This window comes from Xenopus laevis, chromosome 3S, assembly GCF_017654675.1.
Source record: "Xenopus laevis strain J_2021 chromosome 3S, Xenopus_laevis_v10.1, whole genome shotgun sequence".
NCBI classification, from domain to species: Eukaryota; Metazoa; Chordata; class Amphibia; order Anura; family Pipidae; genus Xenopus; species Xenopus laevis.
In genome coordinates, this window is record NC_054376.1 from 79,033,824 (window position 1) to 79,167,593 (window position 133,770).

General features: G+C 36.2%; 2 protein-coding genes across 3 annotated transcripts; one reads left to right on the forward strand and one right to left on the reverse strand.

The window, feature by feature from the left end:
- Positions 1–38,304: 38,304 nt before the first annotated feature.
- ing3.S (inhibitor of growth family member 3 S homeolog) lies at positions 38,305–50,027 on the reverse strand. Of its 2 annotated transcripts, none has more exons than XM_018255856.2 (12): positions 49,868–50,027; positions 49,671–49,742; positions 46,005–46,105; positions 45,292–45,357; positions 44,712–44,808; positions 43,656–43,727; positions 42,758–42,877; positions 41,426–41,583; positions 41,134–41,321; positions 40,358–40,553; positions 40,117–40,155; positions 38,305–39,028 (listed from the first exon to the last, which is right to left on the reverse strand). In XM_018255856.2, the coding sequence occupies exons 1-12, from the start codon at positions 49,893–49,895 to the stop codon at positions 38,912–38,914; spliced, it is 1,254 nt and encodes a 417-aa protein (XP_018111345.1). In that variant the 5' UTR covers positions 49,896–50,027; the 3' UTR covers positions 38,305–38,911. The 2 variants fall into 2 exon arrangements, with proteins under 2 accessions (XP_018111345.1, XP_041444465.1); XM_041588531.1 differs by having other exon boundaries at positions 49,678–49,742; positions 49,868–49,926.
- A 5,372-nt stretch (positions 50,028–55,399) lies between these two features.
- Positions 55,400–119,059, forward strand: tspan12.S (tetraspanin 12 S homeolog). Its single transcript, XM_018255857.2, has 9 exons — positions 55,400–55,591; positions 60,296–60,561; positions 65,509–65,645; positions 71,553–71,635; positions 72,364–72,499; positions 94,375–94,449; positions 101,600–101,707; positions 107,629–107,772; positions 115,585–119,059. The coding sequence occupies exons 3-9, from the start codon at positions 65,580–65,582 to the stop codon at positions 115,861–115,863; spliced, it is 891 nt and encodes a 296-aa protein (XP_018111346.1). The 5' UTR covers positions 55,400–55,591; positions 60,296–60,561; positions 65,509–65,579; the 3' UTR covers positions 115,864–119,059.
- The last annotated feature ends 14,711 nt before the right edge of the window (positions 119,060–133,770 follow it).

Genomic DNA, 133,770 nt, shown 5'->3' on the forward strand with positions numbered 1-133,770 from the left:
TTCTCTATTAATGAAAATAAGACATTATATTCACAAAGAAAATGAAAATGGCGAGATACCTTTTATGGACTAAAAGACTTATTTGCTAATGCTGGGCAATTTTAAACCAGAGAAGTACCCCATAGGCTTGCTTTTACTACCCTGTTTGTATTAAAGTGACAAACTGCGTAAATAGTCTATGCAAAATAAATTTAAAAAAATTCAGTATAGTTAGCCAAAAATGCAGTCTATAAAGGCTGCAGAGAATACATCTTACATAATAACCTGGATACTGTTTTCGCCTTTGCAGCTCTCTAACCTGTTGCCAGTCAGTAACCAGTGACTTGACAGGTGGCCATATGGGGCATAACTGTTAACCCTCCCTTCAAGTTGCTTACTAAGTAAGTGTTTAGAAAGCTGCAGGAGACATTATTACACTTAATAAGTACATTAGAGGACATTATAGACAAATAGCAGGGGACCTTTTTACCCATAAAGTGGATCACCGTACCAGAGGCCACCCCTTTAGACTAGAAGAAAAGAACTTTCATTTGAAGCAACGTAGGGGGTTCTTCACAGTCAGGACAGTGAGGTTGTGGAATGCACTGCCGGATTATGTTGTGATGGCTGATTCAGTTAATGCCTTTAAGAGGTGCTTGGATGATTTCTTGGCCAAGTATAATATCCAAGGCTATAGTCTATAGCTAGTATAGATATGGGTATATATAGTTTATGTGAATGTATGGAGTGGTCATTGAGTATATGTATGGATGCTGGGTTTCATTTGGAGGGTTTGAACTTGATGGCAGTTTGTCTTTTTTCAACCCAATTTAACTGTCACAGGAAGGGAGTAAAAAAACAATATAGCAACAAAATACGGCTTTAGCAGAATCTGAGGATCAGAAGCCAGCTTGGGCAAAGGGAAGTGACATAGAAAGGGTTTTAAAGAGAAGGTAACCGATCAGAAAGAGGCATGTGTGATGGACAGGATAAAGTTCCTCTTGTTTATACTAAAACACACACTGCAAACACTGGTGAGATCATTGCACACTGTGTGACATCACGAGGCAACGTCACTCCCGACGTAATGCGCATGTGGGCACTGAAGGAGACGTATGGACCGTCCGGCCAGTGTGCCCAAAGGTAAGAGGATGCGCTTGACTGGCAGGGTTCCTTATAGCCGTGCAATAGAATTACTTTTACACATTTTTCTAATATCATTGTACAGTACATAGAGAAAGAGAAAATTAACAGAAAATGTAAGTCAATATATAATTTTTCAGCTTAACTGGGAAAACCAGCATTTTTCATGATACTGTACTTTTCAACTTGTGAATGCTGACCAAATTTAAAGAATGATAGTACTTTTCACCATTCACCTTGGTTTATAGTCCCTTTCACACCCACTTTCACATCCTTAATATCTTCTGAAAGGACTATACTTCCAAATGGATTAAGGATATCTTTATATAAGAAGATCTTTCTGGTAGGCCTAGACTGTCTCTTTGTATACTCTCTCCAAGCTAAAAAATAAAATTTAAAATGTATAACATTAAAATGATTCATGCACAACTTATAGCATCAACTGCAAAAGTTACTAAATTATTAAAATTATTTATATTCTAGAATCAAGTTAATAGTATTACAAAATCCCATAGATGTTACTACACAGAGAAAAATATGTTTTTGTTGTTTCAGCATTTGGCTGTGACAAGGTATTGCATAGATTGGTTATAGGATTGGCAATTTGCTCAAATATGTTCACTTTGATAGATGGGGTGCAGTAGACCAGAATGAGAGAGGTTAATGTATATTCGTTTAAATGTTATATGGCTGGTTATGTCAACCCCACTTTAAACCTGCTGTGAATTACTTCCCCATTAATGCGGTTATGCAATAGAATGTGCTTACTTTATGATTTCGTTAGGGAGAGTCACCTAAAGCATTAGGCACTATTAAAGGAGAACTAAAGCTTAATAAAGAAGAAAGGTAGAATGGCTTCATGTTTTGGGGTTCTGTCCCAGTCCAAGGCAACAACAGCAGGGAAGTTATGTGCTTCCAAATATGCCCCTGTAGCCCCCCATCTTAATTTCTCCTGATTTACAGCATTTGATCTGTGCAAATGTTACCTGAACATTTAAAATATACTTTATATATATATTGAACATATAAGTCACTATATAAGGCTAATTTCTCATTACAGCTCAGAAATCAGTGCAATTTGTATCAGAAGTTAATAAACAGCCCTATAGCATTAGCTTCTATGACTTTCAACAAATATTTCATGCAGTTATCACTGAGCACCAATAGATAGTAAATAGATAGAAATAAATAGAAATAGTAAATAAATAGATAGTAAAGTTAATTGGCTTATTTCAGATGTGGCCTGCCTTGTGCCAACAAAGTGTAACAAACTGCATTTGTTTGTGTATAAGGAGCAATAGGGGAGGAGTATAGAGGATTTAGCACAGGAATTCAGTTGGTTGAACATTTGCACCCCTGAAGCCGAGCTTTTCAAATTGTTTAAAGGAGAAGGAAAGGTCTATATATAAATTCACCAGTAAACCCTCAAAGTAATGCTGCTCTGAGTCCTCTGTCAAAAGAAACACAGCATTTCTTTCCTTCTATTGTGTACACATGAGCTTCTGTATCAGACTTCCTGATTTCAGCATAAAACTCCAGGGCTAGGGTTTGCGCATGCTCAGTTTGCTCCTCTCCCCCTGGCTTTTCCCCCTCCCTTCTCTCCTCCCTGCTGTAATCTGAGCCCAGAGCCATGAGTGAGCATGGAAAAACTCAGACAGGAAGTGATGTCACACCAAGCTAATATGGCAGCTGCTATCCTAAACAAACAAAGAGCGCGTCTAAAACTGTTTACTCAGGTATGGTAAAGCATTCTGCAGAATAAATATCGTTTTACAGCTTTCATTATTGTGGCTAATCTATTGACAATAAACTGCTTTGGTAGCTTTCATTTTCTTTATTGAAACAGAGCCATTACTAGCTGGTTATGTTCTGTAGCTGTATATTTAACACACTTCAGCTCAGATACACATTAGAAATTTTTCCACATACCTGTATATAAAAAAGTGACAGGTGCAATATAATCTATATTTTCATATATTACCTCTTTAGGTATAAAAAAATCAATGATAAAGGACGCCTATAAGAATATATAATGTATTTTTCATATATAATAACAAATCATTCATTTAAAAAATTGACAATAGCTTTAAAACACTGTGTTTTCTATGTTACTCTTTTGAGAGAGTAAAGTTATTTTACATAACACCAGCATCACTTTCTTATTCTGTAAATTTTGGGATTGTATATAGAAACTGTGCTGGATTACTAAAAATGAGATCAGTCCCTTTCCCAGCGGCAGGATGCAGCTATCTATTTCAGCTGGCTACCATGTACATTTTTGTAAGCAGTGGGATGTGTAAACTGTTTTTGGCCTGCTCAAACTGATCATGAATTGTTATTACATTTTCAGGAGCGGAGGAAGAATCTGTAATTTACTGGCTAAATTACTGGCCATTGCAGGATGCTAGAACTGCAGTTTCATAATATGTACACATACAGACTCACAACCTGGGTTTTCTGGATAAGGGGTCTTACTGTGCTTTGGATCTTCATACTTTAAGTTTACCAAAAATGTAATAATAATAAAAATCCAACAGGAATGTTTTGCTTTCAATAAGGATCAATTCTACCTTAGTTGGGGTCAAGCACAAGGTAATGTTTTATTATTATTATCAACATCATATTATTATCATTTTTTAAATGTAGAATTATTTGTTTAAAATGGAGTCTATAGGAGATAGCCTTCTCATAATGTGGAGCTTTCTGGATAACAGGGGAGGTTATTTAAGAAAAAAATTGAATATATAAAACTCAAATGAATGTTACCGAACCGAAAACTTGAATCGTGTTAGACTAAACTTGAATAGATTTTTGTCTCCAAAAAACTTGAATGTCAGGAAGGCTGTTAACATCTTCAAATGGGTCATTGGACCTCTCCCATTGACTTATACAGGAATTTGGCAGGTTAGGTGGTGAATAGTCTAATTCAAATTATTCCCAGGCTATAGGTTAGATTAATCTCGAAATTAAAATTCGAGTTGAGTTTGGATAATTCAAAATTCGAAATTGAGAGTTTTGACCAAAAAAAAATTAAAATATTCGAATTTGAATTTACTATTCGACCCTTAATAAATCTAACCCATAATGTAATGAATTTGAATCAATTGGAAGCTTCATGTCTCTAGCCCAGATCTACCGTCAAATCAAAAGGAATTGTTAGGATTATTACACTGGAGAATTTTACATTATAATGATGATTATAATTTATTGAACCAAGCTTTATTTCTTAAATACAGTCAGATTCAAAGAATTTCATGATTATTGAATATTGAATGGCCCAACAGAGAAAACAAGTATTTATGTGAGATCATTCAACACTGCTAGCTGATTTTTGAAAAATGTGCTCCAAAGTGTACATGCAAATAGAATCTTAGAAAAAGTATACATACATCATAATTTATGTGTATATATACTCCACAGACATTCAGGATACTCGGTTGCAAAAGTAAAGGACGAATCTCAAATTTTACAAAAAATACTCACATGACAATGCATAACTGTACATTTATATATCCAGTAAACAGAGAAAAAAAATATACTGATCATTTATATATTTAGTAAACATAAAAAAATGTATATTTATTTGAAATTGTATCCATAATAACAGTGTTGAGATTTCTATAATATTTACTAAATCAAAATAACATGATGTAACATGCAAATAATGATAAGACGTGATGCACTGGTGTCTCTTTACAATTATAGGTATGATGCCATGTGTGCACCAAGTGGCTGTTACTGTAGATGCCATAGCAGCAAAATGGCACTGTAAAAATATTTAGTAACGAGGCATACACCAGGGCTTCCAAACTGGACTGCAATTGTTAAACACTAAAGTGTATGCTTTCCTGACAATATATTAACAAGGGGAGCTTTGATAGGCTTTTTGGGTGCAAGTTTAATACAAAATAAGTGTCTATAGGAGATAGCCTTCTCATAATGTGGAGCTTTCTGGATAACAGGGGAGGTTATTTAAGAAAAAAATTGAATATATAAAATTCAAATGAATGTTGCCGAACCGAAAACTCGAATCGTGTTAGACTAAACTTGAATAGATTTTTGTCTCCAAAAAACTTGAATGTCAGGAAACTGCAATTGTTAAACACTAAAGTGTATGCTTTCCTGACAATATATTAACAAGGGGAGCATTGCTAGGCTTTTTGGGTGCAAGTTTAATACAAAATAAGTGTGCACGCACTCCTGCAGCCAAGGCATTAGAGGTTAAAACTTGTAACTTTTATTCCATCTTGTTAAAAGATATGCGTACTAACGCGTTTCGTATCAAACGATACGTAATCATAGGCACTTGTTAGCAAACAACCGTTACAAATATTCAAACTTAATTGAACGTCCGAGCTGACCTTACATAAGGTACTCCTTACGGACTCAAAAGGTAAAAACAATTAACTCTTAATGATCAGGAAATAGAAAAAGTTACCACTACAAAATGTCATAAATTTGGAATACATCAAGTTTGCGTCAACTGACTAATACATGTCTGTTATAATGAAATCATTCTCTTTACATAAATACAAATTTGATACAAATTTTTTAACCTCTACAAAGTTTTAACCTCTAATGCCTTGGCTGCAGGAGTGCGTGCACACTTATTTTGAATGATTTGCATTGCCTAAGCTACGGGTTCGGGGCACGGCACCCGGGCCATTTGGCCAATTTGGTGACTGTAAGCTCTGCTGACCTTTAACAATATTGAATTGTTCACCCTTCAAGTGACGGACCTGGGGTTTGGACACCCAGGTCACCCTTTCCACTCAGGTGAGAGTTACCCAGTGCCTGGCCTTCCGTCACTGAATGTTTTATAAGCAAGATTAGAATTGATGCATTTTGATAATATTTAATTGGTCTTGAGAGGGATTAGAGCCAGCAATTTCTTCTTTTTTTGTATGCGCAAGTTTAATACTACCAGTAGTTCATTACAGAGTGACTGCAATTTGCCAGTAAGGAATGTCAAAGTCATATGACTTTAAGGCTAGGGATGTAGCGAACTGTTCTGCTGCGAACTATTTCGCGCGAACTTCGACCGTTCGCGTCCGCCGAATGTTCGCGAACGTTTGGGAACGTTCGCATTTTGAGTTCGCATTCGATTCGAATACAAGTCGTTCGACCATTCGAATTCCTTCGACCGCTAAAAATCGAACGATTTCCATTCGTTCGAACGATTGTAAGCATTCGATCGAATGAAAAGCATTCGATCGAATGGCTTCGATCGTTCGATTCGAATGAAAATCCTTCGATCGAATGATTAAAATCCTTCGATCGTTCGAATCGAACGATTTTAGCGGGTGTTCGAAGTTCGCGAACTGTCCGCGAACGTTCGCATTTTTTGCCGGTGTACGCGAACGGCGTTCGCGAACACCAAATCGGCAGTTCGCTACATCCCTATTTAAGGCTCAATGAATTTGCTGTCCCTAGTAAAGGGTAACTGATATATGCTGAGCAACTGGGTTTTTGTACAACTGTGATTATACTCAGAGTTTTACTGGATGCCTTTCTCACTACATAAAAAAACAAAGCAGTTACAGTACCCTGTTTTAAAGTTCACTTACAAATGTGAAGATAGGGTAGTTATAAATCCTATTGATTTGGAATCTGGTTCAGGCTTTATGTTTGTGGCATGCTAGTGCCTTGTTGTATTTGATACCCCTTGTGGCCACAGTGTGCCATATAGCCAAACACATGACATGTGCTGGCACACAGGGAAACTGAGATACTGAGATAGTCTCCAAAGTAAAGCTACTATGATAAGATGAGTAACTGAATTCACCTTGAAATTCAGGTCTGCAGTACCTAAGAATAGTGCTTCCTCTCTGGACCACTCCCTTACAGCTATTATTTGTGCTTTATACCAGGTTTTAGCTATGCTTCATGTTTGGCTATTCTGCTAGTCTATGCATATATATTATATTAGATGCAGTAACACTCAACTTGTTGTTACAATATATAAAAGATAATAGAATATCTTATAATTCTTAACTTTGTAAAAATATAGGGGGTCTGTTTATTAACAGATGGATTGTATTACCACTGCACATTGCAGAGAAATTGTTTTCTTAGAGGGAGGATGCTCAGGTTTACATAAAAACATTATCATGAGGAGATTTATATAGGCTTAATGCTGGACCCCCTTGTAATTGGCATATACTCCTCACTACCCTTTCTCACATTCCATATTAAGGGAATTCTCGCCCTACCTATTTCCCCAACCAACTAATTATTAACTCTAAGGGGCAGATTTATCAAGGGTTGAATTTCAAGCGTTAAAAAACCCTCGCATTCGACCCTCAAAGTAAAATCCTTCGAATTCGAATTCAAAGGATTTTAGCGCAAAATGTCGATCGATCGATTTTAGCGCAAAATCTTTCAATCGAACGGTAAAATCCTTTGAATCAAACGATTCTAAGGATTTTAATCGATCGATCGAAGGATTTTTATTCTGGGGACCTGCTGGGGAAGGTCCCCATAGGCTAACATTGCACCTCGGTAGGTTTAAAGTGGCGAAGTATGAAGTCAAAGTATTTTTTAAAGAGACAGTACTTCGATTATCGAATGCTCGAAAAGTCAAATGATTATTACTTCGAATCGTTCCAATCATTCGATTCGATCGAATTTGACCAATTAAATGGTCAAAGTACCCAAAAAAATACTTTGAAATTCGAATATTTGAATTATTCACTCGAGCTTAGTAAATCTGCCCCCTAGTGTACATTTCTGTTGTTAGCATTAGTCTGAACCAGATATTGCCCAATATTATTATCCTGCTGTTGATATCAGTGTTTTATATCTGTTAAGGTGTATTTTTCATCCTGAAAGTATACATGGACAATTTTTTTGAAAAACTGCAGAAATGTGAGGTTAGGTGATACCTTTTATTGGCTAACCGAGTAAGTAAAAAATTATGTTACAGTGTTTGAAACTGTACTGGAAGACATTTATACATACCAAGACAGAGAAGGGTTAGGTTTACAAGGGATTCAAAAGTGGGAAAAACGTGAAAAGACAAGATATAACAAATGGCTCTATCTTATCTACTTCACAAATCCATATCTGACTGCAATAAATAGACTACAAAAGGAAAATGTGACATACTTTTATTAATAAGCCTTCCATAATAAACAATTAAGCTTCATTCTGCCATGGATGCACATACTCGTGCAATTAGCACCTTGTTGTGAGGTGAAGTCAGCCTAAAGTGATTTTCTTTAGAGGTGTAAATTGTGCTTATTTATGCTTTTCTAGGTGTCATATCTCTTACATATTCTAGGGTGTTGAAATTCCTCATCAATTTGAATTTCCACTACTATTCCCACTACTGACACTCTTGTTGTGTCCTGAAGTCACCCATTGATATTGTGACGTGAAGATCTTCGATGCCGAAGGTATTGCTGCAGACATGTGCTGCCACTGGGGCAACTGTGATGTCATGCTTGATGTTGAACTTGTGGGAGTTCATCTGTTGGCGCAGTGTTTGTCCTGTTTCTCCCTCATAGGGTTATATTTATCACAGAGTGAAGTTAGAGATTACCACAGTTCGCTAGAGTGAAATTCCGCCATTTATTTCTATGGTATTTTGAAAGGCATATTTTGTCTGGAAGTGGAGAGCATTTGTGTGTATTTGAACCCACTACATGGACTTCCATACTGTTAGTATGTACCTGTTCCAGGCATTGCATAGATGGGAGTTTCTTTTTTTTGTTAGGTTTAAGTGATACTGACATAAAAAAAAACACTCTTTAAAATATTATTGGGCATTAAAAGTCATGTCAATCATTCACTGCTGTTGCAAGTACTTGTTACTTGCAGTTACTAAATGTGACTGTTTTGCCAATCTGATTGTCCCTTCTCAACCTGTCACTTAGGTGGTTATTTACTAAACTCAGATTTCTTTCTGGTTGGATTTTTAAAGGGGAAAAACACAATTTTTTTTGTTGGAAAAAAAAACCTCAACATTTTCATTATTTATTAAGCCCAATGCTGTTAAAAGTCAGAATAAAAAAGTACTCCATCTCAAACCTCCCGAGGTCATGTAGAAGCCAATCACAGATGTCCTGTTTATAATTGGAAGATATCATGATCTGCGCTGGGTTTTGAGTAAATGTAATGATGAAATATAAAAATGTGCAGGGGAATTTTTAAGAAAATAGTGATAGGGATTTAAGTAAATAACCCCCCTAGAGTTTATAATGCTAATGGACTACTGCTGCACAAATATGGCATCCTCTTCATAGAGAAACATATTGGAATCACATAGGTAATGTAAAAGCATGGGGCAAATACTTTAATAGCAAAAGTATAACTAGCATGTAAAGACAATGTTTTGATAAATGTAAAAAAAAGTTTAATTTATTGTGTCAGAATCTGTTTGTTATTTCTTTATCTTCTATAGTATGGATCATTGCTGTAAGTATTGTTGATGAACTCTAATTATTGTTCTAATCTAATAGATAGCTTAGTCATACCCTATATTCATAGCAGAAAGTTAGGATATTTTCAGGTTTTGAGGATTAACCCTGTATTTAATTGCTGATATTTGTACTACTGCACTAATCTGTTTTTGAATTGTTATTATGCTTTGTGTATTGCACTATACAATTGTAATTTGCATAGCAATTTATCTTAATGTGTATGGAGCACACAATGCTCAAAAATACATTTCTGGATTTTATTTTTTAGAACATTCAGTTATACCCTCCTTTTATGTATTTAGTATTTACCATTTTGCACATAGATGCTGTTATTAGTTCAACTTAAAGGCAAAGGTTCTCTCGTTTAATGAATGCATTTCTTTATTCTAGAGATAATTCAGGTGAACGCTGAAATGTTTGTAGAAAATGAAAAGTTGTATGTAAGCTTCACTGTAAGGTGTGGGGGAGCTGCAAATTAATCATTTGGATGCTGATGGGTGCATTACGCCTGAGTGCATCTCAATAAAGCGGCAGTGTGCACACAAGAGCTTATTCAAGTAAATTTATGTTGCTCTTAACATTTGAAGAAAACACATTGTTCATTATAACAAGTATTATATCAGCCTAAGGACCTTGGGGTATTCCCGTCAAATGTATGTATTAAATGGCTCACTATAATGCATCATCTCATGATAATGGCCCATACACCAATGTATTTTCTTTAATTTATCTTGTACTTGTTGTGTTGAACAGAGGAAAGATATGAAAGTTCCCTATCAAAAAAGTTTTAATTTCATCATGAACCAATTAACCTGTCTATTTATCTTTTGCAGTGTGGTAGTTCGGGAGTAAACTGGAGGATCCAGATAAATAATACAAACTCCTTGCAGATGGTGCCCTGCATAGAATCAAACTCAGGACCCCAGCACTGCATTGTAACAGTGCTAACCATTGCACTGCCATGCTGCCCTAAAAATATTATAACTTCCTTGTTGAAGAAATAGGACTATCTGTAAGCATAACTTTTGCTTGTTGTATTGGTTATGGTTAAACTGTTAATAAAGTATTTTTTTCCCGATTTTCTGGTTCTTAAGAACAACTGTTAAAGGAGGAAAACATATTTTATGAAATTACTGGTCTACTGATAACCGCCGCTGTATAATGAATCTCTCTCTATCTGTGAATGTGTGATGCTAGTTTAAGTTGGAAGAGGATGGAAAGGGGTTCGTTTACACAGAGATCATCTCAATTCACCTTTAAGTTAACTTTTTAGAATGTTATAGAATGGACAATAGCAACTTTTTAATTGGTCTTCATTATTTATTCTTTATAGTTTTTTTATTATTTGTGTTTTTCAGCTGACTCTTTCCAGCTTTCAAATGGGGGTCACTGACCCCATCTAAAAACCAAATGCTTTGTAAGGCTACACATTTAGGGGCAAATTCATCAAGGGTCAAATATCGAGGGTTAATTAACCCTCGATATTCGACTGGGGAATGAAAATCCTTCGACTTCGAATATCGAAGGATTTTGCGCAAATACTTCGATCGAACGATCGAGGGAATAATCGTTCGATGGAATGATTAAATCCTTCGAATCGGATGATTCGAAGGATTTTAATCCAACGATCGAAGGATTATCCTTCGACCAAAAAAACTTAGCCAAGCCTATGGGGACCTTCCCCATAGGCTAACATTGAGCTCGGTAGCTTTTAGGTGGCGAACTAGGGGGTCGCAGTTTTTTCTTAAAGAGACAGTACTTCGACTCTCAAATGGTCAAATAGTCGAACGATTTTTAGTTCGAATCATTCGATTCGAAGTCGAAGTAGCCAAAAAAACACTTCGAAATTTAAAGCATTTTTCTTCTATTCCTTCACTCGAACCTAATGAATGTGCCCCTTATTGTTATTGCTACTTTTTATTACTCATTTTTCTATTCAGTTCCTCTCCTATTCCGGTCTCTTATTCAAATCAACACATGGTTGCTAGTGTTATCTGGACCCTAGCAACCAGATTGCTGAAACTGCAAACTGGAGAGCTCCTTAATAAAACACCCTATTTAACCCAAAAACCACAGATAATAAAACATGAAAACCAATTACAAATTGTCTCAGAATATCACTCTCTACACTACAGCATACTAAAAGTTAACTCAAAGGTGAACAACCCACTTAAAGAGTAGAACAGCAAAGCCACTTGTTTTGGCACACCTACACAAGAAATAATAGAGATATCAGAGGTCAATAACTACCTGCAAGCGGGGTGCAAAGTGTGAAAGGCAGATGCAGTCTACCATGTTTTTTGAACTTGGTGCCCTGTGCTGCAAGTAGAAGAATTGCTGCAGGTCTCTGTGCTCCAAAAAAGACAAAAGGGTAGATCAAAGAGTGAAGTTAGAGATCTCCACAGTCCACAGAGTGAAATACTGCCTCACTCCATTCATGTCTAAGGGATTTTCAAAGGTGAACTTTCACTATTACCCTTTAATAAATATGCCTTTAAAAATTACATAGAAATTAATGGAGAGAGGTATTTCACTATGCGGACTATGGAGATCTCTAACTTCACTCTTTGATAAATCTACCCCAAAGAGACTTGCATTAGAGGTGGGCTGCAGGAGGTATGTAGGCACTTGTGTGTCTTTTAGCACTCTTGCTAAAGCATCATACAGAATTAAGATAGCAGATATGTGAATGGTTTTGTTTCTAATTTACCTGTAAATAAGATATGCTTTCTTAAAAATAAATTATTTATATTCAGTAAACTATGCATTTCACAGCTCAAATTATTTTAACAATTGAAATAAGGAAATAGACTGGAATTCATTTTTGTTCCCTGTTCTCTGTAACATGAGATCCATGTAACTACCTCATTCCCATTCAGGGGCTACCAACTTCTGTTGCTGCAAGTAAGTAGCACGGGGTAAGCCTTCCAACACTTTCCCCGTTAGTTGTCCTCCTTACACAAACAGCTCACTGTGGGTTTCCCTACAGAATATAGTGTTAAGTGCAAAAATATCTATTGAAATCAGAGACCATGTCTGAATTATGCGACTTCATGAATGCTCCTTGAAATACAGTGTGAACCATTATGAAACTCATTTCCTTAATTATTTTCACTTCACACACAAACTACTGGAATCCATATAATTTTGAAATGTTTTAATAATTTTTCTTTTCTTCCATCATTCATGCTGCTACTTTGCCTAACTAAACCCAAAGCAAATGATACAACTATTCATAATTATAGTATTCATTCTTTACAAATCAACCTTCAAACATGTGGCTACTTTAGTTAATATATATCCATTGAAGACTGTGCAGCAAATTCTGGAGAGAATAGTTTGAGGGTTCCTACACAACTTTTGGTGGTGGGTCAGGGTAAATATGAAAAGCAACACAATTATAAAAGTCCGTTAATTACTAAAAAAGGGGAGAATTACCAGCCCCTGCAAGGCTCACATCTAAAACAATCTGTTTAGCATTAAGGCTTCCATGTGTCAGTAAAACTCAAACTATTAAAGGGGACCCGTCACCCAAAAAAATAATTCAAAATTTTATTCTATCACATTAGTCAAGCAAAATTAACTTTAATTACACTGTATACATTGTTTGAATCTTGTTTCCTTCAATTTGGGAATTCTTACTTATAGCAAGCAGGCAGGAGCCATATTGTTATTAAGCCATATAGTTATTAAGGAAAGCCTTGTATCATCTCAGAATCTTGTTTGTGCACCAGAATGGGGGACCCAATGTCCATTCCCATGCCCTGGTTACACAATTAAAAGGTGAAGAGAACTGGGGAATGTGGGGAGAGTAGTGACATCTAGGAAGTGCTGAATGGAAAGTGAAAGTAATTGTCTGACCCGCCTCTATGCCTAATGAGCTTACAAACAGCTATGAATGCTTTAATAAAAAATAGAAAATGGATTTCATGTTTAATTTGAAAAGGACTTTTATTATACATATTTTTGTGTCTGGGTGACAGGTCCACTTTAAGGAAACTCCAGTAATTTTTCCTCCACAGGAAGAAAAGCTGAGGTTGTTAACTTCCTATTCCAAAAGCAGCTCCACCACACAGCTAGAAAGGGGTTTGTACAGTATATTTAGAACATGGAATAGTGATAGAGATGACAAAAGCTGTTAATCATCCACAATCTAACCTGTCAACTTGGAATGAGGACATAGACAAACCATAATGTATCTATTGTATCTACTGGTAGCCATAGTGTTAAGAATACCATATATGTGGGTGTAATGAAAACCATTTTTCAAATCTGAAGGCAAGACCCACTGCTGGAATCACTCATTCAACTTCTAAATGTCTGTCGCCTAAAATCAGACTCCACCTACTTATAAACAATGTACTAATGTTACATGAAATCAAAAACACCTACTTATGCCTAGCAGTGCACATAACCAACTTTATGTATTTAAAGTGCAATAGAATTAGAGCATTTGTCATACTGCTTTATGATCATTCATTGGTGTTTTGATTTCGGACAAATCTCACCTTTGATCAGAGGGTTTATGTGAAATTGTGAATTAGTTTCAACAATCTGCAATCAAACTCAAAAAGAGAATATGGCAATATCACTATATCATGTTTTTTTCTTTGGTTTAATAAATGTATTGCTTACCTCCTGCAATCTCCTATATAAACTGATTGTGGCACAGTCCTCTTTTTTTGAGGTTTCGTTTAAATCAGCTGCATTCATGTCACTTGCATATTTCCAGGATGCCCTCCTCCAAAGAAGGATCAGACTCTGATAGAAAACACATGCTGCCACAGCCAGACCTATAACTGCAGGGCCGGGACAGTAACAGCGTCTAGCAAAGAAGACAACAGTGGCACTAGGTCTGGTATCTCATACTCAGGAGTAAAGAGGGTTCCAAAAATATTCCATACTCAAGGATGACCTGTAGTCCATGATGATGTGATAGTAAAGTAACAGTGCAAGAAGGTCATATTAGTGCCATAATCCAATCTTCTCATGCTAATGAAGACAGATGAAAATGAAACCAGAAGCAACATTTTCTGAATCTCATACTCCTGGTGGCATCTAGGGTGCTTTACTTGCTTTTTAATGCACACAGTAAAAAATGTTCTTCTTCTGTCATCTTTTCAGGATTTTATAAGTCCATAATGGCTGTCAGTTGCTTTTGTTTCAGTGCAAACAATCACAAAATTTACTTTTCCGTCTGCATTTGGCTGAAAAGTTCAGTTCACTTCCAAAGTCCTCTCACTGTTAGCTGAAATGTTTTCTACATCCCTTGGTGTGCTGGTGATGTATGCACTCTGCACAATGTTGCAGTCTGTATAACACAAACCCAGCACACTCACGTACACACACACTTGCAAAAGCCCTCTGAATTCACTTGCACCACAAGCACTGGAAATGAAAAAGCTTGTTTTCTTACTGGGTGTGGTTTCGTTTCATCCTTTTAACTCTGAGCAAAGAATTTAACAACTTAGAAACTCTTACACATGTAACTGTTTTAGAATATTCAGTAAAACAGATGTTGGAAGTGAAAAAAGTTTGCACTTGCTCTCTTACAGATTCGCCAGCAAGTCCTTAGTTCTTATGTTCTAGGTGGATTGAACATGTCTAAAACTTTTATGAGCTATATTGCAAAATCTCACCCAAATCAAGAGAAAATATGTCGACAAAGTTTTGCTATTAAACAGTTTTATAGTCTTTAAGCCAATAGACCCTTTATTCCATATTGCTTACACTTCCTTTATGTGTGTCACATCATAAAAAGGACATAAAACCAACTACACACACACTTCAAAAAACAAGACCAGAGTTTCGTGTATCAGAAAATAAATTTTGAAATACGTTGAAGTGAGCAAATCCAATCTCCATTTGTTCTCAGGAATGATATTATTTTGCTTTCATTATGTTGGGTCTGCTGAGAGCTTAAGAGAAATGTTAGCAGTGTTAAACTCCATTGAGTCAACTAAAATCCAAACTGAAATTAAGTTGGATGTGTAAAGATTCACCTTGATGGACTTGATATGCAGGTGCATCCAAGTATTTAATTAACTTTTTGCAGTTATATATAATTTTAGTGGATACATAAGAACAAAAACAAAACAGAACAACTTTTTATTTATGCATATATAATTAGTCACATATGTAACAGTCTCATGTTGACAATACCGATCAGAACATTATAATAAATGTCTTACATCAGCACTTTTTAAGTTCATAATCACAGTTTCTGATATACTGTTTGTAACAATATTCAAATTACCAATCTCAGGTTTGTAGGTCCTATGAAAAAGAAGAATATTTATAACTATAACAGTAATACTAGAGGTAGTAATATTTACTCATATTAGGTGGTCAACTATGTTTCAATTACATAAAAGTAGCATGTGGTAATAATATTAATTGTGGTGTTAAGATTACCAGTTGCCATTAATCTCAGTGCATATTTTTACCTTTTTTCTCCCAGAATGTATGTAATACAGGGCATTCAAGTGACAATGTTCCCACATGACCCTCACATCTCCAACATAGATTATTAGGTATGAGTCTCATTTTATAAAGTTTATCTGGGGTCCTCTAGCATTTATTTATTTTCTATGCTAACAATATCACTTTGAGACAGATTTCCTCTAGATAAGAACTGTCTGCTATTTGCTTTAAAGGAGAAGGAAAGGCTAAAATTAAGTAAGCTTTATCAGAAAGGTCTATATATATATATATATATATATATATATATATATATATATATATATATATATATCAAAAAAGTCCAGACAACTTGCTTGTGCATCAAAAAAAGGTTTTTATCAAGCAAGTAATGAGTACAACGTTTCGAAGCTCCCGCTTCTTTATCAAGCAATGAAGATTTAAATGACATCACATCCTTTTAAAGCTATCAGTTCAAGCCACTCCCATGCGTGGGATGTGGTTAACCATGCAGTACACATATACCAATGACCATACAATGAAACAATATAGTATAACTGTTAATTGGACCATAATAGCAATAACGTGTAACAAAAAGAAACATATTGGTCAAGGATAACAATGTGTAAAATGTAACAAGAAGTTATAAAGGTTATAAGGACTATACGTGATGACATATTCAATTAGACCCAACCTCCCAAGGTAAATATATTACAGAGGTTAATAACAATCACATGAAAGCATATAGATCATACTCTCTGTTAAGCCCCTTTGGGGACAATGTTTGCAGTGTGTGTATCCAAAATTTTTCTCTTTTTTGGAGTTGTAGGAGTCTATTGCCCCCCCGGCGAGGGGGGGCAATAGACTCCAAAACAAGAAATCTGAGGGTAGCCACAGAATGTCGTGCTGAGTGGAAATGGGCTGGTACTGGTAGTTTTAATACCTCCTTTCTGATCGTGGATTTATGTTGACTGATACGGTCTCGTATGGGTTGAACTGTCGCCCCCACCTATGCCAACATCTTCATGAATTTCTTTGAAACCATGTATGTATACGGCCACACACTGTACAAAGAAAATTGCCTAAAATGGTGGCGGTACATCGATGATCTGTTGGTCGTTTGGAGGGGTGACGTTGGATCCCTACTGGAGTTTAAAACCTATCTAGACTCTTGCATTCCAACTATTGGGTTTACTTTAACACATAGTGAAGAATCAGTCACGTTTCTAGACACTACTGTATATCGGAGAGATAGATCCCTGTACACCGATTTGTATGTTAAACCCACCGACCGTAATAACCTATTGAGGTTTGATAGTGCACATCCAAGGGCTAATATTTCCTCTCTCCCTAGATCGCAGATGCTACGCGTTAGACGCATAGTTATGGAGGAGGAACGGCTCTCTTCCCGCTTGACAGAGATGTCCACAAAATTCAAACAAAGAGGGTATCCACGGCAGATGCTTGCACAGGAGGTGATGCGTGTGCAAGGACTTGATCGTGAGTCCACCATACAGGACAAATTACCAGATAGGACAAAAAGTCCTCGTATACCATTTGTACATGCTTACCATCCCTGTACTAGAAAAATTCACCATGTAATTTACAAACATTGGCCCTTACTACGCACAGCATACCCGGATATCCCAGAATTCCAGGAACCTCCATTGTTGTCCTATAAACGGCCACGAAACCTCAGAGATAGGCTAGTGAAAGCCGATTTGGGTACCCAACGGGTTAATACACAAAGGGTCTTAGCACCACTGACAAATGGTATGTTTCCATGTGGCAGGTGTAATCAGTGTTCAAGTGTCATACGCACTAATGCATTTACCCACCCACATACAGGAAAGAAGTTTGAATTGCGGGGTCATTTTACCTGTGATACTGAATACGTGGTCTACATGCTTAAGTGCCCCTGCGGGCTTGCATATGTTGGGGAGACAGTTCAACCCATACGAGACCGTATCAGTCAACATAAATCCACGATCAGAAAGGAGGTATTAAAACTACCAGTACCAGCCCATTTCCACTCAGCACGACATTCTGTGGCTACCCTCAGATTTCTTGTTTTGGAGTCTATTGCCCCCCCTCGCCGGGGGGGCAATAGACTCCTACAACTCCAAAAAAGAGAAAAATTTTGGATACACACACTGCAAACATTGTCCCCAAAGGGGCTTAACAGAGAGTATGATCTATATGCTTTCATGTGATTGTTATTAACCTCTGTAATATATTTACCTTGGGAGGTTGGGTCTAATTGAATATGTCATCACGTATAGTCCTTATAACCTTTATAACTTCTTGTTACATTTTACACATTGTTATCCTTGACCAATATGTTTCTTTTTGTTACACGTTATTGCTATTATGGTCCAATTAACATAGTTATACTATATTGTTTCATTGTATGGTCATTGGTATATGTGTACTGCATGGTTAACCACATCCCACGCATGGGAGTGGCTTGAACTGATAGCTTTAAAAGGATGTGATGTCATTTAAATCTTCATTGCTTGATAAAGAAGCGGGAGCTTCGAAACGTTGTACTCATTACTTGCTTGATAAAAACCTTTTTTTGATGCACAAGCAAGTTGTCTGGACTTTTTTGATATATATATAATTTGTCCTTCGGACTAGGTCACAGACCAGGGTTAATCTCCACTCCATTTTGTTGATATATATATATATATATATATATATATATATATATATATATTGTGTACACATGGGCTTCTGTATCAGACTTCCTGTTTTCAGCATAACCTCCATGGCAGGGCTTGAGCATGCTCAGTTTGCTCCTCTCCCCCTCCCTCCTCCCATCCCTGCTGTAATCTGAGTTCAGAGCTGTAAGTGAGCAGGGGGAGACACATGCAGGAAGTGATGTCACACCAAGCTTACTGTATATGGCAGCTTCTATCCTAAACAAACAGAGACAATGTCTACAGCTGTTTACTCAGGTATGGTAAAGCATTCTGCAGAATAAATATAGCGTTCTAGCTTGCACTATTGTGGCTAATCTGTTGGCAATAAACTGTCTTGGAGCTTTCCTTCTCCTTTAATGCATAGATCATTGTAATTTATTGTTTAATTAACATTACCATATACTGTATCTGCTCATTTTTAAACTCTGCCTACAAACCACTTTATTAGATGAAAATCTATGTCATTCCTTGCGGTTTTGCAGATCACAAAACTGAATGAAGTGTGCAAGAAAAGGTATAAATCCAGTTAATTAAACAAATAAGCCATTCACAGAGGAAAGAGATGTTTTGGTTTTATGCTGAATTTATGAGTTTCAAAGTCATGATGCCCAGTAACAGAATGAAATGCAATTGTTGGCCAGTTCACTTAAGTTGTTATGCCAAAAGGGTTTGTATTCAAACAACCAAAATACACCTTCACCTTGCAAGTTTCTCAATAGACTCATGGTCAGTGAGTAGTTACTGTAATGTATAACAAACTGATTTGAACAAGATTATTTTAAGAGCCAAATAAGAGCCAAATACCATAGCTCAAGTAATCATTAATGCAAAAATAAAATCTGCTTCCACTATTTTGTTGTAGCACAACTGGTGACTATAGCCTATTTTTTTTGTCCAGAAAAAAACTTCTTTACTTTGAGTTGTAGCCTATAACCAGGCCCACCCTCAGACATCAAAGACCCTCATTCTATTTAGTTGGTCAGTCTTTTCTCTCCTGGGGAAGGTGCTATATGTGCATAGGCAACAAGGAGGTTTGGTTACCCTCTGGTTGCTGTATTCTTTTTAATAATATAGCACTTTTGCCCTTTAGTATGTATTGTTTATAATATTTGCACAATATACTCAAATATTTGGATTTTGTTAGTGTTTTACAGTAGGAAATTGGTATGTATTTTCATATTATAAAGCACAATGCAGCTGTGTTTTGGAACAATATGTCACTACATTTTATTTATTATATATTTAGTATGCATTGTTTAATGCACTCATATATTGTTATTTAAAAAAAAAATACACAGTTTTGGAACGATCAGGGTACATTTCACAAAAAAAGAATAAAGAATCTAAGACTCAATGGTAGCTTGGTTCTTTGAAATGCAACAAACATTTTATTTTATTAAGATTTACAAAATTCCTATTATGATCATAAAAAAACAAAAAAACAATGGATGTATAAAAAGGTTTATAGCTAAAGCAGTACCTAGTTACATTTTATATCGTCAGAACATCACATTGTTCAACATGAGTACAAGAAATAGGGCATATTTTATAATTTTAATCATGAAAAGTCTACAGATTTTTAGACTGCATCTCCTTTATGTCTGGTCTCCTTGTGAGATAGTTTAGATTACAATAATACAACCCTTTCACTGCTCTGTATGTTGTGACACAGGTAATCTAATCAGCACAAGCCCTATTTATTGCACTCGTATTTAACACAGCGCTTGCAGAGACAAAGCTGATTTAATCCTAAAAAGTAATAGGTTATCATAACATATCCCAATAAATATTTTGAGTCCTTATTTAATTCTCTGCTCAGAAATATAATCCATAAATAAACTTACTGAACTTACTGCACATCCATTAACTGGCACTAAAAGTTGTTTTCCACTTTAAGCACAGTATATATTATAATTATGCACAGTATATATTATAATTATGGGTGCAATATCAACGATTATTCTTCATACACTTCAAATAAGATCAGCACTCACAGGTCTTAAAAAAATTAGAATTTTTTTATTAATACAACATTTCGGCTGACTCAGCCTTTTTCAAAGGAGTCAGCTGAAACATTATCGTTTTATTAATAAAATGTTTCTACATTTTTTAAGACCTGTGAGTGCTGATCTTCCTTATAAACAGTGAGTTTGGCCTCGTACTTTTATATGGTCATGAAACTACTCGGTAACTTATAATATCCTTATATTTTGCAAGAGGGGGTACTTTATTCACTGTATATATGGTTTTAACAGTCCAACGCTTCCAAAATATCTACAACTACATCAATTACATTTTTGGGGTTTCAATTTTTAGCCAAGAGCTGGACAATCTGCTCTGGGATCAAACACTAACATATATTTGCTAGACTTGATGAGGTCGCAGTAGTTGCTCTTAAGACAGATGAACTTTAAGTTTCACACTATAAATAGGTTTCATACAATTTTGTTAATGCAAACACCCAGAGTTTTGTACTTTTTTTTTTTATTCCAGCAGTGTAGAGCCCCACACATTTCGTGGTTTTTAAATAGGTTATCCTAATATAAAACACAGAGAATCCCTTTGTTTTGAAAGAATGAATTCATGCACTCACGTTCCCAAATGCAAACTAGTGTTACTCTAGTTAGGGCTCATTATAGCCAGAGGAGCTGCCCACCAGGTCCTAACTATAAACCTTTTTCACATATAGAGAGTGAAAAAGGTTTATAGTTAGGACAATAATGACAATAAGGATGAAACCTGGCTGTAGTTGGAATCTAATCAGCAACTATTAATAGCTGGCAATAAATACATATAAACGTTGGTATTTGGTCTTACAGCTGTACTGAGTTCTTTGCAATGTCTGTGGTGTACCTCTACAGCGATTGACACTGCTTTATATGACAATAAATGTGAGACCTTGCAAGTAGACTTTTTAAAACAAAAGTACATTATTTATCATAGCTTCTTAGGTTTATGAAAGAGAAGGGGTAAAATAAGAAAAACTATTCCTAAAGTGCACATACCTTAATGTCCTGCCTGCATGTATTCTGCCATTTCTAACAAAACCTCTTCTAGTTTATAAATTTCCTTCCAGAGAAACTCCATTTCCTGAGCTGCATACATTAATCTGAACACAGAACAAAAAAAAGGATGTTTTTTTTTACTGCCAGAGTAATTACTATTCATGGATTGCCCAATCAAATAACCATATACACAAAAGAAGGGTATATGCTTATTAATTATGTGCCAGATGACTATATGAAAATATAAAATATTTATGGCATTCTTTGAAATGTACAAGGTACAACCATAAACAAGCAAGCTAATGGAATGTAAAATATACTTTATTGATGAAAATGAACAAATAAGTTAAAACTATGATGTTAAACTATGTTACAACTGTATTGAACAGCAAATACTGTAAATGCTAACAATGTTAATGGCAATTGTAGATGAAATTCTAATGTGCCCGACTCCTACTAGGATCAGCAAAGTATAAAATTCATACAACCACTGTTGTATACACTGAAAAAGGGACATGCAAATATAAGTTGTTTGTAATAAAGATACTTTAAGAAGTTCTTGCCTGGAGAATTGTGTTGCTGTTTATAGATTTGTGAGGTGTAATTTCATTATTTCTGGAGAGCACAGAGATATTGAATTGAATGGGTATGAGTGCAGGTAAAAAACAAATGCAGCCATTCATTAGTGGATGATATTCTCACTGGTAGAAATCCCCAGTGTGCCTCAAAATTGTAGGGTAACAACACTACCATCTCCCTCTCATGGATAAATATTGCTTCAAATTTCAAAATGAGATACAAAATGCATGCATAAATTACCATCAATTATAATTATAACACAGCTATAAAGAATTTGCACCCTTGTGTGCTTACACCCTTCCTCTGGACAGATCAGATGGTCAGAATATCCAAACCGCAGTACCGCTTATATTATATTTATATATGTATGGATAAATTATATATTATTATGACAATCAACAATATATATAACATGTTATAATCCAAACACCCCAATTGTCACACCTCAACATTTATCCTGAAATGATTTGTTGGAAAACAATGCATGCATTTTACTAATAAGCATTATAATAATCCTAGGCAATTGTGCTGTCCAAATGGTTGTTTAGACTTGAATTCAGAAAAACAATTCTGTAGAAGGGATTATTTTGGTTGGCAATATATTTTTAGTACAGTTTAAATATATACATAGAATATGTAGAGGGAGTACTGCAGAGTGGGGTGAGAATTCAACATAGCTGGGTTATAACTGTAACTGGTGGCCATATATGCACTTTGTTTAGTTATATTTCAAATTAAGCACAATATTATATTTATTAATAAATGCCAGTAGCTAAAACGGGTTTGACCATATTATTTTGTACCACACCATCTTGAAATATACCTTGTTTCATGGGTGAGTTTTACCTGTGATTAATAAGAATACTTTATGCATTACTGATGCCTGACCATAGCTGGGCTTGCACACATTACAATTGGCATGAGCAGTGTTACATTTATTTGCTGTTCAGCTACATCCTATAATATTCCTACAAGTTTCTCCTTTAACCATTTAATAAAATAAGTTACTTACAGATAAAAAAATAATTTTTTGTATGCTCTTGTACATTAACTCCAGTAAATTGTTCATTTACATTCATATTATGGAAGAAGGACAATTTGTCAAAAAGCAGGTGGCACTGGAAGTCAAATTCAACCATTTCCTATAAGGAAAACAAAGTACACAAATGCTAGTATAATACCATAGAAGGTTCATATAAACATAGAAGTTTTATGGTAAAATAAGCAAAATAATACTGGGAATAACCTTTCAAAACTCCTCCTAAGAATGCCTGGTTATTAACAAGGCACTAACGTGTTTCATGGTTTATTTTGGCAGCCAGCATGCCTCTACTTCCATAAAACTCCATTGTGGACAGAAGAGTTATTTTTATTTTAATGAGACTGTCAGTTCAGGCAGCACTAGTGTGGATTGTAGTTTGAGAGGTGAACTGGATAATCAGAAATGTAGAGGTCACTCAAAATGGTCAGAACTTTTCATCACAGTAGGATGACCTTCCAGAGGATCATTAGTGTAGCAGACTTAATACAAATGAGGACACAACTCTCTTTATAATGACAGCAGCCATTCAAAAAAATAAAAAGGTACTGTAGTATTGCAGAAGATTCAAAAGCTTGCTTTAGTAGTGGGACTAAATTGTGATTATTTTAAGGATATAGGGGACTCAAAGCAAGCTAGGTAGCTATTTTAGCCTCACTAAGTATGTCAGGACACTAGAAGATTAAGCAACTTTCCCAGGATCACAAGGAGTTGCCATAGGGAAGCCAACCATGTTCTTTAATATGAGATTGCACGTCATTTAACCTCTAGGCCAACTCCTCCTTTTAGCCGCTGATCTGTGCAAAAACAGATTCATTGTGGTGAGTAGTAAAATATCAAATGAAAACAAACGGAAAGGCATGTAATTAACTGCATGTCCTGTATAAGTACTTCAGATGGCCCCTTTGATTGCAGTTTATGCCTACAGTCATGGCCTGCAATAGTTGTTATATGATATCCCAGACTGACTGAGCATAAGTTATCTGGGGCTTGCACCCTAGATCTAAAACCCTGCATCCAGAATTTGATATTGTAAATGAAAAAGAGCTGTATGCAAGTTTCCATTTGAAGAAATACAGTGGTTTGGGGATTTTAATGAGGATTTTTACATTTATAGCCACAATATCTGTTCATATTTGCAGTTTCTGCCAACATGTACTGGGTAGAAGAAGCATTACTTTCCAAAAGCCCATCCTTTCCTGGTGTTTATCTTGTAGAGGACTAAAAAATTTAACAGATGAACTTTGTTGACTATAAGCAGAAGGCTCAAAATCTGCATTTAAAATAATCATCTACAGAAAATTAAAGAAAACATACACATTAGTGCCAAAACTAAGTACCGTATATACTCGAGTATAAGCCGACCCGAGTATAAGCCGAGGTACCTAATTTTACCTACGAAAACTGGGAAAACTTATTGACTCTAGTATAAGCCTAGACACAACTACAGCCCTGTCTCCCAGCAGCGCACATTCTGCCAAAGCGACCCCCCAGCGATCAACCGGACTTCTTTGCAAAGTTGATGGTGACAGAGAATTGCCAAACGGATTACTGTGTGCATTGTCCCACTGTCCCACTACCATGTGCAGAGGGTGCTGTTTGATATTTCCATCACTGTTAATCTTTCGTATAACCAACAGAGGGCGCTGTGTGATATTGCAGTCACTGTTATTCTTTCATATAACCAACAGAGGGCACTGTGTGATATTGCAGTCACTGTTATTCTTCCATATAACCAACAGATGGCGCTGTGTGATATTGCAGTCACTGTTATTCTTTCATATAACCAACAGAGGGCGCACTGTTATTCTTTCATATAACCAACAGAGGGTGCTGTGTGATATTGCAGTCACTGTTATTCTTTAATATAACTAACAGAGGGCGCACTGTTATTCTTTCATATAACCAACAGAGGGTGCTGTGTGATATTGCAGTCACTGTTATTCTTTCATATAACCAACAGAGGGTGCTGCGTGATATTGCAGTCACTGTTATTCTTTCATATAACCAACAGAGGGCGCTGTGTGATATTGCAGTCACTGTTATTCTTTCATATAACCAACAGAGGGCGCACTGTTATTCTTTCATATAACCAACAGAGGGCATTGTGGGATATTGCAGTCTCTCCCCAAGTGAACTGTTGGCATAGGAAGTGACTGCAATCTCAGCTACTCGGGTCGGGTACCGCTGACCCGAGTATAAACCGAGGTAGACTTTTTCAGCACATTTTGGATGCTGAAAAACTCGGCTTATACTCGGGTATATACGGTAGGTTAACTTTTAAAGGTATACATTTTGGGGTATATAAAATTTTTTGGTTAGCCTTTAAATCTTTGAGAACATATCCATACAGTACATAAATCTTCAATTTATTGTACTTTCAAAAGGCTATCCATTCTCCACAAATTTGAATCATATACAGAAGGTTGCTTGAAATTGTATTTCAATTTTTCCATTGAGTCAAATACAGACAGTGAGTTTCCAGGCAGTAGCTGCTTATGAAGTGACAGGTCTCCACAGGTTAAGAATTGCCTTTGCTAGGAGGGGTGATGTAAAAAGAGACCTAGCCCATGGATATTTTTTTTGGGGTAAAGCCACTGCAGGGAATCACAAGAGGATAAGAAACAAATAACAAAATCAAGGAAAGAAGAGACCAGGCATAGGGATTTCCATTAAGAAAATCAAGATAAAGTGTATGGGACTTGGTCCTACTATCAAATATCAAGATAACAGAAGTAGTGTAGTAACATGGTCAAATGGTTGGAGTAGTTGCCTTAAATGGGGTTGATCACCTTTAAACTAACTTTTAGTGGACTAGCAGTTGAAAGTCTCACCTAGTGCAGTAATAACCTATTTTACTACATAACCCTATAAAGTGGGTAAAGAGGCCATGGCTCACAAGTAAGGAAAAAATGTAGGCTACTCTGCCCAGGGCATCAGAGGCATGCGTGGGCACAACTTTTTGACTTCTGCGCTGAGTATGCAGGATCCCAGAAAAAAAATCATATACAGTAGGCATTGGTCGTTGCTTAATAGTGATGTCAAGCCTTATGATCTACCAGATGCACAAATATACACATACCTATGAGTACGAGACTATTTACAGGCAAATCAATGGTTGGGGAAACACCGGCCCACCCAGTTTGAGTCCAAATGTTGGACGCCTATATACAAAACCAAAGGCACCACTATAATATACAACCTATTGATAAAGAAACATGTGGATGAGCCCCCTGCCCTCATTGAAAAATGGCAAACAGATTTACAAATACCTATATCAGTAGACCTTTGGAATCAGCTTTTTCAGCAAACCTCTAAGTTTTCGAAAGCACTTAACCACCATGAACTAACATTCAAGATTATGTATAGATGGTATATGACCCCGGATAGGATACAGCAAGCCTTTCCACATTCATCCAACTTATGCTGGAGATGCCAACGTGCTGTGGGGACGATGTTCCATATTTGGTGGGATTGCCCACTAGCACAAACCTACTGGCACAAAATCCGGGACTACATCCACCAGTTTACAGGCATACTCACCCCATTTCAACCTGCAATGTTCTTATTAGGCTTGGAAATCCCCAAGGTAGACAGGAAAACCAAAAAATGGATTATCCAAATACTCCTAGCAAGTAGGAGCCTTTTAGCACGCTATTGGAAACAAACTGTTCTACCCTCCACTAAAGAAATATCCAAGGAGGTTGAGCGCATCCAACTATATGAACGAGTATTCTGCTTTTGCCAACAAAAGGCATTCCAATGCTGAACTAAGGAGAATTGCAACTATCCCCTACAAATCTTTCTTTATGTTGAGGTATTATAGTTATGAAGCTTTGTTGCAACACATTTATGGTGTATACTGCATCTCTGAGTGCATCCACTTATATTTCTTACCGTAATTTTATGTGGTAGCCAGATCTCCTTCCCCTCCCCTTCTTCTCTTCTTTCCTCTCCTATTTCCCCCCTTTTATTCTTTAAAAATTGGTTGTATAACTGATCGAAAATGTTAATAAAAAAAAAAAAAATAGTGATGTCAAGCCTACATTATGAGACTGCCCATAAAGAGTGTAAATGGTGCATTAGCTACAAAAAGGATGGTAAAAGCAAAGTTTGTATTACATAGTTGCTTATTGCAGGTTGCTGTTTGGGCTGCCAGAAAACAGTGTCAGTTGTGCAACTGCTATGTACACTTCCATTTCCAAATAATAAATACAATTATACACAGAGAATCCAATTCTTTAAGTAAGGCTTCCACAGTAAAATACCAACTGCTTACAGGGCACATCTGTGGGAGATGGAAGCCATATCAAGCGAAGGTTGACTAACATTTTTTCCCCTTTGCATACTGAAAGAAAATAGAATTCTAAATGACTTTCCAATATATAAAATTAATGACATTCAGTCTGTACTGTCCTTCTCAGTTTCTAGAACTATAGAAACATTTATTGGAAATGGACTATTCTACAACCAAGATTGCTGCTCCGACAATGACTTGCACACTTCTGTTATTTTAATTTTTCACATGCACACTTAATCATAGTATATGACATGTTAGTATAGAACAAGCTAGTATATTGACTAAAGTCTTAGCTGGAGGGGAGCAGACTACTGATTAAATGCAATGTTATGAGCAGTCAGTTAAAAGAAATAGCACAACACGAGTGGGATGGGTGCCATATTTTTAATTTAACTTTGAAATAATAATAAATAGGGGTTCCCGTCAGATAAAGTACAAAACTATTCATATTGAGAAATGGTCATGGTGGTTATTAGTGTAAAAACAAAATGGCCTATACAGACAAGAAATCTGGTACTTGCCTTAATCAATAAACTGTAAGAGAAATCTAGGTTTGCACACGGTTTGCATCCAGTTCACATACCTTGAACAGACAACATTTATTCTTTAGGCATTCCTAAGGAATAAACAAAGGCAAAAATCATATATATGGTCAGCTGAGCTATGAGGCAGTATACCCGCTGCTCAATATGAGTTTAGTGCACAAACTTTTTTGCCTGTTGCTAGGCTGTATTCTTTTTTTACTGTTTTATTAAAGAAAAATCTATGGTGTTATTTCTTGAGCTAAACAGTGCAAAAGGAAACAAACTAGCTTCAGTTTAATCCTGATTTTTGCAACCAACTTTGGAATAAGAAGAATTTCTGATGAAGTGATTTCATGTGTGAGGTTGTCACTAGACACTGGTAAGGGACTTGTGGCTGTGAGGAACAGCTTAAAATGTTATCTTTGTTTTCTGTTCTAAGCTATTACTGCCTAATAAATAAAAGTAATAATAAATAAAAGTAATAGTAAATAAAAGTAATAATAAATAAAAGTAATAATAAATAAAATTGTTTGCACTATTGGGCATTCTCAGATTGAAAGATGGCTACTATATGCTGAAACTTTATAGGCGGTTGTGAGTACCCACCGTTGCCATCTACTATAGACAATATCTTTTAGTTCTTGGTAAAAGGGCTAGCATCTACTTAAGTATAGTTTATTTTTCTCTCATTTGGATTATAAGGCTAAATAACCAGGTTTTGTTCCTCTCTACTCCCACTTTATTTTTGGTACCTATGGTGTATGACTATCATTACAATCCTGCACCATTTATACCTTTATTGCTCTCTGTTAGCTTGAAGTGCTGGAGTTTAACTATTGAACCAATCTATTTGGAGAATACAGGGAGTTGTAGTCTAGTAACATCTGAGAACCAAAGGTTATATTTTTGGTCAAATGGTGTATATGAACTACTGCTAAATATTCAGCATGTAATACATAATCAATGCCAAAGTGTCAGTAATTGCATTCTGTGTATCATACCTTATTTGATAACACGTCACAAAATCTTCTTAAAGACCATGACCATAACTATTGGCGCTAGGTTATTAACTTGGGACATGTTCTACTAACAGCTTTGAATAATCTAACATAGGTATAATAATGGTTACCATTTGGTTGTTATGACTTACAGCACTGGTGCAATGCTGTTCTGTGTTAGGGCTCTAATTACATGTTTGTGTGTAAATTTAAATATTCATATTTCCAAAGCTTACTTAATTAAATAGATCTGACAAAAAAGCTGAACTACACACAAGTAAATTATTTTAAAGCACTTATCTTAACAAAATTCTTACTTGTTTATCCAGATATTAAAATCCTATTTTATCACATTAGTCAAGCAAAATGAACTTTAATTACACTGTATAAATTATTTGAATCTTATTTCCTTCAGTCTGGGAATTCATAATTATAGCAAGCAGGCAGGAGCCATTTAGTGGACACTGTTATTAAGACAAGCCTTCCATAATCTCAGGATCTTGTTTGTGCACCAGAATGGGGGACCTGATGTCCATCCGCATGCCCTGGTTACACAATTAAATGGTAAAGAGAATGGGGGAATGTGGGGAGAGCAGTGACATCTAGGGAGTGCTGAATGGAAAGGCATAGAGGGAGTCTAGGGAGTGCTGGATGGAAAGTGAAAGTAATTGTCTGCCCTGCCTCTATGCATAAACCATAGAGGAAGGGCAGACAATATTTGATTGACAGCTGAGATTTCTAAATGAGCTTACAACATCTAGAATAGAATCCAATAGAAATTGGATTACATGTTTAATTTAATTTGAAAAGGACTTTTATTATACAGCTTTTGTGTCCAGGTGACGGGTCCACTTTAAAGCATTTGCCTCATTTAATATATCACAAACTAAATAATGTATAGGAGAAGAAATGCGCCAGCACATATATAGGAGTCATAGGTTAAAACTTTGTCAGGGAACACTAATTAAGTTAATTACATTATTAGCTTAGGTAAGCAATATGTCTACCTGGAGCAACTGCAAACCAAAGCATACATTTAGGTGCTAAACCAGCATCATTTGGAATATGCAGACATTTATATAACAACAAAATAAACACTGAACTTGCAAGCTGCTATACCCACATTTGGAACGTCAATTAAAAAAAAAAGAGGGAAGGGAAGCCTGAGAATTGTGTGTACAAATAGAGTAAGGGATGATGAACTGCACTCAAAATTTCAATCAGATTTTGTGGGTCAGACTTTATCTGATCCACAGAATCTTGTCATGCATTAGAAGAACAACAGCAGGAGAATATGTTGCATCCTGCATAATCTGATCCCCCTGCTGTAATGTAAATTGAATCAGATAAAGTCAAACAGTGTGTTTTGTTGCTGCGTCTACATCAATGTATTTTATCTTGTTGGATGTAAATGCAGCATTCCCTTCTGATAGACGTGCCTTGTCAAATGGCGTAGTTTACACATCATATTTTTATATCAGTCCCATTCATTTTTGAACCATGCAAATACACCCAACAAGAACTGCAATTTAACTCCAAGAACTGCAATTTGACTCCAATAATTCTCTTATTCAATTATAGTTGATTCCACTTTTGTAATACAATCTGAAAACAACTGAACTGAAAAAAGTGTTTGGAAGGTGAACAACCCCTAAGGTCTCTTACACATGGGCATTTTTTATATGTTCGAGGCACAGGTTTGTGTATACCTAAACACATTAGCTTATTGATTTCATTATATTCTACCTGGCTTTACTCATGAGCATTAAAGGAACAGTAACACCAAAAAATTAAAGTGTTTTAAAGGAATTACAATATATTATACTGTTGCCCTGCACTGGTAAAACTGCTGTGCAGGCTTTAGAAACACAACTAAAGTTTATTTAAACCAGCAGCTGTGTAGCCATGGGGGAAGCTATTCAAGCAAAGGATACAAAATAGATAACAGATATGTTCTGAAGAAACCTATTGTATACTACAGAGCTTATCTGTTATCTGCTGTGTATCCTGTGCCTTTTCTACTTTTTCTGTTTGAATGGCTGCCCCCCATGGCTACACAGCAGCTTGTTTATATAAACTATATAAGTGTTTCTGAAGTAAACACACCATTTTTAGCAGTGCAGCACAACACTACATTATATTTCCATTACTTTAAAACACTTTCTTTTTTTGGTGTTACTGTTCTTTTAAGAGTTATAGTTTATTCCATTCACTTTTCATTGCGGTTATTTGGACGAAACTTTTTTTGCCCTTGATGTGTGTTCACAAATTCACTTATGTAGATTTTACAAAAAAAAGGCATACAAGTGCAATATATATGCGTTTTTATGCATTAAAGGTGCTTTTCTAAATGCATAAAAAAGCCTGTGTATGAAGCCTTAAAGAAGTGGCAATACTTCCAGACAATGTAGACATGAAAGTTTAAAGCTATTTGCCATGAGGTGTAGGTTTATACATTACACATTACAGCACACATACATGCTAAATTACATCAGCAAATAAATGATCAAAGCTCTTTACAGTTAAAGCTGCATAATTGTCCTGTCAGGTGATCTCTAAGGCAGCACAGAGACCATCACAAAATGGTGGCTCAAGGTAAAAGGGCAATATTTACTGATATTTATGGCAATTTGTAAAGATCCTTTAGGGCTCTTCCACACAGGTGTTTTTCCTGCATTTCCTGTGTTCCCCTGCAGTCAGTCTTAATGCTTTTCTCCTGAGGGGATCACAAGAGGAAATGCAATCTATTCTTTTATATTAGGCTGTACTCACACAGACATGCAGAAGCAACATGCTGCGTTCCACCGGCGTTCAGCACTTACATACGTCCTTGCACAGTACAGTCCAATTTAAAAAAATAAATTGAGTTTCCCTTCAGTGAAAAGCATTAAAACTGACCGAAGGGAAGTACAGGAAAAAACAACTGTGTGGAAATGCCCTTAAAAGGCCACTTAATATACTATACATTAAGAATCTGAAGGTATAGTTTTAATGTAGGATGCACATTTTTTATACCGGAATGATATAACATCAGCTTTATCTGCACTAAATATCATTTGCCACTTGATGCCCAGTTTACCAATATGGCTAGATGTTATTTTTTATATCCACTGCCTTGAAAAGTGTTCAAGACCCTTGACAAATTCTCACTACTGAATAACACAATTAAAGGAAAACTATACCCCCCAAACAATGTAGGTCTCTCTAAAAAGATATTGCATAAAACAGCTCATATGTAAAATCCTGCTTCATGTAAATAAACCATTTTCATAATAATATACTTTTCTAATAGTATGTGCCATTGGGCAATCATAAATAGAAAATTGCCATTTTAAAAAATAAGGGCCGCCCCCTGGGATTGTAGGATTCACTGTACTCACAAACAAACCAACAAACCATACATGTTAGGTCACATGAGCCAATTAACAGACAGAGTTGTGTCTTTTGCTTCCACACTTCTTCCTGTTACAGTTAGAGTTGTAGTATTTCTGGTCAGGTGATCTCTGAGACAGCACACAGACCATCACAAAATGGTGGCTCAAGGCAAGAGATGTAAAAGGGCAATATTTACTTAAATATATATTCCAGTTTGGTAAGATTCTTTAATATGCCACTTAATATGATATGAACTATCTGTTGCTTAAGTGTTCATTTTGGGGGTATAGTTTTCCTTTAAGGAAGTTTGTTCTCAAAGAACTGAAACTGAAAACTTTTTTTTTTTTTTTAGTTTATATCTGAAAACAATGTAAATATAGCCGGATTGTTGCTCTTTTTTAATATACAATTCCTTGCAAAATATTACAAACCCTTGACCTGTTCTCAGATTGTAATGAATAACTCAGGTCAGAAGGTATCCAATATACTTCTAAGGAAGAACTAACCTTCTGCCATCCATGATGATATTGCCTTGTGAGAAAATGAAATCCAAAGCTGCTAAAACAAAAACACTACCAGACTTTGGAATGTATGGGTCATGACTTAGGTTAAACTAGAGGAATTAAAGATGAGGATGCATTGCTTAAGCATCAATATCAGCAAACCTAAACAGACTGGACTAGGACACTTTCAATCAAGAGAACACACCATTTACTATTCAGGCCACGAACAAGATAGCCATTGAATAACAATGATCAAATGGTTAGAGTGTGAATGGTGGTCCTCTGAGCATTTTTCTAATTTACATACATTTTCTGTTTTAAGTAGTTTCTGAGATATTTGCAGTTTTAGACAAATTAGCTAATTAGCTCTCTTTGAAGGCCTATTTATGATACTGTGTAAAATATTACCAGTGTTGTTGCCCATAGCAACCAATCTATTTTTGCATTTTAAATGTTAACAATGTTAGCAATGGTGCAAGAAAAGAGAGAGAGAAAAGGGGAAATAGTAGCATGGAGATGGTATTGCACCAAAGGGGTGATATGATAACTATGTATAAATATATAAGGGGATCACAATAATCTCTCTGTTTTATTTACCAGTAGGACTTTCCAGCTGACGCAAGGTCACCCATTCCGATTAGAAGAAAAGAGGTTCCGCCTAAATATTCGGAATGTTTTTTTTACAGTGAGAGCTGTGAAGATGTGGAATTCTCTCCCTGAATTAGTTGTACAGGCTGATACATTAGATAGCTTTAAGAAGGGGTTGGATGGCTTTTTGGCAAGTGAGGGAATACAAGGTTATGGAAGATAGCTCATAGTACAAGTTGATCCAGGGACTAGTCTGATTGCCATATTGGAGTCAATTCTGAGGCAAATTGGAGAGACTTCAAATGGGTTTTTTTGACTTCCTCTGGATCAACTGGCAGTTAGGCAGGTTAAAATAGAGTTAAAAGATTGAACTTGATGGACGTGTGTCTTTTTTTCAACCTAACTATGTTATTATGTAAAGTAAACGGGCCATTTCCATTGTCAAAGGATGATTTTTTTTTGCATAATAAAGAAGCTGGAGATATCACAGTATGGTGATTGAGTCCCAAGTACTCCAAGCAGGCAGACCAAAGGTGACAATATCCGTGGAAAACTTAATGCATCTGCAATATAATATACGTCTTTCCAAAATTGCTGAACAAGTGGACAGCTCCAGAAGACATGCATGAGCCAATTTCAAATTTGATACACATTTCAGAGGCTTGAGGGTATAATGCATTTTGGATATTCTCTATGGTGTAAGATAGACCTGATTCAGGAATTTTGTTTGTATATACTGTATATATCTGTCCCTAACACATATTGCTATGTCTGGTTTCGTTTAATAGCATCTTCCCACAGATCATCTGTAAGGTCTGGTATATCCCTTTTTCATTTCTCTCTAGGACTATGGAAATGTGTTTGAGGTGGCTAACCACAGAATGGTATACTAGCCCAAAGTATGGGAAGCTATGCCCAAGTGTAAATTTTTGAGGACAGTGACCTGGTTATTGGGATGAAGTTCACTTCCTCAAACCTTTAACAGTCCTTTAATGACTATCCTCAGATATTTGAAGGACTGTACCACCTGGAGTCTGCCAATATGTGTTGAGTGATCAGGGGGAACGAGCTCTATGGGGAAGATTACAGATTTGGCTTGGTTCACACATAGACCTGAGTAAATACCAAATCCCCCCCATCAGTAGAGCAGCATATCATCTGCATACAGGGCAGCCATCGGGGGGGACAGGGGGGAGAGTTGTAGGGGGCCCGAGGGGGGGGGGGGCCAGCCACATCGCACTTTCTTGATTAGCCGAGCCCTCTGCTTTCTTAGAGCTGCTGACATCGGGAAGGCAGGGCGGAAGCACAAGGGGAGGTATCTTCTGTCCATTACTTCCCCTTATTGGTCACTGAGTTTAAGTCCCGGTTGAGTTGCTCATGAATTGGATAGCTGAGGTTTGAACTTCTCCTCCAGCTCATCCAATCACCATGCAGCTTTACCAGGACTTGAAATTCTGTGACCAATAAAGGAAGAAAATGCTGTCACTGGAAGAAGATGCAGCCAACTGTGCTCCCCTCCTCCCTTCTGTAGTTGGCAGCTCACTGACAGCAGGTGGGCCACACTAATGAAGTGTAACATGGCAGGGCCCCCCTAAAGATAACCCTTTGTGGTCCCTGTTGTGTGGTGGGGCCCTGGGCACCAAAATGTTTTTTAAACTTCTGGGGGGCAATTTTTTTTACATGGACGTATTAGAGGGGCCCTGGCCACCAATTTTCTTATAACGTGGGGGGGGGCATGCCACAATTCTTTCCCCATGTGGGGTCCTAGCAACCAATATTTTTTAATGGGGGGCCCTGACCACAAATTTTTTTTTCAATGGAGGGGCCCTGACCACCAATATTTTTTATTAACATGTGAGGACCATAGCCACCAATGTTTTTTTTTGTGGGGTGGGGAGAGCGGACCTGCAGGTGGGGCTTGTGGTGGGCGCATCCCAGGAGATTTTTTCGTATGGGGCCCTGCGATTTCTGATGGCGGCCCTGTCTGCATATAGTGATATCTTTTCCGTTATTTTGCCTACCTGTAGGCCTTTTGTGTCTTGGGAATTCCTGATCAAAATGGATAATGGCTCTATGGCCAGGGCAAAGTGCAGGGGACATCCCTGTCTCATCCTCCACCCCAGCTGAATGACTTCAGAGAGCTTGCCGTTAACTAGCACCCTAGCTTGGGGATCAGATTAGAGGGCCTTTACCCAGATCACAAAGTGTTTTGCCAGTCCAAAGCAGTGGAGGACATAAATAATCAGATCTTTGCTTTTGCTTTCTTTCTTTATGCTTTTTGATTGCTTTGGACAATATTGCCTGTAATTTTTTACACAATGTTTTACACAGCATAATTAATAGGTCCCTAACTTTCTAAGCACTTCCAGTATTTAGTTAATTCTAGGGTTGCGGACTCCCAGATAAAAAGCCTGGTATTAGCAATCTAGAGGTTAAAGGGGTTGTTCACCTTTGAGTTACCTTTAGTATGACGTAGAGAGCGATATTCTGATACAATTTGCAATTGGTTTTCATTTTTATTATTTGTGGGGTTTTTTTTTAGCTATTTAGCAGCTTTCCAGTTTGCAATTTCCATTATCTGAAGTGATTTAGATTCTGTAGGCTTTAGTTCCTCACATTTTTATACAATCGTTTTGTTTAACCCACTGAATTAAAGCTGAACGTCTGCAGTTCAACTGCATCTGAGTTGTTTCATTTAAAAAAATCATTGTGGTAATGTACAGAACCAAAATTAGAAAAAAAGTTGTCTGTCCAAATATTTATGGACCTAACTGTATGAAAGGCAAAGTTCATGTCTCCTTTTGTTTAAATGTGCGTAATTCTACAATATAAGAAAGCACTGTAATAACTGTCACTTACATAAGACGCAAGCTGCATAAGGTGACAAAGGAGATTATGCTCAATATTTTCCAAACTAAGACAAAATATTTTGCACACATATATACAATGTGCATCACTAAGAACCCCAAGGTCTGGGACACATTCTAAGACTTGCCCGTTTAACAGTGATACTTTTATGGCAGTAGATTGTCTATCATTATACCAGGCTATTACACTATTTTACTTATATGTTAATTTTGTTTACACAGATAAATGACATTACAGCACAAAGGTTCACAGAGCTCAAGAACGTGGTTAGTCCGTGGTGCCCTTTCTTTGTTGTTAAATTTCCGAGTGGAGTGTGGGGTTGTGGCTCCTGATGACAGCTGGAGTTTGAGACAAAATGCCAAATAAAGCTATTTTTCTTTATTTTTTTATCGAGTCCTGTGAGTATGGTACTCTTTGGTCTAGTATAAAATAACACAAAACTACACCATTACATGTCCCTAACAGATATTGCTATGTCTGGTTTCTTTTAATAACATCTTCCCACAGATCATCTGTAAGGTCAGGTATATCCCTTTTACATATATGCTATATAAATATATATATATCCATTCCAAACACTAACATTATGTAGAAACACATTCTGAAGCAATGACAGCTTTGAGCATTTGTACCACTTTGCCCACTGTACCAGAATGATTTTTGAAACAATCACATTAGAAAAGTGTAAATTATTTAAAATAAAGATATGGGCTTTCTTCACTAGGATTTGTTCAATAACTGGGATAATTGTTTTAAGGACCTAAATATTTTTGCTAAATAAAGCCATGTATACATATTATGTGCTGCATTACAATATACAGCTATAGGACCTGTTACCCAGAATGCTGAGAACGTTAGGTTTTCCAGATAAGGGATCTTTTTGTAATTTGGATCTTGATACCTTTAGTCTACTAGACATTGGAAACAGAACCAGTCTATTGGGTTTACTTAATAAGGATTAATTATATCTCCGTTTGGATCAAGTACAGGGTACTGTTTTAATATTACAGAGAAAAAGGATAAAATGTAAAAAATTTGGATTATTTGGTTAAAATGGAGTTTATGGGAGACTACCCTTCCGTAATTCAGAGCTTTCTGCAGATTCCAGATAATGGATCCCGTACCTGAATCCTGTAAAGTAAAGCTCCAAAATGTATACCCCTAATATTAATGCCAGCATGGTTTTTGGCTCTGCAACTGTATGCTACTAAAGAAAGCTCATTATGCAGGTTTTTTCCACAGGGTTTAAAGACAGTAAGGGGGGCTAGGGATCAAAATACCATTATCTGTAGTTGTATAGACATCTGCCATATAGAATTAGGACAATATGTGAATAAGATTCACTAAATTTTACTATATCTGTCTTTTATACATCTTCCTACATCTTTCCCTTTATCCATTATTATTGGTTGGCAATGTGTATGCAAGAAAGCACCACCCTGTTTTATTCTTTTAAGCCAATCCAACAATTTCCTTCTTCGTAGTTAGACAGCAAGTTTATATTAACAGTTTAATAGATTGTGTTCCATATGTTCGTAAACAAGGATTACAGATTAAATGTTATTTATTTTTGCATGGTTAAACCATAGCTGAAAATTTGCAAGTGCAAGGGATATGATTACCACAGCTATACAACAACTTTGTGCTACACAATAACTATTACTTCTGAGTTTGCTTCTCCTCCATAGGAAAACTGCAAAACTCCCACTGCACTATTAAAGAGCTATTACAATTATATATGAATTAACAGTTAAAAACGAATACGAACTGCTAAAAATTCACCACAGCATTTGTTCTCCCTTAAATAACTACATGATGTATTCTTACAACATAACAATTTTTCTATTCAGAAGAATATGGTAGTGCTAGTCCTTTATTGTCTAGTAGTTTTACTATATAAAGAACTACTTGCACAGAAAAGTAACATTTGGTACAAAACCCTTCACATTAATACAAGACTACACACACTTTTGTGTAGCAAAATACAAGTACTAACATTACTGGTTTAAACCTTACATAAAGTAGATTGAATTTACATTTATCCAAACACTTGGACACCAGGCCAGCAGACTAGGTATACTTTTTTTCAGCCAGCTGAAATGTTTCTGAAGGATGCAGATTGGTAGCTTACAAATTACAAGTCAGCATTTTGCAGTAGAGATTTAACATTTTTATATTTAGATATGTAACAGCCTGGAATTCCGTGTAAGCGACACCTTTTTAATATATAATATTCACAAAATAAAAAATGTATTGAAATCCTATAAGGACAAAATGTATTAATAATGCCCAGTGTAGTTACTAACTTGTGATGGTGGTCATCACCATTGATATTGTGGTGCTTAATGGATGTTACATGAAAACAAGCAACATGGAACATGAATGGCAGTTTACTTGTCAGGCAAGACAGAATGGGTGTACTCTGTATATTTAAAGTTCATTTTGAAACAATACTAGGAATGTTATTTATGTCTACTGCCTCTTCTCTTCATTGCAGCTGTACACTGGGGGCAATACCATTTGCCTTTTGGAGCTTCTGATAACCCAACACATCCATAATGAAACCATTCGATTGGGCACTGTAAAAGAAATACATATACAGAATATTAAATAAATAAGAAGTACACAGCTCGTAAACGAAAGAATTGCCAGCTTTTTACAGCTTTTACAACTGATGTGTGTACTGTTTCAATATTACACAATTTATTAACAACTCAACTCCAATTTACAGCCAAATGTAGAACCAGCACCATATAGTATACATTACTGCATACAAAATGAGGGCTTTTTCCTTTATCCTATATCTCCTTTAGCAAAAAAATCTATCTTACTCAAAATGTCTCTCTTACGCAAACTGAATTCTAACATTCTAGTTGAGGTTTTGAACAAGTTGGTAAGTGTTTATTAAAAGCTGACCAGAAATTGGCTCTCTACATACCCAATAAAAGAATGACCGCTAGCAGAATCCTCTTCAGCGTTTGTGTCCAGAACAGTGTGTCAGAACACACTCGGCAGATTTTGACAAAGAAACGCAAGACTTTGCATTTCAAACCAAAATCCACTGCGTGTGTTCAGTGGAGCCAACACAAAGCTTCCAGATGCAAAGAGAGAAGGAGATTCTGCTGGTGGTTGTGGGATAAAAACGGCCTACGGATTTTAGCAGGCTGATTTCAGACCGGTCTCGGCCTAGCCTTAATGGAATTCCACAGCAAAAAAAGTGGTACTGAAGCTAAGCTTTTAATCTACTTTTAAGGCTAGTGATATGCTAAGATTTCGGGGAGATTTAGTCGCCCAGTGACAAATCGCCTCTTCTTCGGGCGACCCAACCACCCCCGAAAAGGATTCCCGTTGACTAGAATCTAAATTGCCGGCGGGATGGCACTTGGATTGCTTTGTTTTTGGAAGTAACCCGAAGTTGCCTCACAAGGATTCCACGAATCTTAGCGTGTCACTAGCCTTAATAAGTTTCCCTTATAAACTTCTGAACAAAACATCTGCAGTAGATCTCGTGGTTAATTTTATGATAAGAGCTGATGTAATGTCTAGCACAGTTCTGAAAATGGTTTTATTTTTGTAGGCCATCATACAGTTCTGACAAAGATATTCCTGAAAGGAAATGAAATAATGACATGAAATGATTATATGTTGTAAATATTTGAGTACTTACATCTTGGTTGTCACAGCCTACCATTTCGCCATATGATACCTAGCAAGAAATAATTGCATTCAGTGTACAATAAATAACGATTTTTGTATGGCTTAAATATATCCAGTATCAATGGAAACAATATTAAGCATTAAAAGTATGTCACACTAATGAAACAAGTACATATATTCTATAAATTAAGTGTTTGCTAAAATAATAAAAACTTCCATTTGCATTGTAACTACATTTTTGAGAATTTTACCTGATTGCAGATACAATAACGAGGCTCATTAGGATCATAAGTCCAGTCAACCTGGCTGTTAGTATCAGACTCTGGAATAGCAGCAGTTTGCTGATGAGACAATTCAAGTGCTAGAGCAGATGATGAAGAGCATGATGAGAGAGAAGAGGAAGACGACAAAGAGGAAGACTGCTGGCCCGCAGATTTGTTGTTGCTCCTTGAAATACAAAGGCATTATTACAATAACAGATGCAAAAATTGTTGTACATTGCAATTAATAAACTACAAGTTTCAAATATAACACATCAAAATATTTAGAAAAAGAACATTTAAATTCTCTTACTTTACTATACTCTAAGTATTTTATCAGAATGATTTCATTACTAGCAGAAGAAATTGCCATGCTGGAGGGATTATATTGTTTTATTATTCTGAAAGTATCATACACCTTTCAGCTCTAGCTTAAAATATCCTAATAAATATCCCATAAACCTATGACCTAAAAGGTCATTTATCTTTGGGACTCCAAGTAATCACGAAGCTTCCACACTTATTTAATACTCGAAAATGAATCCAACCTATTCTGCATCAAATACTCTTTACAGCTCTATAAATTCTTCTACAAACAATGGTTAAACGTGAATTAACAGATATCAATGGAGAGCAAGGTATCGCAAAAATAAAAATATAGAGCAACTGACTAAGAATTGCAAGGTGAATTGTAATCTGCTATCTGAATGCATTTAAATGTATCTGCTCAGCACTGTTCCTTCAAAATTAAAGCCAAAGTAACTTACTTGCTTTTTCTTCCACTTCTTGAATCTGTGGTTGCAGTTGATGTTAATGTCTGGGTTAATGTTGATGCCAATGCTGAAGATGAATAGCTAGCTGAATCTCTAGACAAGGAGATCCCAAGCTGAAAGTCATTGTTTTTAAATGCTTCATAGCTGGCTTTTAGGCTGGAGGTTCTTCTGCCTTCTTTCATCTAAGATACATTAAATGGACACAAACAAATGTATTCTGATCGTTTGTATACTAATACACAATTGCATAATTTACACATGACTCTCGTCAATATACAATATTTACCTGTGCAGTTGCTTGAACTGCCTGAGCTGCTGCCATGGTAATTGCACCTGCCCCAGCTCCAGTGGAAAGGGAACTTATATTATACGAGGTCAATGGCTGTGAAGAATTCACATTGTAGACATTGTTGGTAGAAGACGAAGACAGATTATTTCTACAACCTATACGATGAAAAAATATATTATAACCACAAAAAAATACTTTGTTTTTGTTGCTTGTGCTTAAAAAATGTACACATTAAAGGAGAAGTAAACCCAAAACCTCCATCCCACTCCACCCCTCCAAGATCCCTTCCGGCAGCATCTATTTACATATGTCCCTGTCTGCTGACCTGCAAAAAATCTACAGAATTTTACAGGTGAATTCAAAGGGACCATATTCTTCTGTCTTTTGATCCTCTGTTAGACCCGCAGCACTGATCTTGGAGGAGCACACGCAATTCAATCTATGTCCTGAATCAGCCTCTACTGCGCATGCTCCAGCAAGACCTATATCACCATCTGACGAAAGAGGATTGGAAGAAAGGCAGTGCCTTGCATAAGTATATTCCCCTCCACCCAATAATTATATAAGACAACCTGGGATTTGTTAAAGTAGAAGGTTGAATAGATGGTGCAAAATACAGGAAAAAAAAAAAAGCAAAAGAACTAGTTTAAGTCTGATAAAAAAATTTGGAAAATTGAAACTCTCTCAGCAGGACATCAATCACAAGGAAATGTTATACTGGACTGGCTCAAGGACGAAAAGGTGGATGTCCTGTAGTGGACCAATTTGAATACAGAATTGCACAAGCGTCAACCAATTTATCTAACCAACAGAGAACTAGGAGAAACTAAGGTGATTGTAGGGGAAAAGACTAAGGGGAGTGTTTATTAACATTGGAGATAAATATCTCCGTTGATGTTTCCCATAGCAACCAATCAGCAATTAGAAGTAATAAATCACCGACAAGTTAGAAAACAAAAGCTAAGATCTGACTGGTTGCTATGGGCAACATCACCGGAGATATTTTTCTCCAATATTAGTAAACATAACCCAAGGGAGGTTTTTACTTGTCCAAGGTACAGTAAACCTCTCTGATGCTTATCAAGGGAATGTAAGGTGCTCAATTAACCATACTCTCTAGAGACTTCTAGTGGAAATATCATGGTTGTCATGTAATGTGATGTGATGTAGCTATGTTAACATTATCTGGGACAGAAAGAAGTGAAATTGTCTCACAGAAGTGCACAATTTTAGATTTTCCCTAATCTATTATGAAGAAATTTACACACTTGCTTGTAATGCAGTGTTAACCAATTCATAAACCAATAATACCTTGTGAATGAAATATACCTGCGGTGTTCTCTTTTGAAGCATCTGAAGTTAGAGTTGACAACAATGCTTCAGATTTGAACTTTTTCTCTGGTACATGATCTGTTGTAGAATGATGAGATGATGGATTGTGTTTCCGCTCTGCAGAATAAAATCCACAGGCTGAATCCAAATTTATTACATTTCAAATAAAATATTACCCATGATCCTAGAAAACATAAGCCTGCCTGGGTTCCTGTGACTGAAGCAAAACACCAAAAACCTCTGACCAAGATCCAAGGTTCCAATCAAAATGTATGGATATGGGCCAGCAACCTCCAAGGGTGAAAACTTTTGCAGGAATCTAACATTTATAGTTTTTGATACCCCTGGTAAGAAGACTGAGGGGGCAATATATAAGCTTGTACATAATGAGTTCAATGAATAGGGCTTGTGTTGAACATACTTTTTGGCTATTGTTTTAATCAATAAAAAACATTTTTGTTGTGCTGCTAAACATTTGGTCCTTGTGAGGCTGATAATCAAATTATAAGATCCACCCTCCCTTCACCCTTTGCTCTGATGGATATGTTCATTATGCATAAAGGATTATCTGTACACTGGGACCAAAGATTGAATGGTTTGTTTCCTTGTGCACGTTTGCTCCCATTTGTTCTGCAGGGCATAAAACTCCTTAACTGCAACTCTTACCACATACCACAAGTATATGCTTACAGAGATTATTTATAATGCTGCATATGCTTGTAGAACTTTATAAATAAAGTTATACCAACACAAACAAAGATACATAGAACTGCACTTAGATTTTGGTAATGGTGTGGATTGCTAAAACATGGCAAAATGAGTGTTTCTGAGCGATACACACCTTAAACACCTTATGTAACATCCCGTTCAGCTAACAAAAAAAAAAAAAACTTACTCTCTCCTGAGGAATGAGAATGAACATGGTGATTATTCACAGGCTGTGATGGAGTGTCTAATTCCAATGATCCTGTAACAAACAATAGAATGGTTACAAAATAATCATGCAACCAAAAGTTTACAACACATTTTAGATAACTAAGTCGAATCCTTATTGTTCATTTTCAGATAAGCTGCATGCATAATCATTAAGGGCAAAAATAGTTATGAATGAACAGCATTAGACATTTGAATAAGAGTAAAGGAAACATTATAGTGCTTAGATACTGCCAAAGCCAAGATATAGATATAGATATATATATATATATATATATATATATATATATATATATAAAACAATATTGTGTTTGTGCTGTAGCAGTCGTTCCTATTGATCCAGACAGCAAGATATTTTCAGTTGCTTTGTCACCCACAGCAGATGCCTTGTCTGCTATTACCCTTAGACTGCTAAAATCATTTCATCATAACCAAACACAAACTGGATTGTTTTGCAATTAACATGGATGTATGCTATCTTATATTACAGTAATTAAACGTTACTTATATTCTACAGAAATTATGTAGTTTTGTTGGTACAATTAAAAGTTACTGCTAGGAAATTTATCTAATATGAAAGAGCGGAAAACTTAAAAAAAAGAAATATATATATTTCTGTGTTTAAAAATGCATTTATCACCTTTTTCACCAAATATATAATTTCTTATTTATTTAAAAATGTTATGTATTTCCAGATTTTGCTTTGATCTGTTTATCCACATATATAAAGGCAACACCTGCCATGATTTGACCAAAAGACACTGGCATATATATGGTTAATATACAAGCTATTTGTTTACACATTAAAATTAGCACAATACATTATTGTATTGTCTGAATGAATGAAGTTTCATGCCCCAGCATAAGACTGTTTTGGTACCTTAGCAAATAATGAAATACACCTTTTCAATAGACTATGAATGCTTGTGACTGCTATTCTGTCTATGCTTTTTTAAAGGTTACAAAAGCCTATGAGCAACGAAACAAAAAAAAAAGAAAAAGTACACAAAATACATACTTCTTTCCAATATTTCTGTAATCCCTGCATTGTCGGCCTCTAATTCCATTTTGAATTTAGCAAGTTCTTGGTCTAATTTCCTTAAATGACGATCCACCTGTTAAAGAGTCCAAGTTACATATTTAGTTAAAAAAGGTTTGTGTGCACTAGTAGAGGTGGAAGGATTGCTTGCAACTGAACCTCCCACATGGGGATAGATCCAACACTTTGAGACAGGCCTAACCACACACATCCTCACATAAGGCTAAAATGACTAAACTAGCTGAAGCGAATCCTCTGGGGTGGAAACTGAATACCCTATGGGAGGACAAAAAAGCTGCAAGTTTGAAAGTGTAGTCAGCTCTTTTCCAAAAGGGATGAAGAGGCAAGCTTGTTTCCCCGCTTCTAGCAATGAATCCCGATGTCTGTACTGACAGTAAGGTTGGGTCTACCAGAATTGAATATAAAGACTTCAGCTTTTTCCAGAATGTTACTTACTCCAGAATGAGCAAGAAACCAATAAAAAGACTACAGCTTTCTACAGAACATGAAAGAAAAACGAAAAAATATGACCACATATATGACCAATTGTTGCATTTACCAAGTCATAAATTTGATTTGCAAGTTGAACTTTCTCATCAGCATCTTCCAAAGCTTTGAAATAATCCTGCAATTAAATAAATAATTAATACGTTCAGTCAAAAATTGAGCTTATGTAATAAAAGGAAAGTGGAGTCTAGGGAAATGGATATGGAGAAAATGGAATCTAGGGAGATGGCCTTTCTGTAATTCACAGCTTTCTGAATAATGGGTTTCCGGATAACGGATCTCAAGCTTCATCATACTAAAATAAGAAATTTCGAAATATAATCAATTTTAAAACGCTGACCCGTTTCTTAAATAAGTCACTCTCCTCCTCTCAGCATCTGTTTCTCTTATTTCTCTTTTCATGCAGGAGCCTGATTTTGAATGACAGTTAATTCTAATACCACTTCTTTTTCTGGGGGGGGGGGGTGATTTTGCCTAGATGTCTTACAGCTCATTCTTTTAAAATCACCAGAAATCTTGTTTCCTTACATGTTATTATTCTGCTTGTCAAAATAACACCATATGTAAATGAATTGCTTACATTACAAATAACAATTACTGGCAAGAGGTAAAGGTTTAGACACATTATGCAACATTCCTCAAGTGCAAAATATGGAAAGAATTAATTTTACTAAATATCCCCTTTTGTAGCCAATAAATTCATAGTCTGATACCTCTGTATAAACAGTTAGCCAAAGATATAAAGACTATTCTTGTAGCACTTACTTTTTTGATAGAAGACATTTGTTCCTCCCTCCATTCAGGTTTATTTTTCTTAGCATTCATGAAAAACTCTCCAACCCTTTGTTCTAATTGGTCCATGGCATCTGCATTACAAAGAATCAATTAGGAATCTCAAGAAATAAACCTCAGTATTCAAGCTTATCTTTGCTTGTAGATATGAGGTTAATTATAAATGAAACCTTGAATGTTGCATGCTGATTTCTGACTTGTGATGCAATTTACACCTGTACAAGCACATCGTCATATAACCAATATTCCCACTACACTATGGACACATATGTTATGACCCCAGCACACAGTAAATTGGAGCACACAATACATTTAGCTTTCTCACACGTAATTCAGCACCTGCTCAGACACACACACACACACACACACACACACACACACAAATGGCGCAAAACAAGGGAGGATGGCGAACTTTCATTTGGTGTGGCTACCAATAGATGTCTTTCCATGAGAAAGTTTCAATTTATATATACACTGTACATATACTGTATAGTAGTTGGTCTCTCTTTTGAGGGGGGAGCAAGCCTCCTTAATCCTTCAGTATTATTTTTCTATGAGCATAAAAGCTATTGCATCCCCAAACTACAACAAACTATATTGAACACAGTATACAGCCTCTAAAATAAAGATGCACATGTAAAAACATATTTTATTCTTTTTATGGATTGGAAATATGCAGCTGCTTATTATCCCTGACCAATGTTTACAGTTGAACAGCGGTTAAAGGAACAGTTCAGTGTGAAAATAAAAACTGGGTAAATAGGCTGTGCAAAATAAAAATATTTCTAATATAGTTAATTAGCCAAAAATGTATCAATAAAGGCTGGAGTTAGTCAGCGACTATATAGGGGGCACATGGTACATAACTGTTCAGTGAGTTTGCAATTGATCCTTAGCATGCAGCTCAAATTCAAACAGTTTTGACCCATGTGCCCCCCCCTCAAGTCACTGATTGGTTATTGCCTGGTAACCAATCAGTGGAAACCAAGAGAGCTGCAAAGCAGGAAGAAGCGTTCTGGCTAATATATTAGACATCCAGTCACTACAGCATTTAAAGATTACACTTTTGTCCAACGAACTATATTAGAAACATTTTTTATTTTGCACAGCCTATTTACTTAGTTTTTAATTTTATGCTGAACAATTCCTTTTTTTGATATTGCTTGTTAACACGAAGTTGATATGCAGAGGTTAAAAAAAATCTGTGTATATGGAGTTTATTTAAAAAAACAGATTGTATGGCATCCCAGGACCAAAATCACAGGCTGGCAAATTTGTTATGTCAAACTTCCCGATTCCTGGCAATACAGATACCTAGGCCAGACTCATTAAGAAGTACTGAAAATAAAGATGCTTCTTGCAAGCACATATAAACCAAACACCCTAATCAACCTTTTTGTCATTCATGCAGTAATTTTAGATAATTTTACTGCTCTAATAAGGTAATAACAAAAAAAGTGGCATCCAAAAATGGGGTACATGGGGTAACATACATGAATAATTAACAGCAAAAGCAAATATCCCAGTCACTGAATGTAATTTAGTTTAGTCTGAAGAAATAGAAGATTGACATATTAAAATGCTGCTATGCAAAAGTTTTTCACTTCGTCATATATGGTTGTATAGAGAAAATATTTAAAGGGGTTGTTCACCTTTGAGTTAACTTATAGTATGAAGTAGAAAGTGATATTCAATTGGTTTTCATTTATCATCATTTGTGTTTTTTGAGTGATTTAGCTTTTTATTCAGCAGCTCTCCAGTCTGCAGTTTCAGCAATCAAAATTACCCTAGCAACTATGCACAGATTTGAATAAGGGACTGCAATTGGTTTTCATGTATCATTATTTGTGTTTTTCTGAGTTAACTTTTTATTCAGCAACTCTCCAGTTTGCAGTTTTGGGAATCTGGTTGCTAAGGTTAAACCATGCATGGATTTGAAGAAGAGCCTGGAATATGAATAGCAGAGAGCAACAATTTTTTTTAAATAGAAATTTTCAAGGAAGAGGGACACGTCACTCCATGTCATTATCCCTTTTATTTTCAATTGAGTTATTGTAACTCAGGACTTGACAGCTGCTTGCAGCAAATACAAACACAAAGCATGTCTTGTGTATGTTTTCTAGTCATGAGCTTCATTAAAGGGATACTGTCATGGAAAAACATGTTTTTCCCAAAACACATCGTTAATAGTGCTGCTCCAGCAGAATTCTGCACTGAAATCCATTTCTCAAAAGAGCAAAATTATTTTTTTATATTCAATTTTGAATTCTGAAGTGGGGCTAGACATTTTGTCAGTTTCCCAGCTGCCCCAGTCATGTGACTTGTGCCTGCACTTTAGGATGGAATTACTTTCTGGCAGCCTGTTGTTTCTCCTACTTAATGTAACTGAATGTGTCTCAGTGGGACTTGGCTTTTACTATTAAGTGCTGTTCTTAGATCTTCCAGGGAGCCGTTATCTTGTTACCTTCCCATTGTTCTGTTGCTAGCCTGATGGGGGGGGGAGAGGGGGTGATATCACTCCAATTTGCAGTACAGCAGTAAAGAGCGAGCACAAGTCACATGACTGGAGGCAGCTGGGAAATTGACAATATGTCTAGCCCCATGTCAGATTTCAAAATTGAATATAACAAAATCTGTTTGCTCTTTTGAAAAATGGATTTCAGTGCAGAATTCGGCTGGAGCAGCACTATTAACCATGACAGTATCCAGCAACTCAGTATGAATATAAAAACTGGGTAAATAGATAGCCGGTGCAAAATAAAAAAAATTCTAATATAGTTAGCTAGCCAAAAATGTAATGTATAAAAGCTGGAGTGAGTGAATGTCTAATAACAGAAAAGAACACTACTTCCTGCTTTTCAGCTCTACAACTCTGAGTTAGTCAGCAACTTGAAGGGGGGGTGTCACATGGGATCTATCTGTTCAGTGAGTTTGCAATTAATCCTCAACATTCAGCTCAGATTCAAAAGCAACAGATATGACCCATGTGCCCCCCCCCTCAGGTCTCTGATTGGTTACTGCCCGGTAACCAATCAATGGAAACCAAGAGAGCTGAAAAGCAGAAAGCAGTGTTCTGTCTATTATGTTACACATCCAGTCACTCCAGCCTTTATACATTACATTTTTGCCAAACTAACTATATTAGAAACATTTTTTATTTTGCACAGCCTATTTACCCAGTTTTAATTTTCATCATCCCTAGGAAAACAATATAAAACATCAATTTAATTGAATTTGTGATGAAACTTGTGATAAACACAAAACACGTCTGACTAAATACTGGGATTTTGCGAGAATCAATTATTAACAGACATAAGTAGATAAGTATACTGCATTTTATTTGACAAATGCAAATACTAGCCGGCCCCGCTGTACAGTATTAGAATACTATCAATGCACATGGTCAGGTAATTGCGATTTGTTTTGACGCGAAAATGGCATGCGTGCTGCGTCACATATCTGTACTTCCTCCTAGCGATCAACCTCAGTACTGCATTGGCAGTATCTGGTTCTTAGCTGCCGGCGCTACCTCTGTCATCAACACAATCAGATGTTTCCGGGCCTGGAGAAACGAGACACAGGCCCAAACAGACATACATTCGTTAATAGTCGGATAAGAGCCGAAAGCCGCTCACGTACTCTGCACCTGCAAGTCCATCTCGCGCATTTCCGTGAACCTGTCGCGCAGATCCATGGGAAGCTGCTCGATCACTGCAGAGAGACAGGAGGGAGGGGGAAAGGGCGGTTAATAGGCGGTGTCATTCCCGTGGCTGACTAAAGCGGTAACGAGCTATATAGCGCCCTTGGCGCTTTCATGACACGAAAGGCAAACTCACTCTCCAGATAATCCTCCAAGTACAGCATTTTTTTTTTTTCGATTTCACGGACACAGAGGCCTCAACAACGGATGACTATTTGCCCAGACAATATGGCGCCGAGTCAGGAGCTGCAAAACAGAAAAAGGAAACGGCAGCTGGGTTGGCGCATGCGCAAACTGGCGACGCTTCCGATGTTTACGCCTATTAATGCGGCAGGGAACTATGGGAGTTGTGGTCTTTCTTTCAGTTCAAATGCGGACACAATGGCCCCTAGTATTATGAGTAATTATGTTGCTTCGACGGAATTTTGGAAAAAAGAGATACTTGACTCTGTGTGACTAGGACGTGCAAGGGGCCTTTATCATTATCAGGATAGAGGGTTGTTTAAAATATACTTAAATAAAAACTATATGAAACGTGTAGGAGGCACTTCCCAAGCTTTGTAACAGTAAATAATGAAAAATAAAGAAAAGAAAATGCAACAGGAGAGAGGCAGCACTCGAGAGATATAGTCGTACACACTAGGGTCAATTTCTTCTGGAAAACCAGAAAACGAGACTGTATATTTTTGTGTAAGAGGAAACAAGTTCTGGAACCTACTCGCCAAGATGCTAAAAATCCCATCAAGAGTTAGACTGACTTTGCTTTGACAAGGACAAAGTATAACTTATATAACCAAATGAGCCAGATGACAACTCTTTATTTTGTCTGCCTGCAACTGTGCCCATAAGAATATCACCATTGATCTCACCCAGGGGTAGGCAACCTGCGGCTCTGGAGCCTCATGCGGCTCTTCATCCTTCTTGCTGCGGCTCGGTCTTGCGGCTTTGCCTGTCACGTCTTCTATACAGCACTCGCACCCGCTGGCAGCTTCTTGAGTGCGCGACTGGGGCGAGCTTACCGCGGTCACACACTCAGGAAGCCGCCAGCAGGTGCGAGGGCTGTATAGAGTCCCAGGAGTGACAAGGCAAGACCGAGCCGCAGCAAGATGATTCATCATGGTCCTTACCGCGGTCACACACTCAAGACAAGAGAGGGAAGATCAGCATGGAGCTTCAGAAACAGAAGTCACATTGAACAGATGAGAACACTAGCATTTAATAGGGCTATTCAGTGTTTCATTTATTTCAAAGTAGGCCTACACATACACACTATTAAACACAAATTTAAAAAAAGGTTAAAACTTTTAGAAGTTTATAAGCTGTGTTATGTTTTGCGGCTCCAGACTATTTTTCTTTAGTGGAAGAGGGGGCAAAATGGCTCTTTTGATAGTAATGGTTGCCGATTCTCACCGAATATACTATAGTAAATAAAAGGATTTATCTAATTTGTTGCTTGTCGACATTATTAGAAAACAAAGATACGGTAACTAGCACTGCCTCCTACAAAAAGGGACAACCCCAAGACCCTGGAGAGAAGTGAAAGCAAGCATTTTCTGTTCCTACACAATGCAGGTAGAGAGAAGTAGAGAAAACACTCTGGGGCCCATTTACTAAAGGTCAAAGTGAATTTACGAATTCAAAAACCTCGAATTTCAAAGTAATTTTTGGGTACTTCGACCATTGAATATGCCAAAATTCAATTTGAATTGAAAAAACGTTGAATATTCGACCATTGAAAATCGAAGTACTGTCTCTTTAAAAAAACTTCGACTTCGACACTTTGCCACCTTAAACCTGCCGAATTGCTATGTTAGCCTATGGGGACCTCCTAGAACCTACAGCCAGTATTCTAGAAGTAGAAGTTTTTTTGTTTTTTTTGAAAATCGTTCGATTTGAACAATTTCTACATTTGATCGAGCGATTTGAATTTGATCGAAAACTGCTAAATTGAATCAAAAAAAAAACTTTGACTATCGAATTTTTACAATTCGATGGTCGAATTTCGAAGTTTTACAACTTCAAAATTCGACCCTTAGTAAATGTGCCCCTCTGTGTAACCAGGGCCTAAAGATAAAGGACATCAGAAGGGCAGGAATTTTTATAAAAAAAAAATCTATTCATCAGATGGAGCCATTGCAGCAAAACTTTAAAAATAGGAAGTAATAGTAATTTATAGGATATTACTTCATACAAAGCAATGACAGGCTTCAATCAATAAAACAGAGAAAGGAAAAGTACCCCGCTAACAATCTTACTTGGCAGCTACTTACGGTATATAAATTGTTTCAATACCTGTTAGTTTAAGGACTTAATATATATCAGTGCAAACTCTGTGATTGTCGTTAGACCAATCTCATGAATTGTTAAATACTAAAGTGCCGTGCTACAAATTCATTATATAATTAATAAGAATTAGACGATTGAAATTAATTGTAGATAAAGTGCAGTGCAATGGAATTCATTCTATTAAATTAAAATTAAAAACCAATAGATAAATCCACCCACAATAAAATCGATTATAAAATGTGGCAATATTGTTTGATAAGTGATTATAATATCTATGTCCAAAATGGACAACAATTAATTAATAAAGTGCTTTTCAGGGCTAAATCAATAATTCATTATAACTCAGATTTGGTACAACTCCACCTCTCTCCTTTTCCATTTTCCGATTTCATTTCATGAACCTGAGTATTGTTTTTTAATATTTATCCTAGTTAATGCGGTTATTTTAATTAATTTATAATCAATTACCTGAGTTATAATGAATTATTGATTTAGCACTGAAAAGCACTTTATTAATTAATTGTTGTCCATTTTGGAATTCTAGAAACCTAGCGTAAAGGACCAGTAACATCAACAATTAGAAATTACTGTCAGTAATACTGAAATGTATTAAGTTAATTGACTCACTTTGCTAGGGCTCAGTACTTATTGAGAAGCTATTAGTTAAATACTTATTTTAATAGTCTTGCACACCTATCGTCATGCACCCCTTGTTTGTATATAAACATATAGCAGCAACACTTTTATGCTATTGAGTCAAACTATGCTGTAAGGTTCCTGAGGTCTTCCCAGTTTGACACCTCAGTTTTCTGGTCCATGAATGTCACAGTTCCCTATAACCATTTAAAAGTTACCTTACATAGAAGACCCTAGACTTCCACAACTCCCTTAGCTATAGAAGTTTATAGCATAGGTAAAGTTTTTGTAAAACGGTGTTTGGCACACAGTCTCAATTTACCATTACACTTGCAACTGCTTTTTTTGAAGCTGTAAAGTCAGCAATACAGGTGTTGATGTACTCCATGATATAAACTATAAGGATTTTAAAAGTCACAGGCAGCAGCAGACCCAAATGTTCTACTGCAATTACAGCAGTTTTTCATTGTTTCTAGAAAGTATCATATAAAAAGAAATTTAAAGGTTATTTCAGTAATTCAGAATAAGTTGCTTGTTACATTCTTATAAGTAGAATATATTTCTCACTTTAATTTTAAGTTAATGGATAAAATGCTTTTGCTAGATTTATGCCCATTTACTGTGAATAAGTGAGAGACGACGCTGAGACAAGAGGTGACAGTGGATGTGGATGGTGTGAAAAGAAGGTGGCTTTGAGAAGAGCGGAGAAGATGACCAGGAAAGTACAGTGAGACAAGTGAAGAAATGTAGTGAGGAGCAGAGGAGTGAAGGGGAATGTTAGCAGAACGATTTTATTTGCTATCCTTTGCTTTACAGGAAGCCACCTTAAAGGGATACTGTCATGGGAAAAAACATTTTTTTCCAGAATGAATCAGTTAATGGTGCTGCTCCAGCAGAATTCTGCACTGAAATCTATTTCTCAAAAGAGCAAACAGATTTTTTTATATTCAATTTTGAAATCTGACATGGGGCTAGACATATTGTCAATTTCCCAGCTGCCCCAAGTCATGTGACTTGTGCTCTGATAAACTTCAATCACTCTTTGCTGCTGTACTGCAAGTTGGAGTGATATCACCCCCTCCCTTTTCCCCCACAGCAGCCAAACAAAAGAACAATGGGAATGTAACCAGATAACAGCTCCCTAACACAAGATAACAGCTGCCTGGTAGATCTAAGAACAGCACTCAATAGTAAAAACCCATGTCCCACTGAGACACATTCAGTTACATTGAGAAGGAAAAACAGCAGCCTGCCAGAAAGCATTTCTCTCCTAAAGAGCAGGCACAAGTCACATGACCAGGGGCAGCTGGGAAATTGACAATATGTCTAGCCCCATGTCAGATTTCAAAATTGAATATAAAAAAATCTGTTTGCTCTTTTGAGAAATGGATTTCAGTGCAGAATTCTGCTGGAGCAGCACTATTAACTGATTCATTTAGAAAAAAAACATTTTTCCCATGACAGTATCCCTAGTTGGGGTTGAACAGGTTCCATCTTAGGAGAAAGCAGGAGGATCCTGGTAGTGGAGTTTAAGATTGGAGGGGAAATAGATGGGAGGCAGGAAGACTAGTTAGAAGGAGATTGCAATAGTCTAAACAGGATAGGATAAGCACATGGATTTGTTTCTGAAAGAAAAGCGTATCTTGGCTATATTGTTGAGGAAGAATTAACAGGTTTTAGCAGTAGTATTAATAGGGTTAGCGAACGAAAGAGACTGTCAGTAATGATCCCCAAGCAGCATGCTGAATTAACAGGGTTTATGGTCGTGCTTTCAATAGTACTGGTGAAAGCAGGCCCGGATTTGTGGCGAGGCCACAAAGGCCCAGGCCTAGGGCGGCAAGTTGGCAGGGACAGCATACCGCCTAGCAGCTTGCTAATGAGCACTGGGGGCATGAAGGGATGGGCTAGGTTTGGGTGACAAAGGGGACATCCCCGAAACGTTGCACTTTTCTGCCAATAAAGTGCGTTTATCTGCCTTTGAGTGCAAGTGAAATTCTTGGTTCTACGTTTGACTTGGAGGGTGCCGATCCCTCCTTCACTGTGCACCAGGCGCTCAGGATCAAAGGCCAGGGTGTGCGAGCGGTTCTCCTCTTCTAGTGGCATTGGTTCATCCAGGAGGAAAAAGCTACTGGGTCTGAACATCAAAGGTTAGTGGAGGGGTGTCAAAATATATCTGGATGTCATTGTTTTACAGGCCAAGTGAAGATATAAGGTCTCCTAAAGAGAGAGTGTTCAAGGAGAACAACAGAGGGCCAAGTACAGAACCCTGAGGCACCCCCACACTAAGATGAATTTGGAGAGAGGATTTGTTAGCAAAATTTTAAGGTGCAGTCAGAAAGGTAGGAAGAGAACCTCCATCTCGGATACCAATTGAATAATGTTAATCCTTATTGCAGGAAAACAATTATATTGGGTTAATGTTTAAATGACTTTTAAGCAGATGTCCAAACTATGGAAGGAGCTCCAAATTACAGAAAGACCAATTATCCTGAAATCTCCAGGTCCTGAGAATCCGATATAACAGGTCCTGTACCAATATAAGCCATTGATGAATGTTTTATATTTTCCTTACATAAATAGCAGAACATATCCCCTACAGTGTCTACATCAAAGATATATATATGTTTTAGGAATTAAATGTATTTCAGCAAAGATATGTATAGAAATGCATGGGCACTATTAACAATATAAAATCTTATTTGTGTCTAAAACAATATTCAATATAGACATTAATAATGAGAATTCTCCTTGAGATTTAAAGTATACAGTGTTCATCAGCCAATTGACGAAAAGTTCTAATTCTTTATAGCTTTGACCTGATTGCCTTTTTATTTTGACTTACCCTCCATCCAGAATTTTAAAATGCAATCTGATTGCTGGGGTCACTGACCAATCTGCTATACACACTATCTATTCACACTACTGCCTTGTTTCTTGGGTAAGTGGCACCATAGATAACAGATTAACAACTAGATTCTAAACTTAAAGAATGCTTTAAGACGGTCAGAGCAACAATGAATAAAAAGACAGGATGAAAATCCCTTTGACGATAATGCCAAACATGATTTTCTCCAGTAGCCTGTGATTATCTGTGGTAATTTGTTTATATTAAACAGTGAAGGTACACCATTCTGTAGTATTATGACATTTGTAATTCAAATATTAGCTGCCAATTCCAATAGGAAAAGCATAATGTTTAAAAAAGCATTTGTATGAAACAGTGCTCAAACATTTAAATCATTTTGCATAATTAGTCTCACATTGCTTCTCATAAAAGTTGGGCTGGGCTTGTAGAATGTGAGAGAGCATGTTCTGCCCATAATCAAATTTGCATTTTGTATGTAAGATGCACTTAATTTTCATTGCTATAATAGTATAAAATAAAAAAGTGCTTTGCTATGTTATGCTTTTTGTTGCCTTTTTCTGAGAAAAAAACTAACTTCACCACACCAGCATACGGATTGCTCTTAAAGCCCTTAAACAATGATTTGTTTATATAAGGTGGAAATCTAAGATGCAAAAATCTTTCCATGAATTGCGTGCAAATTATATGGCCCAAAGACACAAGTGAGCCCTTGTATTAACCTCTCTAGAGGAGGATTCCCTTAGTGTGCAAAGCCTACACATGCAACTGACGTGCACCTAGGGAATCGTACACTAATGCCGTTATTGACATTGCATACATCAGCACAGCAAAAGCGACTGAATTTGTACACAGATTGAAAGAAAAACTGGAACAGCAACATGTGTAATTACTAAAGCACATAAGTTGCGACACAAGCTTTAGTAGCTAAATGGACTCTAAAAAAAAGAAACCAGAAGCACCTTTTACTTGATCTCTCTGTTTCTGTTTATATTGTTCAGTAAATCAACTGCATACACTAAATAGATATATGTAGTGATGGGCGAATTTATTCGCCAGGCGCGAATTCGCGGCGAATTTGCGCGATTCGCGGCAGGCGAATAAATTCGCGAAACGCCCGCGAAAATTCGCCGAAAAAATTCGCCGGCGTCAAAATTTTTTTTCCGAAAAACGGACGCCGGCGTCAAAAACGGGCGCCGGCGTCGGAAAAACGGGCGCCGGCGTCAAAAACGAGACGCCGGCGCCGTTTCGCGAATTTTTCGCCGTTTCGCGAATTTCGCGCGAAATCCGCAAATTCGCCCATCACTAGATATATGTTTTATGCTGGATATATATATATATCAATGCACTATTTGGATGTTACGGTATATAAAGATGTGCCTAATAAGAAACTTCAGACAAAAATTTACCAAAAATTAACAGACAGGAACACATTGCTTCACTACAGGAGCAGTCATCCAAAGCATTTGGTGAATTCTCTTCCAAGATCACAGATGTTGCGAGTGGTTAAAATCACGAGTGATCCTGGGGAACGAAAGGAAGCTTTGCAGGCCATGTCAGCACGCTTTTTGGAAAGGGGATACCCCTACGAAATTATTGCACAAGCCAGTGAGTGGGCATTGAGTTTGGACAGAGTGACCTTATTGCGAGCCAAAAGTTCGACTCAAGATAGGAATCAGGATGACCTGTTCTATATGAACACCTATGGGCCATGTTCTTCCCTAATCAAAAAATCTCTTTTACAGCACTGGCCTTTGGTCAGTACCGACCCTGACATGTCGAAACTCGTGAACAGGAAGCTCCGTTTTGGCTTTAAACGCAACAGAAACTTGAGGGAACTACTGACACCTGCAGACCCGACTAAGAAGTATGTACAGTCAACAGGAGGCATGACGTTAAAACCTGGAGTTTTTAAATGTAATAACTGTGTGATGTGCAACACATTAATACTTGGGGATCAATTTTTTAATCCACATAGTGGGAAAACGTACCACATAAAACATAGATTAACCTGTCGATCACAAAATGTGATATACATCATACGGGCGGCATTAGATACCAACTATGACAGCAAAAAAGTGAAACAGGATATATCTAAACAACCCATTGCCCAACATTGGTTTAAAGCGAAGCACCCCATATCCACATTTAAATGCATGCCCATTGATATGGTAAAAAACCCACGGAGGGGCGGTGATATTGACCGGATCTTACTACAAAAGGAAGCATTCTGGACATTTGAACTAGGGTGTGTTGCTCCAAAAGGGCTAAATTCTACCCTCCAATTAAACGGCTTTTTGGATAAGAGATAATCTTTATATGTATTTGTAAAAAAGGAAAAAGAAAATAGGAAACAATATAGCAATCACTTTGCTCGTTCTAACCTTTGCTAGGATCTGAAACATTGTTTAGATACGAATTATATGTTGCAAGTTAATAGTTAATATGAATATTGGTTACAGATGTAACATAGCAACAGTTTTTGATTTTTTGTACCAACTAGACATGGGTTAGAAGTACACATGGTTTGCAATAACCTGCAAGTGCCGTTACAATATGTTTTTAGAGATTTTAAGCTTTTTTAGCCTAATCACTACTTTAGCACGCAGCACTTTAATGCACTAGTGCCTTAGGCACAATGTATGTTATTAAACTGGAAGTTGTTTTAATCATTGTTTTAAGATGATTCACTGCTGCTATTTATAAGGCCATAAAGAGTTAATTTTGCACAAGCCAATGCAGGCACAGTCACGTGATGTGGGTGGAGGGTATTTAAATGATTTTTTATGTATGTAATATCACCTTGATAAAGGTCCCAAGAGGGACCGAAACGTCGGTTGTACATACTAATGTGACAATACAAGTTTTTTTCACTGCAAAGACCCCTGGTGCTGGTTTTTTGTTCATTTTTGTATCAATATTCTACTCCGGGCACAGGGGCAGCTACGAGGTAGCTTTAACTGAAGGTGGGAGCTGTCCTGATCTACATGTATATATATATATATATATATATATATATATATATATATAGGTCCACACATTTGTGATTGGCAGGAAATGCAGGTCAAGAAGATAAACAAATGTAATGTTTGATTGAGCAGCTGTTAACGGGAGGGAAAGGAATCCTGTCATGCATTGTATTGTGCTAATCACCTAAGGATAATGTTCTGACAGACAGAAAACAGTGATGGTCAAAACTCCTCTGTGTGCCTGTTATCACATAATAATCTATTGAAATGGGCTTCTTAAATATGTAATGATGACAAAAAAACATATACCCTAAGTCTAAGTGGTTGTTAAGTTAAGTTGTTGCTGCAGAAAAAATTAGAATGATATAAGCAATACAATGAGTTATGGTAGTGTTAAAAGATACACAAACAGGCACATATTAATTGTGCACTTTACACTGTGCATGTAGTGAATCTGTACCTGATATGGCCACTTTGTGCTGGCCAATATCAGACATATCTGTTCATTTAGCCTGTTATGTAAGAAATAACATTTAAAGGAAAACTTTACCCTCAAACAATGTAGGGCAGGGCTCTATACAAATATATCACATAAAACAGCTCATATGTAAAACCCTGAATCATCTAAATAAACCATTTTCATAATAATATACTTTTCTAGCAGTATGATCCATTGGGCAACCCTACATTTTAAGTACTAAGGGATCTAATGAGTCATGGTGCACACAAACAAATTAAGGGCACACATACATGTTAGGTCACATGAGCCAATTAACAGACAATGTTCTGTCTTTTACTCCCTCGTCCTGTTACAGTTAGAGCTATATTATTTCTGGTTAGATGATCTCTGAGGCAGCACACAGACCATCACAAAATGGTGGAACAAGGCAAGAGATGTAAAAGGGCAATATTTACTCAAATATATATTCCAGTTTGGTAAGAATCTTTAATAGGCCACTAAATATAATGTACACTTCCAGTTGGTCAATTATTTATTTTGGCGGTATAGTTTTCCTTTAACCCAATATGTTTAAAAGCAATTAAAACACATTCTTATATTTATCTATGGTTTTTTAGGCAGTTATTGTAGTGGTTGATACTTTTAGCTGCTACCATTTGCAGTCCTTTATCTTAGTGTATTACAAAAATGTTTGGTTGGTATCAATTGTTTCAAATGGATACATCAAGATTGATAGACATTGCACCTATGTTTTAATATTTAACTACAACTCTCAATATCTGAATGTGCCTAATGCTCTGAGTATCTAAACATCAGAGAAAAATCAGCTTGAGGTTGGTTGTTATTATTCTATTTTTCCCCAGAGTGCAAGTGCTACAGCACTAAGGGGCTCTAAACCCATGCATTCAGGCGACTGTTCCTTGCACCAGATCCAATGAATTACAGTTACCCCCTATAGTTCTTGGCATTATTTGCCAAAGCACTAAATGAATGATATATATTAAAACATGCGACTGCAATTTCAGTAAATAAAATTGTGTTGGAAATCATTCAAATACATTCTTGTCTTACTGTGAGTATTACAGCAGAACGCCTAGAAAATAAGAACTACTAATCATCACCCCTTGTAAATCATAGGACTGCATTCCACTGTTGTAAAATAAATGCATTTCAATTGCCTTGTAATTTAGAAAATCTTCTGCTCTAGCAGTATGTGCTGGAAAGGGAAGTTTATATCCACTGCTCTGCAGGAACCAGGAAGGCAGGAAGTAGCAGCGTACTGAAATGTTTTAGACTCTTAACAGGCTGTTTTTTGTTTTTAACATTTTGCTCCTTTATCCTTCCTGATAGATATGTTGCTCTTTGCACCCAGAGGAAAAGAATCCACAGCCCCTCACGAAAAGCTTTAAAGATATCTGCTGGCAACCCTTATTAATGTCACCTCAGTGCCGTTTCCACAATCCTAGCCCACTCCTTTAACCCTCTCCCCTCCCTGGGCATAGAGACACTGTAAGGGGAGTGCCCACTACTGCATGGCCTCCCTAAGGCGGACCTAGTCCTTCTTTACAAAAACAGTAAGACAGAGCTGCAAACAGCCCATACAGCAGTTAGAGCCGGTAAGCATGAATTTATACAATCTTTTAAAAAGAGCAGTTTTTTTCGTTGAACTTTAGGAAATGTTTATACAAAACATTGCACATACAGTTTAACTGATTTGCCAGCAGCCTGTACACCACAGAGCTGGTAAGCCTGCACTTAAACCAACAGTGTACCTGTTTGAATCTAGGTATTGGCACATAAAGCCAAAGAGTAAATTGATCTGGGAGTTTTTGCTGCAGAGCAACTTGATTAACCACAGTGCATAGGTACAAATATACTGTATATATATATATATATATATATATATATATATATATATATATATATATATATATATATATATATATATTGAGGTTTCAGCATGGATTTTTCTAATTTTATGCACACACAAATGCAACGTGGTATTTTGACTGTGCTGTTAGCTTATATGCTTAGATGTCATCAAACCTGCTAGAAGACATATAAGGGTCATTAGATAAAATTATTATTTTCTTCATCACTTGCAAACATTAACAGTGAATGACTTTGTGTGTGACCCCACTTAGAAGGCTACCCCCTGTGTAATAAAAGGCACTAAGTTTGCCCAAGTGCCCATAGCAGCCAATGAAATGTTTGCTTTTAAACAGGTGATCAGTAAATGCCACCTGCATATTGATTGCTATAGGTGATCAGACTTGTAGCATGGTTTGCACCTTTTATTACATATTTGGTATCTGGCATCGGAGACAAATATAAAATTCATAGTTATCTTCCAGTAACTCGCCTTCATACAGGGTATGGGTGCCTTAGGACTGTAGCATTTTTCACTTTATTGCCATCTCACCACTTCAAATAACAGTGGATGGGGTGAAAGGGTGCATGGGACTTTGGGGTGAAATACAACAATGATTTCCCCTATTCACTTCCCTATTGGTTAAATCAGGTGATAGGAGAAGCCCAATTGTAATCCTGAAACAGAGTGAATACACAAATTAAAAATCAGAGCCTCCACAAATTATTAGAAATTACTAGAAAAGTAGAAGAATATTTTTGCACCATACTACACTTTCTTATAAAGGCTTTTTTTTTGCTTTTTGTTTTTACAAATTTTAGCCTCAGTCTGTAAGATTTAAAGGACACGTAAACCCCCTACACAAAAATTTAACAAGTAAACAGCCTCTTTGAAACCTTTAGATAACTACCACTCTGGTTGTTAAAAGGTTAACATTTAGGCTGCAGTATCCCCATAATCACTTAGAAATCTTTCTCCTCCTCTAACCCAATCAGCCCACTCCCTCAGGAATTTGCTTTGGCTGTTGGCAAATGAGCATGCTCAGTTCTTCTCGGCTCAGATTACTAAACACTCCCCCAGTGTAACAGCCAAGGAAGAGATAGCATTGCTTGTTCCCATAGAAACTCTGCTCTAGCTGTTTGATTCTATTTTTTTCTCCTAACCACCTCTCCTGAGCTCAGCTTAACCATTACAGCACTCAACTCCAGCAGTACTTTTTATCAAAGTATGTTGTGCCTATGTAAATCTGCATTCTGCATTGCATGAACTTTACAGCATACATGTCCTGTTTGCAGATATCAATGTGACTGATGATGTGTCAGAGGGAAAATGGCCGCCGGTTGAAAGCTGCTATTTGTTTTAGGAAAATGTGATGACGCTGACAAATGGAGGGGGTATATGCAGTACAAATTATGTGGCTTGGGCGGGGAAGATATGCCCAACTTATATACATATACATAAAAATGTAGGCTTTACATGTCCTTTAAGAGAATGTAAATAAAAAAGGCCACTATCATAAAATATCTCAGAATTATCCATTTTGTCCTGACACATAACAGAGGCTAATAACATACTTTTAACACTTTTGATATGATGGGATTTGCATTGTACTAGATCATACTTTCTAAATGTGAATGTGAAAGATGTTATATACAATAATATGTTAGCGTATAAAATAAGCTGGTAACACAACTCCCAGCCAGCACTAATTTTAAAGTCTGGTGTTTGGGAATTCATCTGCAGTGTTGGTAGGCATGTACTGTATGTGAAAATATTACAGTGGGAAAACGGTTGTGTCCAGTTCATGGAATGAATCCTGGGCTGAGTTAATCCTAGCTGTGTGGTGCATGATGTATCAGATGTCTTGTAGGACCTAACAGTGAGTGTGAGCAAATAACAGCGCATGCCTATGAGCCTTCTTTCCCCAGTTAGCTTGCTTTTGGCAGGACAGAGCACAGCTGAAAAACCCAGAGGGCTTCTGTACTATAGGAAGCACAGAGCTGAGACTCTCCACAAAACATGCCACAGATTTGCTAGCTCATGTGGAAAGATTTACTTGTCCTGGAAATGCTTCCATCTCTCAACAGCTACACACATGTCTACAGTATAATGTAAGTCATGCTGTCACAAAAATATTTGTGCAGTAAAAGAAGCACAATCAAAATGACAAACATTGACAAAGTTTTGCAATGAGTTAGCAGTCCTGTGGGCAATGCAATACAGTAGGCTACACAGTGCCATGTGCTGTGTTTACTTGCAGTTCTGCAGTTCTGCAGTTATGGTCACCCTGTCTGTATTGATTCTGCTTTCATTCTGATACACAGCTGCACAGACACTAAAGGCTCTAGGTTACATCCCCCATGCTGGGATATCTCCTAACCACCTCTCCTGAGCTCAGCTTAACCATTACAGCACTCAACTCCAGCAGTACTTTTTATCAAAGTATGTTGTGCCTATGTAAATCTGCATTCTGCATTGCATGAACTTTACAGCATACATGTCCTGTTTGCAGATATCAATGTGACTGATGATGTGTCAGAGGGAAAATGGCCGCCGGTTGAAAGCTGCTATTTGTTTTAGGAAAATGTGATGACGCTGACAAATGGAGGGGGTATATGCAGTACAAATTATGTGGCTTGGGCGGGGAAGATATGCCCAACTTATATACATATACATAAAAATGTAGGCTTTACATGTCCTTTAAGAGAATGTAAATAAAAAAGGCCACTATCATAAAATATCTCAGAATTATCCATTTTGTCCTGACACATAACAGAGGCTAATAACATACTTTTAACACTTTTGATATGATGGGATTTGCATTGTACTAGATCATACTTTCTAAATGTGAATGTGAAAGATGTTATATACAATAATATGTTAGCGTATAAAATAAGCTGGTAACACAACTCCCAGCCAGCACTAATTTTAAAGTCTGGTGTTTGGGAATTCATCTGCAGTGTTGGTAGGCATGTACTGTATGTGAAAATATTACAGTGGGAAAACGGTTGTGTCCAGTTCATGGAATGAATCCTGGGCTGAGTTATTCCTAGCTGTGTGGTGCATGATGTATCAGATGTCTTGTAGGACCTAACAGTGAGTGTGAGCAAATAACAGCGCATGCCTATGAGCCTTCTTTCCCCAGTTAGCTTGCTTTTGGCAGGACAGAGCACAGCTGAAAAACCCAGAGGGCTTCTGTACTATAGGAAGCACAGAGCTGAGACTCTCCACAAAACATGCCACAGATTTGCTAGCTCATGTGGAAAGATTTACTTGTCCTGGAAATGCTTCCATCTCTCAACAGCTACACACATGTCTACAGTATAATGTAAGTCATGCTGTCACAAAAATATTTGTGCAGTAAAAGAAGCACAATCAAAATGACAAACATTGACAAAGTTTTGCAATGAGTTAGCAGTCCTGTGGGCAATGCAATACAGTAGGCTACACAGTGCCATGTGCTGTGTTTACTTGCAGTTCTGCAGTTCTGCAGTTATGGTCACCCTGTCTGTATTGATTCTGCTTTCATTCTGATACACAGCTGCACAGACACTAAAGGCTCTAGGTTACATCCCCCATGCTGGGATATCTCCTGCATTCCATTGCTGTACACAACCAATCCTTTTCACATTCCCAAGCAGGGACTGCAGAACCCTATGCACTCACACACTGCTCTACGCTACGTGAGAGCAGCACGCTGAGGATCTGCTCTCACACACAGGTACTGTCTAAATAAATAGGCCTTAAGCATCAAGAGGATGTTTGCTGTTGGTTCATTCTATAGTATAATAAATCAAGAAGTACAATTTTCAAATCAGCTTTGTATCATTTTGCATATATTTCTGCTCTGTTGTATTCTATATCACTACTTAATGTAAACAATTTAAGCTGTTTCTTTTCTTTTATTCCCTTTTTTGGATGTCTGTGCCCCAGTAAAAATCTAGGGTGCCAATGTAATGTAGTATTTGAAGCAATAATATGAAATATGCAATATTTTACTTTAATAGTTTTATTTATTATAGACACCTTTATAGTTTAGCGTGAGATGTATGCAAGAAGTGATTGTTCTGCAAACTCGTGATTTCATATTATGAAAGTAAGACAATCATTTCTGTGATTACGCTGCTACTTTTTTTTTTTTTTAAATATGGAACAGCCACTGAAGTAGCACCAACTCCAGTTTTATTCCTCTCTCTTAAAATGTCTGAATTAGGACATGTAGAACAAGGGCTTCTATTGCACTAGCAGAGCTTGGTATGACAGGTGGCTAAAAAAACGCTATACCTTTCTGTGTAACATAATATGTATCTTCAGGGACCAGGGAAAAAACGATGGAACGGATGAAAGAATAGCCTCTGTGCATTCAGTGCCTGCTGACAGTTATTTATGCGGTATAGAAGAAATGTAGTATTTCATTACATTTACCCTGCAGAAATGGATCTGATTGTGGCATATGATTGCTTTTTTTCAATTTTTTTTCTTATTTTTAACAAAAGATACAAAGAACTGTAGTAATATTATCAAGGTTTCATATTCAGAAATGCATTAAATAGATATTACTGCTGTACTTTTTCCAAGTTATATAAAGTTGGTAACACCCTGTTCATTTTTTTTTATATAATTCACAAAAAGCAAGCTTCTTCTACTAATCTGCAAGGGATTGATGCATATCTTTTTTTCTTTTTGTATGAAGAGATATTTCTCATGGACTCCTAAGAGGATGAAGTGGTGAAACGATGGGGCTGTCTGTATCAGGATTGCATAATGGCCAGAGAGGACTCTGTGAAGTGCCTTCGTTGTCTGCTCTACACCCTCAATTTGCTTTTCTGGGTGAGTCAAGAACAGCAGGGAGTTGCAGTGTGTTAAACAGGTGGAAATGCTTGGATTCACGTTACATCTGGCTAAAAGAAAGTACCAAAGGGTTTTGCTAAGCACAAAATTGGATTACTGTGTATTTTGCAAAGATCTAAGGCTAAGGCCACACTAGGCGATAGCGCCGCGATTTGACTCGCGGCGACTTTTCGCCGCGACTTTTAAGCCGCAATCGCTGGGGAATCTTTTGCGCTGGCGTCTATGGGGAATCGCGAAAAATCGCCAGCGTAAAAACACACGCGGCGATCTTTTCTCTACTGTCGCTCGAAATTGCCTCGCTAGGCGATTTCGAGCGACAATAGAAAAAAGATCGCCGCGTGTGTTTTTACGCTGGCGATTCCCCATAGACGCCAGCGCAAAAGTTTCCCCAGCGATTGCGGCTTAAAAGTCGCGGCGAAAAGTCGCCGCGAGTCAAATCGCGGCGCTATCGCCTAGTGTGGCCTTAGCCTAAGGGTTGTCTTCTAATTATTCCTTTGATCAGCATACACTACAACCACCCTGTACTGGCAGCAATGCCAGAAATGTTTTCTTTAATCAAAGAAGAAGTGGGGTTACAGAAATGATAAGGACAACTCTAGTAATGTGTTTTATAGTTTGAATTATTTACTGTGTTACGTTTATGTACAACTGCAATTATTAGCATTTATATTCAAATAGTTGAATGTCATTTTTCTTAGTTTTTAATACTTCTGTCAGGGCTAGCCTTTGGGATGTTCAAATTTTTTCTTTGTGTGTACTCTTGTCATATATAAGTCTCTTAAATAACCTGCCCTGTTGCTGCTTTTCCTGATAGGGTGTAGCCTATTGATGATGTTTCAGAACAGCAATATGTATGCAAAAACGTTTTTTTTATTTTTGCCTGGTGGGTCAGTAAGGCTGCAAGATACTGTAGACCAAAGAGTTGAATATGGTTGTCTTTTTCAAATCTAAAATAACTATGTAATTCAGCTAAAATAACAAAAAGGACTGAGCAAAGATAATCGGTTATTTTAGAGGGTGTCCATACTTAAATTACCATTATAGAAGACAAACGACACAATAGGACTTCATCCCCCAAAAGACAGATAATAAGATAATTAATTGATAATATTGCATGTAATTATAATGCTGATGTTTATTAGTCAACCATGCCAACAAATTAAAACCCTAAGGCTCCTGTAAGAGGAGTGGCCCCTCCCTCCTGTGACACAAACGATTATATTTTAAAGTAATAGTGTTATCACAATACTGTAAATAACTGCTGTTAATATTGAACTAAAACATCCACCAAAAATTAATACAATATCCACAAAATATTGTCACTCCTACTTGTAAGCTTGATATGTGTGTATTGAAAAGATTCCAATATACTTCTCAAGATGTGAATACCCCTGTGGAAGAGGGGCCCCTTTCTGATTCTGTGCACAGATGTCTCCCAGGATTTGTCTCTCCCCAGGCACATACTGAGCAAATCTGAGAGATATGCTGCTTGTTGGATGTAATTAGATGTCTTAACAGAAGTTACATTGATTTATGAAACAGTGGGAGTTTAATATCAAGTTGATCTATATCACACCTGCAATGGTGGATAAGTATTGGCACTACATAACATGATCTTATTCAATGTGCTGTTAAGCACTGAACTATTACTCACATGCTAGCAAATCAGTGCACCTAAGAATACGAGCAACACACTAACCTTGTGCTGAAGTATTTTGGATATCAATATAAGCATCACAATGGGAGTTGTTTTACAAATAGAAGACCAATTTTGGTATACAAGACACCATTTGTGATTTAGGATTGAACTCCACAGCATGATGAGGACTGATTTGTTGCATGACGATGACACGCATGAGACATGTCGGACTTGCAGAATATAATGGGACTGATCGAGAAATTGCAGGTACAAACGACATGTAGCCGACACGACTGTCTGATGTGAATGCCGCACGATGCGTCTTCATCTGACAGTCGTATTGTGTATAGTTTATACCTGCAGTTTCTCTATCAGTTCCATTACATTTTGCACGTCTGGCAGGCCGATCGACATGCAACGAAATGGTCCTCATCGCGCCGTTGAGTTCAGCCCTTATACTGAACACTCATTCTTGAGGAAGCAAGCTTAATCACAATGGTGCATACATAATTAGTCTGCAGCTGATGCAGAAAATTTTTCAATATACATATATCAAGCTTATAAGTAGGAGTGACAATATTTTGTGGATATTGTATGAATTTTTGGTGGACTTTTTAGTCAGCATATTAATATATATACGTATATATATTAACAGTGTATTTAATACTTATGTGTTGGTTAAAAAACATTGCCATTATAATTATATTCAATATTACCAATTGAGTATCTTATTATCTGGCTTTTGCAGGATGAAGTTCCATTTTTTTTTTCTGTCTTAACTTTGTAATTCAGCAAATCTTTCAAGACTTTGATTTGATAGACATGACCTTTTCAGTGCCTGTGCATGAGATTGTCCTGTACTGGATTGACCACATGCTTTGCGGTAGGCCCCTATTTATACACTCTGTAGCTTTCTCCCTCCTCAAATTACCATAAAATATACCTGTAAAAAAAAGAACACCATACCAAGAAAAGTATACCGGATTGATAAATAATAAGGTCATTTATAAAGGTGTGGGGGGGGGGGGCTAAGGGAATTGCCTACACAAAGGGTCAGATTTACATAGGGTCGAATATCGAGGTTTAATTAACCCTCGATATTCGACTGTCGAAGTTAAATCCTTCGACTTCGAATATCGAAGTAGAAGGATTTACCGCAAATAGTTCGATCGAAGGATTTTAATCCATTGATCGAACGATTTTTCTTCGACCAAAAAAAGCAAAGCCTATGGGGACCTTCCCCATAGGCTAACATTGCACCTCAGTAGGTTTTAGGTGGCGAACTAGGGGGTCGAAGTTTTTTTTTAAGAGACAGTACTTCGACTATCGAATGGTCGAATGATTTTTAGTTATATTCGAAGTCGTAGTCGAAGTAGCCAATTCGATGGTCGAAGTAGCCAAAAAAAAACATTCGAAATTCGAATTTTTTTTATTCTATTCATTCACTCGAGCTAAATAAATGGGCCCCATAGAGGAACATTTATCAAGGGTCGGATTTCTAATTCATGTGAGTTTTTTCAAACTCCCTTAAATTGGAATATACTCGAAATTTGTCTGGGGGGTTATTTAAGAAAAAAATCAAATATCTTAAACTTGGACGAATTTTACCAACTTGAAAACTTTTTTTTTCTCTGAAAAAAACCTGAATGTCAGGAAGGCTACAAACAACTCCAAATTGGTCACTGCAACACTCCCATTGACTGATACAGTAATTTAGCAGGTTTTAGGTGGTGAATAGTTGAATTCAAATTCTTTAAAGGACCAGAATATGATAAATCTTGAAAATCGAATAAAAATATTTAAAAAAAACCTCTAATTTTGAGTTTGGATAATTCCCTAGTCGAATTTGACAGTTTTGACCATAAAAAATTTGAAATTGAATTTTCAATTCGACCCTTTCTACTGTATCCTTTTGACTTTGGAACCAAAAATGATTATTTCTGAACCTTACTTCCCTCTGGACAATATAAATTGAATACATAAAAATAGAAAGTAATGTTGAACATGATTGTACAATGCATCCATCATGCTTGTTTGGCAGCTGTGTGCTTATTTCCTGGAAGCGAATGACCAAAATCATTGGGTTTTTGTCAGTGTTCTTTAGGAACAATAAAGGTCATTCTCCATTCTCTGGACTGGCAGCAGAACCATTTATCAGCAATAACACATTTTTGTTGGAAAAAAATTTGGAATTTTTATGCTGCATAAAACTGAATAATACCTGTACAAACAATTTACCATTTATTGCGGAAAGAAATAACGTGAATAATTGCATATGCTGCTATTTCGAACAGCGATAAAACCTCAGTATGTAGGCTAATGCATACTGCCATGCATACAGTTAATTTTATGTAAACTGGTTGTTTAGCCACACATCCAAAGGAACAGATTTCTGAATGCCACATACCCAGATGGCCATCTTTTCTAAAAATGACTGTTCAGGCTGAGCAATCAGTTAGCTAAGAAAAGTGGGCAAATGTTGTTTCCTTTTTGGACATGTAACAAATAGGGCATTGACTGTCCAGGTTTTCATTCATAAATTATTACATCTGAATTTGATTATTAGGAATTATAGCTGTGGAAGTGTGTACATGAATAAAACACACATTCCTTTGAAAGATTTTTAAAAGATCTTGATTTCACACAAAGAGGCAAATGAAGGCTTCATTATGTTACAGAAGGAAGTGTGTGAAGTGCAAAAAAAGGCCACAATCAGACTTTTTTTTGCAGTTGCAGAGTGCTCTCTTTTGGGCAGATTTACTAAAGAGCAAAGTGGCTAAAGATAGCAACTTTTCGCCAGCATTGCAACCCGCAGGGACCGTCACTAGCGTTCATTCGCACTCTATCGCCAGGCGACTTTTCTCTCTGGTGAACAATCGTTACTCTGCAAATTCAGATTGCGGATTTTACTGAACATTACATCTTTTGCAAGAGTTGACTTTGCCACCTCAGACCAGACGAAGTGCTTAAAAGAAGCTAGATCTTCCTCAATCTTCTGTCACTTACATCATATCATATACAATGCATTTCAGTTACAAAAACGCTGGCGACTTTTCCTTTTTTGAAGCAGAATTGCCTGCAAAAGTCCTGACAAACTTTTTTTGGGTAACTTTTTTTTGTCCCTGGACATTTGTAATAAAAAGTGGTAACTTCAAGCATTTGCACCAACATTTATAATAAAGACCTCCATACAACTACCCACCATATGCAAATTGACCTAAGCGCTTTTGACCCCTTTGAGTTAGGCAGCACTCTATCCAAGAGAGTTGAGTGGGGTAAGGTAATTAGGTATTCCCCCACTTATTCCTACTCACCCCCAACTTGCACATCAATTAACAGCCTAATGGCAGACAGTTAGGACAGAGCTCGCCTGCACCTCCTGATGGTGTAGACTGCTCCTTGTGCCTGATTGAACAGAGTTCAGCATTCCCAGGGGTGCAAGTGTTTCTTTCATACACCACACTGTAATAAATGCAATTAACTGTATACCAAATTTTGCACTTTGCTAATAAAATTTTCTTGACATTACCCCTCCCCCTACCCTCCCTTACCATATCAAGGCACAGCTGACAGAAGATGGAATAAGCCTTCAATGTAAAAAGCTAGCTTACAGTAACTCGCTTATATGATGCACTATGTAAATATACCCATTGGCGATCGACATGCAAGTAATCTTTCTGTCACCTTTTATCTTGAACTTTTGTTATGCTATAGAAAATTAATAAAAATTTGAACCGTATTAAAGTGTAATAATAGTCTTGTTATGTGCATAAGATTGCACAGAATTCTGAGATTGCATCATGGGTAGTTGTTTTGACCATAAGGTAAATATCTTAATCATTACCCCAGGTCAAAACCCCACTTTAAATATATAACACCTGGAAAAGTAGCAGACACAGGTAGAATTGAGGGGTAGAACTTGCAGCCCTTTAGGTGAAAACCTTGCCTCAAGTGGCAGTGTGTGGCAGTTTACTAGGGATGTCAGAAAGCTTCTGGTAAATTTAACAGCTGAATTTCCACTTTCTAAAATGAAAATTTGCCTCTTCTAGTGCAGAGATGGAAGTAGCCTCTGAAACTCCTCTGAAACCTTGCTGTGTTCTACAACTTGTGCCACATTAGAAATACAACTCGCAGTGCATGACAGCTGAGGGCAGGCACAAGGGACTTATCTGTAGTCATGAAATAACTATATATGGCTATGTGTGGCTTTTATTTGTCTAATTATAAATCTCTGTCTTTTGTTTTAGTTGATGTCGGTATGTGTTTTGGGAGTTTCTGCCTGGATGAGGGACTACATTAATAATGTGCTTACACTAACTGCAGAAACAAGGTAACACTGATTTCTTTTTCTGTTTTATGCTTTTAATATATGCTTAATGAATTTTATAGCCTTGACATCAGGGTAAAATTCCATTGTATTGATTGACTTCTTTGATCTTCTCTTGTCAACCATGATGTTGAAAATTGTTTTCTGTACTTTCAATGTGCTGGCTAATTGTCTGTATCTAATTGCACTTTCTCGAAGGTACATCAAAGAGCATATTTATCAAAGAATGAAAATAGAGTTTACCACAGGGGAATTCTACAACTTTCTATTCAAATTTTATAGTTAAAAAACTCGATTTTTTTTTGCTTTTTTACCATTCTGACTTTAATAAATAACCCCCTTAATGTCTGTATTAGTTTTGAAAAAGTTCTGACAAGGATCAAAAAAATTGATATCATCAAATACTACATTCTTTAGCTTAATAGTAGCTTGAACATGCAGTTGTATTTCTGTAAATACAGAAATATAAATAAAAATAACTAGGTGCCCCTACACACATACATCTTTTATTTTTTCTGTGCTATTGGTTTCCTACATCCACATGTGTCAATACCTGCAAGATGTACAGAGTATTGTGGATGTTGCAGGCTTGAGTGGTGATGTTTAGTGCAGTTCCAAGTCTTCTCTCTGTAGAATTTGGCCTCCCTTGATTGTATAATAAAATTTGAAGCTTAAATATCTTTATATATTTAAATAGCAAATTTATCTGCAAAACTACATTGTCATTTCAGGGTTGAGGAAGCTGTAGTTCTCACTTACTTCCCAGTGTTCCATCCAGTGATGATCGCAGTTTGCTGTTTTCTTATTATTGTGGGAATGCTGGGTTACTGTGGAACTGTGAAAAGCAACCTGATACTTCTGCTATGGGTAGGCCTCTGCTTCTCAGTCCTTTTGTCCACACTTACTTTTATATTACAATTATGGGACCTGTTAACCAGAATGCTCAGGACCTTTGGTTTTCCAGATAGATCCATAATTTGGATCAGCATACTTTTAGTCTACTTAAAAATCATTTACAGTATAATTGAAGAAAACCAATTGTTTATCCTCCAATAAGGATTAATTATATCTTAGTTTCTGATCAAGTACAATGTACAGTTTTATTATTACAGAGAAAAAGGAAATCAATTTTAAAATGTTTACTTATTTCCTGGAATTCAGAGCTTTCTGGATAACGGATTTCCGGATAACAGATCCTATACCTGTAAAATACATATATAAACTGTAAATGTATTTTAGAAATATAGGAATACAAGGGCAATATTTCATGGTAGAAATATATTTTTTTACAGATCATGTTAATAATCAAGTCCTGTTTACAGCGATTCCTTTTGTATGACTTTAATGCTGATTTAAAACTGATGTTGCCATAGTTTAACAGCGTAGTAATTAAAATACTTAAAAGGTAAAAAAATAATGTCTAGTAACCCATAGCAAACAATCACAACTGGACAACTGTAAATGCTTCATGCAGTTGTCATGGGTAACTAGACAATTAGTACATTTAAGATTATTCAATATATGACTCCCTATATTTAAAATTTAAGCCACAGGGCAGATATATATATATATATATATATATATATATATATATATATATATATATATATATATATATATATAACAAACAAGGGAAAGTTGTGCTCACCACTAGTTTTTAAAATCATTAGGCGGGGGTGCAATGAGGGTGTGACCACAAAATACATATAGTCAAATACAAGAGTATTATAGTCAGGTGATCCCACTGGTGTCTAATAAAAGGGCAGCCAAGTTTGGGAGTTTTACTTTGAAAGCAGCTAGTAAGTTGCAGGTAAAACATATTCGTCCCTTTTATAAAATGTATAATGAAGCAATAGAATTCTTAATGAATCAGATGAAAATTGAGCATAGGACTGGCCAGATACGTAGTTGGCCAGCTTAAATATATTGCAATATATGGACAAACAATCCCTCTTTTGTTTAAAGGGTAAGGCATTTTTCAGTAGCAGTATGCACAAAATGTCTCTGTCTTAAATATATTGATAATGGGTTGAGTGCAGAGGATCTCTTGTATTTGACTATATATATATATATATATATATATATATATATATATATATATATATATATATATATTTACATGTGCAAATCAGTATATATTTTGTAAAAAACAAAATGCAATAGTCACTGTGAAAAATATCACATGTGGTGTGACATTATCAATACTGCCTGTGCTTTATTTCGTTTCCATGTGCACACAGGGTCCGAAAATACACATTGAATAAACACAAGTAGGGTGACCTTTACACCGGTACCAAATAATGTATCAATATGTTTTTGTAGGTAAAGGTGACATTTTCCTGCTTGCTTTTTCTTTGGTAAATCTGTATGCATTTCAGATGGCATCTTCGTGAATGTAATGCTACTGAATACTGTAACATGAGACGTATTTCCATATTTCTTTACATTTCTCAAGATACTGGATTCATCATGTAAATCAGAATAGAAAATATGCTTTTAATACTGTTAAACAATTATATGTTACCGCTAGCCTAACTGTCAAACCCTCACCCTCTTCTTTTTTGACTGAAGTGCAGATCAACTCTAATGGGCACATTGTACTGAACCAACCAGTTAAATTCAGTATATTACAAGGAAAGCAGAAGATTAGAGCAACCCTGATAATTTCTGCTATTGGTGATGATCCAATGTTGCTAGAAGGTTTCAGCAAACCAGACTATTTTTGTCAGGGGAGAAGGTTTGCAATCAAAAAGCAAAGCATGATGCCCTGTTGAAATTGCCTTCAGAGGGGTTCAACATGGAAAGGTGATTACACTTTTCCCATTGTTATAATGATTCTGTAACAAAATCTTTAGTATTCTTACCGGTAATTTGAAAACTGGAGTCCCTTTAATATTTTTGCATGAGGTCCAATTATTGAAGCTCCATTCAGTTACCCCCAAAGAACTATACACTTGCATTTGTAGTTTATCAGAAGTATAAAATCAATGAACAATGAACAGTATGTCCTTAGGAGAAGCCAATTTGATCAGCCTGTTCAAGTTATTTCTTCATAAATTACTCTTCATTCAATTGAATGTTGCGTTTGGAGGCACCTAACTGTTATTTATGTTGATCTATTTTGTTTACGTTATTTGTTTTTTTCTGAATCATTGTGTATTTTGTCCTGATTCTGGCTTGGGTTTCTTTCTATAGCTACTTTACAATTTATCTGGCTTTGCCGATGCCTCCTGCTTTCATGCCCGCAGTTGTCTTATTGACAACTAAACATTTGCTGGCACATTATTTTACTATTTATCAAATCTTTTGAAAGTCTGACTTTTGTGTGTCCACATTTGTAACTGTCATTTATTTATGTATAATTTTATTTTTCCTCTTGTAATTGCATGATTGCTGTGGCTACTTCTTGTTACAGTGTTTTTCAGTTAGTGGGTTTATTCTCACTAAAAAAAATCCCCCAATTTGGGTATACTCAAAAGATTTGAAACTGAAACAGCATTGTACAATGACTCAGTAATTCTTCAAATTTCCCATCACATCCAAAGCTTTAAAAACTTTTTGCCTTCCTGCTTTACCCCCTCCTTCTGAAGGCACCCATTCTTCCTGCTGATTGGAACATTGGTCAGTCACTAGCATCCTACCCACTCCTTTCAGTCCAAGTGCAGAACATGAGGCAAGAGGAGGCAGGATTAAGTCTGAGCTGGAGTTTTACCAAGAAGGGGAGGGGGTGAATAAGGCGAAATAAGGGGGGCAGCAATGAACCATTCAAGTTAGGGGCAGGGAATAGCTTACCTAAGATGTTTTTTTTTGTATGCACGTAATTCTGGCAGGTTAGACACCCTGTATGCACTTTTATAACATGAGCCCTTCTGCAAATTACTTCCCCTTTAAGGTTACCAGAATCAGCTTTTTGCTGCCTCTGGTAACCTGTTGCCTCTTTTGGGAAGTTCGTAATTTATTATAAAGTGTATGTATAGGTACATTTATAAATTGCATCAATCAATTAGTTTTAGAGTTTCTAGATTAACTTAGCTTTATTGGGCTATTTTTTGATATTTTACACAACATTATTATTGTTCCTGTATAAAAGCATCATCAATCTTAAAGTGATACTGTCATGGAAAAACATGTTTTTTCCAAAACACATCAGTTAATAGTGCTCCAGCAGAATTCAGCACTGAAATTCATTTCTCAAAAGAGCAAACAGATTTTTTTTTATTCAATTTTGAAATCTGACATGGGGCTAGACATTTTGTCAGTTTCCTAGCTGCCCCAGTCATGTGACTTGTGCCTGCACTTTAGGATGGAATTACTTTCTGGCAGGCTGTTATTTCTCATTCTTAATGTAACTGAATCAGTCTCAGTGGGACTTGGCTTTTACTATTAATGCTGTTCTTAAATCTTCCAGGGAGCTGTTATCTTGTGTTAGGGAGCTGTTACCTTCCCATTATTCTGTTGTTAGGCTGCTGGGGGGGGGGAGGGAGGGGGTGATATCACTCCAACTTGCAGAACAGCAGTAAAGAGTAATTGAACTTTATCAGAGAATAAGTCACATGACTGGATGCAGCTGGGAAATTGTCAATATGTCTATCCCCATGTCAGATTTCAAAATTGAATATAACAAAATCTGTTTGCTCTTTTGAAAAATGGATTTCAGTGTATAATTCTGCTGGAGCAGCACTATTAACTGATGCATTTTGAAAAAAAACATGTTTTCCCATGACAGTATCCCTTTAACAATGTATAGGAACAGTATTTAGCATCATCTTTTTTGATTTCAGTTTCAGCTTTTCTTCAGCTTCAGAGCTTCAGCTCTCAGCTTCTTTAACCAACTAAACTAAGCTGGGTATTCAGTTTTAAGTTTTTCATTAAAAATATTCAGGTTACTGTATATATTTTCAAATGCTGCAGCTTTGATTGATTTGCCTTTGTGTTCTATTCCTAGCTTTTCCACTAAACTGTTGAACTTTTCTTATCTAACTTTGCAAGATATACACATTATAACACCAGCTTCCTCTGTGTGTTAAGACAAACAGTTTTGAAGGATTAGGAAGCAGGGAGCCAAATCTGACTAATTGTGCCTTATGGGTAATCTTTCACTCATCAGTGATTCAAATTATTTTTTTAACTGTCACTTCAAACCTGAGGAATGACAGGTGCTAATTACATGGCTCTGTGTGTAGGGAGTAGGAGATGCTTAACCTTGGCTAAACATTGGACCACAACTGAAACCTTGTAGCATATGAGTTTTGATTTTTCATCCAATTTTCAAGATACTTTTCAGATTATTCACCCAAAAATTCAGAATTTTGCCCGAAAACTCCAAAAACTCCAAAAACTTTGGGGTATTGCCAAAAACCCAGCGCACATCAAAAAATCATTGGGACTTCTCCCATTGACTTATATGCAACCTCAACAGTTCTGAGATGCCGGATTTTCAGATTCGGACTTTTCCATCCTCGGATGTAATAAATTCCGATAAATTTGTGATTTTTTTAAAAGTCCTATTTTATAAAAAAAAAAGAATCACTTTTCGTGATTTTTGCATTCAGAGTTTAGTAAATAACCCCCTAGGTGTTAACTAGTTATACAGAATCTGTATTTTATTTACTGCTCTATAAAGAATAATTAATCAGCCCCAACGTTTACCTTTACTTTTACCTTATCTACTTTTAAAATATAAATTAGGTAGTCCAATTAAATTTTAATGTGATAGCTGCGTAAGTGAATGCATACTTATTTGCATTAATGTCTTCCCCTTTTTTATTTTACATTACAAAGCTAATTCTATATGAAATATCTGATCCACATAGCAGCTCTTTTAAAAATATATTGTCTAGCAAATGTTCCTCTTAATAATTTATCTATAGTATTTCAGTAGTGTAATAGGAATTCTTTTAATTTATGCAAACCTATGGGGGATATATAGACTCCAGGCTATACTGCTTCTGTAGCATACATTATCAGTCACAGTATGGGACTTGTGAAAGGCCTCCTCAAAAATGATATATTCTTTTGACTTATGTTTTATAATTCTGATAAAAGTACACTTCAAAGTTCTGTAAAGGAGAGATGTGTGTGTGAGTAGTATCCAAGAGTGCATAATGTAGTGTAACACATTTTTGAGATTTAAAATTTTCTATGCGAAGAGACTTGCTAAAATATATTTAACTGTCAGAGGTGTACCTCTATAGTATTTCCATCAAACTAACAGGCACATCATATTTTTCTAGCCATTTTCTGAGGTTCATATTGAAAGTGAATAAATCCTTTAAAGAACATGTTAAAGAAATGCTTTGGTGTGAGACATTATTACTTTTGTTGTGTTTAGCTTACATGAAGTCCCCCTAGACTTTTTGGGCTCCTTACATATGAATGATCAATATTCTTTTGATGTTTCTTTTAAAGGAAACATAACAGAATTGCCTGCATAGTTCCGTAATTGACTGTGTAACATAGTATACAGCCTTCTATTGTACAGAAACAAGTTGAAACTTTTTAAATATTTGTTAATAATATGTAATATATGTGGATTTTCACATGTTTAGCATCTGTATTAGGAAAAAACATACCAACTGGGCTAATAGAACCACAATGGGCCAGCAATTTTTTTATTTTTTTATTGAAGCACGAGCGTGATTCGTTCACCCGTGCTAGAGTCACACAAAGTGCTCACACACAGACAAGTCCTTGTAAAAACTCCGGATTACCCGGCCCAAAAGGCGCCAAGATAAAAAGAGTTCTTTGGAACCACCTTTGCCTGAAGGCTAGGGTGGAACCCTTTATCCCCGACCCCCTGGTCCAAAAGGCACCAGCAGGGGGCAAGGATCTTCAGGCCCCCTTCGCCACAAGGCTAGGGGGGCCTCAATGCCCAACTTACAATTGATAGGTCTTGTGATGAAGTTTTCTTAGCCTTGTCATGTGGCAAAATGACCAGATTACTTAGACATGTGCTACCGGATTGTGGAGAGAAATTATAAAATCTTACAAACAGTTTTCATCTATGAAAAAAAAAACAGCTCAAAGAGGTTAGTCTAATAAATCATTCATGGGTTATAGGACAACTAAATCCCTCAGTAAGGATGACCCTATTGTAGTTATCATAGGGCAGGGTTCTTAATTGACTAAGGTGATCTGGGTTCTATTTTTTTAGAGTCCCAGATAAATTTGTAATTATGAATGACTGGTAGATGCAGCATTGGTTTATATATCTATAACCTTGTTGTGCACTATGGGGCTGTAAACAAATAAAACTCCTCAAAATATGGGAAAGAGTATAAATACTTAATCTAGATTTGCTCAACTACACATCCAAGCCAGGTGTTTGTGAGCAATACAATGATTTCTATAATAGCACAGACCTTAACAGGATAAGAACTGGCTTTGCAACTTTTCAATATGTGATAATCACTTTATTACAATAGCCATGAGATCTAATGAAATGAAACCTGTCTCCCTGGGAAATGGAATCTCTGTATAGAAGTGAAAGGAGCACCTGCCTGCTTCACATGCAATTATCCTAGACTTCTATTGAAATGAAAGGAAAAAAGAGGAATGGACAAATGCAATTACATTCTGAAATAAGAGTACAGCAAACAGCCAAACTGAAATGGAATTGTGTTTATAAACAGGATGTGTTTGTATTATTATAACCAGCAAGTTAATGCATATTAATGCCTGACATTTACAGTTTTTTTTTTAATTAAAACTGGTTTATAAAGATAATAATATCATTGTTAAAAAATATACTTTTCAAACGTCTTATAAAAATTAGGTAAATAGATAACCTGTGCAAAATTAAAAAATGTTTCTAATATAGTTAGTTAGCCAAAAATGTAATATATAAAAGCAGGAGTGAGTGGATGTTTAACATACTAGCCAGAACATAGGACTGACCCTTAGAATGCAGCTTAGATTCAAAAGCAGTTATGACCTCACCAATCAGTGGAAACCAAGAGAGCTGCACAGCAGGAAGTAGTGTTCTGGCTATTATGCTAGACATCCAGCTGCACAGCAGGAAGTAGTGTTCTGGCTATTATGCTAGACATCCAGTCACTCCAGCCTTTATACATTACATTAGTGACTTACTAACTACAGTATATTAGAAACATTTTTATTTTGCACAGCCTATCTATTTACCCAGTTTTGACTTTTATACCATGGTTCCAAAAAATGGATGTGCAAACACCCTGCGTTTACGAGAATGTTGCTCAGCCATGGAGGAAATTAACAAAGGACAAGATAAAGAAACAAATCCCTGTGACAGCCCTGCCCAGCAAACATATTAAGAAGGCATTAGGGAATAAGAAGTGAGCCAGTATAATGTATATAACTTAATATGGCCTGGATTTGTAATCAATCAATTATTAATACAGGTATGGATATGTTATGTTTTTCTTCATGTAATAATATTAACAGTACCTTGTACATTAAACGTAGATATAATTAAATATTACTGGAAGCAGAACCAACCTATTGGGTTTACTTACATGATTTTCTAGTAGACTTAAGGTATCCACGTTTTGGGAAAGATCCATTATCCGAAAAGCCCCAGGTCGGTGAATTCTGGATAGCAGGTCCCATAACTTTGCATCTAAGGGTATTATGTGTGATCCTGGTTTGGGCTACACGCATAAGTCCTAAGTGTATTTGTTATACCTTTTTTTATATTTAAAAAAGTAATCAGCAGGTCACAAAATAATTGCATAAACCCATAATGATATATCAACACAAATACTGAACAAGTGTTGTATTATTTGAGTTTTGGGAAAGCATTCTTATATTTTTCCTTAATGATTTTAGTGAAATATTGATTGCACCAGTCTAATTACATGGGCTGTTTTCTGGATAAGATGAGAACTTTTTCCTTTTTGCTTCTTATTTCCATCATCTTAAAGGAGAAGGAAAGCTACGGAGGCATTTTATTGCCAATAGATTAGCTGCAATAGTGCAAGCTAGAATGCTATATTTATTCTGTAGAATGTTTTACCATACCTGAGTAAAAAGCTCTAGAAACTCTCTGTTTGTTTAGGATAGGAGCTGCAGTATTAATGTGGTGTGACATCACTTCCTGCCTGAGTCTCTCCCTGCTCTGGGCTCAGATTACAGTAGAGAAGGGAGGGGGGGGAGAGGAGCAAACTGAGCATGCTCTTGCCCAGGGCAATGAGGTTTAAGCTGATAGCAGGAAGTCTGAAACAGAAGTCCATGTGTACACAATAGAAGGAAAGAAACGCAGTGTTTCTTTTGACAGGGGACTCAGAGCAACATTACTTTGGAGGTTTACTGGTGTATTTAGATGGACATTTCTGATAAGGCTTACTTACTTTTAACCTTTCCTTCTCCTTTAAGTAAATAGATGTTCAGTCTATTACAAGTTCTGTAACCCCCTGCCTTCTGTGTTTTCTTAGCTATTTCCAAGAACGGAATCTGTAGTTTTTATACAGTGCTCTAGACCAGACGACTCCTTACCTCTAAAATTGACACATGCACAGCATAGTCTGTGCACATCAAGTACCCTAATCAACTCTCGAATCAGAGGCAAGTGTCATGGAGGTTGCAAGTGGGAATGTTTTATAAAGCTTTGCTTGTTCTATATAGACAACCGATGGACACCCTAGCCCACAGGTTCCATTATGGTAATATAGCCTTTCTAAAAAAAAACAAAAAAACTTTTATTTATAGATGGGACTAGTGATGGGGAAATATATTATTGGTCGCTTATGCAACAAATCATTTGCAAATTGTTCGCAATGTGAATAAATGTTCACAAAATGAACAATTTTGCTTTTGCAAACACTTTGGGGTAAATTTATCAAAGAGTGAAGTTCCGCCACTAGAGTGAAATTCACAGCTCTCAATTCTTTTCTATGGGATTTTGAAAGGCATATTTATCAATAGGTGAAAGTGAAAGTTCACCCTTTGATAAATACGCCTATAAAAATCCCATAGAAATGAATGGAGAGTGGTGGAATTTCACTCTAGTGGCGGAACTTCACTATTAACTTCACTCTTTGATAAATACACCCCTTTGCCCCTAACACGAGAGTAGGATAGTGATTGCAAATGTTATAGTTTGCGATAGTGTGCAGTGTTTGTAATAATACAACAAAGAAAATGTCTATTCAATAGTGATGACATTTGGGGGCAGATTTATCAAGGGTCGAATTTTGAAGTGGAAAATACTTCGAAATTCGACCACTAAATAGAATCCTCCGACATTCGAAATCAGAGGATTTTATTCATCGTACGACTGTATTACGATCGTAGTACGATCGTACAATTTTCCTTCCAATATAAAAAACTTAGAAAATTGCTCTGGAAGGTCCCCATAGGCTAACATAGCACTTCGGCAGGTTTAAGTTGGTGAAGTATTGAAGTCAAAGGTTTTTTAAAGAGACAGTACTTCGATTATCGAATGGTCGAATAGTCGAACGATTTTTACTTCGAATCGAAGTCGAAGTAAATTCGAAGTCGTAGTATCCTATTAGATGGTCGAAGAATTTAGAATTTTTTAACTTCGAAAATTCCCTCGATTTCACTTCGACCCTTGATAATTCTGCCCCATAACGTCTAAATGTCTCTTCATTTGGTAAATCTCAGATCACACAGCAAACCAAGTTTTCCTCCCAACACCTCCAATTTCATGTTGCACAATACTTTCCCCAGAGGACCTTGATAAAAAGATGAACAATAGTGTGCACTGTTTTTACACACTATCAGAATATCACTCTACTCTCATGGAGCTGCTGGTCTCTGCCTCCTAGTCCCACTGCTCTCCGTGCTTGCTGCCGTTTACTTCCTGGTTATGTAACCTACAGTGGAACAAACTTTAACCAAAGACAATCTTTCGTCTCTACTGCAATTCCAGAGCCAGCTGTAGAATAGCAAAGTGGAAACAAAGTGGAAGGGTAAAGGGATGAGGGCTGTGAATGGCAATAACGTTTCTTTTATTAGTAGATTTTTAAATTAACTTTTAAATCACTGTTAAAACCCAACATGTTTCGTGTAGTCATACACACTTCCTTAGGAGTTTTGCAAAGCCAGGCAAATGGTTGTATTACTTATACCTCATGCCAGTGTCACATGATTCATGAATATTAATCAGCTCATTAACCCATCTTATAAGGATAAAAATACAAACAATAAAAGCTTTAAAAAAAGAGAAATATAAATAAATAAAGGCTGGTCATTTATATACAATAGCATCAAATCTCATTTTAGAAAACAATTAAGAGCTATTTCGAAATTTAAACCCAAGTGTTTGTAATAAAACTTCTTAATGAAAAAGTTGCTTCAAAAGTTTACGCCACTTTCAAGCAGGTTTTTGCAATGCACAATTAAGATTTGCAATGCCTGGAATATGACATTGCAATAAACAAATGCATATTTTTAATCGCAAATTAATTCTCTTTTGGAATTTTAAAAAAATTCGCCCATCCCTATTCAAGTGCTTTGATATGAAATGCTCAAGATGAACGCAAATATAGTACAAACAATTGCATGTGTGAGGTAATGAGCAAAGTTAAATATTTGTCTTTAAATGTAAACTGTTATGCTAAGCTGCTAATGCATATTAAAATGAACATTTAACGTTACAGGAATGGATGGAACAACATTACATCCCTGCCCACCGTACAAAACAACAAAATTAATTGCGACAGTCTAGATAAAAGTAAGGATGGGCGAATTTTTTTCACCTTGTTTCACCACAGAAATGATGCCCATAGACTTGTATGGTGGCATGTGACCAAAAAAAAAAAAGATGCACGTCAAAAAAATTTTGATGCCCATAGACTTTAATGGGCGTCGGCAACATTTCGCCGGCGGCAAATTTTTTGCGAAATGAAACAGGTCAAATTCGCCCATCCCTAGATACAAGTGCTCAGAGGCAGAATGTTTTTGAAAAGTCTCAAGTATCAAGAGCTTTACTGAAAAACAAAGTCTTTGAGGTGATCTGGCAATCTTTGATTTGTTCTATGTGGGTATCACTGAGCTATAACAGGCTGTGAATCCTCTTGTTATGTTGAGAATCTAAGATCTAACCTCACCCAAGGGATTATCAGTTCAATTGCTGCACAAAAAGTCTTGCTTTTCTGGGCTGACCACTTGCCCAGTACATATGCCAAATCATATCATCTGCTTTTTATTTTGGTTGCACAGCTTTGTTTGAAGGGACACATTGCTCAGTAGAGAACTACAGACACACACACAGCAATACTGATATAGTTTAGAATGAAACTGCTTTAACTGCATGAAAAAAATCTGTGTTTTACCAACAGTACTGAATGAAACTCAAATTTATTTCCATTTTGTCTTTGAGTGCAAATAAAAAGCCTATAAACTCCTATATAAGTTTCGTGGCTTGAAAAAAGTTGCAGAAAAAATGACAATTTGCAGATTTTTGGCAAAATAAAACAGATTTGCCCATCATTATCTGTTACTTGAGCTTAAAGGACAAAATCTATGATCCAGATTCCTGTTTCATTTCCATGTGGCTTTGATGATTTGTGATATGTTTGGTTTATTCATGTTTATTTTAGTCAGTAATTGTTATAGGTTCTCTTGTATTCACTTAGCAATTCAACATTTTAATCTGAGCAATAAATGTGTGACATGAAACAATGAAATAAGCATTATTTCTGGTTTAACAACTAGGATTGAAGCTATTTACACTGCAGATAAAATATTTTTTCAGTACAAGCAAACTAAAACCCATGGCAGCCAACTACTGTGACTAGAACTAATTGCTAAGACTGGGAGTTCAAGTGTATTAAGTTACAACGGCTTTTGGAGATTTTAAAGTGTCAAATGTGTATTTTAAAATAGACTTCCTAGCTTATCATTTTAACAGAGCCCAAGCTTCATTATGGGTAAGCGCCTTTCTAAAAGACCTAGCATTTCAAAATGAGTACTGTTAAAAGTACTGGCTTTCTATCTGTTCCCCAGCAGATTTTAAACTAAAGCTACATACCAACATGCCTTGATAGTTTTTTTTTACAAAATATAAAACTGAGCCACAATATAAAAAGATAATCCATAACAAAGAGGAAATTTGAATTAGCAAAAATTTATATTATCTGTAGATAATATTCAGCACATTTGCGACTGGCATTTATCATTATTAATATTTACCGGTACTTCTATTTTATTTACTTATCTTATTTACTTTTATTGATTTATTTATTTAAAAAGAAATACCCTTCTATTCTTCCTGTCTCTAACCTAAAACAGAATATTCTATCTTTAAGCAGTGTAACCCTTTAAGAGCATTCGTTGCCTGTACAAAAGTTGAATACATTTATGTGAGATCCAATTCCTGGCACCCTCTTATTTCATGATAAAGCTAGGGAGGAAAGGGGCAAACTTTGCTTAAAGGAGAACTAACCCCCCAATAATAAAAACCCCTACCCTACATAGCCCCACTCTCTGCTTCCCCCACATAGGTGATTACCCCTGAAAGTGCCCCTAATTCATTACTCACGTATAGGTGCAGAGTAAGCGCAGCAGAGCTCATGGACGCCATCTTCCAGCTCTTCGGCAGATGGCTGTTCTGATATGTCCAAAGCATTTGGGGTTCATCTGATCATCAGAATCATTAATTATTTAGCACCAACGGAGAGCAACGTTTTAAAATGATTTCAAAATATCTCCTAGAAAAATCACATTACCAAAAGGGAAACTTTTCCCTGCAGTGGTTGGTTAATGGCAACACAATGTAGCCATTCCTGACTTTAGTACCAAATCTTTATATTGCAGAGGAATCATGTTTGGAAATTATAACTATATATTTAGAAATCAACGTGTTTATGCAAGTTGCATTTTCATATGTAATGTATAATGTAATGTATAATGTTATTTACTAGCACAAGTAAATAACATAAAATTGCATTCATTAAACCCTTGCCAGACAACATGCAACATGGCATAGATCAAAAACTGACCTGGAAATATAAAATCTATCTCTCTGCAGTCAAGTCCCTGACAGTGGAGCCAGCACAATGGAATTTATGGACTACAGATTTGTAATGGTTAAAACACTATTTACATTTATATACACTTTCCTAAACTTAATCCTTGTGCTACAATGCTGGTAATAATTGCTTTGCTGCACAAGGTTCAAAATACAGGGTACATGGATGAAAAGGAAAAGGAATTAATCACCAGCCTTGAGGAGCTGTTATTTGTAGAGTGCCTTTATGTGTTACATGCACATGCATCTCTATTGCCACATACTACTGAGTAGGTGCAGGGTCATACTGGGCTGGCTGGAAACTGGGAAAAATACTTGTGGGCCCTGGTCGTCATGGGCATCAGAAGATCCGGTCCCCTGCCCAGTAAGCCACCTCTGGCTGATCCCAATCACAGGGGAAGCACTCCAGTTGGGCACCAGTCCAAACATGAGTAGGTGCCCCTAAATACTCTGGAATTCTAGGAAAAGTTGTACTGTAAGTGACAAAATATCACTATTTGCATCTGTTTTGCATATTGTACTTGCCTCAGAGTACATGAGTCTTATAGCTTTAATAATCAATAAAATGAGCATGAAAGCCATTGCATACTTTATCAGCAAAAATCATGCTTTTTCAGTTGACAACATTGTCAGGATAGTTAATCACTCCCACGCAGCATGGTATTGACATGGTGTGCTTGATAAATGGGCACGAAAGAAAAATCTGCCTCTCACATGGAATTATCTGTCTCTCTCACCATGGCAGCAATTACAAAGCTGTGCATCTCTGAATACTGAAATGTCACGTAGAGTAGAAGGAAGGAAAAAAAGTGCAACATTCAAAATATCCTGCTGATTTCTGTCAATATGGTCCATCCTGGTCACATGCATTTATCTTACATAAGGATTATGTGATTCCCTTCAAATAAATGTTTTGAACATTAAAACTCATAACAAATGTCAGATTCTCATGTTTTATTTAATTAGATAGAAACAAACCAAGCCCATATCAGTGATTCGCATGTTGCTTTAGGGCCTGAATAAACTAGATAGCTGCCACCTTTTATTCATTTAAGGGTCTGAACCTGTTTTTGTAATTATCTATCTAAGAAGCTATAGCCCTGTAAGTGCTCAGTTTTTTGCCTTTTTAGTATACTGTCGATTTTAGAGACAATACTTATTAAAAAGGAAAACTATACCCCCCGAACAATGTAGGTCTCTATAAAAATATATATATATTGCATAGGCAGCTCATATGTAAAACCCTGCTTTGTGTAAATAAACCATTTTCATAATAATATATGTTTTAGTGGCAAGTGCCAATGGGTAAGCATAAATACAAAACTGCTATTTAAAAAAATAAGGGCTGCCCCCTGGGATCCTAGGATTCACAGTGCACACAAACAAACATTTTAGGTCACATGAGCCAATAAACAGACAGAGTTTTTTTTTTTTGCTTCCACACTTCTTCCTGTTACCATTAGGGGCATATTTATCAAGGGTCAAATTTCGAATTCAAAAAAACCAACTGAAATGAAGTCAAAGTTATTTTTGGCTGAATAGGTCAGTTTTCTATCTAATAGGTCCGTATTCAGGCAAATTCGAATCAAACAAATAAAAAGTAATAGCACATTAGATTAAATTTGAATCAAAGTTTTTCCCCCAAAAAAACCAATTGACTCCAAATAGGTTCTAGGAAGTAACCCAAAGGCTATAACAGCAATTCGGCATGTTTTAGATGGCGAATGGACGAAGTCGAATTTTTAAAGAGACAGTACGTGATAAATTTAGATATTCAAATTTTCTAATTTTTTTCAAATTCAAACTGAATATTCCCTAGCTTGAGGTACACAAAAATAGCTCGAAATTCGAATTTTTTTAGTTCGAAAATTCACCTCAACCTTTGATAAATCTGCCCCTTACAGTGGTAGTATTTCTGGTCAGGTGATTTCTGAGGCAGCACACAGACCATCACGAAATGGTGGTTCAAAGCGAGGGATGTAAAAAGGCAATATTTACTTAAATATATATACCAGTTTGGTATGTACTGGTATATATATTTAGAGCTGAAATACTCCAGCTCTAACTATAACAGGAAGAAGTGTGGAAGCAAAAGACAGAATTTTGGTTTGTTTGTGTGCACCATGAATCCTAGGATCCCAGGGAGCAGCCCTTATTTTTTAAAATAGTAATTTTCTATTTATGATTACCCAATGGCACATACTACTAAAAAGTATATTATTATGAAAATGGTTTATTTACCTGAAGCAGGGTTTTACTTATGAGCTGTTTTATGCAATATCTTTTTATAGAGACCAACATTGTTCTTGGAAAATAATTTTCCTTTAAAAGTTAATCTTGCCCATTGCACAAGTCCTATATGATGCCAATGTTTTCTCGTAGCCCTAATATATTTGTAGAATGTTAGCAAGTACCTTATCTCAAGTAGCAAACAAAAGTTAGAGGCTCTGAAATTCAAGTAGTATTGAATTATTTTCTATCGTTTTGTATTTTTTAAATTCAACTCATTGTTCCATTCCATTATAGCCCATAACAGATAATTAAAGCAGACCTAAAGGTATAATCAGTGGGATGTGGCAAAATGTTAGGCATTGCCCCCCCCCCAGTGTTTGTAATTGCTTACCTGACATTTCTTTAAAAGCTCATTGTTACCATCTTCTTTGGCTTTTTCTTTATTCTGTGAATAAGGTGAAAATGTGACTTTTTCACTATACTGTGAACAAGCCTGCTTAGGCCTGCAGAAAAGAAGAGAAAAAAGATAGTGGCCAATAAACTCATACATAAATACCCTGGACCGGTGCAGTTTTAAGCAAATAAGAATACCAACCTGGGGTATTAGGTAAGCCATTATAATCATTGGGGATATCTAGGATTTGGCACCCTCCTAATAATTATACCTGTTCCTCTCAATTAAATGTACAGTTACAAAAGAAGCTGTATTTTACCTTCTAAATTTCTAAATATTATTTAAATAATAATAATTATAAATGACCTGGAGGTGGGCATTGAAAGTACTGTTTCTATTTTTGCTGATGATACAAAATTGTGCTATTGAACTATAGGTTCCATGCAGGATGCTGCCACTTTGAGTGATTTGACTAAATTGGAAAACTGGGCAGCAAACTGGAAATGAGGTTCAATGTTGATAAATGCAAGGTTATGTACTTTGGCAAAAATAATATAAATGCAAGTTATACACTAAGGGGCAGATTAATCAAGGGCCGAACTGAATTCAAGGGAATTTTCGAAGTAAAAATAATCGAAATTCAAAGTAATTTTTTGGATACTTTGACCATCGAATAGGATACTATGACTTCGAATTTACTTCGACTTCGATTCGAAGTAAAATCGTTCGAATATTCGACCATTCCATAACCGAAATACTGTCTCTTCTCTTTAAAAAAACTTTGCCTTCAATAGTTTGCCAAATTAAACATGCTATGTTAGCCTATGGGGACCTTCTAATGCATTTTTCTAAGTTTTTTGTAGTCAAAGTAAAATCGTTTGATCGATCGTTGAAATCGTTTGATTTTACTTTGACCGAAAAACAGTCAAATTTGGTAAAAAAACCTTTGACTTCGATATTCGAAGTCAAAGTATAGCCATTCGATGGTCAAATTTCGAAGTATATTTCACTTCGAAATTCGACTTTTGATAAATCTGCCCCTAAATGGCAGTGTGTTAGGAGTTTCCTTAAGTAAGAAGGATCTAGGGGTTTTTGTAGATAACAATTTGTCCGGGGTAGTGTCATTCTGTGGCCACTAAAGCAAATAAAGTTCTGTCTTGCGTGAAAAAGGGCATTAACTCAAGGGATGAAAACATAATTATGCCTCTGTATAGGTCCCTGGTAAGGCCTCATCTGGAGTATTCAGTGCAGTTTTGGACTCCAGTCCTTAAGAGGGATATAAATGAGCTGGAGAGAGTGCAGAGACGTGCAACTAAACTGTTTAGAGGGATGAAAGACTTCAATTATGAGAGTAGACTGTCAAGGTTGGAGATGTTTTCTCTGGAAAAAGGCACTTGCGAGGGGACATGATTACACATTAATACACATAAGTACATTAGAGGACATTATAGACAAATAGCAGGGAACCTATTAAGCCATAAAGAGGATCACCGCACCAGAGGCCACCCCTTCAGACTAGAGGAAAATAACTTTCCTATGAAGCAGTGTAGGTGGTTCTTCACAGAGACAACAGTAAGGTTGTGGAATGCACTGCCGGGTGATGTTGTGATGGCTGATTCTGTTACTGCTTTTAAAGGAGAAATAAAGTATTCTTCCACTTGGGGGTGCCAAATGTGCCAAGTGAATGTATTTACTTACCTGCCAAGTTAATGTATTTACTTACCTGAAACCCTGGGCCGGTGCTCCTATCAGCAGAAAACTGCACCAGCCCGGGGTTCTTCCAGCAAGTACTATTTGGCACCCCCAAGTGGAAGAAGACTTTCCTTCTCCTTTAAGAGTGGATTGGATAATTTCTAGGACAGACATAATATCAAAAGCTAAACTCTATGGTTAGTATAGATATGGGTATATATAATTTATGTGAAGTTAGGGAGGGGTGTGTGTGTGTGGATGCTGGATTTCATTTGTATGGGTTGAAGTTGATGGACTTTGTCTTTTTTCAACCTGATTTAAATAACATAGTTACAGGCTAAATTTTCTGGAGCAGTCATCGGGGGTAAAGGTGATAATATGTTATGGAACTTCCTTCTTATACTTAGGTTTAAGAAACACAAATGGGTTTATAATAGCTGTCTTGATTTTGTTGTATAAATAGCATAAAAACATAGACATTATATTCATTTTTTTACAAAAAAAAAATATACACAGTAAATATAGAAATAGCTCTCAAACAGAGCCTGGCCTTTGCTTAAAAAAAAATGTTTGTTGAAGTGCCGAATAAAGTGGAGAAATACAAAAGACAAGTAGCTGTGTAAATCAAGATGGTAGTTTGCCCTGATCTTTAAATTCCCTCACATTCCTCCTTTCTGCTCTGCACTGATTTCTTCTTAACCTGCAGCTGAGGTTTTGCAGTTGGCACTGCAGTTAGTGACATTAATTATAAGCAAAGGGGATTTATATTTTAAGAGCAAATGGTGGATATGTTTCATTGTGAAATGGAAGGTCTGTTAGTAGAGGGGGTCAAATCACTCCTTATGTGCCTGCAACTTTAGCTGTCATGGTTAGGTACAATTTTATAAGGGTTTTATATTGCTTTTATTGCTTTAGATAAATCTGCCACACTATCTACTCTTTGCAACTCTTATTTTTTTATGCTGAGCACTCATTAGTAGCAATTTGCTTCTTGTTGCATGGTTTTCTATGACTAAACTGTTTCAAGCAGGCTAGCATTCATTGTAAGTTTATTGTAAAAATATTGTAACTTGCTTGTGCTATATAATGAAATGATGATAATCAACTGTTGCATGCTATCTGATTTGTACATTTGGTGGGTCTGCATGAAATGTAAAAAAATATTTTCCAAAAATGAGTGCAATTGAATGCAATCTGTATCATATATAAAACTTGGCAGATGGAAAGCGCAACCCTTCAGTTCAGTAGTAGCCTAAAGAATTTAAAGAAAACACAGCTGTCCTATATCATTATACAAATATTTGCTCACAGAATTTATATACTTCTTAAGGCGTCAGATAAATTTACAGTATCTCTGTCCAGTTTAATGGAATAAACAGCTGACAAAGATTCATTAAATACGGGTCTGTGCAACATCAGAACAAAGCTTAAGCTGGAATTTATCCCTTCATGATGGCTCCTTCTCTCTCTGTTTTGCCATATTTCTTTTAAAGGTGTTCACTATGTGACTTGAAGCAAAACAACCCTATACATAATAGTAATTTGTTTTGAAAGGCAGTCTTCCCTTAAGTCAGCAATCTCCTGTATCTTTTTTGTTTAGTGAATGTGCTGGACACACATATAAATGCATGTATGCTATTGAGTGGTTGGAAACGGTCTGCTATTTTCCAGTAAGCACTTAAATTAGGTTGGCTGAGATACATATAGATAAATCTATTCTTGACCATGGCAAAAAATTATCACTGCAGTTAGAGAGCAAGGGGGTTATTTAATAAAAGATGATTTTTTTTCGTCTAGAGAAAAAAAATCGAAAAACCTGTCAAATTCATTCAAAGTCAATGGCAGCTGTCCCTTTAACCATCATGAATTTTTGTGAGTTTTGGGCTGTTTGATGCTGGTTTTTGAGTTTTTCGAGTGGCTATTTGATTAAGTCATACTATTCAATTAAAACTCAATTTTAACAAGTTTTTTTTATATAAACTCGAAAATGTTGCGGCTATTTTAATCTGATTATTTTCCAACTGAAATACAGTAATAGTAAATAAGCCAAATTTTTGGATGGAGGTTAGGTTGAGTTTGTTTCTGGTAAAATTGGAGAATTTTAGTAAATAACCCCCTCAGTGTTAGTGTTACAATTGGAATCCCAAACCAAGAACAAACCCCAAGGTCCCAGACACAGCAGAACAGATTCAGAAGGCAAGAGGATAGTCGAGGTCACAGGCTGAGTCAAATACACCAGTATCGCAGTGCAAAGCAGGGATCCAAAGAATAGTCAGTAAACGAGCGATGGTCAGGACAGGCAGCGGACAAGACAAGGTGAGGGACAGGCAGGGTCAGGAACAGATCGGGAACACTCAGAAGTAGCACCCAGGAACTAAAGAATAGACCTTTACATGGGCAATGTACAATTGGCGCCTGCGTCCTTAAATATTTTAATTTTGCACCAGCGCGATGATGATGCGATGATGACGCAATGTGCAGAATATAGCCGAAGATCGCCGAAGGCGCGAGACCCGGAGGAAGAACATGCAGTAGGTGGATGGCGTGGACCGAAGCAGACACGGCGGGCGTCCCCATTGCACCCCTACTAGACCACCAGGCATGTTCTTCACAGTTAGCATTCAACCAAAGGCAAACTTAGTCGGGTGCTGCCATCTGTAAAACATATATTATTTTGATCAGAACAGGATAAACGTGAAGTAGGCTTGTATATAAATTCTATTTTCCCTGACCCATGTTAACCCTGTATTTTCTATAGTTGTTGACGCTTAATGAATCAGCAACACTGATTTTATCTGTTGGTGAAGCAGGCCAGGAACATCAGCATATATCATATTTAGTTGCATAGAAGAAACATCAGAAATCCATTCTATCTTTCACTTTCTATTTATGCATATTCTTCTCCATCTGCCAGCCCATCAATCCTGTCCCCTTTAAGATCATTAAGATGCAATGACTTGATTTGCTGCAGTTCTTCGTTTTATATCTTGTAGAAGGCAGTGGTATTTTTTCCTTACTCTGATATGCATGTTCATTTGAATTGATTGTAGCGAGAGTTGTTGTCATATTCAGCTCAGTCATAAAACAAACTTCATGGTTTTGCACAACTGACCAGATGTGCAGGCTTCACTGAACATAATTATCATCCACCCAATGGCTGTTCAATATATACAGTATATATATATATATATATATATATATATATATATATATATATATATATATATATATATAATACACAAAAGCTATGAATATCTTGTAAATGATATCCTTATAAACGGTGAGTTCTGATGTCATTTCTGTCACATGACTCACTGAAACTTGTGTATTATAATAAATAATGTACCCCCAGTTGCAAAATATCAGGATATTAGAAGTTACCTTGGAGTTCCATGACCTGTATAAAAACATGAATTATATGGTCATGAAACTCCTCGGTAACTTATAATATCCTTATATTTTACAAGAGGGGGTACTTTATTCACTATATATAATGTTCAATAATATATTAATGTTTTGGATATTATTGAGACAAGTATATCACAAGGTTACATTTTAAACCTGTTCTCAAGCCGAAGCTGAAAACAGTGAACAGCCTCAAAACATTAGAACTGGCCCCAAAGAATATTTTTTAAATAAAAACATTTGCTCCAGGGCCCTCCTTATGAGTTAAAAAAAAGTTGGGGCCCCAAAAAATATATATTAAAAAAACATTGGTGGCAGGTACATATAGAGTATTTAAATAATACATTGGTGGCCATGGGATTAAAAAAAATAAAAACACACATATTGGAGTTCAGAGGAAGTGAACTAGTGGCTTCAGGAGTTCAACTTCGCCTCCTTTTGTGACTTTGGGTCTTTTCACCGATTCAGGACTTCAATTTCGGCTGTTTCCATGACTTAGGGTCTTTTTGCCGCTTTGGAACTTCGACTTTGGCTATTTTCGTGGCTTCGGATCTTTTCGCCGCTTCGGCACTTCGGCATTTCGGCTGTTCAGGACTTCGGAAGAAGGCAGCATGGCTTTGACGCTGTCAAGGGGGGCCCGGCTCTTTCGACAAGTTCAGCAATGCTGGGCCCAGTACACTTGTACCCCCTGTGGCCCCCTGATGGCGGCCCTGGTGCATCGCACCTGCAACATGCATCACTAATGTGGACACAAATTCTTATTGGTAAATTGCCCAGATGTATTTTTTTTGTTGTTGTTGGCGTTGGCTTCTTCCAGGATGTCTTTCAAACCTAAGTAGACATTTAAAAGATACTGCTTCGAGGAAGAATATGATTGAATTAATTTACTGGAGCAAACCATTCTGCGCTGCGTGAAGTTTATAAATGAGCCTCAGTATCTTGAAATAAAATATGCTTTAAAAGTAGCAACTAGATCCACAGTTTGTACCATACACAATGTACAACTGACAAAAATAAAACTATTCTTTATACTGATTTTTTCTCTTGCAGTATTTTGGAAGCCTGTTAATCATTTTCTGCATTGAGCTGTCTTGTGGAGTATGGACATACGGACAGGAACTTACGGTATGTGTCAAACAAGATGACAGTTAACGCCTAAAACAATAATGTGAGTAGAGCAGACATGTCCAACATTCAGCTCTCCCTTGGAGCCAGTTATCTCTTAGTTTCTCATTGCTTCTTAATCGCTATAATGAATATTTCCCAGTTTCTTGAAGAAATCTTAATATTATATTAAAATGTATGCAAAAGAAGCAAGCTTCATGGTAACCTCTCCCATATAAATGTAAGCATAGGCACACATCAGTTTAATTCTACCACAAACTGGGTCTCATAGGTGCAGTTGCTCCAAGTTTTACACTGATCTCCAATATGGGATAAGAGAAAGTTTTCCTCATTATATTCTTTATTTAGGTGGGCCTAAAAGTTGGTTACTGCTGCCTGCTTGTACCAGTTTGCACATGAATCTTGCATTTTTGCAGAAGGACTCCATGGGGCTGTATAAAACATAATTTGCCAAAAAAAGGTGCATATAGCTGTGTAAAATAAATGGTGAACTTATCAAGGTGAACTTATCAAGGTGTGTGTAATTTTACATCATGTAAACGCCAGATTAATCATTGTTATTTTACATTGTTTCTGGTGGAAGTCATGCATGAAAGATTTACGCCATTTTTTTTTAAACGGTAAAGCCTGGTGATGTGTGGTGTATTATCCCTCTGTTTTTACATAATAAATATGCCCCATAAGTGGATTTATAAACTCTTCTAACATTGTATTATTGAGTATGCCAAAAAAATTAATCTTCAAGCACCAATGGAAAGAACACACAGTCGGTTAGTAGAATAAGTATAACGTTAACAGTAAAAATACTCTATAGTTTGAAAGTGTAAGGCCTATGGCACATGGTCCTTTTAAATAGCTCTGTAATCAAGTAGAACATAGAAGCAGTTAAAACATATTACCTTAGGCCTTAGACAGATAACAGGTAGAACACCACAGTCAGAATGCCCCACATGCCATAGGTCTAAATATAAAAATGTTAAACATGAAATAAGCCTAGTAGGATTATTTTGCTTCCAATCTGAATTTACACTAGTTAAGTAACCATCAAGTACAAGGTAACATTTATACTTACTGGCAAAAAAGCATTTAATTTAAAAATAATGTAATTATTTGCTTAAAATGGACCATGGGAGAAAGCTCTCTTGTAATTGAGTAATTTCTGTATATCTATCAGTAATTCTAAAACAATTGGACTTACTGAGTAATCATTGAAGACGTTTCACTACTGATCCAAGCAGTTGAACTGAAGGAGCTGCTTGGATGAGTAGCGAAATGTCTTCAATGATTACTCAGCAAGTCCAGTTGTTTTAGAATTACTTATATTAGATGTACCATGACCTGCATGAATGAACATCTTCATAGTCATTCAGTATATCAGGTTTCTGGATAAGAGATTTAATACATTCTTTATATGATTTTATTTTTGGTATAAGAACAGCCATTATGCTTTTGTCTCAAGTAAATATGACTTGAATAAGCTTGTTTTAAAAAAATTTCGCTGACTAGTTCAGTTCAATCATCCATACAGCTGCACTCTGCACCAAGACAAACTTGATTGAGATTCTGCACATTAGAATCTAGAAAGGATCTGGAGCAGCGGTGAGAGGGAGCTATTAAATGTACATGTTTCCAGTTATAGGCCGTCTGATTGAGAACATTTCCTGCTGTCAGGGTTATATTGCCACATCCATATCGCGTCCGCCATATTTGTGAAGACTGACAGATAAAATGGCAGCGGCTTGTCCAGCTGCAGCAAAAAAACTTCTAAACTGGCAAGTAAGGGAAAGAGCTCTACTGAGAAAAAATAATTTAGCGACTGAGCACGGCAAAGGGGGCCTTATCATATGGGGAAACAATAAAGAAAGGGTTGTCTCTAAGCAAAATTTTTCATTTCACACGCATAAAATTTAAAAAAAATGCAAAACAGACATGACTATCATTTGGCCCTCCAAGTATCCGGTTTCCCCCAGCAGCAACTGTGCCTTCTGCAACTTTTCATAGGCGACTGATCCTGACAGATTCACCAGAGTATAGGGAATGTACATTGGCCAATCCCCATTTTGTGTGTATGTAGCAATTCTGGATATTTAAATAGCACTTCCATTATACTTTACCTATACTACAACTTGAAGTGCTCCCATGGCCCCCTCTCCTTGAATCTTCAATGTAAAAAAATATTTGTGCAAGCAATGATATTTAATATATTGAAAATGATATATGAATTTTGTCTCACTCACTTGGGTATATTCTACTTCTGCAAGAACAGGGTGAGATGTAGTGATAGATAACAACTAATAATGTTTTTATTCTGTTGTGGGTAACTTTAAACTATAATAGTTCTAAGATGACAGGTATTTGTATTTAGCAAATCTTACTTAAATGTGATAAACTCCATGATTACAATATATATTATGACATTTTAGATTCCTGGAAACTTGTCAGATTTACTGAGGTAGTTATAAATCAAGAATAATCGCAATCATCCTCATAATTCAAAATCATCTGAGGCCCAATGGACTAACTTGTTGATATTGATGTACTAGCAGTTGTAGAAAACAGTAAAATCAGTTGTCTGAAGCGCATTAAGCATAAAATTATCCCTAGGATATGACATAGCATATTTGAAGAAAAGCAAAATCTTTGTTATAATTTGACAAAAAATGAGAAGGAAAGCTACCGAAGCAGTTTTATGACAATAGATTAGCCACAATAGTGCAAGCTATAACATTATATTTTTTCTGCAGAATGCTTTACCGTACCTGAGTAAAAAACTATAGAAGCTCTCTCTGTTTGTTTAGGATAGCAGCTGTCATATTAGCTTGGTGTGACATAATTTCCTGCCTGAGTATCTTCCTGCTCACTCATAGCTCTGGGCTCAGATTACAGCAGGGAGGGGAGGAGGGAGGGGGAGAGGGAGATAGGAGCATAATGAGCATACTCAAGCCCCTGCCCTGGAGGTTTATGCTGAAAACAGGAAGTCTGATACAGAAGCCCATGTATACAAAATAGAAGGAAAGTAATGTGTTTCTTTTGACAGAGGACTCTGAGTAGCATTACTTTGAGGGTTTACTGGTGTATTTATATAGACTTGTCTGATAAAGCTTACTTAATTTAATATTTTTCAATTGTTTTTTTCATGTCTTAAATGCTGGGCTACTTAAAAAAATCAATGGCATGGTATTAAATGGAAAATGGAATGTTCAAAGGAAAGATTCAGACCCCAAGGCTACCGTAAATTTAAAACTAACTGCAAACTAGAAATGAATGTTTATCATCAGTGGAAGTAGATTTACAGTCAGTAAGCTACCTGGGCCAGCATTGATTGGTTTATTCTCTTCACCAATCTGGACAGGAGGATTTCTTTTCCTAGTGTTCTTAGATAAACAAACACCTACACTAAACTCTAGTGGGGGAGTGTAATATTGTTTGCTTATGAAAAATTTGTTAGCAGTACGAATAAATGTTTGCAAAGTGAACAATTTTCGCTATGCAAACACTTTGTTTGCCATGCTACAGTAGGATAGGGATTGTGAATTTTATAGTTTGTGATAGTGTGCAGTGTATGTAATAAAACGTCTTAATGAAAATTTTATGTTTGCTCCAAAAGTTTACGCTACCTTTAAGCAGGTGTTAAAGGTTTGCAATGCACAAAATTAAGATTTTGCAATGCAATAAAAACCTAATGAAGAATATAACATTGTGACATACAATTGCATTTTATTTGCAAATAGGTCCTTACCCTTTTCAGGAAAATTTCAATTGCATTTTTTTCAAAAGTGTTGGACAATATTTTTCCCTTATGGTTTTTTATATCAGCTTAATATGTCATTCAGACCATGCAAAGTAACAGGTAAAAATAATGTCTTCCTGTTATGTTATACTTTCTAATATAACTCCAAATATTATCCTTTCATTCTAAATATTTCCAATTGATGTGTTAAATAGAAAGTTAAAGTTAAAATATAGATAGTGTTCAGTACTCCAAGGGCAGCATTCTGTAAACTAACATTTTAGATAATAATTGGATAAAACTGCTTGGAAATCAAATCCTTGCACTGCCAGGCTGCACCTTAGTTTTGCCTTCCCACAGTCTTAAAAAGGGCACTTGAACTTAAGAGAGAGGAATAAATATAACCTGAAACTCATCTTTATATTGTATGCCACCTTTCACTTACAGCACAGCTTTACCTTTGCTTATCATGGTCCCAAGGCAAGCATTGCTTGGGGGCACATTTAACCCTCGATATTCGACCGTCGAAGTAAAATCCTTCGACTATTGAAGTCGAAGGATTTACCGAATTTCCTACGATCGAATGATCGAAGGAAAAATTGTTTGATCGAACAATTAAAACCTTTGAATTGAACAATTCGAAGGATTTTAATCCATCGATCAAACTATTTTCCTTCGATCAGAAAAACGACCTTCCCCATAGGCTAACATTAATGTTAGGTGGTGATGTACTTGGTCGAAGTTTTTTTTAAAGAGACAGTACTTTGACTATTGAATGGTCGAATAGTCGAACGATTTTTAGTTTGAATTGTTCGATTCAAAGTCGAAGGTGGAAGTAGCCAATTCGATGGTCGAAGTAGCCAAAAAATACAATCGAAATTGGAAGTATTTTTTCTTCTATTCCATCACTCGAGCTAAGTAAATGTGCCCCTTAGTGTTCTTAGTAGTACTCATCAATCATCCTCAATGCATCATATTCCAGCAATTCTTGAACTGTCATTCTCCTCATTAAAACTATTCATTTCATAAAACATTTAAAATCTATCTTTAAATTTGAACATTTTGATTGTACCCGATATTTAAAAGCCACTTCCAAATCCTTCTCTAGATAACATGTTCTCCCCTCGTCAATATAAAGCCCCTTAGTTCCAAAGTTATTATCCAGTATTTTTAAAAATGTGGTAATGCAAATTTATGTGTTACAAATTTTGTGTTTCTAAAATAGCTGATTTTATAATAGTAAAAAAAAGTGTGAGTGCATATCCACTAATCAGCCCTTTACCACAAGGCTTATGTTACACGTGGCGTTTTCTTTTCTACCATTATTCTGCCAACAGAAGAAAAAAAAAAGCCACAGGTGCAATTAAGCACCTACGATATGAAATTGGGTCTAGCTAAATTATTCTCCACCTGTCCATAAACTGAAACATATACCTCGCTTTGTGGTACAAGCTCATTCATTTAAGTAAAAAAGGTGCATAAACAATATTTAAACTTCCAAAAATAAATAAAAAAGTACAGATGTACCTGATTCCACAGATTGAAAGGAAACCATGATAGTGTATTGCTGACTTGCAAGAGCCGTTTGCCAACTTTCCTTAGGGTAGCAGAGTTATGCAACCCCCTCCTCACCCTGTTCTATTTTGAAGTGAGAGATTCTGGAACTTGATGTCCCTCTGCTTTCCAAAGATCTGTGCACCATCACTATGGTAAGCAGAGGTACTTCAAGTCCTAGAATCCATCATTTTCTAAGGAGACAAAGTGAGGATGGGGTTGGATGATGTTAGCCTAAGAGGAGTGGCTAAATGGTGCTTGCAAGCAGGATGGTCTGGTTTCCTTTCAGTTTGTTAAATTGTGTATGATTGTGTAAAAACATGTATTCATTTCTGGAAGTTCAGATAGTGTTTATGCACCCTTTCCACATAAGAAAAGCTGGATAAACCATCTACAATACAAGACCACCAGAATTTCTTATGCATTGTGAAGCCAGTGATTCACTATATCCTGACATCTTTGTGGCACTCACAAGTGACTGCAGTCAAACCAGTTATGAATACTTGGCTACTAGAATGCGGTGACAGTTAGGGGCCCATTTACTTAGCTTGAGTGAAGGAATAGAAGAAAAAAAACTTCGAATTTTGAATGTTTTTTTTGGCTACTTCGACCATCGAATTGGCTACTTCGACCATCGAATTGGCTACTTCGACCTTCGACTATGACTTCGACTTCGAATCGAACGATTCGAACTAAAAATCATTCGACTATTCGACCATTCAATAGTCGAAGTACTGTCTCTGAAAAAAACTTCGACCCCCTACTTCGCCACCTAAAACCTACCGAGGTCCCCATAGGCTTTCTAACAATTTTTAGGTCGAAGAAAAATCGCTCGATCAATGGATTAAAATCCTTCGAATCAAACAATTCAAGGATTTAATCGTTCGATCGAACGATTTTTCTGTTGTTTTTTTTCCTTTGGTAACATATTGAACCAGCTTTAGATTTAGAACTAGCTAAGATACCAATACATAAATAAATGACCTATTAAAAATGTATTAATTGCATTTTTTTTCTTGCCATTTCTTTGATACTGTCAGCAGATCTGGTATGCTTCCAATCATGTGGAGGCAGAAACACAAAGGCAAACATATATTTTGGCATGCAGAGGGCTCTTGAGATATTCAGAAGCACATTTTGCCGTGGGAGCTGGAAGACTGTATGCTAGGGAAAAGTACAGTGAAATGAGTTCCTTTGTGATTTACTTATTTGTCTTTATGAATATTCATTAAACTGCATGTTGCTGTTTTGAATCCAGACAAAAAAAACAAACTATTAGCTAACAAGGAAAGAACACAATTGAAGGTTATACAGTAACTTGCAGAATGTAAAAGCATTTACCAAATAAATTAATTTGTTCATGCCACTATGGGTTTTTAAAATATGAGAATGTGGAGACAAACTTATTGACAAAGTTACAATTAAATGATATTAATAATACTAGTACCTTGGGGGTTATTTCACATACCATGTGCTTCACAGTTAACATCCAGTTATTTTTTCTTGTTGCACAGCATGATGCAGTGATGTATATTCTATATCTTGGTTGCTACTGGCAGTCATTGCTTTTAATTTCTAATCACAGATATAAACATTCACTTAAACATCATATAACATGAAATAATGGAATGGCCCAACCACTGTTTTTTTTTTTATCACTGGATTTATTCCAGCTTCCAGTATGTCTGGATATTTTACACAAGGTGTCCTTACCCTGAAAACTTCTTTGTGTTTGGTAAAGAAATACATTTTTCATGAAACATTATTATTAATGTAGAATGTCACAACAAATGGTACTTGTTTTAAGAAGGACTAATTACAACATCCATGTATAAATATATAAAATTATACATTTTACTTTTTCAGGCTCCAGTTCAGTGGTCAGACATGGTCACTTTAAAGGCTAAAATGCCAAACTATGGGTTTCCTAGGTTCCAGTGGCTGACAAATGCATGGAATTCCTTTCAAAGAGAAGTAAGTACAATACAAATTATACATTGCCTTGTATTACCTGTAAACATAATTACAAACATGTCTATATACATAGCCACAATTAGTTTATTAAGGCCTGGGGATTCAATTGATTCTTTAATTTTTGATAAAATCAAGATATATCTAAACATCTCATGTAATACTGAATAAGAACAGCCTTTAGACTAATGTTCTCTTAAAAAGGTCCATTATTATAAACCTATGGGGCAGATTTATCAAGGGTCCAATTTAGAGTTCATGGGAGCTTTTAAAAACTCAGAAAAAAACTTGATTTTCAGGAAGGCTGCCTCCAAACAATGCCAAATTGATCCCAGGATGTCCCCCCATAGGTTAAACAGAAATTTGGCAGGTTTAGGGTGGCGAATAATCGAATTTGAATTCTTAAAGGGCCAGTACATGATCAAATTCAAAATTCACTTCGACCCTTGATAAATCTGCCCCTATGTGATTGCTCTTCACAACTCATATATGTACTATTAATAAAAGTACAAATGGGCATCGGTTATTTTGACTTAAAATCTTGCAATAAACATGCTTTGCTGGAAGGACTGACAGTAGACTGTAGACTATGTCAGTGTTGTAAGCTGCTGTGCAAGGAGCAAATGTGCATTCGTCAGACAGTTCATGTCTCATGGATACAACTCCTATACCTTTAGATTTACATAGATCTTTTTCTGAACAGTAATGATTTGTTTTAGTGCTGTAAAATAACTTTTCTAATTGTAAAACCTCCAATTAACATTCATTATATTAAATAGGTGCTATTCATTTTAGGGGCTTAAATGAGAAGGACAGTCAACAATTACCGTGCAAAGGTCACCCCCCCCCCCTCCAGTGACTGTATTTATTTATCTCATACCCTGGGCCAGTGCTCCTGTTAGCAGAAACCTCCACCGGCCTAGGTTCTTCTAAGAAAGCACCATGGAGCAATCATCATCCTGCTTTTTCTTTCTTTGTGCAGGTGTGCATGTGCAGTAGAGTAAAAAGCCAAACTTTGAAAGAAGAGAATAGCTTTGTGGTGCTCGCTGAAGAGAACCCAGGGCAAGAGCAGTTTTCTAACACCTCATAGCACAGAAAAAACTTTGATTGGACAAAAAATTCTAACACATGACAGGTGCAGTGCCAATATGACAGGTCCCTCCCAACAACGCCAAGCGCCTCCCCCTTCCTTAAAATAACAAACAAAATCATATATGATAGCTTGGGTGAAAAGGCTGCAGCTTATTTATGAAATCACATAAATAAGGACCAATATAAACCAGCAACAGTTAAAAGGAGGACAATGTACAATCACATTTATATAATATTTATCTATTAACTTTCATAACATCTGAAGGTTGAAAACAATTATATCCAAGAGCAAGGGGCCCGTCTGATGTTCTTCCTAGACTTGGCTTTCCTCCATAACTAATGCCACTTCCACCAAGCCCCAGGCCTAACCCCTATTACACCCTACACTTGATACCACGATCGCCGGCTCCCCCCAGAGGATTCCCTCCCACTGCGACACTATGCTAATACCTCCTCCCTATACTGATACCCCCTTGTTTGGGGAGGGAGGATGGGAGCAAAACACTCCCTCTGTGTCTCTATCCTTCCCCACAGCAACCCAGGAAACTACAACAACCATAATCCCTAACACCCTCTTCCAGTTCCCTGTCTGGCCCTGTTGTTTCCAGTTCCTAGCTCACTCTCCACGGGCATTCTTTCTAATAAATTGGCAAATTGATCATAAGCAGAAACCATGATTTGTCTCAAGCAGTTAGAAATTCATGAGACTTTCCAGGATTTTACTAAATCTGTCCCTGAGTGCTTTGTATGACCAAGAACAAAAAAGACTTTATTATGTACCATTCAAGTCTTCTGCATCTTCAATGTGTATATAGTGTTGTTTTGAAAATTGTTCAAAAGGAAGTGCACAAAGGAAAGATGACACAATTCAGATATACAGGATGCCTTTACACCGGAAATGAAGAACTATACAGTATCACTCTGTTAGCCTTGTGTTGGTGTTAAAGCTAACCATTGTTTCACACATTTCCTGTTAATTAAAACATTTCCTGGCTTTGCATTAAAAGGTCTGTTTGAATCCCACAGCAATCAAATTAAATAAACTTTCATTGGTTTTGAAAAATTTAGAAAAAGGGATTTGATATTTTATATTGGCTAACATGCTCACCTTTATTACTGTATATAAAAACAAAAGAACCACTAAAGTACATATTGTTACGCTGCTAGGCATAAACTTTGTGACCTAATTATCTTACTTATCTACTCTTATTATATTCTCAAGATTACAAATTAATGTCAAATTAAGCACACTGGCAGTTGCAGTTACTTTTTTGTCTTCGTTTTTAAGAAGTCATTTTTTTTACTTCTTACATCAATTTTAGTAAACAGGGCCTGCGTGCCAGTTTCAACTATAGCAAACCCTTTTAAGATAAACAGATCATTTTAATATAGCACATAAACAGTTTTTGAACTGTATATAATGAAATGTGTCTTACCTAATGCCTTTATTCATAAACATCATATAGATGTATACTACTACAGGTATAGTATCTAGTATTCAGAATGCTTGAGATAAAGGATAAGGATTATTTTTGTAACATCTTAAAGGAAAACTAAAACCTAAAAATGAGTATGGATAGAAACATTAAGCAAGCTGGTGTTAGTTTTTGTTAATATCCCCTTAGTTGGTGAGAGAAACTGTAGGAGTAGGCCAGCTTGCTAAGCAATTGTGAAGGTATTAGCACCTCAGAAATACTTGCCAGACAAGGACACAATTTCAGGGTGCAAAGAGATCCTTATTGACCTGTTGTGAGTGATATGCCTTCAAGGTGTGTGCCATATCACACAATACAAGTCAAGCACTATATCATTGTCAGTAAATAAAATCTATTTTTGAGTGGATCTGTGTGACTCTCCAATTTATTTTTCATTGCAGTGTCCAGCCACAGATTCTCCCTTTAATGGTGGTGTAAGCTAAAGGCCTAATTTAGCCATGCTACAGAAAAGGGTATTATTCCCCTGGTACACTATGTTATAGCCAGATACAATTCTACAAGAAAATGTATCTTCTTATTTAAGCCCAGATACACAACAGTTGAGTATCCATGATATAAACCATGAGATAAATTTTTTATACTAAATTAATTCCTGCCCATTGGGTCAAGTAATACGCAAATATAATAACCACTGAAGTTTTATTGTAGAAAATGAAGTATCATTTCTAAGTAGAAATGTTGAAATTACCTAGCATCATGCTGCTTTCCCAAGTGATTTCCCAATCAATCATATTTCCTAGGTCACATATTAAATGAAACACCAGCCTGGAAACATCTTCAATATTTTATATGTACTGTTTCAGTTTTTTAAACTAGCTCAGCCCTAATGTAAGTTTGTTGGTCAATTTAGACCATAAAACAACAAGACACATATTTTCAGTTATACCATGTGCACAGTCGGAAGTGTCAGCAGCAGATAAATGCACTTACCTCCACGAATGTAATGTTTGGAGGCATTTTCAGTAATTAAAGTAAATTAAACCTCAACTTGAGATAGGCCATATAATCGTCACAATGAAGAAGATTTATCAGGCTTTCATTGAAGTAAATATGCACAGCATAATGAATTTATTTCACTGTTCTCAATCTGAAGTTTTTAGAAACTTGCATATTGAGTATTCTCGTGGAGCATGTGCCAATATTTTGTTCTGTTATTTTGTTCCTAAATATTACCCATTTATTAAACAAAATATTCATAAGGATAGAGAATGAAGGAGGCCTCACACACACAAGGAACTAAAGGAGAAATAAAGATCAAGTATTAATCTGGGGTCCTCTGTACTTACCCCCCCCCCAATTGGACAAGAATGGCCCTGATTTCCATACCCATTTTAAAAATGTAAAATAAGTTTGCCAGCTGCCATGACAGGCTGTTTGTCTTTCAATCCTCCTGGGGTCATTTAGCAACCATAACAATGTGTATGTAAATAGGGTATCATATTCAAGTGTTCATGCTCGATCACCATCAAAAGCAGACGACCAAAAGACTAATGGAAACCAACCTGCATTTTCAGAATCAGTACCAGGGTTATTTTGCTGCCTTTGAAAAGAGGGTATAAGGGCCAGTACAGGGGGCGCCTAATTAAAATTTGACTGTAGTTCTCCTTTTAAGCTTTTGAATTGACAGAAGTGTTGGTCAAATTAAGACCATTTTTTAGCTGAGTGAGGACTTTGAATTTTTTAAATTCTCCATAACTGCTGCTCATTTACTTTAATAATATGTGGATCTGTAAGAGGTTCCGCCTAAATATTCGGAAGGGGTTTTTTACAGTGAGAGCTGTGAAGATGTGGAATTCTCTCCCTGAATCAGTTGTACAGGCTGATACATTAGATAGCTTTAAGAAGGGGTTGGATGTCTTTATAGCAAGTAAGGGAATACAGGGTTATGGGAAATAGCTCATAGTCCAGGTTGATCCAGGGACTAGTCCGATTGCCATTTTGGAGTCAGGAAGGAATTTTTCCCCCTCTAAGGCAAATTGGAGAGGCTTCAGATGGGTTTTTGCCTTCCTCTGGATCAACTGGCAGATAGGTAGTTAATAAAAAAAAAAAAAAAAAAAGGTTGAACTCGATGGACATGTGTCTTTTTTCAACCTTACTTACTATGTTACTATGTTACTATGTAGATAATATGCCTTTTAACCAAACCTCTTCACTGACACCTGCTGGTTTGTTCTTGTAGACTAAAATATGGCTACAATATATGAATAGCAGACAGTAATGTATATTCAGTCCAGCTGCTGTATAAAGTTTAACTATTTAATATTTAAAGGGCAAGTCAACCCCATAATAAAAATTTGCATAATAAAAGAAAACATAGTTCTAAGCACCTTTCCAATATATATTTATTAAAAAGTTTCAGTGCTTGTAAAGTTGTTTTTAAAAATGTTTGCTATTAAAAGCAGCATTTGCTTAACTCCTGGTTGTTACTTTTTAAACAATGTTTCAAAAGTCTTGGTTCCCCAGCAAAGTCACGTCTGTTAATCAGCTGCCTTGTCTTACAACAGTCTTAGCCATCAAGGCAGAGAATAGAAAGTGACAGACAAACGCTGTTTTCAATAGCAATACTGTACATATACAAATAAATTAAAAACCAAAGAAAATGTGTAATGAATGCATATTGCAAAGTTGCTTAGAATAATATTTTCTTTTATTAGGCAAAATTTTAATTTGAGGTTGACTTGCCCTTTAACTCTTATCCATAGTTAAATGTCAGCATAGATTCTTTGAACCAAACTAGGCTTTAAATTCAATATAAATAATGTTACGAAATATGTTGGCGCTATATAAATACATGTTAATAAATAAATAAAATAATACTTGTAATTCTCATTGAACTACTATAGTAATGATTCAGAACTAGTGATGGGGACGAAAAATTCTCAGGAAAATCGTGAAATTGAAAAGTTTCACGAAAAAAATCGTAAATTTTGAAAGTTATCACAAAAAAATCGTGAAAATTTACGCTGGCGTTAAAGTCAATGGGCGTCCGAATAGTGCTGACACACACCGATTTTGATGCCAGCAACTTTTCGGATGCGCGTCCAAAAAATTCTGGCACCGGCGAATTTTCGCAGGAGATTTGTGAATGTATTCGTCCTCGGCGAAACGCGGAACTTCACCCTAAATTCATGCCAGACGAATTTATTCGCCCATCACTTTTCAGAACCTTTCAAGACACAATCTTTAAATACAAATATATGCAGTATATTTTCAGAGTTAAAAGCCATCATTAGAAAGAATTGTTTAGTCAATAAATACAAGCTTTTCCTTTTTTAGAGTGCTGTTCCATGGAACAGTTGTGACAAATATAAATGCTGACATATTTCTTTTTAACAGTTCAAGTGCTGTGGCGTTGTATATCTCACAGACTGGCTAGAGATGACAGAGATGGATTGGCCTCCTGATTCTTGTTGCGTTAAAGAATATCCTGGTTGCTCCAAACAAGCACATCATGGAGATCTTAGTGACCTATACCAAGAGGTGGGGATTTTATTGTTAATATAATTGAATTACCTTGTAAACGGTTGCAAAGAATTTAAAGGAGTTGAAAAAAATATAAATAACAAAAGGAGGAATAAAACGTGGCCAGTTGTGTATTGGGTTGATCCAATCAAAAGTGATATTCATTAAGCTTGTAGTAATTTAAAGTTCATAGGGACAAAATCTTCTTCAACTTTATGTGATAACCAAAGGCCTATCTAATCCATTAGAGCAATTCATCACTTGATGTTTAAACATGTGGGCCAGGGGTTAATAGGTATGATAACTGTGCTTGCTAACTTTACTAATGTAGGTGAGCAGAATCTCAGTGTTAAAAAAACGTATCAATATGGCAGTTGCTATAAAAATGTGTCTTTTCAGTGTTTTCCTTATAAACCTTTCCAAAATCTTGACTTGACTTGGATAGTCTAGCACAGTATTTTATGCTACTATTTATTAATACATACATTTTTCCCATTATATAATAATAAAATTTTTACTTAACTCCCTACCATGATCTGGCTTAATTTACTAACAATTTGGATACAAAATTGCCATGTGGCAAAAGTCTCAATTAGAATCGTACGACCTTTTCAAATAGTCACCCGAAAAACATTATTTATTTGGATTATCGAATGGAAACCACAAGAAGCCCAAACTCACGTCAATCATGAAGGCAAAAAAAACATGATCCATTGACTTTTACATAATTCTGACAGGTTTTAGCTGGTGTATTTTCAGATTCAGATTTTTAGCAGTGTCGAAAGTATAATAAATCTCAAAACATTTTAGTTTTTTTCTCCTCCAGAAAAATTGGAGATTTAATAAATTGACCCCTTAGTTTATATACTTAACAGATTAAACAGTTCCTCATTTACTGAAAACTGAAATCAAAGATATAATGGAAAATCGATTTTTTTTTATAACAGAAATGGATGGGTATTTTTGCAATGAATTAAATATATGCCTATTTGATACTTTTATTTGACAGCTCACATACAGCGGTGCGTGAAAGTTTGTGAAATTTTCTGTATTTTTGCAAGAATGTGACCTAAGACATCATCTAATTTTCAAACATGTCCTAAATGTAGATGAGGAAAACCTAGTTAAACAAAAGAAACATACATTATTAAAGGTTTTTATTTATTGAAAAAAGTGGTTCGCACATGAACCACTTGCTTTAGGTCTAGGTGGTTTAAGGTCAGGACTTTGACTTGCCATTCACTTTATTCTTCTTTAACTATTTTTTCATAGAATGACTTTGTGTCTTTAGGATTGTTGTCTTGCTGCATGACCCAGTGTCTCGTGAAATTCGGTTCATGGACAGAGTTTTGACATTTTCTGTTAGAATTCTCTGGTATAGTTCAGAATTCACTGTTCCAGCAATGATAACAAGCTGTCCAGGCCCAGATGCAGCAAAACAGGCCCACACCAGAACACTCCCACCACCATATTTGGGATAAGGTTCTTATGCTGGGATGCAGTGTTTTTCTTTCTCCAAATGTAACACTCCTCACTTAAGCCAAAAAGTTATATATTTTGGCTTTACCTGTCCACAAAACATTTTTCTGGTATCCTTTTGGTTTGTCCACATGATCTTTAGTAAACTGTAAATGGTCAGCAATATTTTTGGGGGAGAGCAGTGTCTTTCTCCTTGCTATCTTGCCATAACACCATTGCTGTTCAGTGTTCTCCTGATTGTGGACTCATGAACATCAACATTCGCCAATGTGAGACAGGCCTTCAGTTGATTAGAAGTTACCCTGGGTTCCTGTGCCTTGCAGTTGGAGTTGCCTTTGATTGTCAACCACTGATAGTCTTCAATTACCTCCATTTGTACACAATGTTTCTGACTTGATTAGTGGCATATAAACTCTTTAGAGATAGTCTTGTAACCTTTTCCAGCTTTATGGGCATCAACAACTCTCTTTTTGAGGTCCTTAGACACCTCCTTTGTTCAAGGCCATGATACACATCCACAAATGTGCTGTTTGTGTGATCAGGCTTTGCTGGATCCTGATCTTTAAATAAAAAAGGGTCTCTCACTAAAGAACATTCTAAAGGGTTCAAAAACATTATTGTAGGATATAAACTGTCTATTTGAGAAGTCTTTGTTCAAAATATATAAGGGATCAACGTGCAAAAAAACTGGCACAAATGGCCTATACTTTGCATCCAAGGTACCGGTCTGAATGCTTGAAACGGCACAAAGTGCAGCAGAACCAAACAACACTGCTGTGTTCTTCCTTATACACCAACACTACTGCGCTTTGCACCTTGTACTGCATTTATTACAACAAGAACATGGAAACATCATTCTGGGTACTTTTACCCCTTAGTGCTCTTTCACTAGCAACCAGGGTATAGGTAAATTAATTTCTCTTTAGTATAGTTCTTGACTGATATATAACTAGAAAATAAGGGGTAATTGGGCACCCCCTCACACTGCAAAATGACATGCATTGCTCCTGATAGAAACTGGTGAAGGGTAAGATTATGTGGCTATATTTATCCTTATTTACATAGAAAACAGAACAATTAAAACAAAAGTGCTAATTAAATCCTCCTTCACATTTTTTTAAAAGCATAATCGTAAAGCAGAATATAGGCACTGTTTGGTCTCTTTCAGACTGATTGACTCTTTATGTTTGTTTAGATGAAATGGCTTTGACCAGAAGATAAACTTGTTAACAAACTGCTCGAGTAATATCTCTAATTGTATATTATCTGTTTCGGGTCTACTAAAATGAGATCCTTATAGTCAAACCTCAAAGGAACCGTATTCGGACACAAAGTGAAAATAGAAGTTCTCCCTTGATGCCTAGAAATACAAAGCACATAAATGGATACAAATCTCAAATAGGCTCTTGAAACGTCTTCTGGGACTGCAGTTCAATTCATATGCAATTCATCACATTCTAGTTACTTTATAATGGAAGAAACTAGCAAGTGGAATGTCTCTATTTTACAGGATCATTTGTGGTCTTAATTGAATGTAAAAATGAGATGGTGCGCTGTTTATGTAGAAACCATTAATAAATAAGCAGTTGATTAGTTTGTTTTCAACAATAATTCATTGTTATTTAATGTAGCTAAGGAAAGTTAAACAAAGCTGCAGTAAATCAGTGCTATGCCTCGATGTACCTTGCACATTGAACCTAGCAATTCATTTTTACTTTATTTTATTTGAAAAGGGCTTTTATCACATCAAGCCCAATTACAGCACTAACAGTACTAACTCCAGTTAAAAGATACTGTTATTTCTGATTTCCTTTTAGATGTTCTAGGTAAAGAAAATGCCATTCCTAATGCTAAAGAGATAAAGTAGCACAGAATTTCTCAAGGGAGAATTAACCACTTTACTAAACTAGATTATCATTTCAAAAGTTGGTTTTCCAGATAATGGATCTTTCTGTAATTTGGGTCTTTGTGCCTGAAGACTACTATAAATCATTTAAACATTAAATAAACCCAATAGGCTGGTTTTGCTTCCAATAAGGATTAATTATATCTTAGTTTAGCTCAAGTACAAGCTACTGTTTTATTATAACAGAGAAAAAGGAAATCATTTTTACAAATTTGGATTATTTGGATAAAATGGAGTCTATGGGAGACAGCCATTCCGTAATTCGGAGCTTTCTGGATATCGGGTTTCCGGATAAGGGATCCTATACCTGTATTACTCTACAGATGTCAAGCTACAGTGTTAATGCCCTTTATCTAAAGCTTGTCACCCTGCACCCGGCTTTCCCCCTTTTTTTATAGACCCGCGCTGACCCTGCAATAATGTCACAAATATTAATGAAACTGAGCTTGGGCACAATTACACCAAATATTTTCAAAGTCTGCCTTTTGTCATTTCTGGTGTTAGCCGGCTTCATTTCTGGTGTTTGGTGTTCAAATTACATGTGCACCCTATTATCTAAGTGCAACTAAATGTTGCTGATTAATGCTGGGCACTAAGGGAGCCCTGGAGCTACCATCTGGTCCTAAGGTGGTGGTAACTTCAGGGTTCCCTACTTTAATAGTTACAGATTGTAATGGAAGACAGGAAAAACTGTGCAGTATATAACGTTCTTCCTACCCACCCGCAGTTACTATGTTAACTATGCCTGTGTATTCAAGCTCAAACTCTACACAATAAGTATATTACAAAAATAAGCAATTTAAACAACAGAGCAAAAAAACATATTTTTTCATAATGATCTTTTCAGTTGTTTAAACAGTTCTTCAAATATTAGTGGTTGCAGCTTTATTAAAGCAATTACGACCATACTTCAGAAAAGCAATAATGATATTACATACAGTATGTTCATCTGAGAATTTTAAGATATAATTATAGATAAAGCAATGAAAGTCATTTTATGAAGACAGAAACAGCAATACTCCAAGCCATAAAAAACAAACACTGATGTGTTTATGTAGTACAGACTCCTAAATGTAAAACAAAAATGTTCATATATAAATTTAAAATTTGACTGTACAGAAATACTAGATTCCCTGCAGCACATATTGCATATTGGAATAATAGCAGTAAATGGCTGATTTCCTTTCAAAGCGCTGCATCTTTCTGTTGGTTTATAAAATGTTTTTTTTTTGTAGGTAGAAATAAATGCCTCATTTGGCTTGTGATATATTTTCTTTTTGGTATCCAATACTTAATAATATGTATTATATTGTTAATATTAGCATGGGTTGTTTCTAAATATCACTTCACTCAGTATCATTTAGCCAGACCAAGCCATCTTAGCCATCCACCCTCTTGCTCTTAGCAGCCCATGCTTTTCTCCTTTTTTATTAGTCTGCTGCATTCATTTTTATTACATAGAATGGTGATGCATACTGCAAGCTATTAGATTAATGACCATAAGCCAGCCTTCCACTATACATCATTCATTTATAAATCCAATCATCCTGTTCAAATGCAACAGTATCTGTATATCATCTACATGTTTTGAAGTCATTGCGTTGTAATCAGATCATATTCAAGCCAGCTATTATATTTTATTCTATAATATCTCAAATTCTGAACAGGATAGAGACGCATGTAAAAAGTTGTTATGCTTTTGTGTTTCTCTGTAAAAGTCCTAGGCAATATTAGGGGCCTGGCCAAAAAAAAATCAGAATTTATCAGTTTAAACAGGAGAAGCTTCTCATTGTATGCTTTATAAATTGAAAAAGATTAAAGTGGATTTAGCTTAAAGGTCGCTTTAGTATGCCAAACTGCCTTCATTTTCATGTGTTCTTAATAGGGTGTGGAATTTACTCATTTAGTCTCTGGAATCCTATTTTCCATATCTATCATACTATGCATACCCTATACATAGCAAATCATACTATTCTAGTATACATAGTTTATAGGCATGATACTGGCTTTGGATTTGATACTTTTGACTTGATAGATGAAACACACTATTTACAGATGTTCTGCAGGCTAATGGGTACTACCACTGTCCTCAACCAGGTGTCACAGCAGCATGTTCTTTGTAGCAGTCATGGAAGCAGACGTCAGTCTAAGCCAGAGTCTGATATGAGTAAGTAACAGGGAATTGGTAAAAAGCAATTAAGCATTAACATTTTCACAGTATGAAAAAACCCTGTAGGGTCTAGCGAAAATCTAAATTTTCATATAAATTAGCATAATTTATCTTTAAAACACATTGAACTTGATTGGTTTCTACCCTTTTTGTCAACCTCACTTTATACAAGAAACATATTTTGGTTGTAGCCTAGAAAATATTTATTGCAAAACATATAAATATATGTTGAGAAATATTTATACTGTTTGTATTTGTGTGTTTAGAGTGTGCATTACACAATTGTTATTAAAATACGATTTGAAAATCTCTATTACACAATTTCGTCTAGAGATGAAATATTGGCTACAATGGCAGTTTGATGTACTCATCGATCCTTATATGAAGTCATTCTTACTTTAATCTTAGATATAAGTCTAAATTCTAATACTCCTAATGCTAAGAATTAATCTAAGTTATCCTGGCATTACTAATGCAGACCCTGAAAGGGAACACTTGAATGAAGGTTCAGTTAGAGAGGGCACATTTAATTATTTACTTCCAGGTTGAATCATCTATATTTCATGGCAAGGGATGCCCATTAACATGTTGAGATTCTTGGTAAACAGGCTATTTTTGTTTTATGTAAAAAGTGTTGTAATGAGTTCAAGTAATGAGTAAAGTCATCCCTTTATTAAAGTATTGATGACTATCCCTGGTTGTGTAGCATTAATGGGCAATAGTTGAAATAAATAAGTAAATAGACAAGTGTAATGAAGAGAGGGATGGTACTCCATCAATGTCAGGTAGTGACTATGTGAGGCTTATACCAGTGGGTTTGAAATGGAAATAACTATACTGTGTGACAAGTTGCCAAAACTATCACTTTACTGTGATCTACAGAGTCAGAGGTTTCTATTTCATTGTCAAAATGATTAACTTAGAACATATAGAAATTTGGGTGTTTTATAATATAACATTGTTCTTTATTTTAAACAGTTATATAGTCATTAAAACAGAATTATATCAACGAAACGCTTACTTATACCTTGAAAAATGATATGGCGGCCTATGACAAAATATGGGTTCCTTGGCTTGCTCATGAAAACAACCCCCAACTTTTCCAGGCTCTGCATTCATAATAAAGGGACTGTCCCAGAGGACAACCAGTAACTCATATATTCAGAAATCAACATAAATATAACAAGAATGATACCCCACTGCCTTATGATTAATGTGTTTTTGCATTGTATGCCAACGGTATACTTTTCCTCCCTTACCTCCTCTCTTCCTATTATTCTTTTCTCCCTCTCTCTTTCCCCCCTCTCCCATTCCCTTCCCTTTCTCCCCCTTTTTTTCTTTTTTTTTTTTTTCTTCTTTCCCTCTTATTTTATTTTTCCTTATCTTTTCTATTCTCCCTTTCTATATAATGTTCATTACCAGTTATGTGTTTACATGTAACCACTGATAACAGGGTACCGTGTGACACAGACTGCTCACTTCATGTATGATTGAACTCAATAAAACATGTCAGTTTAAAAAAAACAGAATTATATTAGTAAGCAATATTTACAATTTTATAATGTTGACACATTAAAATAAAGTTAATAATTAATTAAAGAATTTTTGGAGTTCGTTAATTTTAATTAATTGAGGTTTTTTATTTAATCACATAAAGTATTAAAAAACATGTGCAAAATTCATTACGCAGATTTCATATAAGGCAAAAAATTACAGCATTCATTTCATCTTAACAATTCATATATAAATATTCATTTAATAGTGTAATTACTAGCAGCAATTAGAAGCAAAAAAGAAAAAAAAATGTTTTAATGTTTGTTGCCTGTTGTGAGCACAGTTATTTGCTGTACAAGGGAGCCTACGTCACTAGCAAATCCGTAACAAGTTGTTACTCTAAAGCTCAACAAACAAACTGTTTTATGAACAAAACATGTCTGTGGATTATGATGTGTGCAACCTATTAAAGGGGTATAAAACAAAGACTTAGATCAAGATAAATGGTGTTCAGGTATATAGAAAGATTTAGCTTTAGACTTCCACTCACCGCTTCTGCACAAAGACCAGGTAACAATAAGTATTAAATATTACTGTGTACCTAAGTAAATTCATTTACTTTGCATTATAGTTTTGAGTAAGCAAAGAAAATGTTACATATACTGGCTATATACAGTACTGTCAATATCAGAATAAAAAGTCACATTTAAATATGTTTTAATATTTTTTTTATGTGATTATGGATTTAAAATATATTTATGCACCTCTGTTTCTGTTTCAGGGCTGTGGAAGAAAAATGTACAGTTTTCTGAGAGGAACCAAACAGCTGCAAGTACTACAGTTTCTGGGAATCGCTATAGGCGTTACACAGATTCTGGCAATGATCCTAACAATTACCCTGTTGTGGGCTTTATATTACAATGGAAAAGATCAAGGCACAGGTCAAATCATGCCACAGCTTCATGACACCATGCAACCCCAATGTCACACTGTGGAACTGACTAATGAACACAAAACTGCAGCTAATGGATTTAATGCACACTTAGAAATGAAGCATTAGTGATTACATAAAACACCTCTGATTTCTGTTCCATCTCATACCAGCATTCTGAAGCAAAGTATGCATAATGGACTCTTTTGCCACCTAGTAATTTTTCTTCAAAAAAGGGAAGATTATGCAAAAAAAAGCTTTTATTTAACTTAAGAAGTGATTTTCTAGTAATGTAAATAATGTTTCCTGCAATAGAAAAGATTTGGCCAGACTTAAAAAAAAAACAACCAAACATTCAAGCAATAAAGAGAATGGGTGTGAATTATTCATGGCTTTGCTCCTCACTGAAGTATTATCTGTTAGCCTTATCAAAAAGCAATTCTGTGCATCAGATATACACCAGTTTACAAAATCAGGCTAATGGGCCTCATACCTCCAGTAGAATAAAGGCTGTTTTTGTGAAAATGGAGAGATGTTTTAAGAGAGTGAATAAATTTGATAAGCAAATTGCAAAAGTTTATATCATTCAGCATACGGGCTCAGTTATGGGCGAATTTTTTCGCCTTGTTTTGCCGCGGAAATGACACCCATAAACTTGTATGGCACACTGCGTCAAAAATAAAAAAGACGCACGTCAAAAACATTTTGGCGCTCAACAAAATTTTTTTTGACGCCCATAGACTTTAATGGGCGTCGCAGACATTTCTCTGGCGGTAAGTTATACATTCTTTATAATATGTCATTGTATTAATCTTCTTATTCTGCATACTATTTGTTATCATATTGATTTTTATGGTTGATTGTGAAAACCAAATAAAATATTTCAAATCAAATTCGCTCATCCCTAGGGCTAATGCCAATAATGCCAAATAAAAGAGATATTAAGAAAACCTGTATTAGGCTTTACAATACTGTATTTCAGGAGATATATGAAAGGGTTGCTTGGGTGCACTACTTATTAAGGAATCTATTTAGCTCCTTTATTGTTGAGCAATCAAGTCAGAAAGTACATTTGACCCCAGAAAAAAGTCCAACCTGATTGTTAGAACTGTGTAACTATCAATTATGCCATTTAAGATGGCCACATACAGGTTTTCATGCAATTCATTATAAATTGTCTGTTGGTCCCTGTCTTTTATTATCCAGTTCAGGTGTAGATCAACCACACTTGATCAGTCAAAAGAAATAAACAAGTTGCTTATCACTGCATGTGGTCATCATGTATGGCCAAGCTGACTTACTATTGACTAACTGGCTTGTGTACCAGCTATGTTTTCATAGGACAATGATTAAGGGGGTTATTTATCAAAAGCCCTGAAAAAGTTCTCACTATGTTCTGAAAACTACTCCTACCGAATCCGCATGGACTTTTCCCCCCTATTTATTAATACATTTTCATTAAATTTTTCTTGTGCGGAAAAAGTAAAAAATTCCAAATCCTACAATTTTTCAGATTTTGTGCTTGAAACCTACAATTTTATTATAAAATCCTCCGTTTTTTTCCAAAAAACCCAGCACAACTTCCAATTGCTAATGGGACATCTGCCACTGACTTTTACATGTTCTCAGCAGGTCTTAATTAGAGTACTTTTTTCATCGGACTTTTAACACCATCGGGTTTTCCACTTTAAAAGTCTGACTGGAAAAATTCAGAGCTTAATAAATAACCCCCTAAGTAATCATTAACAGGAAGCTCATAAGGCCGCCTCTGTTTGCTGGTACCAAATAAATCCACATTTATTATTTTTACTTTTCTGATTCTGACGGACTGCTCATTGAGGGCCTGCTCCAACATACACAGTTGATTCCACTCCCGTAGCTGTAGGCTCTGGGCAGAGCACCTCTGACTCCTTGTGACTTTAAGTGAGCTGTGGATAAAATGTGTTGTTTTCTATGAATAACACTTGACTAAATGGCTTGTATGCTGCCTGCTCAGAAATCAGAAGCTGACCTTTATAGTACCAGCTTAGACAGTAGCGAAACTGATAATACCATGGAACAAATCTTTAAGTATTTCCAGAAGTCATATTATAGACATGTCGTATTTAGAGTTTTGACAGGGTTTAATAGCTTTTCTTTTTTTTTTCAAAAGAGGTAGAGACAAAATGTAACCGAAATGGCCTTGATACTGTAGTGACCCACCTGCCTGAGTGTCACCAAAAAAGAACAGTCATGTTATGCCATAAATCTATCAGTTCCAAACTATCTATGGTGGGAGTGCTAGAAGACAATCCCATGCATATTTTTGCCATTACTTATCCAGTGAATAATTACAGCTACTAAATTTCTTGGTGTGACCCTAGCTTTCAATATACCCAGTGAGCCATCAGATATTATTGATTATATTTATTTATAATAAAACAGATAACATATATTAATAAAGTATTTCTATTATCATTCATTAAAAGGTAAATGACTGTAAATAAAGTAAATAATTTCTAAAGGCTAGTTTGCTTTTTTTTTTAATTTACCTTTAAGGCTCATACCCGTGACACAATTAGCCTTGACTGATCTGAAATATGTTCCAAGGAAGCATATGGTATGTTAGTATCCATCAGTGCCAAAGCAGCCTTGTGCCAACATCAGCCCCTTTGCAACCTGTGTTTATCGCCCTAAAAGCATCTTGGAGTTACCTTAGCCTCAGCTAAACTGCCAATGGTTGATACAAACCTTAGGGCACATCGAATCTACCAGTTCGCTGCCATTGTCTATGTGTAGCGGCTCATATGGCACATTATCAATTACCTTCGTATTGCAGTTAGCGGGTAATGCTGCATGTAATCCGAAGCCACTCTTAACCTTACCTTCCCTGTCAGGATGCTAATAGTTGTGGTTCGTCTATACCTCAGTCAACTGTCTACTGTAACAAACATTAATAGGTTTTAATAGTGGCACCAACTTGTGTTTTATAAGTAAGAAGAATAAGTGCATTGATCAAGTAAATGTGGAGATGTTTTTTGCTTATATTCATGTGGGTCTGCCTGGTGTACTTTCGCAAAAAAGTCAACATGTTGGAAAACTGCTCTTTGTAGTCAAGCATGGAAAAACCTTGACCACTGTTCATGTATTTCAAGAGTAATCTGCTGTTGTTATCAGGGTCTGTACTGCACTAAATACTGTGCTGTACTACAATGTTTTAGAAGCACAATAGAATAATCATCAGTGTATGTGTAAAGCAATGTACTGTATGTATATTTAGTGCCAATTTATCCTACTGAAATGTTACCAGTTGTAAAAATAAATTGCTTGATTTTTTTTTGACTAAGCTAAGCATTCAGTTTTGTCCCGTCTTTATAATGTATGTTTTTTTTCATTGTGTAATTGCATGTACTGTATCTGTGAACAAGTTTTTGGGATGGTATGTGTAAAATGGAAAAATGTTTCCTGAATGAAAATTTCCAAGTCCACCCTTGGTTAGATGTTGATGAGATAATTACATGAATAGAACAATTCATTCTACCTGTTAGTCAACAGATCAAAGATAAAGGTAGATTTGAACCTGGTATGCAGGCATCTGACAAAAATTAGACTTTTTTAGAAAGGCCACCGCTACACATCAAGTGGAAAAGGGCGCATTTATTGAGCAGAATCACCTAATCCCATAAAAACCACCATATAAGTGTGTGTGCTGCTCCATACTTTTAGATGTTGATAACTGGCAGGAATGTGTCCAGTTTTGATGTAGTATGGTTAGCCTGAATAGTCCTTCTAGAAGTGCCCAAGTCACTTTTTATGACACATTCACTTCACTTCAAACAAAAACTACAAACCAAAAGGGATTCCTTAATAACTATTATACAAATTTTAAGTAATGTCATTGGTCTTTCTTGATATAATTAACCAGGGTGAAAGGATGTAGACATAATTTGGTCAGCAGCCTGTCTCAGTGATCTTGCTAGGAGCTTATATGTGAACTACTTTGGCCTCATCCACAAGTCTCTCCTGCCCATATCAGGTGTTGGTTCCTAACAATAGTGGACTTGGGCAAAAAATCAGTCACACTGGTGTCTAAGGGGCAAGTTCACTAAGCGACGAAAATGCGCTAGCGACGCATTCGGCGCACTTCGCCAGGCGAAATTTCGCCAGGGCGCCGCTAATTCACTAAAATCCGAAGTTGCGCTCAGGGAGGCGAAAGGTAGCGAAGTTGCGCTACCGTTAAATTTGTCAAGCAAAGCAAAGTTACTCTGGCAATGCCTAATTTGCATACAGCGCCAAGTTAAAGTACAATGGACGTATATGTAGCAGCAAATACATTACACTACACAAGCCTGGGAAAGCTTCATAACATAAAATAGAGTTGTTATTTTGCCCTATACATGTGCCCACTGTATAGTTTATGTGCCATATGTTAGGAAATGTAGGGGGGGAAGGGGGGTACCCCCCAAAAAATTTACAATCTTTTTCAGCCTATCACCCTTAAAAAAGTAAAAGAAGCCAGCGCTTTTTGGGACTTAGAAAAAAATTTCAACTTTTTTTGAAGCAAGCCCTATCTACTCTATTGCACTTCGCCTGGTCTGAGGTGGGGAAGGCAAGTCTGGAGCAAGAGGTAACGTTCAGTAAAATGCACAAGTTAGTGAATTAGCGTAGTTACATCCCTCGCAACTTCACCTGGTGTAAGGGTGCGAAGTAGCGCTAGAGTAGGTCCACTTCGCTAGTGAATTTACGCCAGCATCCGTTAGTAAATCAGCGAAGTAATGAAATGACGTCACTCTGGCGAATTTGCGCTAGCGTTACCGGCTTTGCACTTTAGTGAATTTGCCCCTAAAAGCTTCCATTAGGACAAATCATTTCCATGTTGCAGAGATATAAACAACCAAAATCGTTGTTGAGGCTGTTACAGTATATGACATGAATAATGTATCTGTGCACACTTTAGCATCTCCTTAGCTTGAAGCTTAAATGTGCTTGATTTTGAGCTCACATCCAGAATAAATATTAAAACCAAAACAATTCATGCCAGTTGGTCCCCTGATAAAGAGTTTTAAAGCAGTCCTCCACCCAAAAACTGTTTTATGTATAATGTAATAAATTTTAGGCGGTTATTTATAAACATGCAATCTGTTTGCGGCATCCGGTTTGACGTCAAGATCCAGTAAAAAAGACACAATTTTTTTGCAATTTATTATGCTCCGAAGCTGTTTGAAGTCCGAATCCGAAAATACGCCATCTTAAACCTGGCAAATTACTGTAAATGTCCATGCCAGATGTCCCCTTAACTATTTGAAGATGTTTTAACCCTCACAAAATGTATATTATTGATAAATAAGGGCAAATTGTTGATTCTAGTTTGGTCATACATTTTTTTTAAAAAAAATCTGAAAATTCTGATTTTGATAAATAACCCCCTCAATTCTTAGCATCTGTTTAATAAAGATTAATTGAAAAAAAACCTGTTATTTGTAAATGTACAAAGCAATTGCTATTAAAATCAGTATCGCAGTCAAGCTGTTTCTATTCACTGCACTCCTGGCTCTGACTCCTGAACATTGTAGTCAGAACCAGATACAAATACTGCTTCTAGTTGCAACTACATTAATGAATAACTTGAAAATCAATATATACTGGAAAATTGTTTAGAATTACATTTTCTTTCATTTAACAAAATTATTTTTGTGGTGGACTTTTCAGACAGACACAGAATTACTACTACTAATACTGTATGATCGTAATAAAAATTAAATTGGTGATCAGCTAAATCAGCATGATTTCAGTGCGCAAAAAACACCAGAGTAAATATGAGTATTAACATCGCCCCAAAACAGGACTCGGGCCCCTGATTCAAGATAACACCCTTTATATTATCTTTTATATATAACAAAGCAGACTTGCATCTATGGAAAATTGCTTATTGGCATTTTGTGTGACTTTTTGATGTACAACTTCCATTTTTAAAATCAATTTTCTAACAAATGAAATTCTTTTTAATACACAGAGAACAAAATTGCACAAGTGCAATAACCTACTTCAATTCTAACTTGTACAAGGCTGAGCAAAGCTGATTGATGGTTGCTTAGAGTTACAGGACTGGTGTAATTTCACTCCTATTCCAACACTAGTATATTTTAGTTCACATTAGGCCCCAAATCTACTTTGCGCCCCTCTTTAATATAGGGAAGCCTAATCATCTGTCCAATATTAATATTAACAAAATATTAGCTTAGACTTTTGAATCCGTAGTGATTATTTTATTATAAACTGCTTAATGTATTTAACAATACCTATAATTTTCCATTGCTGGGCTTTTGTTTTCAGTGTACTGTACACATTATACAAAGTGGGTCTATTATTAGAAAACAGGTAACCGATATGTAGTGGAATTATGTGGTTATTTCCCCTACTTGCTCAGGAAGTCCTTTCTGCGACCTATGCCCTGTGGGAGGGAGGCTTTCCTTAGTGGCACAGGGACTGTTTCCTGCCCTTATTATTTAAAATGGGAAGGGACATATAACTATTCATTTTCTTTCTGGACTCCATCTTAACAAGAGGTGGATCTGCCAGAGGAACCGATGTGGCTGTAGGAACAGTTCAGACATACAGTAACTCAGGCCTTAGATATGTCAGGAAAGGGAACCTCATAAATGAGGTGAAGGCAGTGGATAGTATAATTCCATCTTTACATGCTCTTAGGAGCCATGAGATAGATTGGTCAGTTAGCAAGAGCAGCATTAGCAAGGATAAGTAAAGTGTGGATTGATCTCTCAGGTGGTACCTTGTCTAAAGTGTAAGGACACTTAGCTAGAAAGAACTGGAGGGGGATGTGGACAACTAAAGGATATCTCTCTTTTTCACCTTTTTCATCTGCAAGTTTTATTTCACCAAGGGTAATGGTGCTTGATCCTCTGTTCGCACATCTCTTTCAATACAACATATTTAATATTGCCTTATCAAGGGAGTACCTGGAGATACAATTAAATAAATAAATACACCAATAAACCCAACTCACATAGACAAATACATGAGGTCCTCTCAATTTGAGACATGTCTCAATGTCTTAAATATATTGATAATGGGTTGAGTGCAGAGGACTCTTGTATTTGTCTATATGTATTTTGTGGTCACAGCCTCATTGCACCCCTGCTTAATGGTTTTAAAAATGAGTGGTGAGCACAACTTTCCCTTGTTTGTTATAAACCCAACTCAAAATCATTTATGACTATTTATTTTGTCAAGAATTTGTTAAAAATCAGTTGTACTTACCCTTCCAACACCCAGTTAAGAGGAGGGTCCCATTGTAACTGGTTTTACTAGTCAGCAGTTGAGGTGAACACATTGCTGTTTTTTAAAATATAAAGTTAAGAATGAAATAGTATATTTAGGGGCAGATTTATTCAGGGTCGACCAACCAAAATTTATTCAAAAAATCGAAGTCTACCAGTTGACTCCAAATAGGTTCTAGGTGGTCCCCCATAGGCTAAAACAGCAATTTTTCAGATTTTCAAAAAATAGATGAAATTAAATTTCTTTGTAATTCAAATTTTAACTTCAACCCTTGATAAATCTGCCCCTAAGTGAAATGTTGGTAAAACACAGAACATTGTTTTGATGAAACATTTCTGAAAACAAATCAATAACATATAAAAAATAGAGAGTAGACAAGAACCATGGTTGAATAAGTCTTGCTATGTCACTCCTCATGAAGAAACAAAAAGACTTTCTGAATTCACTTTGACTTATAGGGAATCCATTCAAACAGTAGCACAGAGCCAAAAATCATTCTGGAAAACTTAAAAGAAAAAACATACAAAGCAGGTAGTACAAAAAACTAGGTGGTGTATTCCAATAATAGATAAAGAATACATTTTAGAAATGATTTCACTTTATTTACTTGTCACTATTGGCAGAACTATGGTCAAATAAAAAATCTTAAATGAATTTGCTGGATGGAAAATTACATTATATAATTTGTGATACAATAGGCAAAATATTATTTCAAGGTCAATTTAGTGGAAAATCCTTCTAAGCAAATTTGCCAGTAGGAACAGCTGCATTTTGAATGTACTTTTAATAAGCACTGACTGGTTTAATTAAGTGCAGGAAAATAATGAAAAATACTGGCTTTTAGTGCACTGGAACAATTTTGCACCTTTATTAGTAAATGTGGCCAGTTGCAATACGCTTTGTTTAGTTGAATAGTCCTTCACTAGTGATGGAAGAATTTGTCCCGTTCGTTTCGCCAAAGAAATGGTGATAAATTTCAAGTCAATGGGCATCAAAATAATTTTAACGCGCATCAAGTTCGACAACCTGCAGCAATTTTTTTACGCGTGCCTATTTTGTCCAAATGCATTAAAGTTAATGCGCGTCCGAATAATTTTGACGTGCAACAATTTTTATGTGCACGACTATTAAATCTCGCCTCATTTTTGTGAATTTATTCGCTGGTGGCGAAATGCAGAAATTCACAGCGAGTTTGCTCCTGCCAAATGTATTCGCCCGTCACTATCCTTCACTACAATATTATAAATATTTAGATAAGAGCTTAGCAGAATAGTAGCAGAACAATAATTTGTTGGTGTTTTGCTAAAAAATATTTACAAATGTGCCACAATCAGAATGTGGTATTGCTGAAATGATTTTGGATTTCAGTTGATATTTCTATCCCTTTGATACATTTGACTTTATAGGGCAGCGAACGATGGGGATGAGGGACAGCCTAGGAAGAGTTTAAGCAAGAAACAGAGACAAGATTTGGAAGGGTTCAACAGTGTGCACTGTTTGCATGTCACCTACAGAGGTAATGAATAAGAAATGTTAGTAACTAATGTATCACGTTGTAAGAGAATTACTGCCTTGTCTTACTGAGACACTATTTGGAAACATGAGATCAAGCAAAACAAAAATAACTATGCTTTGGTGGGGCTGCTTTTCCAAACCAGGATCTGTTATTTTTTTTTATTTTGTGAAGAAAGGTAGAATAGATGGTGGAAAATACTGGTAAAAATAATGCAAAAGAACCTGTTTCTTCAAAACAACTGCATCTTGAGGAAATGTCATCTTTCAGGTGGCCAGTAATTCCAAAGTAACATTGTAGTGTCTCAAGAACAAAATGTGAATGAAATGTAATGGACCAGTCAAAGCCCTGAGCTGAGTCCAGCTGAAATTCTGTGGCACTGTTTGAAAATAGAGACTGAATGTCATCAGACAACGCTGAACAACATGGAGAAAATTGTCAGGAAAATGGTCCAATATAAAGTTTGAGCAGTTTTTAACACTGGGATATATGGTATCTACTTACAGCAAAAGATTTAAAGCTGTAACTGCAGTCAGTGAGTTCTACCAAGTACTGATTTCCTGTTTGCCATACTGTTTCTATGCAGCAACACCAAGGGGCAAATTTACGTATGGTCGAATATCGAGGGTTAATTAACGAAGTCGAAGTTAAATCCTTCTACTTCGAATATCAAAGGATTTAGTGCTAATCGTTCGATCGAATGATTAAATGCTTCGAATCGTTCGATTCGAAGGATTTTAATCCATCGATCTAACGATTTTTGTTCGACCAAAAAAGATTGCTAAGCCTATGGGGACCTTCTCCATAGGCTAACATTGACTTCAGTAGGTTTTAGGTGGCGAACTAGGGGGTTTAAGTTTTTTCTTAAAGAGACAGTACTTCGACTATCGAATGGTCGAATAGTCGAGCGATTTTTAGTTTGAATCGTTCGATTCAAAGTCGTAGTCAAAGGTTGAAGTAGCCCATTCGATGGTCGAAGTAGCCAAAAAAAACATTCGAAATTCTACGTTTTTTTTCTTCTATTCCTTCACTTGAACTAAGTAAATAGGCTTTTTTGATTTGTGGCAGTATAGCACACACTTATGAGGGAAAGACCATCACACAATGAAACACCGAATGTAAATAGTGCTGACTCTCTCTATAGACTGTATGCATTGACTGCATACAGAGTAGGTGGGTGGCATGGGGGTGTTCCCTGGAATGCTCTGAGCTTGCACATCATTCAGAACATGCAACCCTGGCTCTGCATGGGACACAGCACTGTGAAGCCCTTTATTTAACCTTTGTCGAAATAGGAGAGGAGTTACTTTGCACTTGTTTGAGCTGCACTCTGCACCTTGTACCAGATTTTTAAACCCGGACAAGGTGGGGACTGTAGATTGTACTTATGCAACAGAGGTAAAAGTAGAAAAAAGGTAAAGTCCCTGTTTGGTTTGAACAGGTCTTCTCACCATAGACATTTTGTATTTAAAATTCCATATCTCAGCAGGTCATTCTTCCACAGCCAACCTATGTTGGGAGGCTGGTGTATGGGTTACTCACCACCGCTCCGTTTAGGTGAGACAAGATGGCGGCGTCCAGGGATCCCACGTGACACGTTCCGACGCCAATTATATGCTTTACTCTTGATTGTTACTGATTCCTGTGTTTGACCTTCCAGCTACATCTACCATTCTTCTCTCTTATTTTATTAACTGTACAGAACTAAAAAAAATACCTTTAACACTGTATGCCTATTTTTGTACTTTAAAAAGGTGAACAGAATAAAAGTGGTAAATGTACATTTAAAAATAAAAGTTTACCTTATCATTAACTTAACAAATGCAGTAGGCAAATTGCTCTTTATATTTTTATATGAATAATTTACATTTATATTTTGTATTTTAGTTTTAAAAATGTGGCTAATTAGCCTCTATCAGCCAAACTGAGCCGAAATGTCAAGAGAATTATACAGTATTATACATATTGGACAGAACTGTTCAGTTAGTTTCTTTTGGTCCTTAGCACACACGTCAGATTAAAAGACAAACTAATTGAACCCATATGGTTTCATTTAATCACTGACTAATTAAGCAGGAAGTAGTGTTCTGGCTATTATGTTAGACATCCAGTCACTCCCCCTTTATACATTTCATTTTTGGGTAACTAACTATAGTGAAAACCTGTTTTCTTTTGCACAACCTATCTATTTACCCAGTTTTTATTTTTACACTGAATTGTTCCTTTAAAGTAAAGTAAAGTCAGAAACATCTGTGATGCTGCTGCAAAACCAAGAGTATCCAATCAAAGGAGCAAAGAAACTACTGGTGTAGTTGCTATGTAGTGCCATGTTTTTACACCTTGCTTTCAGGTGTTTGCACCAACCATGTGCAGGTGCAACAACTTGAATAATGGCGAGTTCTTCCTGACATGTACTGTATAGTGCACTGCATACTAGACTGGTGAGATGTTGGCAGCCCATTTTAGAAGAGATTCTATAACACAAACAAGACACTTGTGTTTGAACTTTTTATTACAAAATTAGTCTCAGAGTAAAACCTTCCTCATAATTTTTTTTTGACAGCTGAAACATCCAACTTGACTTCCTTAAAACGGTACAAGTCATGAGCAAAGAGTTTCAATGGTGTTTTTGCTTGGAAGCGGTTTTCCCATTTCGGCATGCAAATATAAATTATCCCTTAACTTTTATTCATTTTGCATAATACATCGTTATGCCTTATTTTTATGTGTGAAATCCAGAGAAAAAATAGCCACAAAACAATAATCTTGGTTTCTCTGTAGAAAACACATAAATGATTACATCATTTACATTACATTAACATACTTTGTACAGTCATCACCAGTCATACATTACCAAAACAACATTAATAGCACGGACAACACCAAATACGTTTGTATCATGAGATGAACACATTTCTGTATGGACCATGCAGAATAAAGATCTCAAATATAAACAGCTGGATGCTTGATCAAAAAGAAAGGACAGTTTAAACACTATGAAACTGGTCTCTCGCTGAACTGGATACACAGCTCACCATTATGGGGGAATATTTGTGAAAAAAATGGAAATACCCACTTTATTGTTGTTTGTGTTTTAATATTGTTGGGCAATTTCATAATTCCATGGAACTAAGTGTGCCTCTAGAATGAAGGGCTAAGTCATCAGAGAGCAATTTTGAAAAGTAATTTAATAAACACTGAAGAGGATACTGAGCGTCTGATGAAAACATGGGATTGAAGTAATTTCCCACTGGGGCTATTATACAGCAATGGCTACTTCACAATCTATTGAAATGCCCTGTTGGTACTTGAAAATGAAATGACTTTAATCAATGGCCAGTTTGCAATAGCGCAGTGAAGTAGAAATGCTTCAGGTGATACAAGCTTGTGTTTTGCTATTGTCATTGCTAATATGATCAATCAGACATTAACTAATTGAATCTTCAGAAACTGCTGATTTCTAGTTAAAAAGATCCATTCACTTTTACTTACTGGGAAAAACTCCATGCACAATGCACACATAAATCAATATTATTTATGGCCTTACCCCAAGGATCTAAGAAAAGCATATACTGTATAGGACTGATTTGCTTAATATAAATAAACATTTGTGTGGTTCAGTAAGCTATGGAGTGAGGCTGCTTTTATAGACTAAATCTCCTTGCACATATTAAAATCATTTCTTATTTAACACCTACAGAATACATGTAAAAGTTATGGAATGTTATTATTTTGCACTTTGTAGTCTGTCATTTGATGAAGGGTAGAATTCTCCTAGGGACAATTTATACCAAAAGCATGCCATTTCCCAGGACTGCCTTTGATCACATTCATTTACAACTGAGCAAAACTACAGTGTTCCTGCTAAAGGGCCAATAACACCAGAAGTGAAAAACACATTATATATATATATATGTATAAATATTCCTTGTGCCTTTGCAAATAAAAATTCTTCATGCAGAAACAGCACTATTTTGTGTAGCAGTAGTTTGCACCCTACCAGTGATTATATATAATCAAATTTAGACACATGTGTTTTACACACTTTTATATAAATATATAAATATAACTATAAATATAAATTGTATCTATTAGGCAAACTGTGTGCTACAGCCTGCACTAGGGTTTTGAATAGCTACATTGGAACTTTACATACATTCTCTATATAAACTGTAGTAAATTTAATGTGGAATTACATTTTTCTGCATCTTGTAAAATAATTTTTCTATACAACGTTATTACAGCTTCTATGGGCTGAAGGTGATTCCGGATTTGTGCAACAATAGCCCATGCTATTTATTTTGGGTTTCATTGACAGCAGGTGCTATTTTTTCAACAGAAATGTGTTTAGAGGGTATTTTTTATTAACTGTTCCAAGATGCAAGTCTTTGTAAGGAACAAATGAGAAAAGGCACAAATAATATTAAAATAATGCAATAAAATAATTATAAGGTCACTACATTACATACACACTTTTCTGCTATATAAACAGATATTGTTTTATAGTATTTGTCTACTTACATGGATGAATGAACAGCACTAAAAATTATGACTTCAAGGCATTCTTAGTGGTATGTGCTGGTAGGGGTAATAATCTTCTCAAAGTTTATTTCTCTAAAACTGCTTTGCAATGGGCTAAAACACCGTTTATATGGAAACTGATTTCCTATTTTTTTTAATGATATACAGTTAGGCCCATAAATCTTTGGACAGAGACTTTTTCTAATTCTTGTTCTGTACATTACCACAATGAATTTTACATGAAACAACTCGGATGCAGTTGAACTACAGACTTTCAGCATTAATTCAGTGGGTTGAACAAAAAGATTGCATAAAAATGTGAGGAACTAAAGCCTTTTTTTAACACAATCACTTCATTTCAGGGGCTCAAAAGTAATTGAACAAATTAAAAAAAACTGAAAATAAAATGTTCATTTCTAATACTTGGTTGAAAACCCTTTGCTGGAAATGACAGCCTGAAGTCTTGAACTCATGGACATCACCAGATTCTGGGTTTCCTCCTTTATAATTCTCTGCCAGGCCTTTACTGCAGCGACTTTCAGTTGCTGTTGGTTTGTGGGCCTTTCTGTCAAAAGTTTAGTCTTCGACAAGTGAAATGCATGCTCAATTGGGTTCAGATCAGGTGACTGACTTGGCCATTCAAGAATATTCCACTTCTTTGCTTTAATAAACTCCTGGGTTGCTGTGGCTGAATGGTTTGGGTCATTGTACATCTGTATTATGAAACACCTCCCAATCAATTTGACTGCATTTAGCTGGATTTGAGCAGACAGTGTCTCTGAACATCTCAGAATTAATTTGGCTTCTTCTGTCCTGTGTCACATCATGGATAAAAACTAGTGTCCCAGTGCCACTGGCAGCCATGCACGCCCAAGCCATCACACTGCCTCCGCCATGTTTTATAGATGATGTGGTATGCTTTGGATCATGAGCTGTTCCACACCTTCTCCATCATTCTGGTAGAGGTTGATCTTAGTTTCATCTGTCCAAAGAATGTTTTTCTAGAACTGTGCTGGCTTTTTTAGATTCATGCAGTCTTCTCTTTATGGTAGACTTGGATGCCGATGCACCTACCTACTGGAGAGTGTTGTTCACTTGTTTGGCTGTTGTGAAGGGCTTTCTCTTCACCGTGGAAATGATTCTGCGATCATCCACCACTGTTGTCTTCCGTCCAAGTCTTTTTGCATTGCTGAGTTCACCAGTGCTTTCTTTCTTTCTTTCTTTCTCAGGATGTACCAAACGGTATATTTTGCCACTCCTAATATTATAGCAATTTCCCAGATGGGTTTTTTCTGTTTTTGCAGCTTAAGGATGGCTTGTTTCACCTGCATGGAGAGCTCCTTTGACCGCATGTTGCCTGTTCACAGCAAAATCTTCCACATACATTCCCCTCCCCCTCAAATCAACTCCAGGGCTTTTATCTGCTTCATTGATAATGACATAACAAAGGAATTGCCCACACCTGCCCATGAAATAGCCTTTGAGTCAAGGGTCACTGAAAGTCTGCAGTTGTTTTATTTAAAATTCATTGTGGTAATGTACAGAACCAAAATTAGAAAAAAGTTTTCTCTGTCCAAAGATTTATGGGCCTAACTGTATGCTGGAGAGTGTTGGAAAACTACAATCTTTTGTTAATAAAAAGTGATAATATACTCTCAAAAAATATATAAAATTGAAGTATATCCTTTTGTTACACAAATTAGTTTATGTCACATGTCACATGATCACACCTATTTCTCAATATAATAAATGTGTTGAAATGAAATATGTGGCTTCTTTCTTCTGCCTTTTGCCATGTAAAAACAATGACTGTTCTCTTCAGCTCATTAAACTGAAAAGCCGCATTAGTATAAATGAATCTTCCATCCACTCACATTGTTTCAAGACTGATGCATTTTTTTTGTTTCGAGATTCTGATGCATTTAAATTGCATATTTCTCTAACATTGATGAATGGTGTTGGGCCTATTTATCACATACCAGGGATCATGGATCAGTTACAATACATCAAAATAATTGAGAGGTCACGTTGCCTTAAGTCAAAGAGGAAATGCCCTTGAAATGGATGTTTCAACAAGACAATGACCCCAAACACATCAGTAAACAAACACCATATTGGTTCCAGACCAACATGATGGACGTTATGGTGTAGCCAGCCTAATCCCCGGACCTCTATCCAATAGAAAAAATGCTGTTTCTGAGGAATAACCAAGAAATGCAGAAGAATTGTGGAATGTAACAGGGGCCAAATTACACAGATGTGCAGCAGTTCTCAGAAACACTGGTTATAAAACTAAATATTAGTTCAGTGATTCAAAGGAAGGCGAAATCTTGAAACATTTTTCAGTTTATACAGTCAATGTTTGTTTGAGTTTGTAAAGAAGAATGCAGACACTGCTATTTTTTGGAACAGCCTGATATTTCCTTTTCTTCAATTTTTTGTAAAGGCATAACACAAACTTGATACATCTATCTTTATGTTTTGATATTGAATAGAATGTGCAGTTTTCCCAATTCATTTGCAAGTATGGAAATAAAAGCTATTATAGGGATTTTGAGCTTTAGTCACTTTTTTAAACACACTGCTATAATTCTGAACACAACTGTATAATCAGAAATAATAAATGACAATAGCAAAACACAGCTCATTTCCCTTAAAGTTCCCTGTGAGGGTTAACCTGTGATTTTTTCTCATCTTGCACACATAAGATCTATATAAGGTGTATTATGTGACAAAATAAACCAGTCAATAATACACAACAAATGTGCAAATGTGATAAAAGAGCAGCACTTTTGGCCAGGTAACTGTTAAGTCAGTTCTATTTAATGTGAAGATAATTTTGTTGCATGATTAGAAGCAGCAGCTATGAAAACAACGTGTACCTCAGTTTTTACATGATGTATTTACCATTATATATCACAAACATTTATGAAAGGTTTATATTATAGCTATTAACCAAGACATGAAAGATACCAGCTCTGTCCAGTGTACTAGTTCTCCATATTGGAAACAATTGGCCTAGCAGGGCTGGCATATTATAGTTACACTGTTGACCCATACTCATTGGACCCAGTAGAGGCTTTTTAAATTGTCTTTATTTTTGCTCTCAGTTAAGTTTCTGATGACTATAGAATAAATGGAAAATTAGGTGGATTTGGGTGTTACTACTTCCACAAACAGCACGGTCCAACCTAAAGAGATCTGTGGTAAGTTTGAACCAAGCAAAAAGCACTTATTTATTTTAGAACTAGCATTGTATATTTCTTTCAGTCCCTCTAGAGCCAGTACGCTCTAAGAAGATAGTGAATCTAAACATGACCCATTTCTGTTTTCAGATGTTTTAAAAACAGAGACCCAGTGCCAGTGCACTGCAATTCCAGCATTTATTGTTATTTGGAGCCTTAGTGGAACATCATGTAAATGTTTAAAGAGCTGCCCCCCTCAGCTGTGCACTAAGGAGAACCCACATTTGTTCATGCTGTTCAAATAAAGCTGGCCATAGATGCAAAGACCCGATCGTTCAAATCCTCGAACGATTGAACTTCCCTATCGCCCGACCTGCCACAAACCATTCTGATCAAATAAACTACAAAAGAACAGATCTGCCCCTGACAGCAATCGTACGAAAGTTATGTCTGACAAAGCTGGTGACAGTCTCCCACTGAAAATCGTATGATTGGCAATACATGCAGAGAAATTATCGGCAGCCGAAAGAAATCTTTTAACCTGACTGATCTCTGTGGGACGAAAAATGTCGGGACTCTCCACACATGGTCCGAAAATCGGACGAATCGGATCTATGCGTCTTTGGCCAGCTTAAGGCCCAAAATTAACCAGCTGCCTGCAACAGTTATTGCACAACTTCATTAGTGAGTGTGGCACCTTTTTTCATTCTTTTCTGTTTCTCTATGTAGAGATATAATAATCTGATGCTACTTTATCTGAATTAGCTAAGTGGGCATTAAGAGGAAACATCACACATATGCCCATTACCATGTCAAGACATAACTTCCATATCAACTGTCCTGTGTTAATGATATACACATACAAATGTGACACAATTGTTTTCCACTAGCAACTAAAACTAAGAGTTCATTTTGTGCTGCCACAGACTTACACAATCACTGGCACCACTAAATTATAATATAGTCTCAGTAGCTCCATAAGCAAAATAAATATCTGTTTTTGCATGACATCTTTGCATAGCTTTGTATCTGTATTCAAAGTTACTCTATCATTCTGCCATTTGGTATAGTAGGTGACAATTACAGGTAGCTGCTGGTTACTATAGGTTACTAGACTAAGGTTACAATTTTTCCATGTTAGTACATAACCTGAGGAGAGGGAGTTAGTTCATCTTCATTAGGAAAAGTAAGGATATTTATGTCAATTAAATATTAAATACTATATAGAAATAATAATAGTATAATAGAAAAAATGTTTTTCTCTTTTTTATTTGAATCTAATATCTCTAAATATAGCATCTAAAGGTCAAAGGATAAAATATTGGATAGAAGCAAATAATTCCTTTTTGGAGTACAGTATTTATAGTAAAGTGTTAGGGGAGACACGAATATAATATTTTCCCTTAATTGTTGCTCCTAAATATTTTGGTTAAATTGCATGGAACTGTATATGCTCCAGCATGGCTTCACAGTGTTTTTGGACTTTACATCTTCACTTACCTCCTTGTGAAACATTTTATCTGATCTATATCTCATATT

Coding starts and splice junctions, on each gene's coding strand:
- ing3.S (XM_018255856.2), bottom strand. CDS start 49,895: ATGCTGTACTTGGAGGATTATCTGGAGA. Junction 49,743..49,867: donor CTTGGAGGATTATCTGGAGA/GTGAGTTTGCCT, acceptor GTCTCTCTGCAG/TGATCGAGCAGCTTCCCATG. Junction 40,554..41,133: donor AGAAGTGGAAGAAAAAGCAA/GTAAGTTACTTT, acceptor TTGTATTTCAAG/GAGCAACAACAAATCTGCGG.
- tspan12.S (XM_018255857.2), top strand. CDS start 65,580: ATGGCCAGAGAGGACTCTGTGAAGTGCCTTCGTTGTCTGCTCTACACC. Junction 94,450..101,599: donor CATACGGACAGGAACTTACG/GTATGTGTCAAA, acceptor TTACTTTTTCAG/GCTCCAGTTCAGTGGTCAGA. Junction 107,773..115,584: donor TTAGTGACCTATACCAAGAG/GTGGGGATTTTA, acceptor TTTCTGTTTCAG/GGCTGTGGAAGAAAAATGTA.